Raw genomic sequence first — 144179 nt, 5'->3', positions numbered from 1 at the left:
CTAGGAGTTAAAATGTACACATCCCTTAAAATAAGGTGCATATAGGCAATCTTGAGAATATTTTTTAAGGAAGACTGGATAATCAGACTTCCCATCTTCATTTCTTAGGAGTTTTCCTCCAGTGCTATCTGCTATATTTAAGAGTAGGAAAGAAACATTTAATCCTTCACTTCTTTGAACATGTGGCTATTTCCTTATAATGTACAACAGAGAGCATGCACTCATGGACAGTAGGACACATGAGTTGGTAAGTATTAGTGAGCATGTAAAATCTTCTTTGTAAGATGATAAAGTATGTCTAGGAGAGAATGGGCCCTGTCTAAAGGAATGTTACTTCCAAGAAAACAAGTTAAATTCCTAGATATAGCCACCAAAAGCCTGTCTTCCAAGCACATTAAATTAAATAACCAAGATCATCACCTTGTACCTGTTGTTGAGGCTCACAGGTAATTGTTAATATCCCTGTCCTTCCCTTACCTGGTTGCCATCAACCATGGTAACTAACATAGTAAATAACTCCAATTATTCCCAGATAATTAATTGTATTCTCTCTGTTTATCACTTGTTTTATCTTTACATTCCCCGTACTTATATAATTAGCATTAGGCAGAAAAAAAAAACCACATCAGACAAACAGAAAGAACAGCTGCCAAACACTGAGGGCTTGTTGATTGACAGAAGCTGTAGCGAGGCTTCTCTTCTGCTGCTTCACCTGTTCTTTTCAAGTGGCCTATTACATCAGTACCAACACTATCCCAGTTTTATTGATAAGAGGACTGAGGCCAGAGCTGCATAATACTGGAGCAGGCGAGTCCACAACTTCAAGGTCCACATTTTTAATCAAATATCTATACTTACAGTAGATACGACTCTGTGGTTCGAAGTTTGTTTGATAGGGTGGAGGGAAAGATACTGGAAGTAGATAATGATTAACATGGAATAACCATGTGCAAAAATAGAGCTTAGCAATTTGTCAAGGCTGTGAGCCCAAGGAAGGTGGAAGGGCAGGCTTGGGGTTAGAGAAATAGAGGGATTAGGTGAAGTGTCATCTAGCCATCGGGATAGGCAGTGACTGCATTCAGGATGCTCCTCTGTCACAATTCCTTTCTCTTTCTTTCTTCTCCACTCCTCTGGTTCCTACACAAGTTCCAACTAAGAGCATGTAACATGAAACTAAGAGAAAACAGTACTATACAGATATTTTTATATTCGAAGCAGATATGATTTTTTTTCTCTGCCTCTCACCCCAACCTTAGTGTCTAGATTCTATTCAAGTTAGGAAAAAAATTACAAACTTTAGTGGAAAGAAGTACAGGGTTTTTGTTTTGTTTTGTTTTGTTTTAGATTTATTTATTTATTATAAATGAGATCACTGTAGCTGTCTCCAGACACTCCAGAAGAGGGCGTCAGATCTCATTATGGATGGTTGTGAGCCACCATGTGGTTGCTGGGATTTGAACTCAGGACCTTTGGAAGAGCAGTCAGTGCTCTTAACCACTGAGCCATCTCTCCAGCCCCCCTAGTGGAAAGAAGTAAACAATGGAGACCTTCCCCCTTAGTACAACATAGGTACATCCTAACAGGTATACCCATCCAACCTGTGTTCCATGGTTCCTGTGCATCCCAAACCAGCTTGAATGAATCCCCATACATCTGAAAACCGCATTGTAACATCAGAAGTTTGGACATCCCCGTGCCTTCAGTAAAAGTGTGCTATATGGTGAGGCTCTCTCTGAAGGAAGAGGCTGAGCAAACCAGAGGAAGAAAGACCCAGACAAAACCACTTCTGACCATCTTGACTCTAAATTTGTGGGACTTCAGTTTTTTTCCTTGTGCCTTCATAGGACCTTTCCTAATCTCACTTTATGAAAAGTAATTTATAGATCAGTTTGGCTAAGCCATGCTACTGAGACATTTTCACAAACCTGATTCTAGAAAGTCAATGTTTTGAATAACAGTGAGACTTTAATCAAGGAATATTTCAGCAAGGCAGATTTCCTTCCATTTGAGCTTAATCTATTCAGTTGAGGTCTCAACAAAGATGAAGAACTCTGAGGATGAAAAGGGTCTTTTTTCAAGGTGTCTTTCCAGGGTACAACTCTTCCCTGGGTCTCTGGTGTGCCAGACTTGTAGATTTTGGATCTGTCATTTTTCATAATCACATGGTCCAATCTTATAATAAGCCCCCTGTTTCTGTTTGCCTGTCTCTTTCTTACTGGGCCTAGGATGGGGATGGTGGCAGTTGTGAGCCATCTGTTTTGTGTTCAGATCACTTGAAAGTGGTTTAGTTCAAATAACATGGCTTTGATGCCAGAGCTCTGAATTCTGGTCCTGCCATATATGGGCAGTGTGACTTTAGAAACATGACCTGTCTTCTTTCCGATTGTATTTGTTTGTTTAACTTTGCAAGTTGAGGCTTGGAGATAGTTTTTGAAAGATTTGAGCATTTAATATTGTTAAAGACAGAAGCTCTTGTCCATTTGGCATTGTCTCCAGCTGTATAGCATGAGGCACAATGCCTTGTGTTTGGAAGGTACTCAGTCATGTTTGCTGAGTGAATCACAAAAAGGGTTATGACAAAAACACAAACTATTTTTGTATTTTGTATACAAAAATGTAATAAATTTTATCGTAGAACTTAAAAATCCAAAATCAAATAATTCAAGTATAATCACCCTTTAACCCTAAATGTTCAATATTTCCATTATTTCTTTTTCTTTTGCATTAGTTTTGTTCTAACCTGACTCATGTGTGTGTGTGCATGTATATATATATATATATATATATATATATATATATATATGTGTGTGTGTGTGTGTGTGTGTGTGTGTGTGTGTGTGTGTGTGTCTGTGTGTGTATTAAATAAATAACCCAATAAATGAATAGAAGTGCAAACACTGTAGTCAAATCATAAAACCTATATCAAGTTTGTATCATTACTTCTTTGAATTTCCCAAAGGAAACTAAGATTCTTGTCTCTACACTTTTAAGAAGTAAAATCCATAGTACACATACCTTGATATCAAAAAATCTTTTTTCTCTCCCTTTTTGTTTCCTTTCCCTGACTTCTCCATTGCCCACATCTAGTTTTTTGTTTTGTTTTTTTTTTTGTGGGGTTTTTTTGGTGTTGTTTGTTTGGGATTTTGGAGGGGTTTTGTTTTGTTTTGTTTTTTGTTTGTGTTTTTTAGATCAATGAATGACTCATCCAATAGGGAAGAAACTGAATGATAGGCTACTTAAGCAACATTTTAAATGAATTGGAAAATTAAAAGATTACACAATAACATTAGTCAGATGAGGGCTCTTCTGCTTCCAGAGGGCCCTCTATAGCATACATTATTCTTAGAATAAGAAGCATCAATTCAGCATTCATACATTCATACATATGGCTTCATCCAAACCCTTGGTGGCCATTTTGCACATAGTGAATGGGCTTCCATAATTGTGTTTAGATAAATGATTCAGCAGATTATGGTAGCATTTCACAAGAGAATCACAATTAATAGCTAGAAGAATGTACCAAAACCAAACTTATGTAACAGTGGGAAAAAAAAAAGTCTAGCCAAACCAGAAGCCCATAGAAGAGTGATGCTCAACCTTCCTAATGCTACAATCCTTTAATAAAGTGTTTCTTGTTGTGGTGACCCCCCCAACCATAAAATTATTTCATTGCTACCTTATAACTCTAATTCTGCTACTATTATGAATCATAATGTAAATATCTGATATGCAGTATATGTGATATTCGATTCCCCAGGTTAAGAACCAGTGTTTTGAATGTGAAAGAAAGGGAGAAAGATGTGCAGGAAGAAAGCAAGAAGAAAAGAAAGATGGAAATGTGGCTAGGTGGTTGGATTTAAGCCAGATGGGCTAAAAATCCTAAAGTCAAACCTCAAGTATTATCTGTAAGATTGAGAAGCTGAAATCAAATTGTGTGTTATTCAACGGAATCATGTAGCCAAATGATGCCCTAGGGTTATGCTACTGAACGTAATAGAAATCTGTGACCTCTTAGACACTATAACCCACTAAAGAAAGATACCACAAGCAATTAATGTATCCATCAATTAATTATAGATTAATTATAGTTACAGAATAACTCAGATTCAAGTGAAGAAGATTGTGAGTGTGAGAGCAGATGTTTCAGTTATGCTGAGGTATGACCATAAGCAAAGAGTACTTAAATATCAGCAATCCAGCAGAAACTAGATAAAACAAAACAGAAAAAAAAGCAATTTTGTAGCAAATCACAACAAGAATTATATTGAAACTATGTAAGAAGAATTGCTCCCATTTTTCATCATATTTGCTATGTATATAATGCCAGGAAAGTAGTGGTAACGTTTCAGAAAATTTCTTGCCCATGTGTTTCTTTACTGAAAACTACTACTAAGACCATGAAGATATATAAATTCCACTTTGTGGGAGGGACTCACAAAGTCCTTTCAAATCAACTTCCTTTTATCACCATCCATGTGACTGGCACTATTATCCCTATTCTACAGGTAGGAACATTAAAGTCCAAAGGATATTTATGACTGAACACAGTGAGTCAACTCTGGGAATTACAGAAAAACACACGTGCTGGGTAGCATGCAGAATGTCATCTTCTGTGGGTTTGCCCATGGAAGAAGTTAATTGGAAGAAGTCAGTGATTTTTGTTAACTTGGCTTTCCTTATGAATTTCTCTCTTCCTGTCTATCTCTTTCCCCAAAGACTTGGTTATTGAGTAAATTCCTATGAGAGCCCAGAGTGAGTGCAGAGGTTTTGGAAACACTCCACAGTATGTATTCCAGGATGCGACTTCCTCATAAAGGGATCCAGAAAAAGAGCACATGTTGCCAAAGGGTGATTGCTATTTTGCCTCCTAGGTCTTCACCATAAGTCCCTGGTGCCATTTCACTTTGTAGATCCAAGTATCTCTACTGATCTCTGGTTAGGTTCAGCCAATGAACTCCCTGATTACACAAGTGCCAGAGACATCAGTAACCCCACAAAGCAGGCGAAGATGGGTCTTTTAGTTTTGGTATTGAATATAAACTTGGGAAATTTTAACCAAAGAAGGACAAAGTCCTTTGGGTTGTCCTATGACATACTTTGAAAGTTGTAGCCAAGAGAATGCAGCAAAGTCTTTACTTTATATCATTTAACCAGTTTTGAAAATTTTCCAAGATTCTTCAGACTAAACTCAAGCAGGAGAGTGTGTTAATCAAGTCTTAAATACTAATGTGGCCAAACTTTTCCTAAACTTTCATTTATGTTACCAAGCTAGATTTTCATGTAAGAGATAATGAAAAGTATATAGAACTGTGAACTCATTTTGCCTCTGGGATTATTAATTCACACACACACACACACACACACACACACACACACACCAGCCTAATTTCCCATGGGCAAAATTCACTAAATATTCAAATTTCCTTTCCTGTAGGCTCATTAATTTTTTCAACAGTCACTCCACTAATGATAACTACACTTCTCTTGACTGATGTCAAAATTAAAAATAAAACAATCAAAAACCAAGAATTCAGGGAGGTGGGAGGAACCAGCTTCTCTCTGTCATCTTTGTCCTTTTGCCTCTGTCCTGAATCCTAAAAGCTAATCCATAGCTCCACAGCCTGACTAGAACAGACCAAGTTCCCTTGGGTTGGGACCAATTTTGTTGAGTGCTTCTCTATGCCTTAGGGTAGGAAGTTTTCCAGGAAGATGCCAAAACATAAGGCTAACCTGAGTGCTAGGTCATCTAGTTGAAGAGGAAAGAAATGCGCTCTGTGGTGGCCAGGGAGAGTATGGGTACTTCATTTTGCAGTTGGATGGCATCGAGGTGCCCTACATACCAGTGTTCACATGAGCTCTGTAAGGTCACTGGAGAGAAACCTTAGCTGGTGAGACTGCTGGAACTATGTCTGTCCAGGAAACTGGTAACAAGGTGACATCAGCTGAACTCCTCGAGTCTTGAGGGCTCACATTTGGCTTCCAGAACACTTTCAAGGTGTTAATTCTGATTTATGATGCCGTCTGTGTTTTGGATGCTGCTTACCTTAGAAACCAGCCTTAAAAGTTATAGCTGAAGAGTTCCCGAATTTACACTTCAGACACCCAGAAGCAACACCCTCCTTAAAGAGCCAAGGTGACTGGATTTATATGCTGCCTTCATCTGTCTGAATCCTACTTTGTAAATTAAAACTTTTTTTTTCCTTCCTGGCTCCCCATACTGAACAGAAGAAAATGCAAATGTGTAGGGGAACTGTGTTTAAAAAAAAGTCAGCACTAGAACTTAAAATCCTTAGGTGCTAAGACAGTTAAAAGTTCAATTTTGAAAAGTATGGCTGTAATATCTACCATGTGTTGAGTAAGGCTCCTGTTTACGGCCCAGACTGGTGTGTAGTTACCCATATTAGCTCATACATTCAAGCCATTTCCATCTTACTGACGTGTTCCCACGAGCTACAAGACACAAATAAAACACATTTGTAAGGGTATTGTGTCTCAAACCTGCCTGCTAGTCAACCCAGGTTTTAAAAACTAATTTGGCTGATTTTGTTCCTAACTCCATTGTTGCACTGACTTAACTCAAAAGCAGCCTGTGTCTTTCTGCTGCGTCCTAATAATGCATTCTTTACTTGATTTTTTCCCCTTCAAAACTTACTGCAATTGTCTTATGCTCCGTGCTCCTCCTTTAAGTATTCTAGAATGTTCTTCAAGATTCCTTTCACCTGAAAATCATTTGCCTAAATGTCTTTGGTTTTGGTTTTGGTTTTGGTTTTTTTCTGTTTCACGGAAAGCAAATGCTGAATGGTTAAGCAGTTTTATCAAAATCCACTGAACAAAGCAATTGCCGAGATCAAACCGGTCTAGACATCTTTGTGTGTGTACCACTCTACCAATCAGTTACCCTGCATCTACCTTGCAGTAGATGCTAACCTCAATAGATAAAATAACTTGTCATTCCTATTCAAACACATAGCTGGAACACATGAGGAAACCACTTAAAAATGCAAGAAACCATGAGCAAAGGCTGGTTTCAGATTAAGTCCAAGAAAAAGTACCAGCTGCTTGACACTGGGCAGTTCCTGACAGCCTCAGACCATTCTGCTTGGTTATCAAAGACTGTAAACTCTTAGCTCAAGCACCAGGGAACATAGCTGTTCACTTATCCTTTTCGTGAGCTCCTCAGTAGAGGCACCAGCACAAGCAGCAAAGATTGTCAGCAAGGCCTAACCACTCAATTACCCAAGTAACCGTCACTCCCATACAGGCCTCATTGTCTTGAGAATAAAGGAAGTGGCACACCAAAAGGATTGTAATCTCTAGGCTGTCATCACTGAGAGGGTCAATCTGTCGTAATACACTGGGCAGAGAGACAGACACAGGGAGACTCATCTAAGGAGGTCTGTGCTAGACAGTGCTTTTGTCTTTCTGTGAAATAACTCACACTTATAACATGGGGGTATGCATTCGGAGAGAGGAGATGGGGATCTAGAGAAAGAGAAAAGAAGAAAGAAAAACAAGTAAACAGGGTCAAGGATTGTCTACTGTATTAGATTGTTTTACATTATACTCAGAGTCTTGACCGACAGGATTATGAACCTGTTACACAAGCATGTACCACACACACACACACACACACACACACACACACACAAATAATTTATTTGTGTAGCAGGTGGCAAGAGAGCTGATACAGCCTCACTCACCGTGGGCCTCTCTGGGACTCATACAGTACAGCAAATGGAAGAGGCCCAACAGCCCACACTGAAAGTTGATCCTTAGAATGTGCGAAAACAAAGCTAGTATAAACTAACACACCATTCTACAGAAGCCAGTCTGACTGCCAAGTGTGGCGCATACGGCTTCTTGTTTGCTCATTCTAAGCTCTGGGGCATGTAGGTACTGGCATATATGAGTAACTGCTCAACTTTGCGAAAACCACTTAGCCGTTAAGCTACTTAAAATCTTACTGCCCCAATGTCATTCTAGACATTTCTTTGCCTCTTTTTCTAGCATCTACTATGAAAAAGTCAAGTATCCTGCGCTGCTGGGACCCCTAACAAAGCTAACCAGACAGATCAGAAAAATCCATGCCCAAGAATATTGAAATTAAATGACATTTTCCCCATGAATTAGAGACTAGCTTGTACACGACATGCTTAAAATTAAGTTTCAACTAATCCTAAAATCAGTCACCAAAACAATACAGGAGAAAAAAATAGTGAGAAAAAAAAACCACATCTTTTAAACAGTTGGTTCTATTTTTTTTTCTAACAAACTATTCCATAACAAAGGGTTTTGGAAACTTGAGTGGAGAAGGTAAGTGTGAAACTTAATGAATTATTTGAGCAAAGCAGTTTGATTCTGTTCATAATGTTAAGAGAGACTGCTTCCTTTATGCTTTGATGGTATTCATAGGTGCACTGGCTACTTTATAAAATGTGATTTGGCAAGATGCTTCAAGATTATGATGCCAGATGACTATCTTATACCTAGGCAGACTTCGCTGACTTAAAAAAAAAAAATCAGTTGTCTTTTCAGATCCAGAAAATTTTCACAAAAAATAAAATTGCTTTTTTTTTATACTGCTTAGGAGAAATGAGCAAAGTCCAGGCAATTTTGGTTTATCCAAAAGAATATTTTTTTCTTCCCCAGAAGTGATATTTAATGTTTCACAAAGTAGATGGACATTCCAAATTCTTAGAGCTTGTCATGTCAATGAAATATAAATACCCGGGCACCATGAAGAGGAGAGGGGGAAATGGGCTTCTTGACATGTTTTAACCTCATTTATTAACTTTATTCAATGAAATTCAAAGGATATTTTGAAGAAGCAGGAGTCTGATTAAGTGTGGTCAGGGTTTAAAAGTTACCACTAACTTTCTTTATTCATATGACATCACCTCAGTCTTTCAAACCATTTGACCTTTGTGCACATTGTTTCCCAGCTGGGCCAGATATGAACTCAGAAATCCAAGTGTCACAAGAGCAAAGGATAGACCATCTAGACTGTCTTTGTTCTGTTCAGTGCTGGTTTGCATGTGACATAATTGTCTTCCACGGAAAGAGCTCTTTGCAAGGCAGAACTATAATACACCTCCAAAGCGGAAAACACCACACCACAACAAAATCACACACTGAAAGAAAACCTGGTGGTCCATCGAGCACTCAGGGTAAGACGTAATAGATACGAACCAAAAACTGCATCTCCTTTCCAAAAAGTAATGCCAGCTTTTGTCATGGAGCCCACCATTGCCAACCACCTCAAACAGGAAGTCTAAGTGGGAAGCTGATCCGCAGTGCCCCTGATGGTTGTGGAGCTCACTCACGGGCAATAACCCAAATTGGATCATATTTCCTCCCATTTGGAGCTTCCAGGACTTGAGCCTTGGGGAGCCAGGCATGCTACCTCCCAGTCCCAGTGTGTCTTAGGTTCCCTTCTTTGAACTAAAGACAGACTACCTCTCCACAGAATCCTTCTCTGATAAAGTGGAGACAAACAGGTGTTGAGACACCTTAGTTTGATGAGAGTCTTCTTGGATGTTAACGAATACATTAAAAGTATTTGAGGGGCGAGAAAAGTACCTCTCTGAAATAGGGTTTGTGATAACAAATATTCCCAGCATTTGCCTTCTGTGGGGTCAGAAGGACCCACCCGCTCACATTCTAAATGAGGAGCATGTCCACTACAGGACATCTAAATAGAGACCCAAGATTATGGTGCTCACTGAGGCAAAGCCATGAGGAAAAACATCCCAACTAAAAAGGCAGTTTACTCTGTAAACAGTAATTTTCAATTGACATTTGACTTTGGATAAGTTGAAACATCTGAACCTGAATCCCACACCAAATTAAAACACACATATAAATCACCCCCTTGGGACTGTGGTCCTTTCAGAGATGGAGGGCTAGCACAAGTATTCTTTGAAATGACCCATGTAGCCTTGTTTAAAACACTTCGGTTGTTCACTGCCACGTTGGAGAAATCCAATACTTCTTTACTGGATGCATATCTTTAATGACCCCACTTCTGCTTCCTGTTTACCTTCAAGTCCCTGACCTGACTATCTCAGTTTGGGTCTTTTTCTATGACACCTTTGCTGATTCCTAAAGTCAGTTAGATGTCCTTCAGTCTCTCTAAGGTAGGAGGTACATTCCTCATGTAACATTTACTAACTTATGCCCAGTTATATGGGCAGGTGTGATGTCATACGACAGTTCGCAACTGAATTCCTTCTAAAGATGTATGAAAATGCAATATAATTTTGACTTGCATTTACCTACTGGCTAAAGATGTGGAGTGTTGTTCATATATTTATTCTTTGAAGAACTATCTATTTTAGTCATTTGTTTATTTTTCATTTGATTACTTGTCTTCTGGTATGCATAGTCTAGGGATTATTCGTCTATTAGATGGCTGACAAAGACGTTATTCCATTCTGTAGACGATCTTCTCATCTCTGTTGACATTAGTTTTTCCATGCAGAAGTCCTAATCGAATGTCTCTGGTTACTTGGGGTGGTATGGCCTTGAAGAAGATATTGGACACTTGTTACTTTCCTTCTCTGTTTTCATCCCAGCCATGAAATAAACAGCTTGTTCTTCCACATGCCCCTTGCCATGACATACTAGCCCCAAAGTTTTTGAGATATCTGACCACGAACTTCCAAAATTATAGGTCAAAATAAATCCTCTCTCTTCAGGGGGTATAATATATTAAGTAATTATTACCATAAAAGGAGGGTGAGTAACACAGGTCCCAACCACACAAAAGTGGTCCCTGAACAGCACTTCCAGACACAACCAGGTTTCTGGGTTTCTGTGTTAAGCTATGACATATCATCTGAGCACAGATCAAGATCATGTTTCTGATTTTCCAACTTGTATTCATGGGGGGGGGGGTCTCTAGATCACCAGAACCATTGGGATCAAAAGGCATATGTGTCCGGAACCCAGACTCAAATGTAGACATAAAAATTCAAAATGATGGGCAAGAATAAGATATGATCCCAAACCAAGGAGAAATGGGAACAGAAGAAAATTAAATAAAAGAGTCCTTGAAAACAAGAATCCATGCTTCCATGGTCTTTGCTTCCTTGTATACAGGTCTGCACCAAATGGGGTTCTACAGCTGAGAGAAGTGAATAGAAGTCTCCATTCCTAACCCAGAAACACTGATAGCCACTTACAAAAATAGCTGTCTTCAAGGGAATCTTACTGGAGAAACCAACTACTCTTAAGGGTACACTGCTTTCCTGTCAGTAAATAGCCAACAAAGAAAGCGAACTTAATTTTTGGAGGTTTCTTGTCTCAGAATGTTTTGTTAGGGAATTTATTTTTATACTTACAAGTCCTGTGTGCATACATTATAGCTTCCAGTTTGGGTTTTTATGGGGTTTTTACATGTGCAAATGTGTATGTCTCAGCATTTATGTGTGTTTTTCATGATTTTTCTTTGGTTCTTTTCCTTCTACTTGTTTTATCCTATTACATTTTGTTTGGCTTTTTATCCTATTTTATTTTATTCATCCTTATAAGCCTGTTTGTTTTTAATGAGAAGCAGGAAAAGGTGTGGAACCAGATGGGAGAGGAAGTAGAGAGGAACTGGAAAGAGCTGGGGAAGGTGACACCTTAGTCAAAAATATATGATATGAAAAATATCTATTTTCAGTAAGAGAAATGAATATACTTCGGAAGGAAAAGCAAATAGTACTCTACCTATTTTTATTGATAATACAAACCATTAGCTCAGAAAATAAAGGCACCTCTTTAGTTTATAATTCTTTAATTACTCATAAAATAGAGTTTAGAATATGCAGGGATAGTCTAGATACCACTTTCTCTCTTACAGTTTTGCATAAAATTATATGATTTATATTATGGGTGTGCATAGTCTCTTATGAATTTTAAAAGCATTCAAGAACATTTTCTTCTCAAAAACGAAATTGTCTACTCAAAAGAACTACCCTATTAGAATTGTTTACATGTATGGTCTATCCTTCGGTGCTGTACCCACAGATAGCCCTTGCTCTACTCACTAACCTCCCACCCACACAGAGTCAATAAATCCTATAAATCCCATGGGCCACACACAGAAAGATGACATCAAGGGAGAAGAGAATTTTTTTGAGAAAGGATCCAAACAAGAATGGAAAGAGGGAAGGGAGCAGAGGGGTGAACGTGACTACATTTATTGTATACATGCATGAGTCTGTAATGAAAACAAACAAATCTATGAAACTGATTTCTTAAAAAACAATTCAGATATAAGTAAGTTTTGTAGCTGAGCCTGGGTCAGTACTGGGTAACTGTTGACTGGATATTGAGCCACCGGGTATTTGTCTCATTGTTCCTGAAGATCCTGGAATAAGCTGTACTTAGTCTCTAGATAGGTTGCAAAATACTAGATTTGTCAAGGATTGGAAGTAAAGACTGGTGATTATCTGGACCTTTCCTAATCTGGTGATATCTACCATAATTGCCTGCCTTGCTTCAAGGCTCTACTTTCTGCAAAAAATTAACACTTTCTGTTTATATCAGTCTTAGCTATGCTTTGGTCCTTTACAATGGTGACTGACTTTCCTAAGTTTCAGTAGATTTGTTGTTGTTGTTGTTGTTATGTTGTTTTAGAGTCAAAGAGAAGCAAACACACGGTAAAATATAAGAAAATGTTTAAGCTTGTCATAACTTTTATCTCATAGTGGTAGAAGCTGGGTTGAACCTAGAAATTTTAGGAGGACACATATCACCATGGAAAGAATTCTTGACAGAGTGTATTTAGGATGACACTGAACCCTACTTGATCCTTTTCCTCCCAGCTGTTCTTAGCAGTAACAATGTCTTCTTATCACTTGCATATTCCCAGAGTCTCTTATTCAGTCACATGGCTGATCTTCCTAACTCCAAAGCTCAAGCATATTTCAAAGTCATTGTGATTTTCTTTACTCTTCTATGGCATGTACAATTTAATAGCTCACGTATTAAATCAAATTAAGCTCATTTGTTCTTATTTAAGGATATTTTCTGGCATTACCACCCACTGACAATAATTACCAGGAAGTCATGTAAAAAGCTTCTTTGGGCTACTTATCCATTCTAGAGATGACTTTTGACACTTGATGTAAATGGTCTGGAGTTTCAGGCTTTACTAAACCGAATGACTGATTCAGAGGGAAATCTTCATGGCAATGTTTGTTTTGTTTCCTTAGCAATAATTTTGTAAGTAACTCAGAACAACACAAAGTCAAGGTGGAGGTAAACATCTAAACTGCTTAACTTGGAAGCTCTGGGCTCTGACGTCAATCTGTGGAATACTAAAGGACAAAAGAATAGCATAAAACATGGCTATGAAAACAAATAAGCGCCCCCCACCCCTTGGTGTGGCTTTCCATTTGAAGTGAAATCAATATAGTCCTTTGCTCTCTAAGACCGTAGGTATCACATGTGCAGTAGCCCATCTCTGTTCTATATGAGGAAATACACCTGATGCCTTTACTATTTCATGATGAGGGCTGAATCAAGAAAAGGCCTTTTGTAAATTATAGAGCATCAAAACTCTAAGGATATGAAAACCAGTTCCTGCCGGCCTTCTGATGACGCAGGCCCATAGCTCTGCACATGGTCAAGCTGTCATCCTGACCTGACATACCTTGGTCCAGACAAGCTCTATGATTTGCTAGCTTCCCATACTTGTAAGGGCTTTGTGTTCTTTGTATTGTCCATCTGAGGCTTGTACTTCCATCAGAGACTTCCACTCCCCACCTAATCTGCCCAATGGGATTATTTACTTTCAGTCTTTACAGTCTTCATACATACATACATACATACATACATACATACATACATATATACATACATTCAATGTACATACATACACACATACATACATACATACCACATGAGCCTCAGTAGAGTATTCTTTATATCTCCTATATTCTGGTTATTAAAAATTATAAGCACGAGCTGGCACAGAATAAACATCTGTAAATGAAAACAGCATCAACAGTTTCCATGACAATAAAATATCTAGCTCAAAGCTAACAATGGTTTCTTAAAGCAAATCAACAAATAAATCTATGTATTTTTCTAATTTTCTTATCCCAAAGTTATTCATTAAATAATTCCACTTACTTTACCATTAAAATGAAGCCTCAACTCTACCCAGTTCTGAGCATCTCTCTCTCTCCTTCAGGATGTCAGAATCCTCTTTGTAAACTCATGCTCTATTCATACTTTTCAATTAACCATTTCTATACTACACATAGTCAGAAAAATAATCCCCCTTCCTTCCTCTAACCTTGTCACAGGCTCCCTAAACCCCGTGAGAGCCATGGGTGTTATCTCAAGGCTTTTGCTGTCTTGCCTAGAAGGTTCTTCCCAGAATGTCACAGAGCCAGTTCCTTCTTCCCTGTCACACATCAAAGCGCCACACCAGCTTTGCCCACTCTGTGCTTTCCTCTTCTTCATAAAATAGACTTAAGCATTATGTCTTAATACCTTCCATCTTAGTCACAAAATGAGGGATTCTTATTTTCTGTATTACCCACATGTTACTTCTTCTCTGTAAAAATATACTTAGGCAATTCTGTCACAGTATTTTGCATCTTAGTCACAAAATAGGGAATTCTTACATTCTATATGACTTCCACGCTGTTTGTTCTCTGTCTTGGTTATACATGCTGAGAGCCAGTATATACTCTTGTATCCTTTCTCATTGTGAAGCAGCACCTGACACAACTTGCTGGTACCTGGAAAACATTAAAATATTTCTGTCAAGTAAAGTTTTGATATTAATATGTGCTGGGTGGTGGAAATACCAAGTAAAGTTAAAGTCACATCCATCCTTTGTCAGTGTCTCATAACTTCAGTGCCATCAACATTTCATTTTTAAGTACATGTGTGTGTGTGTGTGTGTGTGTGTGTGTGTATGTGTGTGTAGAGGGGATTTACTTGAGTGTGAGTACCCACAGATAACTAAACAAGGTGTTGTAGTCCCCCAGAGCTGGAGATACAGCTGGATACAGCTGGTTGTGGGCTGTCTACTGTGAGAATTGGAAATCAGACCGCGTCCTCTATGACAGCACTATGTGGTCTTCACCACTGAGCCATCTGTCCATCTCTAGAAATTGCTGCCTAATGAGCCAAGAAGTTTACTTCAGGATGATGGAAACAGCACTAGAGATAGATGGTAGTGATTTTTGCATTCAGTGTGAGAAAACGTAATATCACTCTATTAAAAATAGATCCAAAACTTCAAATGATTAAAATAATAAATTTCATATTATCTACTTTAATATAATAAAAAAAATGTAGGAGATATTGACCTTAAGGTGCTGTAAGAGGCGTTGGGTTTGGAGAGGTTCTGGGGGGTGTACATTTTAAACATTTCACAGAAGTGGCATCCCTACAGAAAGAAAGAATCGAACCATAGAAAACCACAGGGAAAAGCATAAGCCTGCACAGTTGCCCAGGTCAAGTTTGACGAAGTCTATACAGAGATAGGTTGGACCTTGAACTTAACTGCCTACGTGTTGTGCATTTGTTATATAGTAGGTTGTAAAATTACCAAAAATAGCCCTTGTCCTATTACTACCAATTTTAGAGAGGGCATTTAACCTAACAGTGAACTGAAAGGTGAGAATTTTTACCAAAGAACTAAAGACCCATTTTGTAATGATGCTAATGAAAAGCAATGAAACTTCTTTATGAGAAATCTGGATCCAAAACAGAACAACCAAAAGCTGAAACAAGAGGAGCTGGGACTTCATCTCCCATGCAGTGCACCCTGCACCAAGCCACAGAGAAAGCCATTCTTCCTTGGTTTAAGATATTTCAAGACTTACATTTTTATTAGATATTTTCTTTTTATACATTTCAAATGCTATCCCCTTTCCTTGTCCACCCCCCCCCCCGAAAAAAACCTATCCCATCCCATCCCCCTGCTCAATAACCCACCCACATCTGACCTGACCTGACCTGGTATTCCCCTACACTGGGGCAATGAGCCTTCACAAGTCCAAGGGCCTCTCCTCTCATTGATGTTCAACCAGACCAGACTCTGCTACCCATGTAGCTAGAGCCATGGGTCCCTCCATATATACTCTTTGGAGGGTGGTTTAGTCCCTGTGAGCTCTGGGAGTACTTGTTGGTTCATATTGTTGTTCCTCCTATGGGGCTGTAAACCCCTTCAGCTCCTTGGGTCCTTTCTCTAGCTCTTCTGTTGGGGACCCTATGCTCTGTTCAATGGTTAGCTGAGACTATCTCCCTCTGTATTTGTCAGGTACCAGCAGGTCTTCTCTGGAAACAGTTATATCAGGCTCCTTCAGCTCTTTAGAAACAGCTATATCAGTCAGCAAGCACTTGTTGGCATCCACAAAAATGTCTGGGTTTGGTAACTGAATGTGGGATGGATCTCCAGGTGGGGCAGTTTCTGGATGGCCTTTCCTTCAGTCTCTGCCCCACACTTTCTCTTTCTATTTCCTTCCATGGGTATTTTGTACTCTATCTAAGAAGGACCAAAGTATCCACACTTTGGTTTTCCTTCATGTGGTCTGTGAATTATATCTTGGGTATTCCAAGCTTCTGGGCTTGGAATCTACTTATCAGTGAATATATACCATATGTGTTTTATTGCGATTGGGTTACTTAACTAAGGATGATATTTTCTAGTTCCATTCATTTGCCTAAGAATTTCATGAATTCATTGTTTTTAATAGCTGAGTAGTACTCCATTGTGTAAATGTATCACATTTTCTGTATCCATTCATCTGTTGAGGGATACCTGGGTTGTTTCCAGCTTCTAGCTACTATAAATAAGGCTGCTATGAACATAGTGGAGCATGTGCCCTTAATACAAGTTGGAGCATCTTCTTGGTATATGCCTAGGAATGGTATAGCTGGATCCTCCAGTAAAACTATGTCCAGTTTTCTGATGTACCACCAAACTGATTTCCAGAGTATATTTACCAGCTTGCAATCCCACCAACAAAGAGGAGTATTCCTCTTTCTCCACATCCTCTCCAGCATCTGCTGTCCCTGAGTTTTTGACCTTAGCCATTCTGACTGGTGTGAGGTGGAATCTCAAGGTTTATTTCTTGCATTTCCCTGATGACTAAGGATGTTGAACATTTCTTTAGGTACTTCTCAGCCATTCAGTAGTATTCAGTTGAGAATACTTTGTTTAGCTTTGTACCTCATTTTAAATAGTATTATTTGGTTCTCTGGAGTCTAACTTCTTGAGTTCTTTGTATATATTGGATATTAGCCCTCTATTGGATGTAGGATTGGTAAAGATCTTTTCCCAATCTGTTAGTTGCCCTTTTGTCCTATTGACAGTGTCCTTTGCCTTACAGAACCTTTGCAATTTTATGAGGTCCCTTTTGTCAATCCTTGATCTTAGAGCATAAGCTATTGGTGTTATGTTCAGGAAATTTTCCCCTATGGCCATGTGCTCAAGGCTCTTCCCCACTTTCTTTTCTATTAGTTTCAGTGTATCTGGTTTTATGTGGAGCTTTGTACAGGAGATAAAAATGGATAGAATTGCATTCTTCTGCTTGGTAACCACCAGTTGAACCAGCACCATTTGTTGAAAATACTGTCTTTTTTTCCACCGGATGGTTTTAGCTCTTTTGTCAAAGATCAAGTGATCATAGGCGTGTGGGTTCATTTTTGGGTCTTCAATTCTATTCCATTTATCTGCCTGCCTGTCCTGTACAAATACTATGAAGTTTTTATCATGATCACTCTGTAGTACAGCTTGAGGCCAGGGATGGTGTTCCTACCAGATGTTCTTTTATTGTTGAGAACAGTTTTTGCTATTCTGGGTTGTTTGTTGGTCCAGATGAATTTGCGAATTGCACTTTCTAGCTCTATGAAGAATTGAGTTGGAATTTTGATGGGGATTGCATTGAATCTGTAGATTGCTTTTGGCAAGCCATTTTTACTATAATAATTCTGCCAATCCATGAGCATGGAAGATCATTCCATCTTCTGAGATCTTCTTCAGTTTCTTTCTTCAGAGACTTGAAGTTCTTGTCATACGGATCTTTTACTTGTTTAGTTAGAGTCACACCAAGGTATTTTATATTATTTGTGACCATTGTGAAGGGAGTTGACTCTCTAATTTCTTTCTCAGCTGTGTATCCTTTGAGTAGAGGAATGCCACTGATTTGTTTGAGTTAATTTTATATCCGCCCACTTTGCTGAAGTTGTTTATCAGCTTTAGGAGTTCTCAGGTGGAATTTTGGGGGTGACTTAAGTGTACTTTATATCATCTGCAAATAATATTTTGACTTCTTCCTTTCCAATTTGTATCCCTTTGACCTCTTTATGCTGTCTAATTGCTCTGGCTAGGACTTTGAGTACTACATTAAATAGGTATGGAGAGCGTGGACAGCCTTGTCTAGTCCCTGATTTCAGTGGGATTGATTCGAGATTGTCTCCATTTAGTTTGATGTTGGCTACTGGTTTGCTGTTTATTGATTTTACTATGTTTAGATATGGGCCTTGAATTCCTGATCTTTCCAAGACTTTTATCATGGAGAGGTGTTGGATTTTGTCAAATGCTTTCTCAGCATCTAATGAAATGACTATGCGATTTTTTTCTTTTAATTTGTTTATGTAATGGATTACATTAATGGATTTCCTTATATTGAACCATCCCCTCCATCCCTGGGATGAAGCCTACTTGATCATGATGGATGATCATTTTGATGTGCTCTTGGATTCTGTTGCAAGAATATCATTGAGTATTTTTGCATCGATAGTCATAAGGGAAATTGGTCTGAAGTTCTCCTTCTTTCTTGGGTCTTTGTGTGGTTTAGGTATCAGAGTAATTGTGGCTTCATAGAACAAATTGCATAGTCTTCCTTCTGTTTCTATTTTGTGGAACAGTTTGGAGAGTATTGGTATTGGGGCTTCTTTGAAGATCTGATAGAACTCTGCACTAAGCCGTCTGGTCCTAGGCTTTTATTGGTTGGGAGTCTATTGATGACTGCTTCTATTTCATTAGGGGTTATGGGGCTGTTTAGATCATTTATCTGATCCTGATTAAACTTTGGTACCTGGTATATGTCTAGGAAGTTGTCTATTTCATCTGGATCTTCTAGTTCTGTTAAATAAAGGCTTTTGTAGAAGGATCTGACGATTTTTTTGGATTTCCTCAATTGATGTTATGTTTCTCCTTTCATTCCTGATTTTGATAAGTTGGATACTGTCTCTGTGCCCCCTGCTTAGTCTGGCTAAGGGTTTATCTCTCTTGTTGATTTTCTCAAAGAACCAGGTCCTGGTTTGATTGATTCTTTGTCTAGCTCTTTTTGTTTCTACTTGGTTGATTTCAGCCCTGAGTTTGATTATTTCCTGCAGTCTACTCCTCTTGGGTATATTTGTTTCTTTTTGTTCTAGAGCTTTAAATTGTGCTGTCAAGCTGCTAGTGTATATTCTCTGAAATTTCTTTTTGTGGGCACTCAGAGCTATGAGTTTTCCTCTTAGGACTGCTTTCATTGTCTCCCAGAGGTTTGGGTATGTCGTACCTTCATGTTCATTAAATTCTAAAATGTCTTTAATTTCTTTAGTTCTTCTTTGACCAAGTAATCATTGAGAAGAGGATTATTCAGCTTCCATGTAAATGTGGTCTTTCTATTGTTTTTGATGTTATTGAAGATCAGCCTTAATTGGTGATGATCTGATAGGATACATGGGATTATGTCAATATTCTTGTATCTGTTAAGGCTTGTTTTGTGACTGATTATATGGTCAATTTTGGAAAAGGTACCATGAGGTGCTGAGAAGAACATATATTCTTTTGATTTAGGATAAAATGTTCTATAGATATCTGTTAAATCCATTTGGTTCATAGCTTCTGTTAATTTTACTGTTTCTCAGTTTAGTTACTGATTCCAAGACCTGTCCATTGCTGGGAGTGGTGAGTTGAAGACTCCCACTATTATTGTATGAGGTGCAATGTGTGCTGTGACCTATAGTAAAGTATCTTTTATGAATGTGGGTTCCCTTGCATTTGAAGCATATTCAAGATTGAGAGTTCTTCTTGGTATATCTTTCCTTTGATGAGTATGAATTGACCTTCCTTGTCTTTTTTGATAACTTTAGGTTGAAAGTCGATTTTACCGATATTAAGCTGGTTTCTTGGGTCCATTTGCTTGGATTTTTTTCTAGCCTTTTACTTTGAGGTAGTGTCTGTCTTTTTCACTAATGTGAGTTTCTTGATGCAGCAAATGTTCAGTCCTGTTTATGTATCCAGTCTGTTAGCCCATGTCTTTTTACAGGCAAATTGAGTCCATTGATATTAAGCAATATTAAGGAAAAGTGATTGTTGCTTCCTGGTATTATTGTTGTTAAAGGTGGAGTTGTGTTTATGTGCTTGTCTTCTTATTGGTTTGTTAATGGAAGATTATTTTGTTGCTTATTCTAGGGTATAGTTTCCCTCCTTGTGTTTGGGGTTTTCCATTTACTATCCCTTGAAAGGCTGGATTTGTGGAAAGATATTGTGTAAATTTGATTTTGTCATGGAATATCTGGGTTTCTCCATCTATGGTAATTGAGAGTTTTGTTGGATATAGTAGCCTGGGCTGGCATTTGTGTTCCTTAGTGTCTGTATGACATATGCCCAGGATCTTCTAGCTTTCATCATCTCCAATGAGAAGTCTAGTGTAATTCTGATAGCCCTGCCTTTATAAGTTACATGCCCTTTTCCCCTTACTACTGAGAGTTCACTCTTTTCTGGCAGGATGTACACAGAGCACTGTGGAGCTACCTGGCTCCCCAGTGCAAATGGCGATCTGAAGGCTCCTGTACCAGCAGCTTTATTCTGCCTTTTATTATTATTATTATTGGATATTTCCTTTATTTACATTTCAAGTGTTAACCCCTTTCCTGGTTTCCCCTTCAACAATCCCCTAACCCCTCCCACCTCCCCCTGCTTCTATGAGGGTGTTCCACCACTCAGCCACCCACCCTTGCATTCCCCTACATTGGAGTATGGAGCCTTTAAAGAACCAAGGGCCTCTCCTCTCATTGATGTCCGACAAGGCTACATATGTGGCTGGATCCATGGGTCCCTCCATGTGTACTCTATAGTTGATGGTTTAGTGCCTGGGAGCTAAAACTCTCATTACATTTCTCTCTATAGTATATGTTTCAAAACTGCTTTTTAAACCTAAAATTAACACTTAAATTTGAATAATTAGGTACTAAAGAATGGCTCAGCTGTTAAGAAAACTTACTGATCTTGCAGAGGAACCAGTCTTGGTTCCCAACACACACATGGCAAATACAATAACCTGTATAACTCCAGTTCCATGGGACCCAACACTGTCTTCTGGCCTCGACAGGCTTCCTGCATATGCATAGTGGACATAAACTCACACAGGTATATACACATAAATATAATAACTATTTTTAAAGTTTCACAATTAATTATATACCTATTAAAAAGTGGACCTAACTATTATTGCCTACTATCTGACATAGAGAGCTAACCACAGTATAGACATGATATTCTAGAACTGTGATTCAGCATGACCATGCCAATACCAAAATGAGTGAAATGAAGTATCTGACTAGGTCTGCATTAGTCTACCTTTGAGTAGTAGGATGACTACATGTATCTTAGAAGCCTGTCCTCTAGTAATAGCACCCTCCCACAGGTACACTTACTCATACAAGGTCTCATACATCAAGTGTTCTGAATACCTTAAGAGAGAAGTAATCACAAATGGATTTTAAACAAAACAATAACAATGAAATCATTTTAAGGCTAGAGTGATGGCTTAGTAGATAAAGCACCTGAGAGCCAAGCATGAGGATTTGAGTTTAGATCCCCATTGCCTATATAAAAGCCAGATACAAGGGAGATGAAGAAATGGATAAATCCAAGGCTTATTGACCAACTGACAAATTGGCAATAGTCATGTTCTGTAAATGGCTCTAATAATAAAGTATAAATCAACAGTGGAAAATGCCAGCATCAACCCCTGGCCCCTACATGCATTATTTATTTATTTATTTATTTATTTATTTATTTATTTATTTATTCGATATATTTTTTATTTACATTTCAAATGATTTCCCCTTTTCTGGCCCCCCAACTCCCCGAAAGCCCCATAAGCCCCCTTCCCTCCCCCTGTTCTCCCACCCACCCCTTCCCACTTCTCTGTTCTGGTTTTGCCCTAAACTGCTACACTGAGTCTTTCCAGAACAAGGGGCCACTCCTCCGTTCTTCTTGTACCTCATTTGATGTGTGGATTATGTTTTGGGTATTCCAATTCTCTATGCTAATACCCACTTATTAGTGAGTGCATACCATGATTGATCTTTTGAGACTGAGTTACCTCACTTAGTATGATGTTCTCCAGCTCCATCCATTTGTCTAAGAATTTCATGAATTCATTGTTTCTAATGGCTGATAGTACTCCATTGTGTATATATACCACATTTTTTGCATCCATTCTTTTGTTGAGGGATACCTGGGTTCTTTCCAGCTTCTGGCAATTATAAATAGGGCTGCTATGAACATAGTGGAGCATATATCCTTATTACATGTTTGGGAATCATCTGGGTATATGCCCAGGAGCCTACATGTATTTATACACCCACAAGAACACTCATGAATGCATAAACACACACAAACACCACACACACACACAAGGAGAGAGAGAGAGAGAGAGAGAGAGAGAGAGAGAGAGAGAGAGAGAGAGAGAGAGAGAGAGAGAGAGAGAATTGAAAACAAAATGCTTCTTTTCTTTCTTTGCAAGGGTCAAACAGCATCTGCGGTCACCTGTAAGCCTTGGAGTGAAGTAAAGACATTTCTTCTAAACAAAGGCAATTTCCAGCTTTACCATTTATTTCCTCTCTCATGTCACTGTGCTCTTCCCATTCTGCTCTCTTTTTCTCTCCCCCACAGTAGCCTCATTTAGTTAAACAATCTCCACCCAGTGTCTTAGGAGGGCAGAGGTTGCCTCTGTCTTTGGGGTTTGCTTTTCCCATAAGTATGTTGTTTAAAAACTATATTCTTCCTTCATATCCCAGTCCACTTATTTTTCTAATTTTAGTTTCCCTCTGTGAAGAGCAACCTGCAATCAAAATCTTGGCATATAATATATTATAGGGCTTTTCATTTTATGAATGTGACTGTAAGCTTGGGCATATAATATGGGAAGTTTTGAACATTTTCACAGCAACACCATTCTCTTCTTTATCTTCCTTTTTCCCCCATCACACAGTAAGCCAAATTCTATTCCTGTATGTACCAATTCCCATGTGTTCTCTGTGATGTTTTATGCTTCATGGGAGATTAGCTTTTATATACTATTTCATTCAAAGCACATTTGCTGACTGGCTTCTGGGAAGCAAGCATTAGACAATTGCCCGGGGATACAACAAAAGATATAAATCACGGCGCCCATATCATTTCCATGTCTCGACGCATACACTCTATATAGTGAGTGTCACTAAGCATCACTAGATAATGCTTCGTCTTGAGCATGATGGGGATTTTGGCTAGTTATATCACTAAATATAACTTCTCACCATCCGCTTTTGAGTGTCCAACAGAGAAATTTGCAAGAGCCTGTAAAAGTCCAGGGCTTTTCTACACCTCCCTTGTTTCTAAATAAAGACATATTTCTTTACAATGCTTTTGACCTTTAGCTAGGCTTGCTTCCCAATTAGCTCTTAACTTATATTAACCCATTTATATTATTCTATGGCTAGTTACCTCTCCTCAGTTTCACATGTCAAACTTCCTCAGAGCCAGGCAGGGAAATCTCCTACCTCTGACTATCTCCTAGAGTTCCTATGTCTCTTCCAGAACTCCCACCTTCTACGTCCTGCCTTTTGCTAATAGGCCATGAGCTTTTGTTTGACAGATGATGCGTTTATATAGGGAACAAAAGGTTATCCCTACGAGAGATGTGGCTGCCTATAAGGCAGCCAATAAGTAGTGGAAACTCCACCCAAGATGTACTGAAGGCAAGGGAAGATGTGCAGAAGGGATGGACGAATGGATGGCAGTGTATGGCCTTGCCATTCAGGCCCTTTATCTGTGATAGAGCAGCACGTTGATTTTCGATGACCCTGCTTCATGAGTATTTTGCCTACATGGACTTGGACTAAACTCAGAATGCAAAAGTGACTAAAGATAAACTGATTCAAGAGACCATGTAGGTGGTTAACTCCCTGACCAATTAGTATCCTGAAAGACTTGGAATTTATTTGTACTCATGGTTTTGTTAACTAAGCCAAACTTATTCCTATCTAAGCTCTTCATGCATAGAGTGTTTTTATTATATGCCCAACTTATTGGCCTTCTAGGACAGACACTAAGTTGATATGGTCTGTTGTAAAGTCAAAACATCTGAGACGAATGTGATGATGAATGTTAGAGCTGTGCTTCCAAAGATGGATAGTGCAAGGAACACATTCAACAGACCTAAGAGATAAAGGCAAAATAGGTGGGAAAAGCAGAGCAGATCTGCATGTCTAAATATGATTGGATAAGGTTGGTAAGAATCATGGAGAGAATGAAGCTAAGCTGTCATCCTCAGGTGTGTCTCAAATACTAGAAAACAGAGCCTAGAGTGGAAACACCCTTTGTCATCCCACTGGGTGAGACGCTAAACTATGAGAATGATTGCTATTAGTTTGAGACCACTTTGAGGTACAGAGTAAGATCACATTTAAAATATGGATAGTAAAGTAAGAATTATATATTCATCCTGAAATTCCCAATTCTGCTGTACTATTTTCTATTCTGAAAGAAAAAGTGTGTTGTTTTCACAACCACATTTAAAAATACTCCTTTCTCAAAGTAAATTTTAATGTATCTTGCATGTGTCCTGTTTTCAATGGATATAAGCTATTAACCTCTTCTTTTATGAAGTAATTGAAGGAAATGTATCTTTGCTTCCTTGCTTTCCCTAAGCAGTACTGAGTAAAACATTCCAGACTAAAAACAGGTCTACATGAAATGACAAACCATATACAAGAAACTGTAAGTTATTTGTTGAAGCATTGACAAGAAATAAATGGATGGATGAAGGTGAATGGACAAATATCTAGAAGACTTTGATGGGGGAGTCACCACTTTGGGCTTTCGTTTTCTATTTCCCAGTCCTGATCTCACTTTTAAATAAGATGCTTTCATAGCCCTCACTATAGAAGTGCATTGCATTTAAATAACTTGCCTAGGATCACCCAACTAACAAGTGGCATGTTAGAGATTAATTAATTAAATTGCAGAGCTGATTTCTAAGCACAGGGCTAAGTTTCCTCCTTATAAATAGTACAGTGATATCTGTGTCCATTCTCCACATTTGTGCTCAATGGCATGTGTGTCAGGCATACATTAAGACAGAATACATATGCAACCATTTATTAATAAGTCAAACATATTCAAATTCAAACACCTTTTAGGGAATCCAACTTGGCTGATGAAATGTTTATATATACACATATAGTACATATTATATATATTGATTATATATGTGTATATATAATCAATCAGAAAAACTAAAAATGTAGTATATGTTAATATGAAAATTTTTGTGAATTATAGAGGTAAATCTAGAGATTTTCAGAATGAAATGTTATGGTCATCTTTTTGCTAAGCTTGTCTTTATTTCAACCTTATTTGTTTATTTGTACTTATTTAATGGACTCCAAGATATATATTTTTAAATAATCTCTCAGGCATGAGAGTCTGAAGTGTTTCAAATGATGTACATTGTGGACAAGATTACAGTAGGTTATTTTTTTTCATATATAAGAGAATACAAGGAGGAAATCTGGCTTCGTAGATAGTGTAGACACTGGGCCTTCTTAGAACAGAATGTTTCTGAGGACCCAAGTGGCCATTCCTCTGAGGACAGTGTATGTGGGGAACTTGCCAGTGTCTAGCATTGAGGTATGGAGTCAGTGGCAGAGGAGGCTAAAGTTTATTTGGTTTTTGCAGATCTTCTGTCTATAACTCTCTGCTATTCTAAAACCAAAAGCTTCCTGTAATTAACTACTGCTGCTCAGCAGGAGGGGATAAAGAAGAATTAGCTTATTGGGGGGTTCTTGGCTCTTCTTTTACTGAGGAGCCCCTCACTAATCAGCCAGAGGCTCAAAGTTTCATTGGCTCTTTGCAAGCCAGAGAAAAAAGGAAAAGAACATTACGCATACAGAAAGAAAATCTTTTACAGGGACAATTTGTGTGTATACACACACGCACACACAAACACTCTTTTCAGGCTGACCACCTGTCACATCAACTCCACAAGTGTTCATGCATACTTACACATACATATCTGTACTGACACGTGTGCTTTTGGAGGACAGAGCAAAAGCTCCCAAGAGCAAATTCCAATGAGCTAGAACCAATACAGAAAAAAAAAATCTCCCTCAATCTGGATGAAAAAGAAGCACCAACCTTTATTGCTTGGAGAAAGAAAAGTCTTCTACCTTTAAAATGCTAAAAGTAAGAAAAAGCCCCCTCTTATTGGTGTTCTTAGTTCTTACCCTTTCTCAGTATCATAGATCACATGGTTTTCTAAGCATCTTTAGATTCTATAAACTCACAGCAAGTTTAAGACACTAACTTAAGTCATAAAACAATAAGAAATTAAGCAGAAATGTTTGCATGTGTTTCCATTAAGACTAGTCCCTGACTTAAATAACTGTTACTAACTCCATAGGTTCATTAAAAGTTTAAAACAATAATTCTTATGCCATGAGTTAGCACAATGTTTCCAAGAGACAAATCGTCTGTCTTGTGTACCATTGGTTTAGAAGTTTTATATAGATAAATGAGTAAATATTTTCTTTTCTTTCCTTACACCTACAGTAAATTATCCATTACCAGTTTATACTTTTAGTTACCTTTTCCCTAATTATAAATTTGTTCCAAGCCTATTTTCCTAACCAAGTGAAATTAGTCCATGGCACATAAAGGTTTACAGGCTACTATTTAGAACTTTTTAGAGGGCTAGAAATTATCTGTATAAATTTAAGAATTCTATAAAATCATTGTCAGGAATTATGAATCATCAATATGTCTGCACAGCATTGTGACATGAGAGTACATATTCATTTTTCTGCAGAAAATCTGTCCAATAGGGTGGGCTTATGCCCAGGAATCATTAGCATATATAATAGTGACAGGAAAGGCATATCAGTAGAAAGAAACAATCCTGGGGCAAAAATCTCTGAAGACTCTACAATTCAGAGTTTACCCATCAGAGCCATGCAAAAAAGAATGCTATTTCCAGAAAATGTATTTGTGTGCCTTTGGCCTTTCCTAGATGGCTCCAGATGGGAACTTGTAAGGGAACTCTTCCACAAAAGCCTTCTATTAACTTCTTTTACTCCAAAGTTAAGAATAGTGTTTCTATATACCCAGAGGCCAACTAGGAAGAGGCAGCTTGCACTGGTGAATCCGGCCCTGCAGAGCAGAGAAGCCAGTCTGGAGGCCTCTGGCAAGAGCCTTCTGCTCTCCCCCTCTGGATCAGGAACAGCCTTGGCCACAGGGCCCCATCCTCAAGCAGTGCAGGAAGCTAGCTATATACCCAGAGGCCAGCTAGGAAGAAGCAGCTTGCACTGGTGAGTCCAGTGCTGCAGAGCAGAGGATCCAGTCCGGAGGTCTCTGGCAAGAGCCTTCCAGTCTCCGCCTCTGGATCGGGAACAGCCTCGGCCACAGAGCCCCATCTCCAAGCAACGCAGAAAGCTAGCTATACACCCAGAGGCCAGCTAGGAAGAGGCAACTTGCATTGACAACAAGACCAACTAACACCAGTGAGAACTAGATGGCAAAAGGCAAATGTAGGAATGTTACTAAGAGAAATCAAGGCAATATGGCAGCATCTGAACCCAATTCTTCATTAACAGCATGTCCTGGATACCCCAACACACCAGGAAAAAAAGATTTGGATTTAAAATCACAGGTCATGATATTGTTACAGGAACACATAAAGGACATAAATAAATCTCTTAAAGAAATTCAGGAGAAAATGGATCAAAAGTTAGAAGCCCTTACAAGGGAAACACAAAAATGATTGAAAAAATTCAGGAGAATGTGGGTCAAAAGATAGAAGACAATAAGGAGGAAATGCAAAAATCACTTAAAGAAATACAGGAGAACTTTGGTCAACAGGCTGAGGTCATGAAAGAGGAAACACAAAAATCTCTTAAAGAATTATAGGAAAACACAAACAAGCAAGTGAAGGAGCTGAGCAAAACAATCCAGGATCTAAAAACAGAAGTAGAAACAACTAAGAAATTGCAAAGGGAGACAACTTTGGAGATAGAAAACCTTGGAAAGAAATCAGGGACCATAGATGCAAACATCTACAACAGAATACAAGAGATGGAAGAAAGAATCTCAGATGCCGAAGATACCATAGAAACCAGGGACTCAACAGTCAAAGAAAATACAAAATGCACAAAGCTTGTAACTCAAAACATCCAGGAAATCAAGGACACAATGAAAAGGCCAAACCTGAGGAATATAGGCATAGATTATAGTGAAGATTTACAACTTAAAGGGCCATCAAATACCTTTAATAAGTCGGGCGGTGGTGGTACATGCCTGTAATCCCAGTACTCTGGGAGGCAGAGGCAGGCGGATTTCTGAGTTCGAGGCCAGCCTGGTCTACCAAGTGAGTTCCAGGACAGCCAGGGCTATACAGAGAAACCCTGTCTCAAAAAAAACTAAATCCAAAAACAAAACAAAACAAATATCTTTAATAAAGTTATGGAAGAAAACTTCCCTAACCTAAAGAGAGAGATGCCCATGAATATACAAGAAGCCTACAGAACTCCAAACAGACAGGATCAGAATAGAAATATCTCCTGTCACATAATAATCAAAACCCCAAATATACTAAACAAAGAAAGAATATTAAAGGCAGTAACAGAGAAAAGGCAAGTAACATATAAAGGAAGACCTATCAGAATCACACCACACTTCTCACCAGAGACTTTGAAAGCTAGAAGATACTGGGCAGATCTCATACAGACTCTAAGAGAACACAAATGCCAGCCAAAACTACTGTACCCAGCAAAACTCTCAATCACCATAGATGGAGACACCAAGATATTCCATGACAAAGCCAAGTTTACCCAATATCTTTCCACAAATCCAGCCATACAAAGGATAATAGGAGGAAAACACCAATACAAGGAGGGAATCTTTACCCTGGAAAAAGCAAGATAGTACCCTTCTTTCATCAATCCCAAAAGAAGATGATGAATCAAATATAAAAAAAAACATCAAAAATGACAGGAAGTAATAATCACTATTCCTTAATATCTCTTAGCATCAATGGACTCAATTCCCCAATAAAAAGACATAGACTAACAGACTGAATACATAAACAGGACCCTGCATTTTGCTGCATACAGGAAACACACCTCAGTGTCAAAGACAAACACTACCTTAGAGTAAAAGACTGGAAGACAATTTTACAAGCAAATGATCTCAGGAAACAAGCCAGAGTAGCCATTCTAATATCAGATGAAATTGACTTTCAACCCAAAGTCATCAAAAGAGACACTGAGGGACACTTCTTGCTGGTCAAAGGAAAAATACACCAAAAAAACCTCTTAATCCTGAGCATCATTCATAAAAGAAACTTTACTAAAGTTCAAAGCACACATTGCACATAACACAATAATTGTGGGTGACTTCAACACTGCACTTTCCTCAATGGACCGATCAGGAAAATAGAAACTAAAAAGGGACACAATGAAACTAATTGAAGCTTTGGACCAATTAGACTTAACAGATATATATATATATATATATATATATATATATATATATATATATATATATATAGCATTTCATCCTAAATCAAAAGAATATACCTTTTTCTCAGTACCTCATGGTACCTTCTCCAAAACTGATCATATAATTTGTCACAAGAGAGACCTCAACAAATATAAGAAGATCGAAATAATCCCATGCCTCCTATCAGATCACTATGGAGTAAAAGTGGTCTTCAATAGCAACAAAAACAACAGAAAGCCCACATACACATGGAAACTGAATAATACTCTACTCAATGATACCTTGGTCAAGGAAGAAATAAAGAAAGAAATCAAAGACTTTTTAGAATTTAATGAAAATGAAGACACAACCTACCCAAATCTATGGGACACAATGAAAGTAGTGCTAAGAGGAAAACTCATACCCTTGAGTGCCTCCAAAAAGAAAATGGAGAGAGCATACATTAGGAGCTTAACGACAAACCTGAAAGCCCTGGAATAAAAAGAAGCTAATTCACCCAGGAGTAAAAGGCAGGAAATCATCAAACTCAGGGCTAAAATCAATAAGTAGAAACAAAGAGAACCATATAAAGAATCAACAAAACCAGGAGTTGGTTCTTTGAGAAAATCAACAAGATAGATAAACCCTTAGCCAGACTAACCAAAGGGCACAGAGACAGTATCCAGATTATCAAAATTAGAAAAGAGAAAGGAGATATAGCAACAGAAACTGGGGAAATTCAAAAAATCATCAGATCCTACTACAAAAGCCTATACTCAACACAACTAGAGAATCTGGAGGAAATGGACAGTTTCCTAGACAGATATCAAACACCAAAATTAAATCAGGATCAAATAGATCATCTAAATAGTCCCATAGCCCCTAAAGAAATAAAAGGAGTCATAGAAAGTCTCCCAACCAAAAAAAAAAAAAAAAAAAAAAAAAAAAAAAAAAAAAAAAAACATGAAACCAGATGGCTTCAGTGCAAAATTCTATCAGACCTTCAAAGAAGCCCTAATACCAATACTCTTCAACCTATTCCACAAAATAGAAACAGAAGGAACACTACCCAACTTGTTCTACAAAGCCACAATGACACTGATACCAAAACCACACGAAGATCCAACAAAGAAAGAGAACTTCAGGCCAATTTCTCTTATGAATATTGATACAAAAATACTAAATCAAATTCTTGCCAAGAACACATCAAAACGATCATCCACCATGATCAAGTAGGCTTCATCCCAGGAATACAGGGATGGTTCAATATAAGGAAATCCATTAATGCAATTCACTACATAAACAAACTCAAAGGAAAAAACCCATATGATCATTCGTTAGATGCTGAAAAAGCATTTGACAAAATTCAGCATCTTTTCATGCTAAAAGTCTTGGAAAGAACAGGAATTCAAGGCCAATACCTAAACATAGTTAAAGCAATATAAAGCAAACTGGTGGCCAACATCAAACTAAATAGAGAGAAACTTGAAGCAATCCCAATAAATTCAGGGACTAGACAAGGCTGCCCTCTTTCTCCATATCTTTTCAATATAGTGCTTGAAGTTCTAGCTAGAGCAATTAGACAACATAAAAAGGTCAAAGGAATACAAATTGGAAAAGAAGAAGTCAAGTTATCACTATTTACAGATAATATGATAGTATACTTTAGCGACCCAAAAAACTCCACAAAAGAACTCCTACAGCTGATAAACAACTTCAGCAAAGTGGCATGTTATAAAATCAACTCAAGTAAATCAGTAGCCTTCCTATACTCAAAGGATAAGCAGACTGAGAAAGAAGTTAGGGAAATGAGAACCTTCACAATAGCCACAAACAATATAAAGTATCTTGATGTGACTCTAACCAAACAAGTGAAAGATCTATACAACAAGAACTTCAGGTCTCTGAAGAAGGAAATCGAGGAAGACCTCAGAAAATGGAAAAATCTTCCATGCTCGTGGATTGGCAGGATTAATATAGTTAAAATGGCCATCTTGCCAAAAGTAATCTACAGATTCAACGCAATCCCCATCAAAATCCCAACTCAGTTCTTCACAAAGTTAGAAAATGTAATTCTCAAATTCATCTAGAATAACAAAAAACCCAGAATAGCTAAAACTATTCTCAACAGTAAAAGAACTTCTGGGGGAATTAGTATCCCAGACCTCAAGCAATACTACAGAGCAATAGTGTAAAAACTGCATGGTATTAGCACAGTGACAGGCAAGTGTGGACCAATGGAATAAAATTGAAGACCCAGAAATTAATCTGCATATCTATGGTCACTTGATCTTAGACAAAGGAGCTGAAAACATCCAGTGGAAAACAAGATAGCCTTTTCAACAAATGGTGCTTGTTGAATGTGAATTGATCCATTCATATCTCCTTGTACTAAGCTCAACTCCAAGTGGATCAAGTACCTCCACATAATATCAGACACACTGAAACTAATAGAAAAGAAACTGGGGAAGACCCTTGAGTACATGGGCACAGGGGAAAAGTTCCTGAACAGAACACCAATAGCTTATGCTCTAAGATCAAGAATTGACAAATGGGACCTCATAAACTCACAAAGTTTCTGTAAGGCAAAGGGCACTGTCAAAAAGACAAAACAGCAACCAACAAATTGGGAAAAGATCTTCACCAACCCTACGTCTGATAGAAGGCTAATATCCAATATGTACAAAGAACTCAAGAAGTTAGACTCCAGGGAACCAAATAACCCTATTAAAAAATGGGGTACAGATCCAAACAAAGAATTTACACCTGAAGAAATGCAGATGGCTGAGAAGCACCTTAAGAAATGCTCAACATCATTAGTCATTAGGGAAATGCAAATCAAAACAACCCTGAGATTTCACCTTACACCAGTCAGAATTGCTAAGGTTAAAAACTCAGAAAACAGCAGGTGTTGGTGAGGATGTGAAGAAAGAGTAACACTCCTCCACTGCAGGTGGGATTGTAAGACAGTACAACCACTATGGAAATCAGTCTGGCGGTTCCTGAGAAAACTGGACATGACACTTCCGGAGAACCCTGCTATACCTCTCCTGGACATATACCCAGAGGATTCCCCAGCATGCAATAAGGACACATGCTCCATTATGTTCATAGCAGCCTTATTTATAATAACCAGAAGCTGGAAAGAACCCAGATGTCCCTCAATGGAGGAATGGATACAGAAAATGTGGTATATTTACACAATGGAATACTACTCAGCAATTAAAAACAATGAATTCATGAAATTTTTAGGCAAATGGTTGGAACTAGAAAATATCATCCTAAGTCAGGAAACCCAATCACAAAAGAATACACATGGAATGCAATCTCTGATAAGTGGATATTAATTAGCCCAGAAGCACTAAATACCCAAGACACAATTAGCATAACAAATGATTCCCATAAAGAAGTAAGGAGAGGGCCCTGATCCTGTAAAGGCTTGATTCAGCATTGCAGGGGTGTACCAGGACAGAGAAAAAAGAGGGAGGTGATTGGAGAATGGGTGGAGAGAAGAAGGCTTATGGGACATATGGGGATGGGGGAACCAGGAAAGGGGAAATCATTTGAAATGTAAACAAAGAATATAGAAAATAAAAAAAAAAGAATAGTGTTTCTATAGAATTGCATTTGATATAGCTTAGGAACTCCAAAGCTACTTAACAAGTAAAATGAAATGAAAGAACAATACAAACTGATGAAGAAAGAATATTCTGTATTATTGTATGTATATATGAAATTCATAAATACTTTATATTTTATAGAGGTCATAATGAATAGATAGGTAGATACATATATACATGCATACATACATACATACATACATACATACGTAAAAAAATTTTTCCAAAAAGTGATTCTTTTAAGACCAAGAAATTTCCATGTAGTCCTACAGCATTAAAGAAGAAAGCTTTGTGTTTAAAAATAGAATTGTATATATTTCTATGATGTACAATTGTTGAAGGTAAATGTTTATATATTTTAAGTAAGTATTCTTTACTTTCTATTCTCTAGAAGAAATTAGTTTGGTTGTCACAGCCACAATTTTAACAAAGTGATAATTGCATACATACACGTCACACACACACACACACACACACACACACACACACACACACACACACATATATATATATATATATATATATATATATATATATATATATATATATATATATATATATATAGAGAGAGAGAGAGAGAGAGAGAGAGAGAGAGAGAGAGAGAGAGAAAGAGAGAGAGAGAGAGAGAGAGAGGTGGAAGGGAGACCTCTGAATTCTCCAATGGTGTCTTTAGAGGTCACTAAGAGTTCGGGGGAATTTTGTTACTGTAAGATTCAGTTCTAACTTTATGACTCACTTTCTGGGAATCAATTTTCTCAAACCAGTGTCTGTTTAGTTTAACTGACCATGATAACTTTGAAATAAACTCGTATATGCCTATATAATCTACTTTAGAAACTATTATTGACTTCAGTCTTCCAATGAATTCCATTTTAATGTTCAAAGTATATTTTACAGTGTTTGCTTCCATCAAAGGTGTTTTTATTGTAGCAATAAGATTTTATTTTGCACTAAACTTATCATAAAAGAGGTCAATATGCTGTGACCATACACTGGTACTGTTAAATCTTACTAGCTTTAGTTTGTTTTCTCTAACAGTTGTCAAGAGAGATATACAATTATAACAGGAGCATGCCTGTCAGGATTTCCCCTCAGAGTCCCCAAATGAATTCTGGCAGTATTGGAGACCTTTATCTCCTGACTCACCCTCTAACTGTCCTCCTGTTTCGAGTGTTCTAATAGAAGTTCCTTGTTCCTCAATTCCCCTGTTCTTCCCTCCAAACACATTCCACCTGCTTTCCTTTGCCAGCTCCTCCTTACTGCCTCCTCAAGGTGCTCAAGCAGGAAGCAGGACTTGCTCACAATGCCTCTTGTATCTCAGAGTAAGAAAGTAGAGCCCAGGTGGTCTTCACTTAGTACTTCCAGTCAGCCTTATCACTCCAAGCTCCTAGCAAATCCCTGCAATCTTGGAGGCTCACGTTCACAGATCTTACACATTCTGTGGTCCCTGTACCCACAGTGTTTATGAATTTCATGGGCAATTCCCCTGCATCAACATGAGTTCCATACATGTCCTCATGCTCAATGAGTTCTCTGATGCCACATTGATTCTTCTTTTTTCTCATCCCTGCCTTGCTTCCTTCACTTTCTTCTCTCTCCACATGGGAGTGGCATAGCTTATTACATCAGTGTTTTATTCTCAATGTCTCTGCTTATCTCTTGTCCTTTCCAATTGTTCTAGACTAGCCAAACCCAAATCTCGGACAATCTGTACATATATTCCATGGTCGGTGATTATCTCATTTTCTTTCAACCAAGTCTTTTTCTCATCTTCTACAGTGGACTTCAAACTTTCTCTGTTCTCTTATTCTCCTATTTCTCCCTCTACATGCCTCCCATGACATTAAGAAGATTATCCCACCACCTGCTTCAGTTAAAACAACTGCCTTAGCCAGATTTTGGGTTTCTTACTCAAAACTCTTACACTAACTTGTATATTTCTGTCCTTTGCATCTCCTTCTGCCTTACTAGAAGATGTCCCATTCTCCTTATAAAGCTGACATCCCATCCCTCTTATGCCTAAACAAACATGCTCTACCAATTATGTTTTTCCTTTAAATTTTAATTTAAACTTTAGTTCTAATTTAAATTATAATCACATCATTTTCCCTTCCCTTTCTTCCCTCCAATCTTTTCCATATACTGCATACATGCATAACTACATAAATACAACCTGCTGAACTTCATATGATTCAGGGCCAATCACTTGGAACTGGTTAACCGATTAGAGAACTCATCCCTGAAGTAGTCTAGATCTCCTGCTCTCAATATTCCTTGGACACATACAGTTCTTGTCTAGGGGTGGGACCTCCAAGAAATTTCACACTTTTGTACTAGCATATCCATTGATGTTATTTTGGTTCAGGTCTTATTGAGGCATCCATATTGTTGAAGTATCATGGATAAAGATTGCCTGTCGTTTCTAGAACACACACTCTTAGAAGATCTCCTGGGCATCTGGTTCTTACAATATTTCCTCATCAACTAGTTTCTTCCTATTTGCATATATTCAAGCCTTTCATAATGAAGGAAAGCATCTTATTCCCTGGCCTTATGTTCCCTTCCAATTTAAACACAGAATTTTTCTTTGCCATATTCTACTCCATATTTGCATGATCAACTATAATTCTGTCCAATAATAAATCAGCAAAATGCTTAATCATTGGTGTTATCTCACACTATACACACTTGTTTTCAGTTACTATATAGTTTAATATGCCTTTGCTGTTCTTGAAGTCTTCATATATAACTGAATAGAATACTGCACAAAGTATATAATCACTTATGTAAATCAGTTTTGTATTATGTATTTATGTTATGGTTTATCTTTATCATTACCTGAATGGATTTAGAATCACTTAGGGGACACACCTCTGATATGTCTGTGAACATGCTTTCAGAGAGGTTACCTGAAGAAGAAAGGCATACCCTGAATGAGGGTGGCAGCATCTTATGGACAAGGGTTCCAGCCTGAACAGAGCTGACTGAGCATCAATATATCTCTCCCTCTCCCTCTCTCTTTCTCTCCCTGCTACCGAACATGGATGCAATGTGACCAGCTATGCAACCTTCCTGACCAAGATAGAACTGATCCCTTTAAAATGTAAAACAAAACAAACCCTTCTCCCCTAAGTTCCATTTGTCAGATATCTAATCAAGCAATGAGAAAATCAACCAATACAGGTTGTATTATTATTCTGACAAAAATCCATTTAGATACTTAAACTCCGGATTTTTGACTCTTTATTTAATGTTACTTCATTTTACATATGTATAAACATTGTTTTGTTTCTTGGACAGGGTTTGACTATGTCATAGCCAGCTTTATAGTCCAATTAGTCATGGGTTTGTCAATTTCCTACCTCAGTCATCTATGTGCTGGTATTACAGATCTGTTTCATCAACCAACATGCATTTGCAAAGCTCCAGAGAATTCAAAACTATACATACTCACACTTTCTGCTCTTTTGTTTAAAGGTATTTTTACTTCAAAGTTGGGTGCTTCATATCATGTTGTCAAAAATTATGACTTCAGTGTGAATTCTTTTTCATTTTTACTAGGTCAATTCTGTGTGCAGATTCAGGTTCTAAATTTCTGACACTTCTTAAAAATTATTATGAAATACAATTTTGTTTCACCACTTCCAATTCGAGAATCCCAGTTGCATTCTGAAGCTACTACTTTCTGATTTTTTTTCCTTTTATCTTATTGACTGCATTTGGCTATTTTAATTCTCTTCCTTGATGTCCTGAATTATAATTCCTATTGCTTATCTACTCTCTGTCATCTGGTAGCTTTGTCTTCATTCCTGGGATGATTCTTTCTCCTCTGTTCTTCCTGGAAGTCTGCTTAGTTCTCACATTATTTGTCTCTCTTTTTTCTCAAATTTTGAGTTCCTGATTGGAATATTTTACATGTATGTGCACATGTTTATTTAATGGCTTTTGATTTGCTTTTTTGCCCTCTATGTGTTTTTAGAAAAATCATATGATAATTTGAATGCTTTTAGAGATCTCCTGACTTCTTTATCTAAATCCCCAAAAACTTTGGGGATAACTGTGAGACAGTTAATGGCTTATCAGTTTGTTCAGCTGAAGAGCACCCTCTTCTGTTGGCATAAGATGTAATCAATTTAATAAATAGTGACATTTATAAAAATGCTATTTCTTATATTTAGTAATCGTTGTTTTTTCCCCCTTTGGTTTGGTTTTATTTTTCATTGTTTGCCTATATTTCCTTGACCAGTACATCCCTTCAGTACTACACAGTGAGGTACTATGGAGATGTCTATAGGCCCTGAGCTCTAATAACCATTTTGTATGGCTAGTAGGAAGCAGTCTTCTGCTGGACAAGACAGTCTGTTTTCAAAGCCTACTTCTCATCTTTACTGGGCATCACACATTATATACAGAATAGGTCCCATTTACTTTCTATTTTAGAGTTAGCTTCAGAGGACATTGGGGGTTGTTTTGTTATGTTTTGTTTTGTTTTGTTTTGGGGTTTTTTTGTCAGTTAAGCCTTTATGGTATGCTATAACTTCTCAAGTGCTATAGCCATAGAGCTCTACATTTTTTCTTGCTTTCCTTGGTACAGCTTTTAGACATTGTGTGAAGAACTTTGGTTTCATGTGGCTGTTATTATCCTTGGTTAATAATATCACTCAAGGTCTTATTGCAGAATTTTTTTCATTTTCATAAAATATATTTTATAGATATCAATGGGTTTAGTTTATTAATAAAAAATCAGAGACTAGTGACTATCAATCTAACTTCGTATCTTATTACTGAGCTCATCTCTTTTGGTAATTTTGGTGTACTTTCTATTACTTAAAACATGAAACAGACAACGTATAAAAATGTATTTTGTCTCACAATTTTGAATCTTATCATCCATGATGAGTAGACTCAATTGTTTTTGCGTGTTGCAAAACCACTTGTGCCATGAATCAAGAAAAAAATGAAAAGGTATCAGCTAGGGTCCCACATTCCCCATTAAAATTACAACCACATTGAACTAATTTCTGCCTATAAGACCCCCCCTTCCAGCCGGGCAGTGGTGGCGCCCGCCTGTAATCCCAGCACTCTGGGAGGCAGAGGCAGGCGGATTTCTGAGTTCGAGGCCAGCCTGGTCTACAGAGTGAGTTCCAGGACAGCCAGGGCTATACAGAGAAACCTTGTCTCGAAAAAATCCAAATCCACCAAAAAAAAGACCCCCCCTTCCAAAGAATCTAGCACCTCCCAATAGAACAACAGGTCTTACCACACGGAACTCTTGGGAAACATATACTCAGGATCCTCATGTGGACTGCTACTCATTTGACTTTTCTTTTTTCCTTTTTTCTATTTCTCTTATTCTGTATGCTATAACTTTTTAAATTATTGTTTAATATTTTGAGGATGTTTTTAGATTAGTTCTGCATCTACAACATTTGCCTCTTACCTGTCCCTCTCTAATTCTTTCCATGTCCCTCCTCCCAATTTCATGAGCTCTTCTTTAAGTATTATCGTCATATAGATAGGTAGATAGAAGAAAGAAACAAGCAAAGAAAGAAACAAAGACACAAAGAAGATAGATATATGATAGAAAAATAAATACATAAATAGATGATAGATGATATACATCGATATAGCCTAAAACTAAATCTGTTTAGTTTTGTTTGTAAATACATGTATGGAAACTCTGAATGACCTCAACTCATTCTGTTTCCTTACACATTGAAACTGAGGTCATAATATTGCTTGGTTCTATCTTCCTTTAGTGACAACCATGTATCTCACACCTTGACTTGCACAAAGCTAGACTATCTATTGCTCTCTATCCCATCCCATACCTGCCCCTTTCCCTTTGATCCTCATCATAGTAAATGGTGTGATATCATCTTTCCCAACACATCTTGTCATCGTCACTGAAAACAGAAGTCTTCTTACGACCGCTCTCTCGGTCCATAAATAGAAATTATCATCTCTAAAATATCCCCAACCTGCTTTCAGCCCTTCCCAGATTCCAGTTCACAACAGCATCCTTTCTTGCTTAGATTACAATAGCAGCCTCATATATATAGCTCCTGCTTCCACTTTTCTCCTCCTTACATTCTAATGTGCAATACTTTGATGAATTTAAATTCTATTAATATTGCTACATTTCTAATACTTCCCCTTGATGTGCTATAATTCTGTTAGGATGGACTAGCTGATACATAATCCAATGTATGTTCATCTCTCTAGACACCTATCACCAGACTCTAATTCTTTCTTTGCCCTGTAAAACACAAAAACAGGTACAGCAGCCTCAAGTGATCTCAAACAATGGTCAGGGCACCATTGCCAGTTCTGCATTCTGTTCTAGAAAACAATGGTCAGGGCACTGTTTCTAGTTTCATTCTTTGTTCTAGAAGCATGATACTCCACATTCAGAGAAGTCTAATTGCCCTCTCATTGAACATGATCATTTCTAATGAACAAAATACCTTTATAGTGTTCTATAGCTTCCATGGCTAAGTGACAATGTGAATACACCTTTTGTCTGATATATTCTCTCACTCTTCTTATAGACAGACAGACAGACAGATAGATAGATCTAATGCTGTCGCTTTGCGTGGGTCTGTGTCTTCTCTGTTTCCATCTCTGTCTCTAGATGTATCTCTTTCTCTGCCCTGCAACCATACTGTGGATATGTTAGACGCAAGTAGTGCCATGGGAAGGCAGTCAATGATCCAAATCTCAGCCACGTGGAGTAACAGCCCTCAGGTTATTGGAGCTCTGAACCCTCCTTAGACTGCAGAATAATGAGCACACATTGTCACTACTTAAGTTTTAAATTCCGAACTAGAACAAAAGATATTTTAAATTTGTAAATAACTTTGGTCTTGTTTATTGTATCTTGTGCCTGGAAATTTCCTACTTGTTCCTTTACCTGTGAACTCTTAAGCAACATTCTGTTTGCTTTTATTTTACAATTCAGTATAGAAATTGCTACTTAGGCCTCTTCTAAGTTTCCCCCATATTTTTAAAGATACTTCTATATGGAGTCACCTATATTTGTCTCAAACATTAACTGTGAAACTTTAGTTATATTTATTCAATACATATGGCTTCTTAAATTAGAAATGTATCTGTGTTTCTGAATAAGCAAATGAAACTAAATGAAAGTTGAGCTTAAAATTTCAAATCATATTTGTCTCAATGCCAAGAAGAAAACTACTGCATAAAATTAATGCTAACCAGTATTGCTGAGGAACACAGGCTCCATATCAATTGCTATGGAGAACATTCGCATATATCTCCTCATGTAAATATCAATCTAATCCTCAAAGACAGTTACAAATGCACTCTTTTTTATTTTCAATCCCAGTTTTGCTCAACCACTTTAGCTGTGCACCATGGCTTAAGGAAGCTGGACTTTCTTAATGTCTATTTTTTTCTCTTCAAAATAAAGATAAAATAATATCTGAAATGAGGATTAAATGAAATTACATATATTACGACTTGTCCTATGATAGGTATTTAGGAAACTTTATGTCTCATTTTTTATATGAAGAGCTTGAAATATATTAGAAACTTAAATAACTTTGCCAAGGCCACATGGCTAGGGTACACTTGAGATTCTGTCTCAGGTCTGCTGGCTTCCTAAGCTCTAACTCTAAGCAAGTAGGCAATATTCCCTTGGCCAATTTCTGCCTTTAATATCTACCTATTACATCTGGTGATAGCTTCATCAAAATTTAAATAGAACTGAGCTAATACATGTACTGAATGGTGGATTACAAAAGAAAGTGTTACAATATTAGTTTCTGTTGCGTGAATAATATTTGTATACTCTCAACATTTAAGCACTGATTTAATCTTGTCAAGGTCCTGATATCACAATACTGAGAAGAAGTATGCTAAGAAAAGTAAAAAGAGTTTTTTCTGCCACAACTGAAAACCAATAGATGGTATCTAAAATGGAAGACAAGAAGTCACCCACAAACTAAAAGTAATCACAGTTTGGCTTCTCAAAGGTGGATGCCTGTAGCTAAGAGAACTCAGAGAAGAGAAAGAGAGTGGTGACATAAAGAACTAATTTTTCCATTACAGACTTCTAAGAAATGTTTGACTTTATAAAAATGAATATGTGTTTGATTAAAATTATTTTTAACCCATCTGGAATTCATATTGGATCATACTGTATGATAGAGATCTAATGTCACAATTTCCCAACTGCCTCTACAGTTGTTATCTAGGCTGATTTTAATTACAGTTCTGTCTCTTCTCATATGTTTGTTGTTTGGTGTACCAAAAAGCAGAAATGTGAAATCATATACACATACTCAGGCCTTATTTCTCTCAATTTAAGACTACACCCTAGGATAATTTATACCTGCCTTTGTTCATGCTACACATGGAATCATCAGGGAAATCAAAAGCATCCAATACAACATGAAATGTGAGGAATCAGATGAAGGGCCCTCTGAGAACACTGATGTCACAAGAGTGCTTCCTAGAGTCTAGCACAGAGGCATCTTCCACTATTAGTCACTGCAAAAAAATGCAAATTGAAACCACAATGAGATATCCACAGTGTGGAGTGGCATGATAAAAGCATGCCAAACTGAATGGTACTGAGAATTTGGAGCAACTACAATTCTCATAAACTGACACTGAAAATTACAAATATTGAGAAATTTGGGGGAAGCTGCTTATGAAGTTAAGCAAATATCTCCAATGAGCTGTTTCATGCTTAGACATTGATTGCACATCTTGGCCAAAAGATTGGCACAGTAATATCAAATCACTTTGTGTATAGCAAACCCAGAAACAACCAAGGTTAGTAAAAGAGGTGTCTGTTAGTAAAACAGAAAAGTTATGATTTTGTGTGTGTGTGTGTGTGTGTATGTGTGTGTGTGTGTGTGTATGTAAGTGTGTGTGTGTGATAAAATAGTGGTAGGCAGTAAAAAAAAAAACCAGTAGATGTATTCCAAAAATATTTTGACCATTAAAATAGCTATTATATATTAAATTGTGTCTATTTCTCAAAATTGCATGAATTTCTAAACCAAATTACTTCAGAATATGATCATAACTGAAGATATGTCCTTAAAAAAGTTGTAGAGTAAGTTGATGATAATAAGGTCATAAGGATTGGCCTTGACCCAATATCTTGTATCTTTAGAAGATGAGTTTCAAAACAAGAACATGTATATCCAGGAATCTTCATCTGTGTTCATAGTGAAAAGCTGGCCATCTATGAACAAAGTAGGGTCTCTCTGCAAACAAAGTAGGATCCATCAGGAGAATCCAAACCTGACAGCACCTTGATCTTGGCCTTCCAAAGTCAAGATCTATGAGAAAATAAATTGCTATTGTTTGAGCTACCTGCACTCAGTATGTTATTATATTAGCCTTAGAAAATTCATGTAGATGATTCCAGATACATGAAGTTCTGTAGTGCAAAAATATCTAGCTGCAGAATAAAAGGAAAGCAGGGATTCCTACATCACAAAGGTTCCTTCCACCTAAAGTGGGTGGGTGTGACGCCGAGGCTAAAGACAGACTACAATTCCAGTTTTAGAGGAGGGAAAAGAGTGGTACTGATCTGTGAGAATTGGGAAGAAATGAAAACTAGTTTTGCTTATCTGACTAGATTCCTTCTGCTGCTAAGAATACCCTAGGTTGTCACAATGTTAATTTTTTAAAATTCTGCTATTCTAATAAGGACATTAATAATGAGTATATCCTGAATCTATTTCATATCTTTATCCTTAAAAACACTAATGAATAAAGTTCGTATTGCTTTCTAAAGCTTCTAATCACTCTGCCATTGTGACTTTACTTTGGGTAAATACTGTTTGGGAAACTGCTCTATTTATGAACTGAGATGTAATAAAGCAATGGTCGTCTATTCCTGCTTATCTTTCCCTTTGCTTTCTGATGTCTCATTCTCTACTTCATGTAGACTTTCAACAAATATTATTGTCCCAAGTGTAGATGACAACTCATCTGATTCCTTAGCCAGCTTCTTATAAGCACTCATATTTCTCAAATGCAATAAATTATGAATCCCTTTAACTCTTCTAATAACAGTGTCAGAGTGCTTTTCTTAGTCCACACCAACTGGGGCTGGTAATTACCTTGAATCAGTAATGACCCAATAGGTGTCAGCTGCTACAAGGAAGACACCTATATGTATTCTCTAGCCCTGTTTTTGTTCTTGATCTTGTTTTTCAATCACAGTATTCTTCTGGATGTCAAAAAAGGAAAGAAAATAGTTTAATCTTTGGTGTATTCATGAAACCTGATTTTTTTCCATATACAAGATCCTATACCCCTGAGAATCCAGACTAATGAAAGTATTAGTAAACAAATATTTTACAAAATTTCTATTGATATAAGGAGGTCCTGTATCAGTTCTTTAAGAATATACTGCTATGCTGGATCTGGAGAGATGGCTCAGTGGTTAGGAGTACTGATTTCTCTTTCAAAGGTCTTGAGTTCAATTCCCAGCAACCACATGGTGGCTCACAACCATCTATAATGGGATCTGATGCACTTTTCTAGTGTGTCTGCAGATAATGACAGTGTACTCACACATATAAAATAAATCTAATAAGAAAAAGAAAGAAAGAAAAAGAATATACTCCTGGGCCAGTTTTCCAAGACATAAATTGATAAATCTTGATTTGTGTAATTTTATTGTCAAACTCAATTCCTTTTTGTATAAAACAAATCTTCTAGAAAACTGGTCCTTATAGTCTTCAAACACTAATTTGATGATGGTGTGGCACTGTGTCAGGGTGTCAATGGTTCCCCACCCCCCAAAACATGGAATGCGATGGATGGCTTTCCATGTTCCCTTCTCAGACTTTCCTCCAGAAGGCGGATGAAGAAGAGGCACAGTTTTATCAAGTCCATTGGCTTTCATAATAGTACATGTAAACTAAGCCCTCCCATGTTTTTATGCATTGCTATTATTAAGTATTCAGTTTCTGTTTCCATATTCTCATCTGGAAATGCTAAAATGTAATTTATTTTCCTCCTAAAACAATGTGATTTGCATCATCATGGCTGACTCTACTACCACATCCATATCATGGAAAACAGCATAGAAATTCTCCAATAGTTTTGGAGAAATGACAGTGGCTATGATTTCTATGAAAAATTATTATAAAAGAAGGTCGATAATTTTTTATTTAAGATTGCCTTTTGGAGGACAGACAATATATTTTTTAAATGTCATAATTTTAAATATGTCATATGAAATACAGAATGAAATCAGTCTTGTTTATAACTCTTGGCTTTGTACCCTATGTTTTGATTTGACAGGGGGAAAGTTTCCTTTACCCCCCACCACCACCCAGAGAAATCTCCCTAAAGACTACAAAATTCATTTTGACTTAAATCACTCAGTGACTCAAAATTTATGTCTGTCTCTTAGAGATAGCCTTAAATGGAAACCTTAATAACAAGTGACAACAGCTAGAAAAAATTTGGCGAACTATAGTTATGAATTGTAGCATACTAACATTAAGGGGATGATAAAAATATAAATGCCTATTGAAAACTACATAACCCTAGGATATCATAGCCAGTGCATTGAAATGACAAATAATAAGAAATTTAAACTGAAAAATTCCCCACACACCTGGTCACTATCTTCTAAATGATTAACCTGACACAGCACATGTAAACAAAAATGAATATATGACAATAAATTTTTCTCCTTATTTTAGGTAGTCCAAAAACTCCTAACAGAAATATCTCAATCAAGCAATTTTAAATCCTCAGTGTTTCATTATGTGGGGGAATTCAAGGATATCAAGGCATGAAAGAAATTTTTTACAATTTTTGTTGCATCGAAGTACTAGACAAGTTCTTTATTTAGTGTAGATTGCAGAAAGCCTCTGTTAGATGGAAGATCTATAACTTTAATAGCAATTTCATAAAATGAAAATAAAAGGAAAGGACCCTTTGTTATATTCTGATCAACACTGCTCAAGATGGTTGATTGAAGCATTCCCAAGCCAGATCAAACAACTGATCCTAAAAGAGACTGTCAAGACAATCTTCTGCCTGGCAATAAAAAGTGAACCCCATGTATCATTTCACACTTAAAAACAGTCAATGTGTGAGCTTTACTTTAAGGTAGAGTTTCTGGATTTTTTTGTCATCATGTAATAAGCATAAACTTGGCATATATATATGGTAAAAACTCAGACCATTTCCTTCATATGTGAGGGAATTTCAACTACAAGAACAATAGAGCTTCTTTTAGAATCAAGCATCTACTTCATTTGTACTTTACTTCATTAAAAAAAAATGAGCATGTTATCCAGGATGTGAGAATACAAATGACTTTGAAATACACATCATTTTTGTGTTACAGTTTACAAAGACACAGTTTCTTTCTTTCTACTGGAGAATGAGCCAAGCTTCTCGATTTATGTCCTAACAAATTTCTGAATCAGCTAAAATATGAATTTCAATACTGATAAATTATAATAAACATCAAAGAAATAGACGAAAAGCACAAGTGTTCATCTTATGCCAGCAGCAACCCATTACATAACTAATTAGGTGAGATATTTTGCATATCATGTGGTCCTATGGCTAGAGATCTGAAAACCTACACATGCCAAGTGTGGAGAAAGCAGGTCGCAGCCTGCGGGCAAGAGAGCAACCTTCTGAGACCTGAAAGAATAAATAAATAAACATTGAAAACTAATTATGATGAAAAATGAAAGAGACTTTTGTAAACTGTGTAGAATCCTTAGGAAAGAGACATGGTTTATATGAAAAAAACAAAGTAGGATTGGAGAAATTGAGATTTACAGAATCAGATTAAGATCTAACAGATTTGTGCAAAAGAGTACACAGCAGCAACAACAACAACAATGGCAAGAAACCAAGAATGCAGAAAACATAGAGAAGAGGCATCAAAAAATGAGCACAGTAGAACCAATCAGCTTACGGCCAGTCACTGTTGATAGCCGTAGACTTAATTATCTCAGATTGTAGAGGGGAATAAAAGGCATATCAAAATGGGAAAAATATATATCCTGAGAAATCTTTCTGTTTAGGGTAAAAATGACAATTTCTTCTAGGTATGGATATTTCATGGAAATTTGTATACTGTGTACATGCCTAGTGCTTGCAGAGACCAGAGGGCTTTGGCTCCTCTCTGCAAGAAAGAAATGTGTTAAAGAAACAAGAAACCTAGCACTATGCAAAAGGGGAGAGTTGACAATAAACAGACATTTATCAAAAAAAGACAGATACATGTCCTACAGGTATATAAAAACCATCTGAACAACACCAGTCATCACGGATGTGCAAGTTAAAGCCACAGTGAATATTACCTTCCACCATTTGATTTGCTATTTTTGAAAGGATTAGATGTCGAGGTTCTGGCAATGGAATGGGGAGAAGACAGAGGGTTCTTCCTTTGCCAGTGGAAATGTAAACTCATGCAGACATTATGGAAAGAGTTTCTCACAGAATATTAAAGCAGAAATAAAGTAGTATCTAAATATCCCACTACTTTAATGAAAGTAAAATCACGATGTCCAGGAGAGATCTTCATTCTGCACTCATTGAACTACTCACACGGCCAAGAAATAATCTTTACAATCTCATTAAAAATGGAATTTTTTAAAACATGAAGAAACAGAACAAAATATGACATTTTAGAGTTTTGTCCTCCAGGTAACAGCAGGTAACTGTTTATAAAAAATCTCTTGGCTTAGATGTGTTTATATCACCTGAGAATATTTCATGTATGTAACAATCACTTAAATAGAGTTTATGACTCATCAGCAGCTCCCTACCAGCAATTTGAAAAGGTCAGATGTAAGTCCACCTTAGAGGCTTAGCTCTATCTAAAGGTCACCAGGGTAGCTTAGCAGAAATGCAGTATGAATGAATATGAATAGGGGGAGGAAATGATCTTCCTATCTGCTGCAGCTGTGTTTGTTCAGGTTTGACGGTACAGGTAAAGGGTAAGGGCGATGTAAGTCTGAGTGCAGCAGAGGACTGGGAGAAGGTAGATCCAAAAGTTCACATGCAAAACAAGCAGAAGACCAGGGTAAAATAAACAGGCACAGCCATAAATTGATTCTAGAGTTGAAAGGGGTCCTCCGAAAATGATTGAAAAGAAACCAAAGAGTTAAGATATTGGGCTTACAGGAATAAACAAAACTATTTAAACAGCAATCCTGGCACAGAGCTTAGGCTTCAGTCCTGAGGCCTCTAGCGGTAGCCCTCAGACCTCTCCGCTTCCAGATCCAGATCAGCCTGGGCTGCAACACCACATCTCCAGGTCCTAAAAGAGGCAAGAGGGGCTTCCCGGTGGCCAGCGGGGAGAAGTTGGTGTGCTCCGGTGAATCCAGCGAGCCCCAGCAGGAGCCTTCAGGTGTCTGCTTCGGGGTCTGAACAGCCTGGGCAACAGCACCCTGTCTCCAGGCAGTGCAGGAGGTAAGCTGTGCACCAGAGGCCACCTGGGAAGGGGCAACTTGCACTGGTGAGTCCAGCATTGACAAGACCAACTAACACCAATGAGAACTAGATGGCAAAAGGCAAACGCAGGAACATCACTAACAGAAATCAAGGCAATATGGCAACATCTGAACCCAATTCTTTACTAGCATGTCCTGGATACCCCATCACACCAGTAAAACAAGATTTGGATTTAAAATCACTGGTCATGATGCTGGTACAGGAACACATGAAGGACATACTTAAAGAAATTCAGGAGAAAATGGATCAAAAGTTAGAAGCCCTTGCAAGGGAAACACAAAAATCATTGAAAGAAATCCAGGAGAATACAAAAGCCAATAATGAGGAAACACAAAAATCACTTAAAGAAATACAGGAGAACTTTGGTCAACAGGCTGAGGTCATGAAAGAGGAAACACAAAAATCTCTTAAAGAATTACAGGAAAGCACAAACAAGCAAGTGAAGGAGCTAAGCAAAACCATCCAGGATCTAAAATCAGAAGTAGAGACAACTAAGAAAACTCAAAGGGAGACAACTTTGGAGATAGAAAGCCTTGGGAAGAAATCAGTGGACATAGATGCAAATATCAACAACAGAATACAAGAGATAGAAGAAAGAATCTCAGATGCTGAAGATACCATAGAAACCATGGACTCAACAGTTAAAGAAAATGCAAAAAGCAAAAAGCTTGTAACCCAAAATATCCAGGAAATCCAGGACACAATGAGAAGACCAAACCTAAGGATTATAGGCATAGATGAGAGTGAAGATTTACAACTTAAAGGGCCAGCAAATATCTTCAATAAAATTATGGAAGAAAACTTCCCTAACCTAAAGAAAGAGATGCCCATGAATATACAAGAAGCCTACAGAACTCCAAACAGACTGGACCAGAACAGAAATACTTCCTGTCACATAATAATCAAAACACCAAATGTACTAAACAAAGAAAGAATATTTAAGGCAGTAAGAGAAAAAGGCCAAGTAACATATAAAGGAAGACCTATCAGAATCACAGCAGACTTTTCACCTGAGACTATGAAGGCTAGAAGATCCTGGGGTGATCTCATGCAGACTCTAAGAGAACACAAATGCCAGCCAAAACTACTATATCCAGCAAAACTCTCAATCACCATAGATGGAGAAACTAAGATATTCCATGACAAAACCAAGTTTACCCAATATCTATCCACAAAGCCAGCCCTACAAAGGATAATAGGAGGAAAACATCAATACAAGGAGGGAAACTTCACCCTGGAAAAAGCAAGATAGTAACCTTTCATCAAACCCAAAAGAAGTTAACCAATCAAATTTAAAAAATAACGTCAAAAATGACAGGAAGTAACAATCACTATTCCTTAATATCTCTTAATATCAATGGACTCAATGCCCAAATAAAAAGACATAGACTAACTGACTGGATACGTAAACAGGACCCTACATTTTGCTGCTTACAGGAAACACACCTAAGGGTCAAAGACAAACACTACCTTAGAGTAAAAGGCTGGAAGACAATTTTACAAGCAAATGGTCTCAGGAAACAAGCTGGAGTAGCCATTTTAATATCAGATAAAATCTACTTTCAACCCAAAGTCATCAAAAGAGACTCTGAGGGACACTTCTTGCTGGTCAAAGGAAAAATACAAGAACTCTCAATCCTGAACATCTATGCTCCAAATGCAAGGGCACCCTCTTTCATAAAAGAAACTTTATTAAAGCTCAAAGCACACATTGCACCTAACACAATAATTGTGGGTGACTTCAACACTGCACTTTCCTCAATGGACCGATCAGGAAAACAGAAACTAAACAGGGACACAATGGAACTAATTGAAGCTTTGGACCAATTAGATTTAAAAGATATATATAGAACATTCTATCCTGAAGCAAAAGAATATACCTTTTTCTCAGCACCTCATGGTACCTTCTCCAAGATCGATCATATAATTGGTCACAAGACAGACCTCAACAAATATAAGAAGATCGAACTAATCCCATGCCTCCTATCAGATCACTATGGAGTAAAAGTGGTCTTCAATAGCAACAAAAACAACAGAAAACCCACATACACGTGGAAATTGAACAATATTCTACTCAACGATACCTTGGTCAAGGAAGAAATAAAGAAAGAAATTAAAGACTTTTTAGAACACAATGAAAATGAAGACACAACATACCCAAATCTATGGGACACAATGAAAGCAGTGCTAAGAGGAAAACTCATAGACCTGAGTGCCTCCAAAAAGAAAATGGAGAGAGCATACATTACCAGCTTAATGACACACCTGAAAGCCCTGGAACAAAAAGAAGCTATTTCACCCAGGAGGAGTAGAAGGCAGGAAATCATCAAACTCAGGGCTGAAATCAATCAAGAAGAAACAAAGAGAACCATACAAAGAATCAACAAAACCAGGAGCTGGTTCTTTGAGAAAATCAACAAGATAGATAAACCCTTAGCCAGACTGACCAAAGGGCACAGAGAAAGTATCCAAATTAACAAACTTAGAAATGAAAAGGGAGATATAACAACAGAAACTGAGGAAATCCAAAAAATCATCAGATCCTACTACAAGAGCCTGTACTCAACACAACTGGAGAATCTGGAGGAAATGGACAATTTCCTTGACAGATACCAAATACCAAAATTAAATCAGGACCAAATAGATCATCTAAACAGTCCCACACTGCCTAAAGAAATAGAAGGAGTCATAGAAAGTCTGCCAACCAAAAAAAGCACAGGACCAGATGGTTTCAGTGCAGAATTCTATCAGACCTTCAAAGAAGACCTAACACCAATACTCTTCAAATTATTCCACAAAATAGAAACAGAAGGAACACTACCCAATTCCTTCTATGAAGCCACAATTACACTGATACCAAAACTACACAAAGATCCAACAAAGAAAGAGAACTTCAGACCAATTTCCCTTATGAACATCGATGCAAAAATACTGAATAAAATTCTTGCCAACCGAATCCAAGAACACATCAAAACGATCATCCACCATGATCAAGTAGGCTTTATCCCAGGAATGCAGGGTTGGTTCAATATACGGAAATCCATCAATGCAATCCACTACATAAACAAACTCAAAGAAAAAAACCACATGGTCATTTCATTGGATGCTGAAAAAGCATTTGACAAAATTCAGCAACCTTTCATGCTTAAAGTCTTGGAAAGAACAGGAATTCAAGGCCCATACCTAAACATAGTAAAAGCAATATACAGCAAACCGGAAGCCAGCATCAAACTAAATGGAGAGAAACTTGAAGCAATCCCAGTAAAATCAGGGACTAGACAGGGTTGCCCACTTTCTCCTTATCTTTTCAATATTGTACTTGAGGTACTAGCTCAGGAAATTCGACAACATAAGGAGGTCAAAGGGATACAAATTGGAAAGAAAGAAGTCAAACTATCATTATTTGCAGATGACATGATAGTCTACCTAAGTGACCCAAAAAACTCCACTAGAGAACTCCTACAGCTGATAAACAACTTCAGCAAAGTGGCAGGTTATAAAACCAACTCAAGCAAATCAGTGGCCTTCCTATACTCAAAGGATAAGCAGGCTGAGAAAGAAATTAGGGAAATGACCCCCTTCACAATAGCCACAAACAGTATAAAGTATCTTGGGGTGACTCTTACCAAACATGTGAAAGATCTGTATGACAAGAACTTCAAGACTCTGAAGAAGGAAATGGAAGAAGACCTCAAAAAATGGGAAAACCTCCCATGCTCATGGATCGGTAGAATCAATATAGTTAAAATGGCCATTTTGCCAAAAGCAATATACAGATTCAATGCAATACCCATCAAAATCCCAACTCAATTCTTCACAGAGTTAGAAAGAGAAATTCTCAAATTCATCTGGAATAACAAAAAACCCAGGATAGCTAAAACTATTCTCAGCAACAAAAGAAATTCTGGGGGAATCAGTATCCCTGACCTCAAGCAATACTACAGAGCAATAGTGTTAAAAACTGCATGGTATTGGTACAGTGACAGGCAGGAGGATCAATGGAACAGGATTGAAGATCCAGAAATGAACACACATACCTATGGCCACTTGATCCTCGACAAAGAGGCTGAAAACATCCAATGGAAAGAAGATAGCCTTTTCAACAAATGGTGCTGATTCAACTGGAGGTCAGCATGCAGAAGAATGCGAATTGATCCATCCTTGTCTCCTTGTACTAAGCTCAAATCCAAATGGATCAAGGACCGCTACATAAAGCCAGACACTCTGAAGCTAATAGAAAAGAAACTGGGGAAGACCCTTGAGGACATCGGTACAGGGAGAAAGTTTCTGAACAGAACACCAATAGCGTATGCTCTAAGAGCAAGAATTGACAAATGGGACCTCATAAAATTACAAAGTTTCTGTAAGGCAAAGGACACCATCAAGAGGACAAATCGGCAACCGACAAATTGGGAAAAGATCTTCACCAATCCTACATCAGATAGAGGGCTAATATCCAATATACATAAAGAACTCAAGAAGTTAGACTCCAGAAAACCAAACAACCCTATTAAAAATGGGGTACAGAGTTAAACAAAGAATTCTCACCTGAAGAACTTCGGATGGCGGAGAAACATCTTAAAAAATGCTCAACTTCATTAGTCATTAGGGAAATGCAAATCAAAACAACCCTGAGATTTCACCTTACACCAATCAGAATGGCTAAGATTAAATTCCGGAGATAGCAGGTGTTGGAGAGGGTGTGGAGAAAGAGGAACACTCCTCCACTGCTGGTGGGGTTACAAATTGGTACAACCACTCTGGAAATCAGTCTGGCGGTTCCTCTGAAAACTGGGCACCTCACTTCCAGAAGATCCTGCTATACCACTCCTGGGCATATACCCAGAGGACTCCCCACCATGTGATAGGGATACATGTTCTACTATGTTCATAGCAGCCCTATTTATAATTGCCAGATGCTGGAAAGAACCCAGGTATCCCTCAACAGAAGAGTGGATGCAAAAAATATGGTATATCTACACAATGGAGTACTATTAAGCCATTAGAAACAATGAATTCATGAAATTCTTAGGCAAATGGTTGGAGCTAGAGAACATCATACTAAGTGAGGTAACCCAGACTCAAAAGATGAATCATGGTATGCACTCACTAATAAATGGATATTAACCTAGAAACCTGGATTACCCAAAACATAATCTACACATCAAATGAGGTACAAGAAGAAAGGAAGAGTGGCCCCTTGTTCTGGAAAGAATCAATGAAGCAGTATTCAGCAAAACCAGAACAGGGAAGTGGGAAGGGGTGGGTGGGAGGACAGGGGGAGAGAAGGGGGCTTATGGGAGTTTTTGGGAGTGGGGGGCTAGGAAAGGGGAAATCATTTGAAATGTAAATAAAAAATATACCGAATAAAAAAAATTTAAAAAAAAAGAGGGATATCCCATTTGTAGTGATCAGCTCCCATCACTGTGAATCAACTGTATAAAAGAAACTAGAAATCTGAAATCAACACAACTCTTGTAAGACAGTTGTCATGTCAACATTTTTCAGAGTGTCAATACATATCTCAAGAAGTGGTGCTTTAGAAAACAAAGACAGAGAGCAGGTATATGGCCAAATTTGTCTAGAAAAGCAATCACCAAGACTTTATTTAAACTGAGACAGACTAACATAGGAGCTAAGGAAAATGGGAAAGAAAGAAAGGCAGAGATATTTAAGATAATTCACTAAAATGGAGACAATTACAAGATGATTAAAACATTTTTAAAAATCGGTTCATTATACAAAACAATCTATTAGCTATTTGGAACCACTGACAAATGTATAATGCTATTTCATAAACACTGGATAAAGCCAGTGCACATCCATTACCAATATTTTGACAAAAATGTTATAGAAGAAAACATAAAAAGACAAGGAAAGTACAGTTTTGCTCATAAACTCTGGCTGGGGTGAGAGGGATACTCTAACAGGAGGGCAGACCATGGAGAGAGAAGGGAAGTCATTCAAGAGGTTAAATGCCATGTCTGGTCTGTTGATATGTGACAGAGAGGATGGAGAGTCAGGCTCATTTGGAAAGAAAATAAATTAGACCTCAGAACATACCAGTTAAATAACTGAAATGGCCAATATTCAAGTGTTCGTGATAAAACTCTAAAGGCACAAGAAGACAATTTAAAAATGTGCCCATAGAATTACAGAGGCTCAGCAAATTCAAGAAGAGGAACCAAGAAAATGCAGGGTCAGTACTTTTGTTCATATTGCTCTGTACTACTTACAGTCTGAAGGGGCCTACCATGTTTTCCTTATTAAAAATAATGATTTTTTTAAGGTACAATCACCATACTAACTAAACTTTTCCATTGCAAATCTGTATTCTGAATTTGAAAGAAGGATGTCACAGGCAGAAAGCAAAAAGCAAAATCACAATAGAGAAGACCGAGCAAGAAAAATACTAAGGCTTCCAAAATATGAAATTAAAAATCAATGTTTATTAATTATTAATGTTAAGATATATGTAACAAAGTAAAATGAAATAATCTTTAAAATAATAGATCTATAGATTTTACCACAACCAAGATACAATTGGAAAATGGCCAAAATTTGTAAAATTCCTGGTCTTCATTTGTTTTTGCATTATGTGCAGTGTCTGTATTTATTGTCCATCTTCCAAATGATGATATCACACCCATGCCTTCACCATCCAATGCCACCAGGAAGGACCCACTTAAGGCTCAGAAAGAAGCATAGACAATCAAATGGTTACCTACACACTAACACATCCACACCATATTCAATACATATTTGTTAAGCACCTATCATAAGGGGAGACTCTCAGAGTAGTGGGAAGACGAGCCCAGGCACTGATCAGAACTATGAAGTAGTTCTCTCATCCATGGGAACCTTTGGTTAACTCTATTCCATCATGGCTTCCTCTCTGTCCTTCAAAGATGGCTACATTCTAAATCTAAACAAGATCAGATTTCATATGATTCCCTCCAATGCAACCCACCAACCTTGCAGCAAGAGCAACTAAAAGAGTAATGGAACTAGAATGTTCCTTTTACTTCATTAGCAGAGCAGTATGACATTCTTTGGGCAAAATGGAAAGTCAACACAGGATGATTTTGTTTCCACTTAATTTTTTTTTTTTTTGCACTAAAATGTTTTAAACCGCTGCTAGTTGAGTAGCACAGACCAATGACCTTGGCTCTTCACTGTTCCTTTATTTTTAAACACAGACAGCTTCTGCTGCCCCACCATGGATTCACATCCTCCACAGCCAGAGCTCACTACTGTATGTTTGCTAGGGCTACATCGAAGCTCCGTTCTTGCAAATCATACAGCTTTTACTGTGCTCACCATGAAATAGTATGTAAACCCCATAAACTGTTTATCATTCTTTGTCCTTCCTCTTGTGACTATCCTGCTCCTGTCACTGCCTTTGCATAATATGGACTTCTCACAAGACAAGCACCTTTGTCTACACTCTCTCGTGTTTTCAACACAATATCTGACTATCCAGCCAAGATTGGCTTCAAGACTACATTGGAAACCCTAAGCCTACTCCTGTCAGGATTACAGGAATGCACTTCCATACCCAGCAATCCCCACTCTTAAATATCCATTCTTCCTCTTTTGGAGAATGCATCTATTGCTGTGGATTCTTTCTTTTATGCAAAGATGATCCTCAAATCTTTAATGATCAAAGGCACAGGCCCACTTCACCATAGTCTAGTAGATGGTTTCTGTGGATATGACACCATTGCTTCTGACTTAACCCAACTTGTTTAGATAGTCACTAAGCTACATGCTGGCCCTGAAAAAAAAAACGCATATGCTTAAGGATTTTGTTGTTGTTCTAAAATCATGGCTCATATCTTGCTGGTTCAGAAGCAAACACCAACCCGTGACTTCAATGCCTTGTTGAATGAGGAGTTTATCAGGCCTCCTCTCTCTTCAGATTTCCTTCACTTGAGACATAAAATCCACTGCCAGATGCATCTCAAAGGCCAGGGGCATTTTCAGCCTGATAAATATACAATCTAATCAAGCTGCTATTAGCTGTGTTAAACCAAGCTGTGCTGTAAAACTACAGCCACACATCACACTAGAAATCCTAGAAGCTTCTTTCCACTCCTCTATTCACAAGAGTGTTTCCATCCAAATAGCAACATTGCAATCTTTGCTCTTTCTTAAGAAAAGTTTCACCCAGAGGAAAAAACACAGACACAAAATTAGGGCCCACGCACTGTCCAGCATGCAATTACAACGGGAGGGGAAAATATGTCCAATGTCAAACGGCACAGCCTTTGGGTTGTCTAGTCACTATGAAGACAATTTTCAGTTGGATATGAATAGATGAAATTGCTGTAATACTCAAAAAAAGTATTTTAATTACCTATTTCCAGACAGATTTTCCTCATAGTAGTTCTTTTTTCCTTTGAATGCTGGCACATTTATTATACTAAGATTTAAGGGAATATAAACGAATGAGTGTCAGGTATCTGCCAGGCAAATCTGAGCTCAACAGAGCTGTATAACTCTTCAGTTACATGTAAATGCCGCAGGCCAGAGGCATCAAATATAGATGTGTATCTGAGGCTAAAGGCTTCCACATTTATCAGCTTAAGTATCTCCTTAATTTCTCTGTCCGGAATAATCGCCTCCAGGGATGTGGCCTAGACAGTGTGTGTTCTCTTAGGACTTTTTTTTAACATCTTCTAATAGTGAACTTCCAAAGCCAGATGTTCAAGGGAAATACCTTAGCCTCCCTTCCCTGTCTGTAATAGAAGAACTGGTACTAGAGAATTTTAAAAGGAAAGAAAACTATTTACTCTGTGGTTTGGAGACTGGAGATTCAAGACTGGAGTCTCATACTTGTGAGTACTTCATGACATTGTGTGTAGAAAAACTGCATGGCAGCTTAGTGAGTGAGGAAGAGAAGAATCCTGAGGGCCAGCTGTCTCCAATAGCCTTCCCTTCTGAGAATAAGTGTGCTCACATTAGAAAAGGCATTCAGAAGGATGAGCCCCTATGATCTTGTCCTCTCTTAAAATCCCAATTCTATTGCCTCGGAAATTCATTATCCAGTATATGGGCTGTGAAAACATGGGTTCAGATCACAGTAAGGTACAAGCTATGAAAAGTGTATATTCCTAAATAATATCCCTGCATTAGTTTTCCTCTACTGTAGTCACCAACTACTATTACTCAGTGGCTGTAAACAATCAAAATTTATTGTCTCAGAATATAGAGGCTGAAACATCTAGAGCAAGGTGTCAACAGGGTCATTCTCCATGGAAAATGTGAGAGGAAGATGGGTTCCAGAGCTTACTGGGGATTTCAGGGATAATAGTAACATGACTCCAGTCTGTACTTGATATTCTTATGCATAAATACATATCTGTGTTTAAATTTTCCCTTTTCATAAAGACACAGTCTTCATCCTGTCTTATCTACAAGAACTCTGCTTACAAATAATTTCATGTGTATAGGTCTTGCCTTTATGACTTCAATATATTTTGAAGGGTAATAAACCAACAATGAGTAGCCATATACAGTTGCTGTAGTAAATATCAACACATAAAACAAATCAACAAAAATTGGTCTTAGTCATTGTGATGGGGGGGGTTGTGTCAATTGGACACAAGCTAGAGCTTTCAGAAAGGGAGAAACCTCAGTTGAGGAAATACCTCCATGAGATCCAGAAGTAATACATTTTCTCATTTGGTGACCAATAGGAGATGTCCCAGCCGATTGTTGGTGGTTACATCCTTGGGCTGGTGTTCATGAGTTTTATAACAAAGAAGGCTGATCAAGCCATGATGAGTAAACCAATAAGCATAACCACCACCATCACCACCACCACCACCACCACCACCACCCATGGCTTCTGCAACAGCTCCTGTCTTTAGATACCAGCCCTGCTTGAGTTTCCACATTATTGTTGACCACTTACTGCAGTGGTCAACAGTAATGTGGAAGTATAAGCCAAATAAACCCTTCCTTCTCTGACTTGCTTTTTAGTCATGATGTTTTGTTGAAGCAATAAAAGCCCTAAGATATCCATAAAGACAACCAGCAAACCTTGAGATTTGAAGTAACCTCCCTTATATCTAGTCCTGTTAATGATTAGTAAATTTTATGTACCTATACATGGCCCACATTTCTCACAGACAGAACATGGATATCGACAGAAAGTACAGATGTTAGTAGACAGCTTAACTCCGCTGGTTTGGGAGAAGTTTTTAGGACACTAACCTTAGGGAAAATAATACATAAAACCAATTCTGAATTTGGGGGATTAAAGGATAATACACAGTCCTAAGTAGAGCATGTGTACCCACAGACAAAGCGTGGCAGAACCTCAGAATTCTAGGAGAGCTCATTTGTGAAGCTGTTTCTCTCACAAAACCAGATAGTAAATTCTTCATATGCAAACAGTGTGACACAAGTCTTCAAGTAACATAAAGAATCAAAGAAATATCAAACCATCAAAATAGCAAAATAAAATTTTCTCGCTGAGCACAAAGAAAAGATGCTCTATAGGTTGCTTGGCATTCAAAATATTCATCTTCAAGGAGCCCAATGAACTATAGAAAACAATAAAACTGGGAAAAATATGTGAACTATATTAGTGATTTGTCAAAGAAATAGAAAACTTTGCCGTGAATCAAACAACTCACATATTTTCTGGGTTTGTTTTCTTGTTTGTTTGTACTTTTGCTTGTTTTGTTTGTTTTGTGACCCATTGACTTTAGTAAGGGTATCAGGGGATACCCTTGAGTTAGGAATTATTTACCAAAACATGGGCAATTTATCAGTGGTTATGCCGCCAAAAACAAAATTTCCCTGTCTTAGAAATTATTAACAAAATTAATATGCCTCCTCAGGCCAGGGTTGGGTCATATAAGCTTTTCTCTGATCCATTAGAGAATGTTGACAGACTTCATTTATGCAGGAGCTGTGTGGATAACCATAGGTGATGTGAATTCCTAAGCACAACAGACACGCCATGTTCATAAGACAACTTTCCACAGAGCTCCTCCTTACCCTCTGGCTCTTATATTCTTTCTGTCTCCTCTTTAACAATGTCCTTGTTAAAGGAATTGTTAATTCTTTATGGTAATACAATTGGTAATACAATTCTCTTCAAGTTACTTCTCTGTTGCTATGCTAAATGGCCATAGATTGCTTACAAGGGAAAGACGTTTATTTTCAGAAGGGATGCAATCACTCATGCCAAGAAAAGCGTGACAGCAATAGCACATTGTATCTGCACACAGTAAGCAGAGAGAGAGGGAGAACAAATAGACTATACATCTTCAAAGCGACAATGGCATCCTTCCTCCAGCATACTTCCATCGCCTTCCCACAGAGCCCCAAAGAATAAGTATTAAAATATATAAGCCTATGGGGAACATTTCTCACTCAAACCACCACCAGTGTCCCTGTTCCTTAGGAGTGAGTTCAAATCCCCCAGAAGTAACATACACATCTGTTACCCTAGTGCTCCTATGATGGGATGGAAGGTAGAGACAGAAGAAACCTTCAAAGCTCACAGACTAGCTAGATTGCCATATGCAATGGCAAACAACAAAGAGGCATTATCTCAAATGCATAGACAGACAAAAATCAGTATCTCAGCTGTCCTCTGACCTCCACATGGACTCCATAATACAGAAACACTCACACACACACACACACACACACACACACACAAACAAACAACCATGAATACACATAAGCATACATGTAGATGCTTGATACACAGACAATATCATATACACAAAAACAATGGGTATAGGATAGTTCTCTATGAATTGTTTGTCAGGGGGTCCTTAGAGATCCCTAAAACTATACAGGGCATGGTAATTACCCTTGGTTATTATCAGAACTGAATGGTAAGACTCTAATTGAATGTACCACATATGATTTCAGAACACATAGAAGCCATGCTAGAACTAAGTTGGAAGCTTCTTGCCTGATGGCTAACATTCATTGTGCCAGAAGTTTGATACATTATTACCTTGTCAGACAAGATATCCTAATGGTATAATAGTGGCTTGAGTGCTATTGGAACAATGAACTAATCTGTTATTGTATCCAATGCCAAGTCATAGGAGGGAATTCATACCCAGTATTGTGAACTTGGTCAAATGCCCATGGATAGGGAGGTCATAGGCACTAGGCATAAACTCCTCACTCTTGTTTTGCTAAATGGACATGTTATTTATACCCATAGGGTAGTACTGCCTTCTTCACTGATCAAAGAAGCTTCTCTTTGCTGCAAATGTTGCTTAATGAAAGAAACCCATGACTGGTAAAGGTGCTAACAGAAAGTGACTGACCATGCTGGACTTTAACCAAAATACATATGTTATCCACTCTAAGTGTAGGGAACACTGCAGAAGAAGGAGTAGGAAATGGTAAGAGCCAGGATGATGGCAAGAACTAGGATGGCACAACTATCTTATAGACATGGCCATGAGATTAATAAACTCATAGCAGCTATGGGGGTTTTATTTTTATAGGATCTGTACAAAGCTGAGTCCGTGAACAGCCTGTCATAGGTGGGGGAGAGGCCGTGGGCCCAACCTTGCCTGAGGAAAATCATTGTCTTCAATGATGTTGTCATGAGTGAGTCACTCAAGTCCCAGTGGACAGCTCCACACCCATGCCCACACGGTTGTCCCTGGTTAATCCCAGCAGGTCTCAAAGCAAAACCAAAACAAAAATGCAAAAACCTTCTGAGGCAATGGTTGGTAGGGTGGGAGACGGACCGGAGAACTCAGAGGGAGGGTGTGGCCAGAATACATCATATACATGTCTAAAATTTTCAAAGAGTAAGCTAATACAATAACAATCATTCAAAATTATGAACAAATTAAATATATAAGGAGTGCACCTCAACATAATAAAGACCTAAAGACAGTATGTGGCAAACCCAGCACTAACAGCATACTTGGTGATATAAAATTGAAATCATTTTCCTGTATGATCAGGACCAACAAAAGAATGTCTTCTCTGACCAGTTTATTCAATATAATCCTGGAAAAACTAGTCAAGACAATTAGCCAAGAAAGAAATTATAAAGTCCACGTGAGATTCAAATAAAGAAATAAAACTTCCTCTGTTTATAACATGATCTTATGTGGGAGACCAGAAAGATACCTCCAAAAATGCACGCTGTTGAACTTCATAATGACCGCAATAAAGCTAGACAATATAAATTGGGTACTTATGCACCAAGAAAATCAGAAAAAGAAGTTAGTTTATTCTATTATCATTACCAATTAGTTTTGTTGTTGTTGTTGCTGCTGCTGCTCCTGCTGCTGCTGCTGCTGTTGCTTCCTGTCAACTTGAAACTGCCTAGGTCATCTAGGAATATGAAACCTCAATGTAGAAAATGCCCCAGATCAGATTGCCCTGTAGGGAAGAGGGTGGGGCACTTTCTTGATTAATGTTTGATATAGGAAAGCCCAGCCCCCTATGTAGGATGCCACCCCCAGGCAGATGGTCATGGGTTGTATTAAAAACAGGCTGAGCAAGCACTAGAAAGTAAGACAATAAGTGTTCTCCCATGTTGTCTCCTTCAGTTCTTCCCCTTCAGTTCCTACTATGAAGTCTGTCAGTAATGGACTGTGATCCATGAGCAGTAGATATACGCCAAATAAGTCCTTCCTCTCAAAGTTTTCTTTGGTCATAGACTATTACAGCAATAGAAAACAGACTAAGACAGCAATACAAACAATAAAATATAAACAAGAAGGTAGAAGATTTATATATCACAAACAAGAACTCCCATCAATTATAGCCATGCTACTGCTAAGTGTGCACCCATAGAACCATCAATATATAACAAGGAATTATTAGTCAGCATACAACTTGTTCATCACAGAAGTATCACAATTGCCAAGTTCTGAATCTGACCATGATAAAATGGATAGGATGAGGTGTACACACACACACACACACACACACACACACACACACACAAAAGAGTGTTGTTTACTCATAAAGAATAATTAAATGCAGTCGTCAAAGAAATGGTTGCAACTGAAGATCGCCATGTGAACTGAATGAAGCTAAACACAGAAAAGCAAATACCCCATTCTTCATCGTATGTAGAATCTAGGGGAAGACACATGGAATATAAGACTATTAATAAAAAGAAGAAAATAGAAGGGAGGGACAAGGGACAAAAAGGAAAATGAAATAAATGTGGTCAAACATGTCATATGCATGCATGAAACATATTCTTTCTTACAGCGGTTGCATGCTAATGAATCTTTTTAAGGAGAAAGATAATAATGATCTCTTTACTTTCATACATTCAAACAAGGTTATTGATCCAGTGGGATGATGACCAGCTAGGAGAAGATATCTTAAATGAAATCTACCTTACCATACATAGCCCCTTGCTCTTGCATGTCCTAGTGTCCAAAACTAATGAATATCCTTTTTTCTTGAATCCACTTTAGGTGTATCATTTTGACTCAGTTAACCCTGCCAACTAAGGCAGGACTACTCATGTCTCCCACCTTAGTGTACTCCCCAGATTACTAGAAAGGGAACACTTTCAGCATGCTAGTTTCAATACTGTTTATATTGTTGGGTTGTATCCATTGTATGGATGGATATGTTGGGATTTGACACATTATCTACAAGGAAAAAATAAAAACAAAGATGTTATAAAAGGAAGAAAAAACATCAAAGAGTCTTCTCAGCAAGTAACTAACCTGTCAGTCAGTCCAACATTGCTACAACCTATGAAAAGGTAAGTAGATTTCTGAAGACTAAGACTTCCTTCCTGTAGAAGCAAAAATAATGTAATTTATAAGAACAGGGAGAATGGCAATTGGTAAATTGGTTCAAGGCCTTTACTTAGCATTGTATAAAATCTTTGTGTGAATTTAAAAATGAAGCTGTTCTTCAATTCCCAAGGAAAGTAAATTTATTATTGCACAATGAGACTCATGAACATCACCAGTCTAATTTGGGAAAATAGGAATGTAGGCAGCTGACCCCTTTGGCATCAGTAAGTGACTGGCCCAGGGGGATGATAAACAGTTATCTCATGTCATTATTTTTCTTGGTAAAAATTAATCCTTCTTTTGATTCATCATATTTAATGATAATTCTAGGACATTGTCTCAAGAGAGACTCTCCATTACTGGGCATCAGAAGAAAGTCTGTCCATTCTGTTTACTCAATGCCAAATCAATTCTGATTCAAGACCAAAGCTAATATTAGAAGAAGAAAAAAGGTCTTCAAGTGTTTGTTTATTTTAAAAGAACAAAATCTACTCTAGGGAATAGTAGAAAGTGTAATCCCTCTCCCCACAGGGGTGTGATGAAAGGTGCTATGTAAAGCCAGGCCTGGGAGAAAAGATGAGAAAGGTTGTTTTGTTTTGTCTTGCTTTGCTTAGTTTTCCTTCTTCCCATGTTCAGACCAGCCATCTGTGACTTACAAAGAAAAAGAATAAAAAATGTCTTGGAGAATCTTCCCCTGTGGCCGTGTCTTTGAGAGTTCACTTTCTGTTCAAACTGTGAAAGGGACATAATTATTTCCATGTCTGACTAATATGTGCTTGTTTGTGAAGGGCTCTAATCCCATAACCCATCTGGATCATGGTCTTAGTGTGTATTGAAACTCAAAAAATAAGGGCTGTTTTCATCCCAATGACTGAGTCACCATGTCCTTGGGCAAGTTATTTCCTCTGTGTGTAGCCGATTTAAAAACACTCAGTTAACAGTGTCCCTGACCCCCTTACCTCACTGGGAAGCTGTCAGTGCTAACAAATAATAAACCCATATTTTTAGAGTAGAAAGGGAGAAATGGCTTGGATTTTTAATATTTTTTTTTAGTCTCTTAAATCCATTTTGTACATCGTAAAATTCCAAAATGGATCTCAGTGAATCAAAAGGGAGTCAGAGTTCTCATAAAGATACAAAAGTTGTAGTTGACTTTGTGAGACAAATCCTATGAAAGCCACAAAAGCCAATGACATTGATTTATTCAAAATAGAAAAGAGTAGCTTTTTACAGAAAGAAAATTATTAAACAAATAAAAAGTTATAAAGTAGGACTTATTAGAAAAAGCATCACAGTATAGTAAATATACAGTGATCAGGAATGCAGGAAATATAGAATCTAGATCTTGACTTCTAATTTGTTACTTGGCTTTTTTAAGTGTCAGTTTATTAATAAGAGAAGAAATGAAAGTCTATAGCAGTAATTGTAACTGAGTCTGCTGTACCAAACAGAACAACTTCCCAATGAAATAATACAGAAACTATTCCCTAAATTTATAGAGCCCTGTGCTGTGTAGGCAGTAGGTTGAGGGACTTATGCAGAGCCAACTCTGCTGGCTCTCTAGTCACCATAGCATTGCTTTATTTGCTTCAAGGACAGTGGTTACACCAATTTTCTTGGACAGGAAGACCATGCCCGGCATGTTCCACATGTTCCACATAATTAGAATTCCCACCCAGCCATTTTTCACTTTGACAGACAAAAAAAAAAAAAAAAAAAAAAAAAAAAAAAAAAAAAAAAAAAAAGGAAAAAAAAGGCTTGTGTTCCACGTTTAGGCTATCCTTTGATTGAAATGAAATCTTTGAAGCTGAGGGCCTGGGAAACGGACTGCCTTCTTTTCAGAAGAAGCCTAAGGCTCCTCTGGCACAGAGATGTGTTAGTGACACAGGAGTCAGCCTTCCACTCAAAAAACCAAGGAAAGGGTTTGTGGCAGAAAATTAGCAACATTTTAAGATATAGAATGAAAAGAAAGCAGTTTCTCTAGAAAACCCTAGTGTTTTCTTTCACACTAAGGCTTAGCCTGTGCGTCAGAAAAACTACAGGACAATTAATTAGGAATAACATGGAATACCCTTAACAACTCTGTCTCATAGCTATCTGACCATTTTGACTTAGCTCAGAAAATAATCTCCCTACATTTTTAACCTTTTCAAGTTGTTCGGTTTTCATGGGGCCACTCAAGCTCATCTTTATGACTTATTCTCTCGAGCAAAACCATCCATGTTATAAGGGTCTCTTCTCCTGTGTGATCATATACATTTTATTTGATCAAGATCTCCCTTTATAACCTGATTTTCAGGCCTTCAGGTGAAAAGAATCACAATTCTAAATTTCCCTATCGTGTTGTCATTTAATTCCATGATGCTTACACTTGGGCATGGGACCACCCCTGGCAGAGCTCCTGGTGTGCTCTTGCCTGTGTTTTCCTGGTCCAAGAGCTTCCCATGCTGCTTGGGAGTCTTCAGCTGCTTTGCTCTCTATTTCCCTTCCTTCTTCCTCTGTGTTGTATTTTCAGGTCATCTTGGGGAATGTCCCATGGGAAGTGAGCTCTCAGATTCTAGTCATCATAGAGCTGTGTGTGAGGGGGAAGAGGAGGAGGACTAAAAGTAATGAACACAGGAAAATATTTACAAGAACAACTTCATGATTACAAAGAAATATTAGGAATGTGTATGGAGGACAGGAAGAGAGAGAGAATCATTCCCCAAAACTGAACATCAGATGAGAAAGGTGGCATATTTTAGGCATGAGATTGTTACAAGCACAATAGAGAAGACTTGGAAAACCAATGTTACTCCCATATTTCTCTTACCAATTTCTATACATGTTTTCCCCTTCCCTTTACTTTCATTAACTCTTGGGGAATCTCATAGACTGTCTGTTGATCATCATTACACCTTCCCCATACTTCCCAGGATCCATGCTCTCCCCTACCCACTTAACACAATTTATCTTCTTTTAAGCCCATCAAGTACAATTTGAGCTACCCATATACCCTCGGCTATGTGACCTTCTCCTGAGTGTGGTCCACAGATCAGGAGTCATACCTTTAAAAAGACTGACTCTCCCTTTCTCAGCCATTATCAATACCCAATAGCTCTCAGCTAGGGGTACTGACTGCATGACTTCCTCCCCTCTCCATGCTTGGATTTTTGTCTGATTTTGTGAGATTGTATAGGTCACATTATGCTGCTGAAATTGCTATGCTCTGCTGTATCTATATCCCAGAGGAAGACGGAAGAGAAAAAGAGAGCAAAGCAGCTCTAGGCTCCTAAGCAGGATGTTCAAGAGTGATGCTCTTGGACCAGTGAAACAGGCAAGAGCACACCAGGAGCTCTGCAAGGGGTAGTCCTATGGTCAAGTGTAAACATGGAATTAAATGACATGAGATGGGTTCTCTATAAAATACTGTGTCCTTCTACTCATGTACCATCTCTCGCTCTTACAATCTTCCAGCACTCTCTCTTCCCAATGATCCCTGAGTATTGGGAGGAAATGTGATATAGATGTCCCACGTTATGGTTGAGCATTCTGTAGTCACTTATTCTCTTCCCATTTGTCAGTTGTATCTCAGTTAATCACCATCAACTGAAAAAAGCAGTGTCTCTGGTGGGGGTTGAGTGATGCAATCACCTAAGGTATAAAGGAGTCTATTTAGCACAGTAATGGTATAGGGTTCTCCTCTAGTGCCTATGACCTGTCTAGACACAGATTCTTAGCCCAGATAATGGCCAGGCATAGGTTTCAGATTGTGAAATGGTCCTTAAACACAATCAGAAAGTGGTGAGTTCTTCCAATGATGTTCCTTCTACTTTTGGCCCAGCAGACATGCCCTGCCTGTCCAGCTGTAGTTCACAGGGTGAGCAGCTGGGGAGGGTGGATGATGACTCTCCTTCCTGGTAGTGTATACATCACATTGAAGCACAACAGATAGACAGTGAAAACACAGTACCTTTATAATGCAGTACATTTAGCTAAAAAATTATGAAGCAGGTGGGTCTAAAAACAATCATTCTGAGTTTGTTAACTCAGGCCCTGAAAGACAAACATCACATTTTCTCTTATTTGTGGTTGTTAGCTCCAAATTTTCAGATATGCATGATTCTTTTGGAATACTCATAGAGGTCAGAAATGACATCATGGGAATGTACTTTGAGGAGAGGAGTAAACATGCACTGGTATAGCAGACTAAAGGGGAATAGGGAACAGGGAGGGCTAAATGGGGTAGGAGATGAGGCACTGCAGAGGAGAGACTATGGAGAGGGATCACTAACACTAAAGGCTTCTGAGGGGGTTATAGGGATATATGAGCAGTTCAGAACACTGGTAACTCTTCCAGAATGACACTGGTTCAATTACCAGGACCAATAAATGTCTCACAACCATCTGTAATTCCACTTTCAGAGTATCTAGTGCTTGCTTCTGGCCTCTATTGCCACCAGGGACATAAGTGGTTTACAGACCTATATGCAGGCAATATCCATACACATAAAATAACATTTAAAAAAGTTAAAAGACCTCCCAGAGAGTCTTATGTAAAACTACTGTAGAGGCTTTGTAGAATACACACACACACACACACACACACACACAATGTAAATGGAGATATCGTATAATGGAGAAACGATGTTCCTAGTAAACACCACGAGCTAATAAAAAGTCTAATGCCAAGAGTAAGGTACATTTTATGGGGGCCAGTAAGGTCCCATAGACTTTTAAATATTACTAGCTCATACCAGTACATGTACCAGTACATGTGGTTCATTTCCAGAATTTGATGCTAAGACCATATTGCTGAAGATACTAGAGTCATAGAACACGGAGAAGGCAAACTGCTACTGACCTTATTTTATTTTCTTTATAGTAGAAAGAATCAACCTGGTGAAAATTATCAGTAGAGAGTTGGAGGGTGGGAGTTAAAGAGAAAAATAAAGGGAATTGTCAGAAACTTTAACCCATACAGAGCACTGTGTGTGACTGTTAGTTTTGTCGATTTGATATGATCTAGAATGTCCTGGGAAATGAATCATAGTGAAGAATTCTCTAGATCAGGCTGGCATGTAAGCACTTCTACACAGAACCATTCTGATGTGGCAAGTACCACTTGCTATAGGTGATGCCGTTGTCTAGGCTTAGAGGTCATAGACTAGATTTAAAAGAAAAAAAACTATGTGGGTCCTAAGCATGTTTATATTAATCTCTCTCTGCTTTTGACTGTGGCTGTGGTGTGAGCCACTAATGTAAGTGTCCCTGCCATCTTGACTTTCCTGCTATGATCATCTGCAAAATTGTGAGCCAAACCCTTTCTCCCCTCAGCTCATTTTTGTTGGATTAGTTTCATCACAGCAACAGAAATGAAACTAGGACAGATTATCTTCCTTCCAACTGGTGTCCACAAAGTACTTGCTATGATACGTAAAGAAACAATCATTTCAGCACCTTTGATGGAATGCAGTGGATGAAGAGTCCCACTAATCACTGTGTCAAGGATGTTGGTGCCCAGAGGAAGGACTGATTTGGATGAGCATGTGGTCAAGTGTTCAGAACTCCTATACCCAGCCCCTTTGCACTATCCCTTTATAGGAATTCTCTTTACTTGGTGAGATCTGTTTTCCTTCTGCTCTTAAAGTCTGAACCTACTTTGTCACTTTCTATGGACAGTTGAATACATAAAAGTGATGGCCTGTCAATTAGGAGGACGGCTTGCAAACCATATACATCAATCTTGGAAACCAGCTACAAACATGTAAACAAAAAAGCCTGGAAGAGTCTGCTGGAAAAGAAACATGGCTCAATATTCCACATCTCTCAGCTCCAGACAGTCATGTGCATGAGACCAGCCTGTTCCTGACTAACTCAACAACAGAAATAAGCTGTATCAGTTGACGTAGCAGAACTGAACAGAGATAAGTTAAGCATTCCCAGACATAGATAACGGACATGTGAGCAATAATATGTGCAGAAGAAACTGATACACACAGTCATTTTGTCAATTGTCTGCCAGGTACTTAACACAAACCTAGAAGCAGCAGTAGAAGCCAGAAGCTTTCAGAGCTCATGCTGCTACCCGGATTGTCTGGAATTCAGAGTGAGTTGTTCTATGAAACAGATTCAAAAAGATCATTTCTAATAATGATCTTAGGTTATAAAATGACATTTGTAAAATGCTCAGTACAAAGTCATTGCTTTCCCTCTTTTCCAATCAGGAGATATTTGATCTACTTTGTAGCTTAGTACCCATGGGTAAAATAGGCTAGGTAGGTACCACCAGTTGAGTTGGGTACTTTGCCCTAGTCTGAAGCTCAGGTTTGAAAGCTACACAAAGGTGTCTCCCTAGTAATAGGATGGTATTTTCACAGCAGACCACTAAACCCCAGGCTTCCGCGGTGGAAATGGTAATAACTAAGCATATCACAAGGATAAGGAGGCAAAGGGCATCTGGAAAGAGGACAGTTACATAACACCTGCTGTGTCAGAACAGCAGACAAGCCCAGGAGGAATCTTGCTTCCTCCTGAGAATGTTCGTATCCATGGCAAAATACTGCAAAACCAGGCAAGTCAGTCAGAACCTGGAAGGAGAGGGCTGGGGTCACGGAGGCTCCGCAGACTGCTCTCTGGTTTCTGTCCTCTGAGTCACCAGTCACCAGTCCCAGGCCCCTGTTACAATATTCCCAGGAATCCCAATAGGTGTTAAGAAAGGCACACAAGGCAGAGTCTCCTACCATGGTCAGATTCTTGGATATGAAGTAATATTTTTCAATCTATTCTCTGTTTGGCAAAATATTGTTTTCTTACACTGTGTATAAGATAATCTACCCAATCTTTATGAAAATTACTCCATGGAGTGCTCTGAAAATAACCTGTCTTTTTGTTTTTTTAGAATCAAATTACAATTAATCCCTTTGTATAGAATTAACAGTAAAAGCACACTTTTCTCACCATGATGCTGATTTACATATTATGAAGAAAGAACCACAGCCAGGGTGAGCAAGCCACAGCCATGATTACACACGTCACATCCAGCCATGCCCTGCTCAGGGCTGAGATGTCTGTGGCACACGTTATCTGAGGCCATAATGATGTCCCAGGCTTGTGTTGCCACCAAGGACCATATCTGGGCCCATAGCCCTACTCCATTGGAGGTCTGTATTGAAGTCTGCAACCTGTGATGCCACTGAAGGACATGTGGAGGTCCATGGTCTATGCTGCAACCTGAAGTGACATCAATGTCCTATGTCCATGAGCCTGTCTGTGTCTGTAGTCTAGACCTACTGCAACAGGGGGAGGTGCTAGTGGTCTGTGATTTCGCCAGACCGCAGGCCCATGATTCATGCTACTGCTGATGTAAGGAGCAAGGAGGCTACTTTTACCATAATGTCTTAGGTCTTCTATGAAGGTCTGATAGAATTCTGCACTGAAGCCATCTGGTCCCGTGCTTTTTTTTTTAATTTATTATATATTTTTTTTTATATTTTTATTTTCTATATTCTTTGTTTACATTCCAAATGATTTCCCCTTTCCCAGATCCCCCCTACCCATATGTCCCATAAACCTTCTTCTCTCCATCCATTTTCCAATCACCTCCCTCCTTTTTCTCGATCCTTATATTCCCCTCCAGTGCTAGATCAATCCTTTCCAGGATCAGGACCCTCTCCATACTTCTTCATGGGAGTCATTTGTTATGCAATTTGTGCCTTGGGTATTCAGAGCTTTTGGGCTAACTAATATCCACTTATTAGAGATTGCATTCTATGTGTATTCTTTTGTGATGGGGTTACCTCACTTAGGATGATATTTTCCAGATCAAATCATTTGCCTAAAAATTTTGTGAATTCATTGTTTCTAATTGCTGAGTAGTATTCCATTGTGTAAATATACCACATTTTCTGTATCCATTCCTCCTTTGAGGGGCATCTGGGTTCTTTCCAGCTTCTGGCTATTATAAATAAGGCTGCTATGAACATAATGGAGCACGTGTCTTTATTGCATGCTGGGGAATCCTTTGGGTATATGCCCAGAAGAGGTATAGCAGGGTCCTCTGGAAGTCTCATGTCCAGTTTTCTGAGGAACCTCCAGAATGATTTCCACAGTGGTTGTACCATCTTACAGCCCCACCAGCAGTGGGGGAGTGTTCCACTTTCTCCACATCCTCGCCAACACCTGCTGTCTCCTGAATTTTTGACCTTAGCCATTCTGTTTGGTGTAAGGTGAAATCTCAGGGTTGTTTTGATCTGCATTTCCCTAATGACTAATGATGTTTAGCACTTCTTAAGGTGTCTCTCAGCCACCCAAATTTCTTCAGGTGAAAATTCTTTGTTAAGATCTGTACCCCATTTTTAATAGGGTTATTTGGTTCCCTGGGGTCTAACTTCTTGAGTTCTTTGTATATATTGGATATTAGCCCTCTATCAGATGTGGGGTTGGTGAATATCCTTTCCCAATTTGATGGTTGCTGTTTTGTCCTTTTAATAGTGTCCTTTGCCTTACAGAAACTTTGTAATTTTATGAGGTCCCATTTGTCAATTCTTGATCTTAAAGCATAAGCTATTGGTGATCTGTTCAGGAACTTTTCCCCTGTGCCCATATCTCAAGGGTCTTCCCCAGTTTCTTTTCTATTAGTTTCAGTGTGTCTGGTTTTACATGGAGGTCCTTGATCCACTTGGAGTGAAGTTTAGTACATGGAGATAAGAATGGATCAATTCGCATTCTTCTGCATGCTGACCTCCAATTGAACCAGTTTCCTATCTGTCTAGGAAACTGCCCGTTTCCTCCAGATTCTCCAGTTGTGTTGAGTATAGGCTTTTGTAGTAGGATGTAATAATTTTTTTAATTCCCTCAGTTTCTGTTTTTATATCTCCCTTTTCATTTCTAAGTTTGTTAATCTGGATACTGTCTCTGTGCCCTTTGGTTAGTCTGGCTAAGGGTTTATCTATCTTGTTGATTTTCTCAAAGAACCAGCTCCTGGTTTTGTTGATTCTTTGTATGGTTCTCTTTGTTTCTACTTGATTGATTTCAACCCTGAGTTTGATGACTTCCTGCCTCTATCCCAAAGTTTCTCTCTCTTTATAGGAACTACCATCTCCTATTTCCTGCCTCAATAGACCATCAGCTTTTATTGACAGGTGATGCTTCCGTATATAGTACATAAGAAAGTCTCTCTACAGTGTTCTGTATGTCATAGTTTCTATTTGAACCCTTGCTTATCTTTAGTAACTTAGTCAGATTAAATAGAAGCATCTTGAGAAGTGTATTGCCTTGCAAAATTATTACAAATCAAAATTCCTTAAAACAAAATATAACTCTGCTGAAATTCAGTGGCTTTCATTTAGGTGCAGGTGTCTTTTGGATCTTGAAGGTTCCCCATAGGTCCTTGTGTTAAAAGTTTCGACCCGAAGTTGCTCTATTGGAAGATAGTGAAACCTTTCTGAGATGGGAACAAGGGGAAGCACACCCTTGAAGGGGACTCTTCTATGACAGTTCCTTTGCCTTTCCTCCAGTTCTTGGCAATAAATTAATTGGTTTTGTTTCACCATAAGCCTGAATCCCAATATTCTATCTTGTCATAGCCCACAGCAATCAGACTAACTAATCTAAACATCTGAAACCAAGCGTCAAATTGAAACCTTCCCTTTTGTAAGTCATATTAGTTATTGCTAAAAGTGACCCAGAACTGAGTAAAAGACATATTTGTAGATATTTTTAAATGAAACAGATAAGGGGATGTATAGATAGCTCAGCAAGTAAATTATTTGCTGCAAACATGTTAAGAACCAGAAATCCAATCTCCAGTATCCTCATAAATGCTGGTTGAGCAGGGCAACCTGCATGCAATGCCATGGAATATGAGACAAGGTATCCCTGGAGTGAGGTAACTGGCCAGTCGATCTAAATTGGCCATCTCTGAACTCATACCTTAGTATATAAAGTAGAGAGCAATCAAGAAAAGCACCTTTTTTATCAGTATTGTTGTGTCTAGAAGATATTGTTTCCTTGGAGTCATCCACCACCTCTGGCTCTTGCAATCTTCCTGCCTCCTCTTCCACATAGATTGTTAAGCCTCGATAGGAGTTTGATAAAGGCACCCCATTTAGGATTGAATGCTCCGTAGTCTCGTCAGCTCTACAAATTGTCCAGTTATATGTCTTTGTGTTAATTACCATCCATGGAAAGAAGAAGCTTTTCTGATTGTTGAGATTTTGTTAATGCAGTTTCCCCATCATATACAGGAGACTATATCTCACAGTTTCTTTTCACAAATGGTCAAAATTCAGGAAACTAGTGACCATCAGGTACCCTCCTCCATCTGTTACATCTACAGTATAACCCCCACACTTAAGACTCAATATCAAGTAAGGCAGGGAAGAAAAATTATAGTCACTAGAGAAAGATCTATCTTAGTCACGCCTAGCATGCATTCATTTCATTGCTTTCTGATCCTGATAACAACTGTGGTATGACCAGCTACCTCAAGCTCCTGCTGTGATGATTCTCCTACTATGCTAGACTTTAACCTTAAACTCTGAACTTAAAGTGCTTTCTAACTTGCATTGCTTTTGTCAGGATATTTTATGGGAACCACGGAAACAAAACTGAGAAACATATAACACTAGTACTTAAACAGTAGAGGCAGGGATATTGCAAGTTCAGGACCAACCTGGACTACGTAGTGAAATTCTGTCTCCAAAAAAAAAGGGGGGGGGAATTTTTTACAGAATATCCCTATTGTTAACTATAATAAAAGGAGGAGGGCTTCCATCTGCACCCCAGAGCTGACCCTGTGCCACATATCACATCTTCTCAAGTTCCTGGCCCAAGAGGGACCCGCCCAGAGCCATCAGGACACAGGAACCAAGGAGCAGCATGGGACGGGATCCTTCCAGTTACTTCTGTACCCTGGAGCTGACCCTGTACCACAGCTCTCCATACCCAAATTCTGCCCAGAAAGATCTGGTCTCCTAGGAGTCCTGACACACAGGTTTACAGGAGGGAAAAGCCACAGTCAGAGAAAGCAAGACCAGCTAACATCAGAATTAACCAGATGAAGAAAGGCAAGGGCAACAACATAAGCAACAGAAACCAAGGCTACTTGGCATCATCAGAGCCCAGTTCTCTTACCACAGTGAGCCCTGGATACCCCAACATACCAGAAAAACAAGATTCTGATTTAAAATCACATCTCATGATGATGATAGAGGAATTTAAGAAGGACATAAATAACTCCCTTAAAGAAATACTGGAGAACACAGGTAAACATCTAGAAGCCCTAAAAGAGGAAACACAAAAATCCCTTAAATCATTACAGGAAAACTCAATCAAACAGGCAAAGGAAATGAACAAAACCATCCAGGATCTAGAAGTGGAACTATAAACAATAAAAATATCATAAAGTGAGACAACCCTGGAGTTAGAAAACCTAGGAAAGAGTTCAGGAGTTGCAGATGCAAGCATCACCAACAGAATACAAGATATAGAAGAGAGAATCTCAGGTGCAGAAGATATCATAGAAAACATTGACACAACAGTCAAAGAAAACACGAAAAGCAAAAAGCTCCTAACCCAAAACGTCCAGGAAATTCAGGACACAATGAGAAGACCAAACCTAAGGATTATAGGTATATAAGAGAGTGAAGATTCCCAAGTTAAAGGGGCAGTAAATGGCTTCAACAAAATTGTAGAAAAAAACATCCCTAGCCTAAAGAGATAACCATGAACATACAAGAAGCCTACAGAACTCCAAATAGACTGGACCAAAAAGAAATTCCTCCTGTCACATAATAATCAAAACACCAAATGCACCAAACAAAGAAAGAATATTAAAAGCAGTAAGGGAAAAAGGTCAAGTAACATATAAAGGCAGACCTATCAGAATTACACCAGATTTCTCACCAGACACTGTGAGAGCTAGAAGATCCTGGGAAGATGGTTTACAGACACTAAGAGAATGCAAACGCCAGCCCAGGCTACTATACCCAGCAAAGCTCTCAATCACCATAGATGGAGAAACCAAGATATTCCATGACAAAAAACAAATTTACACATTATCTGTGCACAAATCCAGTCCTACAAAGAATAATAGATGTAAAATGCCAACACAAGGAGAGAAACTACACCCTAAAAAAAAGCAAGAAAGTGATCTTCATTCAACAAATCCAAAAGAAGATAGCCATACAAACGTAAAAATAACATCAAACATAACAGGAAGCAACAATCACTATTCCTCAATATCTCAATTCCCCATCATCAACGGACTCAATTCCCCAATAAAAGGACATAGATTAACAGACTGGATATGTATACGGGACCCAGAACTTTGCTGCATACAGGAAACTCACCTCAGTGTCAAAGACACTACCTCAGAGTAAAGGGCTGGAAAACAATTTTCCAAGTAAATGGTCCCAACAGACAAGCTGAAGTAGCCATTTTAATATCAAATTAAATCAACTTTCAACCAAAAGTTCTCAAAAAAGTTAAGCAAGGACACTTCATACCCATCAAAGAAAAAAATCTACTAAAAAAAAAAAAAACTATTCTCAATTCTAAACATCTATGCTCCAAATGCAAGGGCACCCACATTCATAAAAGAAACTTTGCTAAAGCTTAAAGCACACATTTCACCTCACACAATGATAGTGAGAGACATTAACACCCCACTCTCATCAAAGAACAGATCATGGAAACATAAATTGAACAGAGACACAGTGAAACTAACAGAAGTTATGAACCTAATGGATTTAATAGATATCTTTAGAACATTTCATCCTAAAACAAAAGAATATACCTTCTTCTCAGCACCTCATGGTGCCCTCTCCAAAAGTGACCATATATTTGGTCACAAAACAGGCCTGAACAGATACAAGAAGATTGAAATAATACCATGCATCCTATTAGATCACCACAGACTAAGGCTGGTCTTCAATAGCAACAAAACAACAGAAAGCCCACATGCACATGGAAGCTGAACAATGCCCTACTCAATGAAAACTTGGTCAAGGAAGAAATAAAGAAAGAAATTCAAGACTTAAGAATTTAATGACAATGAAGGCACAACACACCCCAACTTATGGGACATAATGAAAGCAGTGCTAAGAGGAAAACTTAAAGCTCTGAGTGCCTCCAAAAAGAAACTGGAGGGAGAATACAATAGCAGCTTAACATCACACTTGAAAGCTCTAGAATAGAAAGAAGCTAACACACCCAAGAGGAGTAGACAGCAGGAAATGATCAAACTCAGAGCTGAAATCAACCAAGTAGAAACAAAAAGAACTAAACAAAGAATCAACAAAACCAGGAGGTGGTTCTCTGAAAACATCAACAAGACAGATAAATCCTTAGCCAGACTAACCAGAGGACACAGAGACAGTGTCCAAATTAACAAAATCAGAAATGTAAAGAGAGATATAACAACAAAACTGGAGAAATTTAAAAAATTATCAAATCCTACTACAAAAGCCTATATTCAACATGACTAGAAAATCTGGATGAAATGGATAATTTTCCAGACAGCTAACAAATAGTAAATGTTAAATCAGGATCAGACAAACCATCTAAACTGTCCCATAACCCCTAAAGAAATAGAAGCAGTCATTAAAAGCCTCCCAACCAAAATAAAGCCCAGGACCAGATGGGTTTAGTGCAGAATTCTATCAGAGCTTCAAAGAAGACCTAATACCAATACTCTTCAAACTCTTCCACAAACTAGAAACAGAAGGAACTCTACCCAGTTCATTCCATGAAGCCACAGTTATGCTGCATATTCTCCCTTGGAGACACAACCGTTTCTGTCTAATCAGGAACTTGTCACAATTTCCTTTCATAGAGGACTTCATAAGAGATTTTTTTTCTACCTCTATCATGTTTAATGTTCCAAATAGGTTTTAAAAACTGGTTGAGTGCATATGACCTTTAGTTTCAGAAGATTATCTTGTATATCTAAGAGGCATTTAACTATTATAAATTATTTTGATGACTTAAAAATTGTCAATACTGAATTGCATATTTCAAAATAAATTTTATTAGCTTAATTTTAAAAAAAAAGAAAGAAAGAAAAAAGGAGGAATGATTAAATTTAACCGTCAGTTCAGGAAAAGGTAACCCATGAAGTCCTTCAGAACGCAATGTTTATTAGGAAAAGAGTGGTCTTGAGGGCATCACTGGGCCTTGAAGTGAGACAAATAGAATTAAACAGAAGCAGTACAGTATATGGAAATAAAAACACGCAAGGGGGCTTAAAAGGAAGGGGAAACTTCTCCTTAAATCCTAAAGAGATCGATGCTTCATTAAAAGTAAAAATGGGGGGGGGGGTCTGTGTCCTATGAAAGGAATGGAGGGATGACACACAGAGAAACCTCTGTCACAAGCAGCCTTTAGAGTATTTCCCTGAACAACCCCCCTCACCAACACCCAAGGCCTCTCTAGACCAATGCCAATAGAAGGTAAAACTCTGACTCTTTATAACATTTTAAGGATGGGAATAAGTTTCAAATCAATGGTCATAAAGAAGCCAGGTGTCCAAACTTGTGAGCTGTCAAGTCACACCACAGACTGCGTCTTCATTCTCTGTCCCAGAGAGAGCTTCATGGAAACCGCCTGGTTCAAGGTCTGAGATCTGGCCTAAAAGTAGAGCCCTGTGTTCTAAAACCTAGACACTAGCAACCAACATTTAGCCTTCTGTAAAGTCTAGTAACAGTTCTGCCTCCTGCAACCTTTCCTTTCTTGGAGTCTATGACTGCTCTGTATCAGTGAGCAAGCTTCCTTGGCTTTTATCTCCCATTAAACACATAACACTTAGTACTGCCTGATGTCTTGTCTTCCTTTTATGGCCACTTTTGACAACACTACAGGTTTTCTCAGGAGACTCCAGTGGCTTCTCCCAGAACTGTAACTCTGCTCATTAATCTGACTCTCCAGTCTGGACTTTCTTCCTAGCTTCTACAACACTACCACAAATTCCCCCACTGCATTTCAGTCCTTTCAGGCAAATCCATTTGACTAGTCTCTTTAAAAATGTGATTCAGCTTTTTTTAATGTTATTTATTTATTATATTTACACTGTATCTGTCTTTGGACACACACCAGAAGAGTGCATCAAATCCCTTACAGATGGTTGTGAGCCACCATGTGTGGCATGGATTTGAACTCAGGTCCTTTCAGAAGAGTCGGTCAGTGCTCTTAATCGCTGAGCCATCTCTCCAGCCTGTGATTCAGATTCTTTAAGCATGTTCACCACCACCTTGTCCTTGATCAACCAAGCCCTGCCTTTTCTACCCAGAACCAGTCCCTGAAACATCATTCCTCTACAATAGCAGCCAACACACATAAATATAGGTTATCCCTTTGCACCTCTTTCCTATCCATCTTCTGTGTGAATCTCACAATTATGCTCTCCTCCAACCAACAGAAGAATAAATAAGTACATCTATCTGATCTTCAACTGTACCTTTACTTTCTAAATCCACGCCCAACTGGCCCCCTCACAGTGGCCCACTCATACAACACACATACTTACTTTCTCTGTTGCAGCTACTGTGACCATCTTACTGTGACCTGCTCAGACACAAACTGTAATAACTGTATTTGAATAGGTTGCTCTATCTCATCGATGCCTGGCCTGGCTCAATCTGCTGACCTCATATTCATCCTTCCGAATCCAATTCAAAGGTTATCTCTTCTGGGAGACATATTCTGACTTATTGAAACAACTATAAGCATCTTCCCATGCACTAGGGAGTGGTTAAAAATAGTATTGCTCATCAGATACCACATACCCAATAGTGCTGGGAGATGGAGATACCAAGGTTGGAAAGATAAAACTCTCTTTTTTCTGTGGGATGCATATCTTGACAAAAGCAGCTCAGTAGAGAAGATGGGGCTATGCTGCTGTGAAAGATGCTGTGTTGGATGCCCAGCACAGCCAATGAGATTCAATAGTTCTTTTTATATCTATGAAATGTTCTATGATTCTGTAGTTCAGCAAGACAGCCAATAGCTGCAATTTGTTACTAAACATTACAATAGCCAATGGAACTGAGAAGTTAAATTTGTTAGACTGTTTTATTTAAGCCAATTTACATTGAAACTAATAGTGGCATGTATGTTAGGACTCTGCCATTCTAAGTCTTAAGAAAGTTTACTTTAACAGAATGAGGTGCATTATTGGACCTGAAAAATGGTAAAGAAATACAAGACAAAATGTTATGAAGGTCTAGCTCCACAATTTCACATTCTTTTGATAGTCACGCATTTCCTCAACTCTTGCAGGCTTAAACAGGTGTAAGGAGCTACCTAGATGTCTTAGTGGTTAGCAACACTTCCAAAGGGCCAGGTTCATTTCCTATCACACATGTGATGGTTCAGAACTATCTGTAACTCCAATCCCAGGAGATTCAGTACTGTCCTCTTGCTGTATTCCTACTCAGTACACATGTTGTACACAGATATACATGCATACACACAAAAAACTAAAATGAACAATTATTTTAAAGCTAAGTGATATCAAGACAATAAGTACTCAATACATGGTCATAATTATTATTGTTGTTATATATTTTAGACTTATAGCCTCTTCATGAGATTTATTAAAGAATCTTTGCACTGTGCCCTTCAATGTTCATTAATTTTATGTGAAAAAAATAGGAACTGTTGAAAGTTTCTTTTCTATTCTGACAATGTGCAGGCAACATTACTCACCCAGAATCACCTACACCTGGAAAGCCCTACATTTTAAAGAAATTACAAATTACAATGAGCATTTAAGGCCCCAGTGTTATCTCAACACCCTGACTATGAATATTACAACTTCCAAAGTTAAACCACAGAGTTTAATAATCTCATTTATTCTGCCTACATCCTACGTATCGCATCTTCCTTAGTTTTCAGTCACTTTTGGAAAGATTCTTAACTCTTATATCAAATGTCACTTCACCTCAAACCCAACTACACATCACCAGCTCTGGGAAGTCCTTCTCATCCCTTCCTAGATAGATGGCTTCATCTTATCACAACAAGCTTTTATATAACATGGGGGAAGAGATATGAGCAAAGAAAATACTACTTTGCCATACATGCTTATCAATAGACAACAAGCAGGAACACTGAGTGCCAACTGCCTATTCTGATATCAGAGATCAAATCCCTGAATGAATCTGGAAGGGCCAGCAATGAGAGTGGGTGCCAATCTGAGCAAATGACCACGCAAATTCTCCCAACCACAAGATAGATTTTAGGTTAAAGATACTGGGTGTCCGGGCTGGAGAGATGGCTCAGCGGGTAAGAGCACTGACTGCTCTTCTGAAGGTCCTGAGTTCAAATCCCAGCAACCACATGGTGACTGACAACCATCTGTAATGGGATCTGATGCCCTCTTCTGGAGTGTCTGAAGACAGCTACAGTATACTTACATATAATAAATAAAATAAATCTTAAAAAAAAGAATTAAATTTTCCTTGTTCTGGAAAGATTCAGTGAAGCAGTATAGGGCAAAAGCAGAACAAGGAAGTGGAAAGGGTTGGGTGGGAAAACAGGGGGAGGGAAGGGGGCTGATGGGACTTTCGGGGAGTGGAGGTCTAGAAAAGGGGAAATCATTTGAAATGTAAATAAAAAATATATCGAATAAAAAAAAAGAAAGAAGGAAAAAAAGATAGTGGGTGTCCAAATAGTGCCACAAAACATAAGAAACCACAAATATATGAAGATTAACTACCCAATGGACTGAATGAAGAAGGCTCACGAAAGATAAGCAGAAAATAGCCATCAAGAACAAGGCAATTCCATCCTCCTAGTCACACTGGATTCTGCCAGTTGATGATCAAGAGAATCTTGTCATGGAATTTTATCCCACTAACCAATGCCTTCTTCAAATTCCATTTCACTCATGTGTTGTTAATAACCTGTGACTGCCGGGATCTCATCAATATGCATTTAATTTGAATATTGGAACTTGGCTATCTATGCCTTAGATAATTCATGATTATGTGTGGTTTGAACTTCATCTCCTCAACCAGGATGCCAGTTTTGAAGGACAAAAGAGTTGTCACTGTTTTACACAGTTTTGCACAGTCTCACTGTTCTGAATTCTGGATATCCCAGCAAAGCCATGACAACTACCTTTTCTTTATTTATTAATACAGTAAAGGAGACTGTACACTGTCAAGCACTGAGATGAAGACAAACCAAGAGAAAAGAAGAGGAGGAGGTGCCTGAACGAAGGCTGCTAGGGTTTTCTCGGGAGACCCATTGTACAGGAATGTCTTGCTGATGAGGAAGAGATACTTTGGGCTGGAGAGATGGCTCAGTGGTTAAGAGCACTGACTGCTCTTCCGAAGGTCCTGAGTTCAAATCCCAGCAATCACATGGTGGTTCACAACCATCCATAACAAGATCTGACCTCCTTTTCTGGAGTGTCTGAAGACAGTACTTACATAGAATAAATAAATAAATCTTTAAAAAAAAAAGGAAGAAAGACTTTCTTGAATATGTGAATGCTGAAGTTACTATTCATTGATGGATGGGTTGGATTTTCCCCTGACACTGTGAACAAGGACAAGTTCTTTGAAAATGAAACTTGCATTCTAGATATTAAGAAATTATCATAAAAAGTTTTCCCACTCCACAAGCCTGGGAAAATTACTCATCAGATAAATCACCTGACATATAGTCCCAGAATGTTAAAAATGAAAGGACTCTTGGCTGAAGAAATTACTCACCAATCAAAAACTCATACTGCTCTTGTGGAGGATCTGAGTCTGGTTCTAAACACCCACAGAGTTGGCTATCGAAACACTTGTAACTCCAGCTCCAGAGGACCCAACACCATCTTCTGGTTTCTGTAAGCAATGTACAAATGTTCAGAAACACACACAGAGACACATAATTCAAAATTAAATCATAGATAGATAGATAGATAGATAGATAGATAGATAGATAAAATAATATGAGATAGATAGATAGATAGATAGATAGATAGATAGATAGATCATGGTCTGAAAGGTAGTTTGGTAATTAAAATCAATGACCACTCTTCCAAAAGGCCCCCAGGTTTGATATATAGCACCTACTTGGTAGCTATTTATATTCCAGTTCCAGAGGATCTGATGTCATTTGTAACCTCTCCCGGCAGTATACAGTATACATGAGCTATACAGATATGCATGCAGGCAAGACACCCGTACACAAACTTTTAAAATGAAGGATAAATACCTCAACAAAATGGATGCCTAAAGAAGAATTGAACAGTGACAACACCAATAGTCATGCTAACCTGAAAGGGGGATGTCATATAGGGCCCACCATAGACAAATAACTACAGGAAAGTAATGACTTCTGAGGAAGGAGAAATTAGCCTTTCCCAGGAATGAGCCCCCTAACTGGTGATCCAATTTCAACTGGCCAGTTTGAAATTATATGCATGTGAGCAACTCTAAATGGACTTAGCAGCTTTATATATTTATGCACTTGTGTGTGTGTGTGTGTGTGTGTGTGTGACAGTAAAACAATAATAAAGAAAAAAGAGGCCATGAATTATCATGGTAGGAGTAGAAAGGAGGAAAGAAAATGGAGGAAATGATATAATTACATTTTACTTAATTTAATTAAATTTAAATTTAAAAATAAATATATGTATACACAGTCATACATGTATGTATGAATGTGTGTATGTATGTATATATGTATATATGTATGTATATATATCAGCAAACCCTCATGCATTCTCTATTATTAGGAGCCTGAGACCCAATGCAAGACATGGCAGATTTTGTACAACAGAGCAGGCTAGTGGTAGAGTCAACCTTCACAGGAGCCTTGCTGGTTTCTGAGCCTTCTGATCTTCCTCGTCAGTTCCTGGATAAGGACAGAATTGTACAGGCTTGTCAGTGGGAGCTAGCGAAATTCTATCTCCTTTCCCCCCCCCCCCCACACTGATTTCCTTCTCTAACCAGACAGGACCTGATTTTATCAAGGGAGTTTTCTAACACAGACTAGTTTCCTCCGGTTTGTGCCTTACTGCCCCGCCCTGAAGACCTAAACAATGAGAAACCAATACTCTGCCTTCTCCACTTCTACTCTAGGCTTCTGTACACAAGTTGGGGGAAGTTACAATCACTTCGAGAAGTTCTGCTTCTCACTTCCCCTGCCCTCCTCAACAAAGCTTCCCTGTCACTTCCATCCTGTTCAGCCCATTCCCGGGTCCTTCAGCGGACCATCCAACCTCCAGCAATCTCTGGGCTGCACGTGGTCTCTCCTTCTGTTTTGATATCCAGTTTTTATGGATCGACTGAGCTACTTACATTTCTGCAGGCCCTCCAGTCTTTCATTTTCCCATCTCATTTTCCAGGTCCTTGGTCTATCACCTCTGTCTTTCTGCTCTAGAACCTATTTCCTCATATTTTTTTCCTGGATTCTCTGTCGCAAAAAGACATCCTCAAATCATTCTGTGCAGCTGGGAGAAAGCATTGATTCTGCAGCATTCGCTCTGCCTCTCTCCTCCAGAACTAAACCTCGTAGGTTATTCCACTTGTAGTTTCAGAATTGGCACATTATGTTTACCCAACAACACCCTGGAAGCTCATGATTCCAATCCTTTGTGTTCTAAGGCTGAGGAGAAAATTTGACCTATCTTAATACACAATGGTTTTTTAATATTTTCAACTATTTCACTTTATGGAAAATTTTAAAATAAGCTCACAATTTGTCATGATTGTTTTTTAGTATACAGTCCCAGGCATTGAGTACTTACAGAGTGTTGTACAACCATGATCATGGTCCATTTCCAGAATGTTCTCATTATCACAAGTAGAAACTGCATGTCTATCTTATAACAACTCCACAGTCTCTTCTCCAAACTAAGTAACTCACATAAGTGAAATCCTACCATATTTGCCATTTTATTCCAGGCTCACTTCACTTAGCAGTACAGTGTGTGTGTGTGTGTGTGTGTGTGTGTGTGTGTGTGTGTGGTGTGTGTAAGACTGTTCTCATGGGGAAGTGGGGTAGAACCAAAACGTCCCTCCCTACCCTGCTCTTTTCATAATTCCAATGACAAACCAAAGTTTGATTCTACAGAAGCTCAACATTGTGAACCAATGAGTTTATTAGGCTTACTTATAATGGGTGACAGGTTTCTGGTATGAATATCTGTAACCTTAGCGCAGTCACACTGGAAGGTCTGTACCCAGGCCCCAGTGTGTGCACATGACATATCCCTCCTTCAGCTCTTTTTGGTTTTTGTAATTTAGCCCCTACCTACAGCCCACAGGCCATAGGCAGCTAGGGCAGAATTGCATACAACTGACTAAGAGTAGTGACTAGATACTCAGGTTAAGGGTCCAAGAATCCTGCCCAACTCCTTTTTCTGTAAAAGAACTTCAACTAAAAAGCCGTGCCCACTACAAGGAACTCAAGCGAGTAGACACAATTTAGCTTGTTAGTTCAGTAGTTAGAACTGCATTGAAATGCTAGAAACTAATTCTAGTGCTTATGCTTTGAAGGTTATCTTTCTGGTTTAATAGTATTAACCACAAAGTTAAGCTTCACAGATCAATAAGTTTTAATTAAATTACCAGGTCAAAGGTAATGAAAACTGAAGCCAAAGGTTCACAGTAAAAAACAAATAAACAAACAAACAAAAAACAAACAAACAAACAAAAAACAAACCTGTGAACACTGTTCTTACAACAGTGGAAGATCATTGATAATAATATATAGCATGGCATTTGAAATATAGGAACAGAAAATCTGGATTTTTAACATATGTGAATCACTGAATAAATATTAACTTTGGCTTCAAAAATTAGTATAAGCATATAAAGTAATTGCTCCATCATTAGAGGGAGACATAAAACCTGAGTTTAGAAATTAGTTCTATATGAATTGTAGTGGCAGTCTTGCAGGAACCAACAGTGGTCGCACCAGGACTTGCCATTTGAATGAATGGGATGAATGCTATTTTGGATAGTTGGTCAGGTGAATTTCAGAAGGAAAACATTATATTTGTCTGGATGTGTCTTAGAATCCGTAGTTTGCTGCACATCCCTCATTCAGAAAAGCTTTGTTTTTGACTTTGCTATTGATCTCCTCCCCTTCCTCGTCAGATATAAATGTATTCCCCAAGGTTGCCATTAGTGCTTTAGCATTCCTTGAGTTTCTGCACACCACACATTCACATGACCCTCGACTCCACTCTGTATGAACAGCCTTGATCTAACTAAGCCCTCACCACCAAAAGTAGCTTTTAGAGATCGCAAGGCTAGAGAAAGAAAGCAGAAAGTAAATGAAATGTTCCCGTTGACCACAAACAAGAAATTCGTGGGCTCCACAGCAGGGGAACATCCTTGAATTGATCCAAATTTATTAAAATGGAAGCCTTTTAAAAGTGGCTTTGTACTGAACCTTCTAAAAGTATGATTTTTTTCTTTTTAATGGGAAATTCATTTTTGATTGAAAAAAGGAACATAGAATTTTCATTTTAAATGTTTACCAGAGAAGCTTCTCAGTCACTGTATTTCATGCTTAATACAAGATCAAAAAACAGATTTTTTAGAACACTTATGTCCAGTTAGCAGGATACATTTTATGAATCAAAACACAACTATGCAAGATTTCAAAAGCTCCAAGTGATGGAGGTGTTATAGTTAGTGGCATCATTACAGCTATTCTTCATCAAGGTAAATCTAGAGCTAGTTTATAGAATAGAACATAAAGACAAGAGAAAACAGAAGTCTAAAAAGATAGTAAAGCCAGCAAACCTCTGGTTTCAAGACCTTCAGACCCAGAGTGTGTAGCATCTCTGTGTTCTCTATACTGATCAGGCATCTGCTTTCTCTCCGTAGACTGGGTCATGCTCTCTTACCTGCACTCTCTTCTTGATTTATCGCCACCTCTATCTCTCTGAATCTGTTCATGAAGAATACAAGGTTCCAGCTTGCTCCGGTTTTCATCTTTCTGTTCCAGTTAATAGCCAAAGCTGGCAGTGTATGTGAAGGACTGAAAAGGGCTGGAGAAGTGGCTCAGAATATAAAGTGCTTCCCATGCAAGTGTGAGGATTTGTAAATACTAGCTTTAAATTTCTAGAATGTGTCTCAACTGGACATAATAGCTCAATGTATAGTCCAAACATTCCTATTGTTAGGTGGGGGTTGGAGACAGGTGAACCTCCAAAAGCCTGCATGCCAAGTAGCTTACCATAACAGTGCTAGAAAACAATATACCTTTTTTTATATCAAACAAGGTATCAGAAAAGGACCTACATCCAAGAGTGTCCTCTGTTTTCATATATGCTTATGTACACATGAAACACACACACACACATACACACACACACAAGCCTGCATGTACACTCGCAAGCACACAAAACTTTAAAAATAAAATAAAAAATGAACCACAGCAGGAGTACAGACACTGTTTAAGTATAAGGAACAAACACTTGTTTCATCCATTAAGAGATACTGAAAACGAGTACCCCCTAAACTACACTGTAATACCATGGAAAGTTAGATAAAAAAAAATGCACAGACCAGTTGACCATAGAGATGAATAAAGGAATATAGGCACTTGGAGATTATCACATCTTCATCTTATGTACAATATATCTTCTCTAATAGTTGTGCTGCAGTGTGAATCCCCCAAATGCATGATGGGGATCTTACTCTAACCCTACCCAGTCACATGGAACTGACTAATTAATTGTTTCTTATATTAGTAAAGTAATGACTATGAATGTCTAGTCTTCTATATCTCCTTCCAGATATAATATTTTTAATTATGACATGGTAAGGATGTAAGCAGAGTTCATGGAACAACATCCGGAGAGGATCATAGGACATCGCACAGATCAGAAGACATGGCAAAGACTAAGTCCTCACAAAGGAAAAGTCATAGATAGTTCTCATTACCGGCTGCAAAAATAAAAAGAGCTTTGTTGCTATATTAGAATCAATAGGTCATCCTTAAAGGATAAATCTTGGACTACATTTGCAGAAATTCTGAGCTGTAGAATAGTGTTGACCTTGACTTCTGAAGAAAGAAAAAGCAAGAGAAACTGCAAGGTTAGGGTTCTGTCATTAAGAAGAGTACCACAGGTTATGAAGGCTACCTGGGAAGTGCACTTAAAAGACCCAAGCCAGAGTTATTATCCCTGAAGGTCCCAGGTGAGGGCACACCATTCTATTTTATTGTTGACATCTTCTGACCATCAGACCAGGGTTGGCTACATACATTCAAGCAAAAGTTTAAAGAAAGAAGCCAGTGAGAAAAAAGCTATTTCTTATAAATTAATTTTCATAATAACTTTTATAAAGTTAACAATGTCTCTTAAATAGAAGTCTTATGACATGAGGATACACCATTCAACCTAACTGCATAGTTTACCCTATGCAGTTAGTTTTTGCTGCATAGTTGCTGATAAATTGACAGGAGAGCAAGAAGGAGAGAAATGGGAGAACTCTCTCAGGAAGTCTCTTTGAACAAGTGATAATGTCCTTATTAAGTTTCTTTAAAAGTGTTGAACTTTGTGAAAGAACAAACAGTCACCACACACTCACAGCAGGAAGTACTGTGCTCTGAACTGGCTTCAAGTCTCTCGCTTACTTTATAAGAGGCTGTTAAAGGCATGTTGATTGTATATTAACTTGAGTAAAGTCATAAAGGGCAGTTAGTAAAGTGGTTTCATCCTTATGAAAATGCCGAGTCCATTTGTGACAAGAACACCAGTCTGTTAGTGAGGACTCATAAGAGGACAACACAATTCACTCTCACTATGCATGATATGTGCAAAAAAATACTTAACTCTCCAGATCCTTGTGAAACAGCAAACTAGAAAACTCAATAGTAGATGAAGTGTCATTTTGTTTATTGTTAGTCTCGTGATTCTTCAGAGGAAAGTGGTGCTTGTCATTCAAACAATGTACCACTCTACACAAAGAAAGAGTTCAGAAATAATATTTTAGCCAAGTTTGTGAAAATAAGAGAAATTTTTTAAAAGAAGCTATATTAATGTCTAAAATATGGTCTAAACCAGGAGATCTTCCTAATTAGGACAGGGGCCTAGAAGTGACAATGACCATGGAGTCAAGGACAATATGGACACAATTTGACACCACTTTTCTCAAGAGTGCCATATTCCAGAATTATCTAAAGGCCAAATGTTGTTTATCTTGAACAATTGTCTAGTCCTAGGGTCTAGAAGTATTTGTGCAGTGTACAACTCTGGTGGATAACTTTTGGAAATCTAGTCCACAATTCAGTGCTGATAGACATAAGAAAAATGGTGCAAAACTAATCAATGGTAACTTAAAAAACACGTCATCAGGCTTAATCTTCACAGGTCTCAGATAGTACAGAAACTTGATCCTGCCTATCTTCTTGGCACTCCCCATGCACCACAGTTGGACCAGTTTTGAATTGTAAGTGCTTATCTAATGTTTGAACAATACAGTTCAGTATAAGATTAACAAAACACTGATGCCATAATGCCTACCTGCCTACCGTCTATTCATTCCTGTATATCTAACAGTGATGGAACAGAGATAGGTCATCTTTAAATCATAAATCTTAGGCTACATCTAGTAAAGTTCTAAGCTGTAGCAGAGTGTTGACCATGACCTTGGAAGAAAGGAAAGGAAAAGAGACTGAAGGGTTAGGGTTCTGTGGTTAAGAAGAGTACCACAGGTTATAAAAGCTACCTGAGAAATCCACTTAAGAGACTCAATCCAGAGGTATTAGCCCTGCAGGTCTCAGAGGATGGCAGACCATTCTCTGGACTCCACATTTTCAACTGCTCTGTCCATTCCTTATCGTGGAATATAATCCATGCCATGTTCTCATAATTTGGCTCTGCCCCTGAGATCTCTCATGGCAACAACTTCCAAAGCACATATTTTGACATTTCCTGGGATCACTAGCTTCACTGTTTGAAAGGATCCCTGACCCTGCACCTAGCACAGTACCTGGTTATGCATTATGTCCTTGCCAACACTTGGCATAACATTTGTTGTGAAGCAGCTGCCTGATAAACATATATCAAACTGAAATGAAACATGATGAGCTCTCAGTTGGCTGACACCAACACCAAGTGTGGGAGTTCCTAACCTACTCACTCACTGCTCCATTGCCAAGCAGAATTCCATCCCACCCAGGACTCTAGTGTGGCTTCTAACCCACCTATACCTGTATATTTACAGGTAACACACTAGCACTAGCCTGGCCAAGAGTTTCCAAACTAAGGCAAGCATAACTTTTACATGTTCCTTAATACTACCAAGGAACCTATTTTTAACTTGATTTTCTCAGACAAAACAATATGGCTCTCTTAAAACCACTAAATCCTTGGCATGTTAACATAATATACATGGAGTTTATTTTCCCTTTTGTATATATATTATATCGTGTACAATTTATATGTTGGTATTGACCTACATTCTGCCATCTTCTAGAGCTATCTAATCAAAGTGTAATGGATCCGTCTAGAACCTTCTGAAATTTTATCAATCACCAACTTTTTTTTCTCTTAGCAAGGGATATTTAAGTAAATATTCAATTGCTGAACTTCATATCACATGTCATGAGTGATGAGAGCAGTCACCCATTCCATGAGTACAGTCTGTTTGGAAAGATTGTATCAGTCCATGTATTAGTCAGGGTTCTCTAGAATCATAGAACTTACCAAATGTCTTCATATTGAGGGAATTTATTGTGATGACTTACAGTCTGTAGTCCAACTAACCCAGCAATGAGCAGCTGTGGATGGGAAGTCCAAGAATCTTAGTAGTTTCTCAGTCCTACAAGGCTAGCTGTTTCAGGTAGTCTTCTGTAGAAGTGGGTTCCAACAGATGTGCTGGCAAGTAAATGCAAGAAGAGTAAATCTTCCTTCTTCCAATGTCCTTATGTAGGCTTCCAGCAGAAGGTGTGGCCTAGATTAAAAACCTAGATCTGGGACCTGCTTTGTTCCAGGCTGATCTTGAACTCAGAGATCTCCTTGTCTCAGTCTCCTGAGATTAAAAGTGTGTACTACCTTATCTGGGCCTAAACTTTTCACGGCTTAAAATCTCCATGCCAAGATCCAAGTCAGAAACTTGTGTCTTCCAGATCTGGATCACAGGTGTGCCCTCCAGTTCTGGATTGTAGTTCATTCCATATATAGTCAAGTTGACAACCAGGAATAATCATTATACTTTACAATGTCAAAATGTTAAGAGAACATTACCATTGAATGTTTACATGAACATGGAACTATAGTATAATTTGTGCTTTCATCTTCTCTGTCAAGAACAATCTTCAGTTTGGAAAGGTCAGAAGAAATAATTGTAAGATAAAACCAAAGTGCAAGATAAGCACAGAGATTGGAAGAAGGACTCAGGAAAAGAAAAACCCTTAGGTCTCACAGTCTAGCAAGAAGAAATATAAATATTTTGTGGGTATAAAGAGAAGTCTTTGAAACAGATCTTTAAGAAGCCAGAAAACACAAAAGATAAGCCACTATAGTTCACATTTCCAAAAAGACCAGAGACAGATTCTTTGAATTATAAATCAGAAGATTTGATGTGCTTTGGGTAAGATTATAAACTGAATTATAAAAAAAAATAGATTGGTAGTCTATGAAAATAAAATTGTTTGTAATAAGAAACAAATCACTGTTAATACAAATAAGTTTGAAGTTTCTATTAATAAGTGAGCAAGAAAGAATATTTTGAATGTGATGAGTGCAGAAAAAATGTTAAAGATTTATACTGCTTTGTTCTGTATGTGTGGAAGAATACTAAATTGGATTCTGGAGTTAGATATATATAAGATAGCTGAACATTTGTGATGAAGAAGTAGTGGTGACCTAAAGGTAGTTCCTGGGTTGTCCACCTCATCTCACCAAGCACTGTGACCTTGTCAGGATTCTCAACAGACAGCACTGTCAATGACTGACAGCAAGAACCTTCACGGTAGAAACAGGGCTTGAGAGACTTCAACTGGTTTCAGAAATGAGCCAAGAGAAACAAAAACAATACTTAGGAGAACTAAAAAATTCTTTTCTCTTGGACTAAGAGAACCAGAGCATTATTATGGAAAAAGGGAAAAATAAAAGATTACAGAATAAGTCACACAAAAATGGATTTTGGTGAAAACAATTATGGATTGGTTTCTTAGGGCTCACATCACAAAGCACCAAAAAACTAGGTAGGTGAAATAAAAAACAGAAATTTATTATCTCATAGTCCTGGTAAATGTCTAAAATCAAGGTATGGACAGAAGGCTCTTTTATGTGGTATGACTTGTCCATGTTGTGTTTATTTTCTGCTATTTGCTAACATTTGCTAGCATTCCTTGGCTAGCAGATGACTCAATCCAGTCACGTGCTCACCTTCTCCTTGTGCATGTTTATCTGTGAGTCTTAATTTCCTCTTTGCATAAGGATAGCAGACATATTAGATTAGAGCCTGGTTACCTTTATAGAAAAATGATGTCTGAATAAGTTCGTGTTTTGAGGTTCTTGGGGTTAGAACTTCAACATTATTTAGGCAGGCCACAAGATAATTCATAATAAACAACTTATTGTGAATTAACTGTAAGATGCCTAGCAGGATGGCTCAGAATGCACAGAGCTAGAATAAAGAGACAGTTCTGCCCCTCTGGACAGACTATGCTTGGGGAACTACAGCTATGTCTGGGTATTTAATGGCCACACTCGGGGGTGGGGAGAATCAGAATGAGAAGGGAATGTAAAACCAGGTTCTTAGAGCTTGGTTTGAAGGAAATGGGGCTGTGTAGCCTGAGGAAGAATAGGCATGAGGGAAATGAAAGCTGTCTCGAGTACATGACCAGCTGGCTAAAAGCAGAACTTGACTTGTTTTTCATGATCCTGAGATTGGAACTATGTGATTGAGAGAGATTGATTCAACCAGCTTAAAGACAATTCTAAAAGTTAATGAGTCCAGAAGCAACTAAAATTTCATGGGCAATACTGAAATCTCTGCCTTTGCACATCTTCAAGAGCAGACTTAACAGAGACAGGCAATCAAACCAAAGCTGGCTTAAATCAAGAGCTGTCTGATCATAATGTTCAAGACTTTTATGAAGGAAGTACTCTGTAAAGTGAAGAATATTAATGTTCAGCCACAGTAATCTATAATATCTTACAAGGCAGTGAAATGTGCTAGCCAAAATATAGGATTGTTTTATATTACATATAATACGGCAGATAGAGCACTAAGGGGAATTAAATACTTTAATCCTACAAGTAAATATTAAGTGTTCTAAATAAACATAGAATGAATACAGAAAAGCCACAAGATCAAATAAAGGAAAGGGAAACCATATCCAGTCAGTGAATTGTAAAATAAAGATGCCTAGCAGGATGAACATCTTTCAACTTTTATAAAGGACATATGAAGTCTAGGCTAGGCTAGAAATGGACTATTTAATACAGACCAAATGTCTTACCCTAATACCTAGGAGCATAAAAGAAAAGGGAAGGGCAGATGCTAATCTGAAGAGAACTGACTTCTCTGAAGGAGGTTTGGAGGAACAGAGGTCCAGCAAGGATGAACTACTGGACAGGGCACTGGCTTAAGAGCAGTGCAGAGAGCAGCCGGGTTTGGCTCTGCCACCAACCAGCTGCACACACTTTACAAGACACACTCCCGTTCCTCTGCTCTGTTATTTAGGAGAAGGGAAACGGAACCAGATGATGTTTAACAATTTCACACAACTGTGTCACCATGATGCTGACGACTATCCCAGATAGAGAGTGGAGACACACTTCAGCAACTCAAAACAGAAAGGCTCAACTTCCAAGACCCAAAGCAAGAATCAAAGAAACTGCCTGAAAACTGAAATTTTAAAAGGGGCATTTTAACTGTAAAAGGAGCCACATTCAAAGATTGTTTCACGGAAAAATTTAAAGAAAAGGGCTGGAGAGATTTGCTCAGTGGGTAAGGTATATGTTGTGCAAACCTGAGAACCTGAGTTCAAGTCTCCAAAACTAAAGTACATTTGGGTATAGAAGGTGTGTTTATACTTCCAGTGCTCCTATGTCAAGATGAGAGAGGGAGACAGAAGACAGCCTGGAAGCTCACAGCACATCTAGTCCAGCCAAATACAGCAGGGACCCACAACAGCAAAGCAGTCCTGTGGAAGGAAGGTAAAAGAAGGAAATGACTAAGGTTGTCCTCTGACCCACACCACACACGTATACATGCACACACACACACACACACACACACACACACCTTTACAGACACATCATACACACAAAAATAAAAGTTGTTAATCAATTAACATATTTCTTATTACAACATCAAGTGCTAAAATAACAGGTATCTTGTAAATATCATTCATAAAGATTATTGTAAAACTATTCATACTCAATATGAGATGTGAAATGATCCGAGGTTTAATATCCTAAGCCTGCACTTACATTTCATTTCCAATCAATTCTAAATATGTCACCACCTAGGATATGTGACCAAGAGTTAAGTTCCCAAGTACTTACTCTACCTTAAGACTTTAAAAATAATCTGCCATATTGAATTTGACACAGATTTAGAAATTTGTATAAATTCTACCAAACGACCTTTTCAATCTAAATAGGTTAGGAATCTAAAAACTGACTAATGTTTCTTTCTAATACAGAATAATGTGTGCAGTAAAACAAGAAGGTTCAACATATCGGAAAAATGTGAAGAGCCAGTTGTACTCAGACAGACTGAAAAGATGTGGAAATTTTTTCAACACAAAAAATGGAGAAATCTTTCCAGCACAATGTCTAAAAGGTGTGTAACTAAGAAACCAAGGGAGAGATTTTAGGAATTGCAGATACTTGAATATTTCTGAAACAGAAGTGCTAAGATCTGACCACAGCAAGAAGTCAGATAAATGGAGATGTGTCCCAAAGGACTTCAGGTCACTGAAACACCAAAGGCCTTTCTTTCCTTTCCTTTTAGAAAATAACTTGAGAATTCATATGTGAATACTGTATTTACATCATTTCTCCCCTCCCTTTCCCCCTTCCCCTTCCTCCAACCTCTTTCTACCACCCCACCCTCCTCCCTCTCATATTCCAGACCTCTTTTTCTTCAATTATTACATATTATAGTCATGTAAATCTGTAAATATAACCCACTAAGCCAATTTAGAGTTGTTTATATGAATGTGTGTTTAAACTAACCTCTAGGTGTTGGATGGTCAACTAAGGGGACCATCCCTGGGGAAGACTGATGCTCTCTGCCCTGGCAGTGATTAGTTGACTTGTGAGACATCCCCCATACACTCTAGCATGTCTACTGGTATCAGTCTTGCTCAGGTCTTTTCTAAGCAGTCATATTGTTGAGATGTTATGGTGTATTGTCCCTGTCTTATGTAGAAGACATAATCTTGCAGCAGACATCTTGACCTTTAGATCTAACATCTCCCTACCTTCTCTTCTGAGATATTCCTTGAGCCTTATGTATAGGGGTTCTTGTTAATTCAATAATTTTTAGGGTCATGAAAGGAGCTATATTTTTGGCTCACAGTAAAATCAAGCACAACATAATCTTCTAAGTAATTACAGATTCATGGATTCCAGACTTAAAACACTGGAAAAATAGCATCCGATCTGAGATGATTAATAAAATACTTTATCAATGGAAAGTAACTGTAAATATCACACCTAAATGGGTATAGTTCACAGAATGAGACTGCAAAAGACCCACACAAGATCAAAGTCCAGCACTGCCAGCCAGACTTATGAGATATCTAGGGTGTGCTTTTATCACCCCCCCACCTTCATCCTGTGTGTGCATAGGTGGTGATAGCTTTGCCTTCTCTCATACAAGTTGGCCATCTACCTCTTAGTCTGCATCTGATTTGGAATAAGAATAGAGGGGATGAGCAACAATTACATTTCAAAGAGTCTGAGGATGGAAGATCAAATTTTCATTCTCCTTCAGCAATATAAAGCCAGACTTTGGAAAGCCGTGAAATCTAACACTGCTTTTTAACTGATATTTAAACATCTTGTAGTTGAGAAGGCAACAGGGTTCCTGTGTGTGTATGTGTGTCAACATCCCCAATGAGAAAAGCAGACAGTGTGGAGAGTACTTCCAAAAGTCACACATTGGCAGACTTCCTGAGGCTAACACATTTGAGTGGCACTAGCCAATCCAAGGCTGTCTTGCATAATTAATAGATTTGGTAGCCTTGAAAAGGGAACTTTTTCCATGAAGAGCTTGCTTTGAAAGCAAATTTCTCTTGCCAGGTCTCCTGGGAGACTGATTTTTTTCCAACTCACACTATCGCTATCTCTGATTCATTCTGGAATGGAAGGAAAAGCATTCCTATAAATTTGAGTAGACATGTGGGGATCATGATGGAAATATCTAGGTGTCTCCAAATGTTGCCACTTATATAGCCTTGCTAAAGCTCATGTTTAATGACCCCAAGTCTGGTCTACATTCTGAAGTGGAGAAACAGGTAACCCAAGGAAGTAGGGTGCTCCTCAAAAAAGAGCACTTCATAGGACCCAGGAAGGCCACACACAGCCATCCTAGGAAGTAATAATTTACTCTTAGAAGAGGAAATGTAGGAAATGCTCTGAGCAGTGTAGAGAGGGGTCAGGCATGAGAAGAGGAAGAACTGTACAGAAACTTGAAGACATGTCTAGAAAATGCCAAACAAGCGTGGGTGGCCCTTGGAAGCTCCAAAGTCACTCAATTAGATGATGATAAAAACCAAATATGATCCAGAAGAATGGGCTTTCTTTTGGCTTACACTCTTGGATGAAAGCATTTGGGGAAAACAAACTGATACTCTGACCATGTTGTGATAAAATATGGCACTCCTTTTGGCCTTCTTAATCTTTCAAGTTCACTTTAACTCATTGTTATCACCTTGGTATTAAGTAGCTGAAAGTGTGGATGGGTGGGAAGGTGGAAACCATTTTTATTTAGATTATAAAACACAGCTCACATTTCTAGTCAGGAATTTCAGTGCCCTACCACTGAGATATAAATTCTTGGGATACTGGCTCAAGATGCTCTGAGACTGTTCCATTCAGCATCTAACAGGTGAGGTGGACAGAAGACTGGCCAGGGAGGCAGCCCACATCTGTGCCTCAGAAAACTCTGTTAGCAGGAGTGAAGAAGCTTTGGCACAAAGTAAGTTATACTGAAGAAAAACATAATGGTCTTTTGTGTGGGGGCTGAGATTTTCAGACCTGTTTCTGGTTTTGGGGTTTTTTGGGTTGGTTTTTTTTTTTTTTTTTTTTGGCTGCAAAAACATTTTACTGTTCTATAAAGAGTCTCCTATGGCCCTAGTTTTATTTTAATTGCATGTATCCATCTTTATTTTTCTCCTACTAAACCTGGGGGAAGTAAAGTATTACACATCTAAAAGAAACCGCATATGGAAAGAACCACATTCTTGGAAGGAAACACCCTAGAATAGCAAGTTCGTTTTTTTGAATGATGCTCACAGCTTCCACATACATGGCTCTATGTTACTAGACACCTTTGAGAGGACTAGGAACTGAGCCTGTCTTTCTTTTTTTTTTTATTCGATATAATTTATTTACATTTCAAATGATTTCCCCTTTTCTAGCCCCCCCCCCCACTCCCCGATGGTCCCTTCTCTTCCCCTGTCCTCCCTCCCACCCCTTCCCACTTCCCCGTTCTGGTTTTGCCGAATACTGTTTCACTGAGTCTTTCCAGAACCAGGGGCCACTCCTCCTTTCTTCTTGTACCTCATTTGATGTGTGGATTATGTTTTGGGTATTCCAGTTTTCTAGGTTAATAACCACTTATTAGTGAGTGCATACCATGATTCACCTTTTGAGTCTGGGTTACCTCACTTAGTATGATGTTCTCTAGCTCCATCCATTTGCCTAAGAATTTCATGAATTCATTGTTTCTAATGGCTGAATAGTACTCCATTGTGTAGATATACCACATTTTTTGCATCCACTCTTCTGTTGAGGGATACCTGGGTTCTTTCCAGCATCTGGCAATTATATATAGGGCTGCTATGAACATAGTAGAGCATGTATCCTTATTACATGGTGGGGAATCCTCTGGATATATGCCCAGGAGTGGTATAGCAGGATCTTCTGGAAGTGAGGTGCCCAGTTTTCGGAGGAACTGCCAGACTGATTTCCAGAGTGGTTGTACCAATTTGCAACCCCACCAGCAGTGGAGGAGTGTTCCTCTTTCTCCACACCCTCTCCAACACCGAGCCTGTCTTTCTTCTGGAAGATACTACAGGCCTTTGATCTATTTACTGCCTTAGAGCCAGGCAAGGGCCAGGAAAATGTTCTTAGTGTTCTGATATACCTCTGTTTTGAATGTATAGAACCAGGTGTCAAACTTTCAAGTCATAAGAAGATTCATACTGGACGCTAAGATTTCAATTATGGAATGAAAGGGACTTTAGAGATGAGTTTGATTTCATACAGGAAAATGCATATATTATAATGGAATGTGTTCCAACTTTTTTGCTCCTCAAAGGCAACTATCATTTAAAAAGCACATTATTCTATGAGCAGGTGCTCGAGGCATGATACTGAGTGGAGTAGTAACTCTATAAACACTTCCTGGGGAAAAAGTTTCTATAGAATGCATCATAGAACACTATAAAAACTCCTAGGTAACAAGAGTTCCCACATGAAACACAGCACCAGTGGCCAGGGATTCAGAGAAGTGTCACACTCCCAAGTGGCCTGAAGAGAATGTACAACTTCAGGCTGTGACAAGGGTGCCCTCCTGGAGAACAGCCACTTCTAAGTGATAGCCATGGCCCTCCCACAGGAGACAGGCTGTGTCTCCCAGACCACCACAATTACGACTGACCTAACCTGCCCTCTGCCCACAGTGTGTCAAGAAGCCACTGCCCGCTTAGAGCATTCTCTTGTTTAGAGTCCAGTGAAGCTGTTCAATACCACATATGTGAAGTTTGAGAAAATGTACTAGAAAAAAGAAGCAACATGATGCAGAAATGGTAAAACAATGAAGGCCAATATTTTCAGGTTCAACATATATGGCCATTCCACAGAATCAAACTGTTCTATTTAAAAATCAAAAAGTTTTTAACCCTCATTTGTTTGTGAAGTGAAGTCCAAAGAAGTGTGATACTTGCTTTCCCTTCTCAATTTCCTTTTGTTTGTTTTTGCTTTTATTTGTTTGGTTTTTCTCAATTTCTAAGTATAACTATTATTACTAATATATTAGCATCATTTTCTACTGCTAACATGATCTGTAGAGGAATTTTAATCCAGCAAAATGGCTGCTATGGGAAGGCGTTACATCCAAAAATATGACCTGAGTGCATATACACCCTGGATAACAGTATGATCTGGCTGGAATATAGTCACGCCCTTAGTACATACCTTTAATTACAAACCATGTAGGTAAGGTAAATTTGTAGAAATAAGCACCATGTTTGAAAGTGATATGTAATTGAGGAGCAGACAAAGTGACAAATCAGAGAAAGATTTGACAGAATGAGTCAGAGATAAGATAAACTCTCACAAGAAAAGCAATAGAAAAGGGGTTGTTTGAGGGAGCAGGCAAAGAGAGAGAGGAGGCAGTTTTATTAGGACAGATTTACAGAGACAGGTTGCAGGTGGAAATAGATCAAGCCACAGAATGAGAAGGATCCAAATTAGAACAGATTGACAAAGTTAGTATGAGGACAAGCAAAACAATTCTGGCAAAAGCCACGAGAAGCCAGATTGAATCAGTCAGCTTGAAGTGGTGTTTGGGCCTGCAAGGCTGAGTTGAACAAGCCATCCAGAGGTCAGAATGAGCTAGAAAGGTTAAGCTTATTCACCAGTAAGCCTCCAAGATGACAATTACATCTGGTGAATAAAAGCATCATTTTGTAATGATCTGCTGCCATGTGAGTAGATTTCTTATCTCTGACTTAACCTCATTTCTATTGTAAAGGATGATGGCCCAAGGTGCTTCATGATCCCTTTATTTTGGCACTTGCTGTGGAGCACAGGCACATCCTGTGGTCAGGCAGCTCTGCTGACAAAGCTACTCTGACCCCTTGTCTGGCTTTATCTTCATATGCCTGGACTCTTTCTTTCCTGAACCATCTGTCTCCTCTAAAGCCCTCATCACCCAGAAACAGATTTTTTTTTTAGATAGACACTAATTTTTTTCAAAGATTTATTTATTATTATATCTAAGTACACTGTAGCTGTCTTTAGACACACCAGAGGAGGGCATCAGATCTCATTATGGATGGTTGTAAGCCACCATGTGGTTGCTGGGGATTGAACTCAGGATCTTCGGAAGAGCAGTCAGTGGTCTTAACCACTGAGCCATCTTTCCAGTCCTAATTTTTTTTAATTTTCATTTTGACATGCATCACCCTTTGGCTGTGTTTCCTCTTATACTTGTTGTGTGTATATGTTGTAAAGACCAGTAGTCATAGTTTACACACTATAGTTCTGTCCTACATTACCTTACATGATGCCTGGGATATGCAGGCAGATTCATAACAATACTTTAAAAACATCCATTGGATTAACTTATAAAAAAAAATCTGGGTTAGTCCAAACTAAATTTGATGCAGTTGGCAAACAAAATGAAGTAAATTCCCTCTCACAGCTACTCAAAGCTCTGGCAATGATCAACCTTGAGATCAAACTAAATAGAAACAGTCAAATTATGCCCAGCTTTGAATTCAGTGTCTGTCTCTGTCATATAGACTGGAAACTACTTGTGGAAGGTGTTCAGAAAATAAACAATTACATTCTGTGACAGATTGAGCTAAATTTTAGTTTACTTGACTCACTTAAACAGTGCATTTCCACTCTTCTTAGATCATCCTGTAGTCACATCAGGAGTGAGGACCATCACAATGGGAAAAGAACAGTGGAGAGCTGAGTTTTTGTAGTCTACTGAATCACTGCTCCACAGTAACTATGGCTGAATTCGCAGGCTTTTCCACATAATGGAGGTTAAGTGATTTGTGAGAAAAGGCAGGAATGATGAAGAATCTCAAGATCATTGTATGCCTGGAACCACTCAGGGACCAAGAATGATCAAATAGTTCATAGTTCATGGAAGACACCTCTCAGTACATCCCACATGAAAAATATTATGTCACTACCTATCATTTTGCCCAAGAGTCAGTGTAGAGCTCTTGGACTGTATCTGATGCTATAACAAAATACTTGAGAGAAGGGAATTTATAAAGAGCAGACATATATTTCTCTATGTTCTGGAGTGAGTGATATCAAAAGCAAGATACTAATTACCAAGCCCACTGTCTGATGAGGATTTCTTTGTACAGTCGATCTTCCTACATCAGCATCTTCATGTGTCATGTAGACCAAGAGTAGAAAGGGATTTTAGCTAGTTTCCTCCAGCACTTTGAGAAGGTTTCTCAGTCCTCACAGAATATTAACCTCATAAAAGACCCACTGGAAATAGGTTTCAACACAAGTTGTTCAAAGGAATGTTAATATTTGAACATAAAGGAATCGCTTAGGAAAAAAAAGACTGAATTGTCAGATAATGTTTCCCCCAATAGATGTGAATATTTTAGTAATCCAAATGTGGTTTGAATTTAAAGAATGGGAAGCTTAGAATCTGACCAGACTGAAGCCTTTATTTTTCTGATAAGAGAATGTCTCAGTTCTTTCCAGTGTGTGTGTGTGTGTATGTGTGTGTGTGTGTGTGTGTGTGTGTGTATGAATGTTTCAATACACGTGCACTAATAGCTAACATCTGGAATAATAAGATATTAGAAGAAAAGTCACAGGGTCATTGTTAAAGCTAGCCTAGGCATCAAGAAGTGGCAACATTGTAAAAGCTGGTGTTGCCCAGCAGTGGTGGTACATGTCTTTAATCCCAGCACTTGGGTGGCAGAGGCAGGCAGAATTTTCAGTTCGAGATCAGCCTAGTCTACAGAAGGAGTTCCTAGACAGCCAGAGCTATACAGAAAAACCCTGTCTTGAAAATTTTTAAAAAGAAAAAGAAAGAGGAGGAGGAAGAGGAGAAGGAGGAGGAGGAGGAGGAGGAGGAGGAGGAGGAGGAGGAGGAGGAGGAAGAGGAAGGGGAAGGGGAAGGGGAAGAAGAAGAAGAAGAAGAAGAAGAAGAAGAAGAAGAAGAAGAAGAAGAAGAAGAAGAAGAAGAAGAAGAAGAAAAAGAAGAAGAAGAAAGAAGAAAGAAGAAAAGAAGAAGTGGCAGCATGAAGAACTTCATAAACAGACTAAATCTTGAAGAAGAGGGACTTCATTAGAACTAAACTAGGAGTCTGAGAGAGAACAGCTGCTAACCATATGAGGTTTAAGGTGAAAGGACAGAGGGAAGCAGAGTGAGCCTAGAATGCTGAGTGTGTAGGAAAAGACAAGGTGACAAAGGAGATGGACATAGAGGACAGGACTCTCAATAGTGAGAGCTGTCCTCAGGGCAGGGATGAGTCCTTAGAAATGCCAGCCTAGTGTCATGTGACCTGATCAATATTTTTATTTTTAACTCTTATTTATTCATTCACTTATCTATTCATCCACTTACTTAATGTGTACAGATGTTTTGTCTATGTACCACATGTGTACCCAATGCTCACGGAGATGAGAAGATGTTGGATTCCCTAGAACTGGAGTTACAGGCTATTATGAGCTAACATGTGGGTGCTAGGAATCAAACCTGGGTCCTCTTCAAGGGCATCCAATGTTCTTGACCTCTGAGCCATCTCTCCATGACCCTAATTAATATTTACAAAATAGTCTTAAAAGGTTCTTAAAGAGCACAAGGCCTGGGCTGGGGAAAAGGCTCAGCAGTTAATAGAACCAGATTCTCTTCCAGAAGGTCCAATTTCCAGCACCTACATGGCAGCCCACCAGCATGCTATTGGTACATGGGTATACACATAGGCAAAACAATATATAATAAGTAATAAAATAATAATAATAAATGGTTTTTTTAAATAAAACAAGCATAAGCCCATAAGAAAAAGTGTTCATCCTATAAAGGGGATAATGAATTACTCTATTCCACCTGTCAAACTAGCCAAAGGGATTGAGTGAGGGAGCAACATTTGCACACATTCCTTCTTGCAGGAATAATGCCAGTTTGGCAATATGTACTGAAAGGATTTTGCCATTCTAGTGTTGCTCTTTGATTATGATCACACCCATATTGAGTGGCATATGTACAACTTTATTCATCACAGCAAATGTCAGAGACAATCAATTGTCCATTAGACGCACACTGGCTACATATTTTGTTGGCTCAATATACAGAACAACTTGTACATTTAAAGAAGGAACTTCCTTGTATAAAAGGTCACCAGGATACAGCGAGCATAGAAAACAAGTGTGTGCACATGCTGCCCTTATGCCAGGAGGGAGAGCACAGTGACATTCTTAAATGTATAAAATGCTTCTATAGTAATTCACATGGGTCATCATTGTGTATAAGGGAATTACCTAGAAGGAAAGATATGATTAAAGGGCCCTTTGAGACTTTTGTCCTAAGCATCTCACAGAGTGATATAAGCAGGCCCTGAATTGTGGAAGATTAAATCCGGACTTGGCAAGAATATGAAGTGCGTAAGCAGCATTCAAAAAGTCTGCTTAGAGATGGGAAGTGTGTAAGACAGGACTTATAGTGGGGGTGGGAGAGCACGGTCAGACCAAAAGTCTCTTTAGTCTGGGAAATAGATTTGAACTTGTCTTCAAATATGCCCAGAGTTGAAAGACATTGAAAGACAAAAGACAAGGAGATATTGCTAAGGTAAGGCAAAAAAAAAAAAAAAAAAAAAAAAAAAAAAAAAAAAAAAAAAAAAAAAAAAGGAATATTATTAAGTTCTAAACAAGAGTTAAAATTGTAAGTTCAGACATTTCAGCTTTACCTTTTCTTTTCTCTCTTCTTTTTTCTTTTTTCTTTTCTATCTATTTTCCATTGTATTTGGAATACTGGTTCTCTTAATTACTTTCTGATACCAGAATATATAAATTCATGTTTGGGTTATCTTTTCTGTCATTAATTATAAACTGCCACCTGTCACATCTGCAAAGAAATCCAGTGACATACAAGATATTCAATGCTTCACTTCACATACACATAGAATCAAAGCCCAAGTAGGGTGTCATGAACCAACTCTACATAGAGTGTGTATGTGTGAATTTCAAAGAGTCTGCATTCCCTGTCATTCCCAGATGGACAGAAAGTATTGTTCTGCCTCCTTGGCCTCAAATGTGTGCCCTTTCCAGATTCTGGCTGCAGGTGAATACTCTGCCAAGCAAAACACACTCAGTATGAGAGGCAGGACAACCTATCAACTTCCTTCTAAATTGCTAGTGTTTTCTATACCCTAGCCCTTCAGCCCCCCATTCTGGCCTTTTGTAGGTGGAACAATAGGCCTCATGCTCCCCCTAGTGCCAGCCCCCAAGAATGCTTTACAATGACTTAGAGCACATCTTTTTTTTTTTTAATATTTTTATTTTCTATATTCTTTGTTTACATTCCAAATGATTTCCCCTTTCCCAGATCCCCCCTCCCCATATGTCCCATAAATCTTCTCTCCATCCATTCTCCAATCACCTCCCTCCTTTTTCTCTGTCCTTATATTCCCTTCCAATGCTAGATCGGTCCTTTAGCAAAAAGTGTACTTCCATAAGTGTGGAATTACAGAAACAAGTACGTGTGTGTCCCTCGTGCCTCGTCTGATACATAGGTTTCTGTGGTCACCTTTGATCATAAAGAAGTGTGCTCAATCCAAATAGCTAAAAGTTTATAGTGTAAGCAATAGGTTTCAGTTGCGATGTAACAAAAAGGTCACGGTTTCCTTTTGCAATGGAAGGAGGAAACTATTAAAAGCATAAAGACTCCAGGAGAAGACAGGAACATAGAATATGATAGGTCAGTCTTAGCCTACACTTGTGGCTCCAAGCTGAGGCATGGAATCAGTGCTACACGGAGCAACAGTCATGAGTTGGGAAATGCCTCTGAGAAGGAGAAATGGCCATGGTCAAATAGCCCTATGAGGGGCTAGCCATGGAAGATGCTTCCCTAGTCAGAACTACTTCAGGTCAGTGATACAGAGATGAGGTAGTCAGGTTGAACACTGATGAAACTATCCACCAAAAGTCATGAAACAATTCAGTGAGTAACAAAGAAAAGGAGGTTTGGTATCACTTCCGTAAAATGCAGGCCGCTGTTTTGATCATTCTAATTTAGTGCTGTCCATACATGCATGGGTGCAGGGTCCTTCTACTAGAGTGTAGGAAAACAACCTGTGGAAACACACTCCAGAAAGTATGACTGTCCCTCCTCTAACAGCTATCAGATGTAAATAGCTCCTTGTTGTATTCCGTAGCTGCCTGCAGCTACTACGAACTAGGTTGCTGGAACAGAAGCCAAGAGATAGATGGGGAAGGGGTGAAAAGAAGAGGCCAGGACAATATTTTGCCAATCGAGGCCCCAACTTTAAAGGTGGTCAGACCTTTTAACAGTATGGGCAAATCCCTTCCCCCAGACTCCAGGCTGAGTTCTGGCGAGGTCTTCTGGTGGTCCTTGACTCTACTGCTCAGGCAGCTGGGTGGGTCACCTGCTTAATTCAGGAATTTGTAGACGTGGAAGAACAATGAGCTTAACCTTCACTCTGAGCTTCTCCACACTAGGTGGAGCAGGATCCTGACTAGTATGGGAATCCATGCTCAATGCTGGGAGAAGTTCACCTTGATCAATGTCAAGTACACTCTTAGCACCCCACCCTAGGATAAATTCCTGCTGTAACCTACTTCCCTATTATGCCCTAACGCCAGATTCCCGCTCAAAGCCAGGGATTGTCCTTGGCCAATGTCAAGTTCCTACCATGTGGCATGACTCCCCAATATGGCTCTGTATAGCTCCTGAAATTGGGAGAAGACTCATGGTTGAGGAATATGGGAGGAGTTGGAGGAGAGAAAGGGGGTAGATAAGACCTTACTTTCTTATATACATAGATAAAATTATCAAGAAATGTGTGTGTGTGTGTGTGTGTGTGTGTGTGTGTGTGTGTGTAATTCAAGCCAAAGCTATAGAGACACTTTATCTGTCAGTTTGGAAAAGATCGAGATATTTAGCAATGTGATGTAGTATCACAAGCATGGAGAAACAGATGTTTCTACAGTGCCAGGATGTGGAGAACCTTCCCTTAGTCACAGCTTTGTTTCCCACCCGTAATCAAGGGTTCTCTCATTTACACCATCTGTCTGGTTCACACCTCTGTCTGAGTCTTAAACACAAATGAATAGCCACAATAATCTTCATTTGACTATCTCACAGACTACATTTTCGAAGTGTTCAACCCAGAACTGAACCCCGACCCAAAGGTCCCCTGGGAACACTCCCTGGGTAGCATACAGGGTATTTATCCATCTGTGCCAAAAAGGAACTCTCAAGGTATCTTGGCATTTCCCTTTAAATATTTTTCCCCAAGCTCTATGTTGCTATGGCAACAATCTCCTAATATCCTAATGTCCTGGGTCCTAATGTCCTGTCTATTGCTTGGATGATGATCCTTAGTACAATCAAGGTCTTCTTTTCAAATCAAAGTCCAAGTGTGCTAAGCTCCCTGCTTGGAGTCCTGAACTGCTTCTAAGAGGAGAAGAACATCTGAGATGCAGCCTGCAATCTCTCACAGCCTCCTAACTGCCATCTCCTGCTCCAGGATCCACCATTAACATCAGTCTCACAGGGCAGCACTGTGGTTTCTTTCCCTTGATTTAAAGCCATCATTTGCCCTCTGCCCCTGGAGCTTTATCTGTGTGTCTTCACACTGAAGTGATCTTTCCTCTTCCTCTGTTTGTGAAGTTCTGCTCTGGACATACACTCGGTGCTCTGGAGACTGTGTTATCATCATGAGTTCCGTTGACATTTGTAACTTTGGGTGAAAGCAAAGCACTGTGTCTTTTCCTTACAGCACTTGCAGTAATTTTCGAGTGTGTCCTCTTCTTTCTATTATACTTCAGTCTTTTCCTGATAATCTAGTAAGATTATACTGACCTTATGTTTCCCAATACATACTATTATATCTTAAAATAATGATATGGACACACTGTGTGTGTGTGTGTGTGTGTGTGTGCATGTTTTGGAAAATGTGAAGAAGGAAATACACAAAAAATATTAACAATGATTATCTTTAAGTAATATATTTGCACATTTGTATTGTTTCTATATTGCACATATTTTATACAATAGCAAACATTTCATAAAATATAATCAAGGTGCTATACTACTAAAACTCTAGTTGATTCAATGTTAGAGGAAGTTAAAATTCTCAGCGGCCCCCTACCAAATTTGAACACACTACACAGATGAACAAACACTATCAGAAAGGATCTATGGTAAGACTGTAAAACCTTAAAGTCAATTACAAAAGAGTAATCACTTTGTTACAATATCAGAATTTGTATCTGTAAGGACATTTGTGTTTATCATAAAGGAAATTCCTATGTAAGAGAGAGACAGACAGACAGAGTGACTAAAGGGGCTAGAGAGGTGATTCAACAGTCAAAATCTCTTGATGCTCTTGTGGTGACCCAGTTTCAGTTCCCAGTACTCACATCAAGTAGCCTACAACCATCAGAAACTCCACTTTCAGGGGATCAAACACTCTCTAGCCTCCAGGGAAAGTTTACATCGGTACACATAAACTCAGACAGTCAGACACAAATAAAAGATAAATTGTTTTTTTAAGAGGTAAAGATAAGTACAGGAGATTTATCTCATCAAAATGTGTTGATGCTAAATGATAATGAGTGAGCTACTAGTCAAAGTTCCACTGACCAAAGGTGGTGAGCAGGAAGGTAAATCAAGGCAGTCTTTCAAAAGAGGAACAGCAAAGCAAGTGAAAATATAAGAGGCTTTAAATGGCATGAAAGGTAACAGTATTTGACAAAAAGATTAAAGAGATCATGCAGGATGAGAAAGAAAAGAAAACAGAAATGAAGACAATATATAGTCAAAGAAATTGTCTCAGATTTAGAGACAAAAACCAGGGTTCAGACACAAAGAACCTGCCAACAGCCAAGCTTGGAAATCAGGTGGAGGAAAACTTACAATGTAACCTAGATTCACATTCTATAAAATCAGCTAAGGATGTAACAAAAATCCCTCTGCTCCCAATAGGGGTGCAGTGTGACAGCTGCCATGGTAGAGGTAGGAAGATCTGAAGTTTAAGGTCACTCTTGGGCTACACATCAACTTCCACAGTTCACCTTGAGTGGTAACATGCACCCTGTCTCAAAAAAAACTAAACTAACACAAACATCAAAGTGGAAGAATGGCCCAAAATAGAAAAGTCATTTCACCATGATTGAAACTTATCTGAACCTAAAATTCTGTGATCAGTGTATAGCTTAGAACAAAATAAAGACCCTTTAAACATGAATACCTAAGCTTTTATATAAAACCGTCAAGGATATATATCAATATGAATACTTCAAAATGAAACAAGAAATTAGGGAAGAAGACAACCCCAAAAGGTATCTCACTTTTTTTCCCAGTGGATGTCTTGTTTTCTTTTCTTTTTTGCTTTTTTTGTTTTGTTTTGTTTTTTTAATCAAGAATCACTTTAGGGGCTGATGAGATGGCTCAGCAAGCAAAGTAGCTTTCTACGAGGACCCACAACCTGAGTTCAATTCCCATAGTCCACATGGAGGAAGAAAACAAATGACTCTCCTCACTGACCTCTGACCTTTACATACTCATATCCACCAAGACACATGAGCATCCCTCCACACATTTGCACACAAAATGCATGCATGCATACATACATACATACATACATACATACATACACAACCAAAAAAAATAAAGAACTACTCTGTGGACTAAATATACAACAAGCAAAAAGCAAAACAAAACAAACAAAAACAAAGCCAACAGTTAGAGGCAGTGATACTAAAGATTAATCATTGTAGTTTCTAACTGTAAAAGGAAATTTAAAATGTAATATGTCTGGAGGCATCAAGAAAAATCAAAAAAATATTTTTGATAAGTTACATAGATAATGGCACTTTAACAGTTAATGGGGAGACCCAGCGGAGGCTGGGAAGTTAGGCTGATGAGGAAGAATGAGAAGGGTATCTTTCTGTAGCAATGTCTTCACTTAGCAAAGATGACAAAATTAGTACAGAATAACTGTCTGCACTGGTCGCTATGCTAGGAAGGGAATGTGGTGGGTACAGCTGTGGGTGAGCAGCTATCATACTAAGGACTTTCCAGGTCATTGTTCTCTCATTGCCATCTACTTAAAAATGCGGCTAGAACGAGTGCAGAGGAAAGAGTGGAAGCTGTATATAGGTTCAAAAAAAAACCAAAGGCAGAAATAAGCTCAATCCAACCTGTAGGCCTAAAGTCCTTTGATGCTCTATTAAGAAGATATCATTGGTTTGAAATGTTTGGTTTCCATTTCTGTGTGATTAATAATACTGTTTCCCTAGGATTGCTATTCAATATGGTAAGATCAAATATATAAAAGGGAATATATGTAATTTAATGTTTATTAAATGCTATTTATTACTTTCAGCCTTTAGAAGACACATAATTTTTAAAAGTTAAGTTAACCTGGACCCTTGGGGGCTCCGAGAGACTGAACCACCAACCAAAGAGCACACATAGGCTGGACCTAGCCCCATGCCCCACAAATATGTAGCAGGTGAGCACCTTGATCTTCATAAGGTTCTCCCAGAAACTGGAGCAGGGAATGCTGTCCCTGAATGTGTGGCCTGTCTGTGGATCCTGTTCAGCTAACTGGTCTACCTGGTCTGGCCTCAATGGGACAGGATGGACCTAGTCCTGTAGGAACTTGTTGTGTCAGGGTTGGGGTACACCAAGGGAGGTCCTCTTTCTCAGAGGAGAAAGGGACCTGTATGAGGGAGGACTGGGAGGAGGGGGTAGTGATTTTGGGATGTAAAGTGAATAAATAAATGAAAAAATAAATATTTTTTAAAAGTTTAGTTAAATATGATCAAGGGCTATGATGGAAATGTTGTAAGCATAGACAACAGAAATGCCAATACAAAGGAGAATTTACTGAGAGTGAAAGGAAAGAGATGTCCCTTTCCCCAGAAGCTGTCCTCTCAAGAGGACACTAGAGTTTTTCTGACTGAGGTAAAGAAACAGAACACATTTTAGGTTTGGGTCAGTAGCAGGAACTGCCACAATATTCCTGCCTCTGACTGGACTACTGTTTAAAAATACAAAAGATGCTTAATTGTAACTATCCAGTGAAAGCTGGCCATCTTAATGTCTCTCCTCATTCATTCCTGTCTTTAGAGGTAAACATACCTCATGCACACGGTCTGTCTCTGCAAGAGTGACGTGTGTACTTCATCTGTAGACTCTGTTTCCTTAGTGACAGCTTATCTTTCAAACTTCATCAGTTATATAGACCAGTAAGAAGATGTCTGGCTTACACCAGTCAGAATGGCTAAGATTAAAAATTCAGGAGACAGCAGGTGTTGGCGAGGATGTGGAGAAAGAGGAACACTCCTCCACTGTTGGTGGGGGTTGCAAACTGGTACTACCACTCTGGAAATCAGTCTGGCAGTTCCTCAGAAAACTGGGCACGTCACTTCCAGAGGATCCTGCTATACCACTCCTGGGCATACACCCAGAGGATTCCCCAGCATGTAATACGTGCTCCACTACGTTCATAGCAGCTCTATTTATAATAGCCAGAAGCTGGAAAGAACCCAGGTATCCCTCAACGAAAGAATGGATGCAAAAAAAATGTGGTATATATACACAAGGGAGTACTATTCAGCCATTAGAAACAATGAATTCATAAAATTCTTAGACAAATGGATGGAGCTGGAGAACATCATACTAAGTGAGGTAACCCAGTCTCAAAAGATCAATCATGGTACACACTCACTAATAAGTGGATATTAGCCTAGAAAACTGGAATACCCAAAACATAATCCACACATCAAATGAGGTACAAGAAGAACAGAGGAGTGGCCCCATGTTCTGGAAAGACTCAATGTAGCAGTATAGGGCAAAACCAGGACAGGGAAATGGGAAGGGGTGGATTGGAGAAAAGGGGGGAGGGAAGAGGGCTTATGGGACTTTCGGGGAGTGGGGGGCCAGAAAAGGGGAGATCATTTGAAATGTAAATAAAAAAAATATATCAAATTTAAAAAAAGAAAAAAGAAAAAAAAAGAAGACATCTGGCAGGACAAAAAGTGATCAACAAGCCCATATGTGAAGACACCGAGGAAAGCTGCAAAGATGTTTTATACAACATGAAAATTGCCACGATTCTCTGGGAGCTCTCCTCTGAGTCGGATTCAATTACAAGTCAGAGACACTTTGCTAACACCAGGTGCACTGGAGCAAGTGGCAGTAATGACCCTGGCACAATGTAGACTCCTCTACTTGAATACATAACTATATAGAGTGACCTCTTTTCAGGAAGGAGGTGGAGGGCAGAGGCTTGTAGAGATCAGAGGGCAGAGGTCTTCCTCACTTGCTCTCCACCTTTGTTTTTGAGACAGGGTGCGGTCTCTAATGCTGACAAGCTTTGGCTGGCCTTCTTGGCCAGCAGCTTCTGGGATCTGCCTGTCTTTGCTACCCACAACTTGGCTGGCAGACAGTTGCTGCCATATACTCTTTACATAAAGTCTAGGGATCTGAACGCAATCCAGTCCTCATGCTTAACTTCAAGCCAATTACCCACTGAGCTATCTTTCCAACACCAGTCTTTACTTTTTTTTCTGTTGTGTTAGGAGCCACACTTAGCAAGGCAGACATGGTTACTCAGCATTATAGGCCAGCATTTCTTCTGAGGTTTTTAATAAGTTGGGGAAGACTTATGCAAGAAACTTCACAGAAGGATTCAAATCATCCTTTTAAAAGAGTCACACAGAGCAATGCTATATAAGGTCATAGAACATCATGACTAGACAGACCACCAGGGACTGAGTGACTCATCAGACCATAAGAGCTATGGGTGCCTGATGCCATATATCCATTCAACTTAATAGCAGCCTTGACCTTTGGTAGGGACATGGGACACCAACCAAGACAGAGCTCTGGGCTCAGGTTCAGCGAAGGAAGGAGACCAAGGAGTGCCCAGCCAAACTCACCTCCACCTGTGTTCAAAAGACAATAATACCATTTCCATCTGCCCTTATGTTTTTTTTCTGTTTCCTTTCCATTTTCCTTTTATCTATTGAAAATTTTCATGGTTTAAAATATTCAAAACTTACATGTGTTATATAAATGATAATTAGAAAAGGGCACAAAATCCACTTAGTAAAAGGATTCTTGCTATCTCAAAAGCAAAGGTCATAGCATTTTTTAAAGTGGCTATATGACTTTATAAGCCTACCTGGAATGTAACTGTCATTTTGTCTTGGGGACCCCAACAAGAATGCTATAATTAGTTATGAAACTTTCTAGCCCAATGGTAGGCAGTTAACTAAAGTCTTTACTAGAGTATCCTTAGTTGTACAATGGATGCTAGGAGAGACCCAGAAGCACTTGCCATTCCTTTCCTTCAGTAGTTCAAAGTGTAGTGAAGGTTAAAGTCCTTGGGAAAACAAGGCATGAACAGAAAGTGGCTACAAGCAGCAGCAACACAGCCTGTCTTGAATCTCGGCATGTACTCCACAAGAGCTTTAGGACACTGCACAATCAGGGAAGTCTCCAGTTGTCTGGAGAGATTTCCTGGGGGGAAAAAAAGAACTCAGCCAACAGGACCACACAGTTCTCTGAAACAGACAGAAGCAATGGAAGGTATGCAAATTGGGAACAGGTATAGAAAATAACAAGCAGACTGAAAAAGTCGCTTCCAGAATACAGTGAGTGTGCTTCTTTTTAAACAGTGAGTCATATTTTATACTCTAAATAGACTCAAGCATTTTTTTGGCATTCCCTTTTGTCTCTGCTTCCTCTGGCAGTTCTGAAGATGTACAAATGAAACCAAGCTCCAGGAGCAAGCAGTTGACCCTTAACAATTGCTACTGCTACTGGCCATGCAGGTGCAGGAAGTTAGCACACTTTTTTACTGGTCACATTACTGTGTTCTTTCCCTTCCAGCATCTGAAGCCACCCACAGCAAGTTTCCTGGTGACAGTCACAATGATTAGCTTGAAAGTATGGGGTTTGGGGGTGGGGGGGTGGGGAGTTGTTTGTTTGTTTTCTGGGCTTTTTTTTTTTTTTTTTTTTTTTTTTTTTTTTTTTTTGCTTGTTTGGTTGGTTTTTTGATAGCATAGATTTTAAAAACTCCGGATTTAAAAATCCAGAAAGCTGTTTTCTCATCACCTATGACAATGACCATAAGGTTTCTGGTGGGCCGTAGCCCTCGGTATTCTGGATTACAAGAGGTATGGGGGACATGGTGACCCCAAACTCAGGAGTATAAAGGCCAGTTCAATAGTCAACAAGGACAGGGAGTCACAAAGGAACTTCACTTTCTCTCTCTGCCCCTCCTCTTCCCATCCTTCCTCCTGTCCTCACTCATACACCTATTAATTAAGTGGCCATGTTACTGCTAAGAAGACAAAGATTACTTTGATGTCTCTCTGTGGAGTTCTCAGTCCTGACCTCTGAGAGGGGATGGAAAGAACACCACAAAATCCCCACAAAAGTGTGTCATCCTAACAGTGTTTAGTTGTCCCCAGAAACAGTCTGAATGACTCATTGACTTCAAACCTCCATTTCTGCACTCAATTTTGGAACTATGCACCCATATAAAATGGAGATAGGATCTGGACAATTAAAGACTCTTCACACTATTGTTTCTGTTCTGGAATATCTGCCCCCTTGATTTTTATAGATCTCATTTGGGACATTCAAAAGAAACAAGTGGGGAGCTTTAAAAAGAAAATGCCCAAGACTGCATGTTACCCCATGCCAGAACGCTTAAACCCAAATCTGAGTGGGACCAGACACTGTGAAACACTGCCCCCCTGATGGCGATGCCCCCTCCAGGTCTAACCAGTGTTGGCAATCAGCAGTCAGTATTGCCCATGTGGCTCTGGGTTGCTTAAAGTGAATTTAGAGTGCCCTTGTTTTGTGATTGAACTGGAGGTTGGCACAGATGGGAGAATGGCACTGAGTGGTCCCGAAAGAATGTAGAGACTCATTACGATCCAATCATCACCCTGGACCGTGTACTGGGGGCTGACGGCACTGCTGGTATTTCTACAGCAGACATTACAGAATTGCCCTTTCCTGCCAATTTATCCATGCAGCTGTTCTCAATATGAACTGCTAGAACCTTACTTCATTTCATGAGATATAATCTGCTGGCATCTCCATTGTCCAAGGTTTACCTCCAGTTGGCTCCTGTGTCTTTTTAAATCAACTCCCTCTTTAAATCTTAGCACTGTCCTACTTGGGTCCCACCAGAGTCTAGAACATCTAGACTCTGATTGACCAACTTCCCTAGAGTTATATTTAATCATATAAAAGCTGACATAGTTCTCTCATCTTTGCCTCCAGTCTCTAGACACATTAAACTGAATGATAAAACAGGCTGTCAACTTTACAGTGCACTAAGGAGGAGACACAGAACTATGCTGCTACTGTCCAAAGCCCTGAGAAGGCACAGTTATGAGCAATTAATGGCATTTCTGTAGTTGAACTCTGCACTGCTAACTCATTTGAGCATAGAAGGAATTTTCCTGGTGACCTCTGGGGGGGGAGGGGTCATCTCCCTACTGTCTTGGGATTAAAAATAAGTGAATAAGAATAGCCTGGTGCATACTAAATAGTAGATTATTGTATGGCTAAAGTTACATATATATATGTATATACATATAACATTTTTGTAACTTGTCTACTTAAAAGAATATATAAATTGAAAAAAGTATATAAAATGTTCCTTGGATATAGAGATCAAAGCTCTCACTATTCCTCTGATCCTGCAAGGTCAGAAAGAGAAGGTTTGGAGGTAGTTGTGTGTTTATGATTGATGATTATGATGATGATGATGATGATGATGATGATATATTTACCTTCCTTATGTCTTTATTCTTTGTGAAACATGACTTAGGCTTACTTCAAGTTTAAGTTTAATGAAAGTAAACATGTACTTTTACATAACTTAAAAACATATTACATCACTTTTCATAGATGTTCTGTTTGTATGATTGAAAAAGAGAACAGGGCTGGTGGAATGGTTCATCGGGATAAAAAGCTCATTGGGAAAAGGTCAAAAATAAGTTTAAAGCTGAAATATTATTATAATCACTGTCAATAACTTATTGTATGCCTTTTCAATATATATTGAAAAAGAATAATATATATAAATAGATAGATAGATAGATAGATAGATAGATAGATAGATAGATAGATCGACAGATATGTACACGTGTGTGTGTGTGTGTGTGTGTGTGTGTATGTGTGTTCAGGTGTCCTTGCTAGTGTTTTTGGTACCTGTGCTGGCTATTCTTGTGTCAACTTGATACAAGCTAGAGTTATATGATAGGAGGAAACCTCAATTGAGAAAATGGCTATGTAAAATTCAGCTGTAAAGCACTTTCAGCTTAATTGGTGGCTGATGGGGAGAGTCCAGATCATTGTTGGTTGATGTTGGTTGATGACAATCCTGAGCTTGTCATCCTGGATTCTATTTAAAAAAAAAAAACAGGTTGATCAAACCATGTGAAGAGAGGACCCCTCCATAACCTCTCCAGCAGCTCCGGCCTCCAAGGCCCTGCCCTTTTTGAGTTCCTGTCCTGACTTCCTTTATGATAAACAACAATGTGGAAGTGCGCGCCTTCCCTTTCCTCCCCAACTTGCTTTTAGTTTGTGATGTTTTATTGCAGCAATAGGAATCCCAAATAAGACAGTTCCTAAAAGCCCCAGTCACTTCTTGGCTCTCTATGACAAAATAATAAAACAACATACACAACTGCCAAGAGCTGCTAAGGGCTCAAACTCCTGTGTATCTGTGGTTACCTGGAGATGAAGAGGAGCCCTGAGTTCCTGTGAACTTGAACTGTGGTCTTCTGAACATGTTATATTCCTATAACTCATAAGTCTAGGAACTCGCCTCTCTTTTCTGACTACTTTTTCCCATACAAGATTTGAAACCTAGTAAGTCCTTCAGCTGGTACCAAAAACCAAGCTTAGTTCTTCTAGCCAATGGGGCCTGCTTTGTGAGCCACTAACCTCTGTGGCCTGATTCTCTAGACACTGTACCCATCTGCTTCTGAACATTTCTTAGAGACCACAAGTGCAACCCCCTCCCCACCACATCAAAAGCCCCTTCCCATTTCTGAAATCTCCAAGCTCCTTTAATACTGGCTTTAGATCACATGCACTTAGAATCAGAGTTCTCCTAACATTGCCATGCACACTGATCCTGGCTGCCAGTCCTTAGTAGGATTCCCACAGCAGTCTGACGTTTTATGTGTTCATTTTTTTTTTTTTTTTTGGTTTTTGTCCAAAATGTTCTCTGCCATGTTTCCTTTTTATTTAGAACTTACTAGCCTCTATGGAGTACGGAGCTATTTAAATTGCAGGGGAGAAAGATAACAGTGGTCACATTTTAATGAACTGTCCAGCAGTGTTTCAAATAATGTCTTTGTGATAACAGAATAGGGAAGTCAAGTCTGTGGTGCAGTTTTACCAACAAAGACATATGGGGTGGATTATTTTAAAGGGGAAAGGACACATTTGCCTAATAGAGAAGTTTGGACAAGTTCAAGTGGCAGACTTGTCTTTCACAATAGGAAAATCCATGGGAAAGTGTTTTGTGGCATGCTGAGCCATTGTTGCACTAATGTTCTGTTATTCCTCAAAGAGAAATAATTCCATGCTTGTGATATTTTTTAGCTAAGGAGCATATTGTATTGAGTCAGCAAAGAGAATTTGCAAACCTTGCTTCAATAACAGCTATGAACTCTTCACTGGGAGGAAAGCATTTATTTATGCACAAGCTGGATCCTAGATGCAAAGAGTAATATTGCTCTTCGATGTGAATGAAACATTATTATCTAGTATCTCTTTCCAGCAGCTTCCACACAATGGAATATTCAATGAATACCTGAGGGTGGGGAAAGGGCACCTTCAAAGCAGGAACTACAAACTCAGCTGTCCCGGGGCCCTGAGCAGAGGGAAATGACCAGGGAAAGGACCTGAGTAGGACTCTGGAGGTCAAAACAGGCAAATGTGTCACCAGGCAAATGTGTCATGTGTATCTCATAGGCCAATTCTCAATCAACCCTGGTATACCCAGGCTGTATGGAAGTGTGATAGTCACAGATACTCTGAGGTTTTGCAAGAGAAGGTAGAAGGAAATTTAGATATTTATGAGAATTCTCAAGATTGTTTAGTCTTGAAATTTGGCTTAAAGTATTTTCTAAACCTGAGGCAAGGCCAACAATACACATATGTGAGCCAGATGCAAAGCCAGGACTTCCAGTTTGTTAGATGATATCCAAGAGTATGAAGAGAAGGGAGAAGCATGTGAAGGCTGCGGAAGACTTAGAGAGGCAAACTGCGTTCAGAGAGTATCAGTCATGAAAGGCAGAGGGCTCAAAGGGTAAAGACACTCTGTGGTCAACTTGTTCACACCCCTTTATGAATGATAGATAGATAGATAGATAGATAGATAGATAGATAGATGATAGATAGATAGATAGATAGATAGATAGATAGATAGATAGACAGATAATAAATGGATGGATGGATGGACAGATAAATAGGTATGAATTTTCTCAACATACACAAACTTATAAGCCCATCATAAATAAGAAATTTGGTAAGTGATTAATGTCTCATGAAAATGACTAGGAGTTTCACTGTACACAGGAGCACAAAAACTTGGTGCTGCTTTATCACAAAATAACAAAATTTAATATTAACTAATTATTTTTACCCAAATGTATTTCAATTGTCATAAAATCAAACCACCATTAAGTTGGAGAACTATATGTACATATTTACATTTTAATATTTACTATTTGTAGAACTTTATATTAACTCTATAAGCCCTTTGCACCAATAAATACACAAATGTTCCTATACAGTCACAAAAATACCATTCATAATTCCAATATAAAACATAGAGGGGAGTGTTTTGATCTCTTGCTCATAGAGTAAGCCACTATTATTTAACAGAATAGTAACTGAACAAAATACTTTACAAAAGATGTCATAGGATCCTAGGACAAATTAGTAAACACAACAAAGACCTTAGTCTTCACAGAAATAGATCTCAACTAGTGAGCAGGCAGATAATCAAAGTAAACACGATGAATAAAATAAACATAGTGGTGCTCGCTTCGGCAGCACATATACTAAAATTGGAACGATACAGAGAAGATTAGCATGGCCCCTGCACAAGGGTGACTCGCAAATTCGTGAAGTGTTCCATATTAAAAAAAATAAACATAACGAATAAATTAAACATAGTGGTAAGAAGCACTACATTTTACAACGATATTGTATATATACTGTATTGAATAAGACAGAGAGAGAGCTTGAAACACCCAGCTCCAAATAATATATCCCCATCAAACCCCTCCCCTGAGAGCTCAGGGAACCCCACAGAAGAGAAGGTGAAAGAGTCTAAGAGTCAGAGGGAAATGAATGACACTAGAAGTCTCTCTAATCAACTGAATAAAGCTCACATGAACTTCAAAAACTGAGACAGCAAGCGCAGAGCTTGCAGGGGTCTACACCAAGGCCTCTGGGTATATGTTATAGCTTTCAGTTTAGTATTTTATAACTCCTAAGCATGTGAGTGAGTGGGTCTCTGATTTTTTGGGGGGAGGGGTTAGGGTTTTTTTGTTTGTTTTTTGGATTTTGTTTTTTTGAGACAGAGTTTCTCTGTATAGTCCTGGCTGTCCTGGAACTCACTCTGTAGACCAGGCTGGCCTCAAACTCAGAAATCTGCCTGCCTCTGCCTCCCAGAGTGCTGGGATTACAGGCATGCGCCACCACCGCCCGGCTGGGTCTCTGATTCTTGTGCCTTCTCTTGGGCTATTTTCCTTCTGTTCATTTGCCATGTCCACCATCAATGTGATGGTTTTTGTTTCATTCTATTATATCTTTTTAAAGGTATATATTCTATTATATATATATATATATATATATATATATATATATATTATATCTATTTAAAAGTTTTACTTCATCTTTATTCCTGAACATCTTTATAGGCAGGACAAATTTTGGGTTGAAGATTTTGTGGGTAGGTTGATGTTGCCATCAGTCCATTGGCAGACTTGCCTTGTTACAGTAGATGGGCATCTTGGGTTCCATAACCACTGTTGCCAGGAGTCTTAGCTAGAGACACCCTCATAGATTTCTGGGAGTTTCCCTTGCCCTAGGTGTCTGCTTTTCCCATAGATGCCCCACACCCACATCCAATTCAGTTCTCTTTTCCAGTTCTCTCTCTCTCCCCATTCTTCCCATACTTTGAAGGAATGGCCAACAATGACTAGCCCAACTTGAGACCCATCCCATGAGAGAAGCCAACCCCTGACACTATTAATGATATTCTGCTACACTTGCAGACAGGAGGCTAGCATAACTGTCCTTTGAGAGGCTTCACCAAACAGCTGATGGAAACAGATGCAGAAACCTACAGCCAAACCTTATGCGGATGTGTGAGAACCTTGTGGAAGAGGGAAAGGAAGAATTGAAGAAGCCAGAGAGATCAAGGTCAAGGGTAGAGACTAAACCACCAACCAAAAAAACTTAGGCATCCTGCACATATGCAACCAATGTGCAGCTTGGTCTTCATGTAGGAACCCTGACAACTGGAGCAGGGGCTGGCTCTGGCTGGCTTGCCTACCTTTAGATCCCTTTTCCCTAACTTGGCTGCCTTGTCTAGCCTCAGTAGGAGATGTGCTGGCTCCTACTACAACTTGATATTCCAAGGCAGTTTGATATCCATGGGAGGCCTCACCCTTCTCCAAGGAAAAAGGAAGAGAGGAATGGGGAAAGAGCAGGTGAAAGGGAGGTGCTGGGAGAAAAGGAGGGAAGGGAACCTTCGTGTCTTAGTCAGGGGTTCTATTGCTACATAAACATCATGACCAAGAAGCAAGTTGGGGAGGAAAGGGTTTATTCAGCTTACACTTCCACACAGCTATTCATCACTAAAGGAACTCAAGACTGGAACTCAAGCAGGTCAGGAAGCTGGAGCTGATGCAGAGGCCATGGAGGGATGTTTCTTACTGGCTTGTTTCCCCTGGTTTGCTCAGCTTGCTCTCTTATAGAACCCAAGACGACCAGCCCAGGGATGGCACCACTTACAAGGGGCCCTCCCCACATGATCACTAATTGAGAAAATGCCTTATAGTTGAATCTCATGGAGACATTTTGTCACCTGAAGCTCCTTTTTCTGTGATAACTCCAGCTTGTGTAAGGTTGACACAAAAACGGCCAGTACACTTCAATAGAGATGTTTGCCTTGTTCTGGAAAGACTCAGTGAAGCAGTATAGGGCAAAACCAGAATAGGGAAGTAGGAAGGGTTGGGTGGGAAAACAGGGGGAGGCAAGGGGGCTGATGGGACTTTCAGGGAGTGGGGGGTCTAGAAAAGGGGAAATCATTTAAAATGTAAATAAAAAATATATTGAATTAAAAAAATCATTTGGAATGCAAAAAATTAATTAATTAATATAATGTTTTACAGCAGTAAAAGTAAAGAGGATTAGGATTCCTTCAAGAAGTAAAATTTCCAATGTTAAATTGGAAGAACTTTTATTTAAAAAAAAAACAACTATTCACTTATCAGTGAGTGCAAACCATGTGTGTTCTTTTGTGATTGGGTTACCTCACTCAGGATGACATTCTCCAATTCCACCCACTTACCTAAGAATTTCATGAATTCATTGTTTTTAATAGCTGTGTAGTATTCCATAGTGTAAATATAACACATTTTCTGTATCCATTCCTCCATTGAGGGACATCTGGGCTCTTTCCAGCTTCTGGATATTATAAATAGGACTGCTGTGAACATAGTGAAGCATGTGTCCTTATTACTTGCTGGGTAATCGTCTGGGTATATGTGCTCAGGAGTGGTATAGCAGGGTCCTCCAGTAGTATCATGCCCAGTTTTCTGAGGAACCGCCAGACTGATTTCCGAGTGGTTGTACCAGCTAGTAACACCAGATATTAACCCACAAGCTCAAATACCCAAAAAAAGATTCACATATCAAATTATGCTCAAGAAGAAGGAAGGAGTGGCCCCTGGTCCTAGAAAGGCTCAATGCAGCAGTGTAGGGGAATACCAGGACAGGGAAGCAGGAAGGGGTTGATTGAGGAACAGGGGAAGGTAAGAAGGCTAATGGGACTTTCAGGGAGGGGGATCCAGGAACGGAGAAATAATTTGAAAGGTAAATAAAGAATATATCAAGTTAAAAAAAAAAACAACTATATTAGCAGCTAATGCTAGTCAAATTTTAATCAATAGCTAAATTGACACTTAATTTCACAAAGTATTTTAAATTTGGGTACTTACATGCTAGCAGGCAATCAAATAAGATTTCTTTGTTCATTCATCCAGCTGTTTTTTTAATGGACACCTGATAAATGTAAAACCCCAGAGACAGGCATTAGGTAAGGGACATGATAAAGACAGAAAGAGAAGCTATGGTAATAAAACTTCAAAAGTGTAAGTTGATGTATAGAGACACTGGCCTTTTCTCTGCCCTGTGCCTCAGGAATAGGATTTGAATGGCTAGTGTGGCTTCATCATTCTTGGCTTTCTGTTGTGTGTTCTGTTCCAACCCAAGGTTTATGCATTCAGAATGAATGCTTTTCCAGAGAGGTACATGCTCAGCCTACCATCATTCTTGAGAGCAACTAGACTTAAATAACAAGGTATCCACAAATCAAAACCAGTTCTGGTTGATTTTTATTATCAACTTAAAACAATTTCACCTGGAATCGGGACGCTCAATTGAGGAATTAATCTATCTCATCCTGGCTTGTGCCTGTGTCAGTAGAGCGCTGTACTGGTTGCTAATTGATGAAGGACTGTCCAGCTCACTGTTGAAAGCACCGTATGCAGGGAGGTGGTTCAGGGCTGTAAAGGAAAGCTAGCGAACCATGAATCTGTGAGCAAGCTACAGAGCAGAATTCCTCCATGCTTCCTACCTCAGGTTCCTGGTTTATTTCCTGTCCCGACTTACTTCAGTGATCAACAGTGACTTGGAAGTGTAATGTCCATGAACCCTTTCCTCCCCTAAGTTAATTTTGTTCAGAATGCTTTTTCAAAGCAACAGAATATAACTAGAACATAGCCTGTCTTCCTACAAGTCTCTGAACAGAAACAGTGTCCACATCTATGTATCCATGGCAACCTGGACTCCCTCCTCTGTAATACACACCATTACTTCCATTTCCCCATCAACTCAGATACAGAGCCATGATACAGGCTATGTGAGTCCACAGTGCTTCAAGAACTTTGTGATTCTCCCTTATAGCATAATAACTTCAAATTTATGTATCTTTTAAATTCTTTCTTCGATGACTATTAATAGAGTAAGAGTAATGATAAGACTTATATTTTAAAAACTGGATCTGGGCAATTACCACTCTTAATTATTTTCCCAATCCCTCCAATTATAAGCTAAAATAAAGACATACTCCATGAACAGTGTACAGGATTCATATGAGAATCAAGCAAATGGATGCCTCAAAGATGTCTCAAATAACTACAAAATATGAATGTAATTCTGGGGAAAGTTAATGCCATGTTCTCACAATATGTCAAGTAAGGTTCTATTTTACATGTATTAGCCCAGCCATTGCTCACAGTGGTCTATGAGGGAGATGGATGTTTATCAGCATTTTTTTATATAAGGATTCCCAGCACAAGAAAACCCAATGACTTCTAGCTGCCAGTAACAAGGCATAGAACACCCAATCAATCAGGCTCTCTGTACAAGGATTGGATCCCACCTATAAGCACTGCGACGTGACTTGCACGAGCACAATCCATTCCCCTCTGTTCATCATGTTCTATGTGCAAATCATCATGATTAAAGGCATAAGAAATGTGCAGATTAAAAGACTCCCAAAACTAGCCAAGTACTAGAAGAACACAGACGTCATTAAAAGCATGTGTTTGCCACATCCCCACTCTGTGTTCTTTCTTCAGTCACACTTCTTACTGTCAGTAAGACTTACATGAGAACTCCGAGGTCAGAAGAAGGAAAGCCACAAGTTAAGAGGGAATCACCAGTTTCTGTAGAGTCTTCAGGAACACAAGGGTGCTGTGGATGTTGGGTAGTTAGCCACCAGTCTTGAGATGAACTTTAAATTGAAGACAGATGTGAATGGAGCCTTGATCAACGTCACATGTCTCAAATGATGCCAAAAATAAGACATATCCAAAAGACTATATGTCTTGTGAAGAAGTCATTAGAAAACCCTTATAAATACCTGTTTCCATCAACAATGCAATAGTTCTTCACCCAATGCATCAACACCCTTCTAAGCTGACTTAGACTCTTCACTGTTCTTTTTTTTTTCTATTTTTTTTTATTTTCTATATTCTTTGTTTACATTCCAAATGATTTCCCCTTTCCCGGTTCCCCCCTCCCCATAAGTCCCATAAGCCCTCTTCCCTCTGTCCATTCCCCAACCAACCCCCTCCCACTTCTCTGTCCTGGTAATCTCCTACATTGCTGCATAAAGCTTTTCTAGGACCAGGGCCCTCTCCTTCCCTATTCTTGGGAATGATTTTATATGTGAACTGTCTTGGGTATTCAGAGCTTCTGGGCTAATATCCACGTATCAGTGACTGCATTCCATGTGTGTTCTTTTGTGAATGGGTTACCTCACTTAGGATATTTTCCAGTTCCAACCATTTGCCTAAGAATTTCATGAATTCACTGTTTTTAATTGCTGAACAGTATTCCATTGTGTAAATATAACACATTTTCTGTATCCATTCCTCCATTGAGGGACATCTGGGATATTTCCAGCTTCTGGCTATTATAAATAAGGCTGCTATAAACATAGTGGAACATGTGACCTTAAGCACCTTAAGAAATGTTTGACTGCCTTGTGTGAGCCAAAAACAAAAAACAAAAAACAAAACAAAACAAAAACAACAACAAAATCCTGTTGCCCTAACCCTCAGCCCCCCAAGATGGTCCTTGGGGGTAGGCATGGTGTAAGAAAGCATGGAATCAATGACCCAGATTCCAGGAACCAGATGAAAAGCAGAAGAATACTCATTTCATGTAAGAGTGGGGAGTGCCTTTACACCCTCCACCCTGTGTTTCCTCCATCAGCAAATGCTCTTCCCGCACAAGGCACAAGCCAACTGGCTGCCTTGTCACATGCTCTGTCTTTGTTCATCTTTGGGTGTCAGGCAGGTTCCCGGGCTAGTAAATGCAGAAGTGCCTGCTGTGCATGCATGGGCCATCTAGTCAGAACATTATGACCCACTCCTCCTACAAAGAACCAACTAGAATTTATCACATCTTCTAAGTCTATCCTCAAAGCAAAATAGCTTTACTAGCCATGAGAAATGTATGAAGATGTTCCTATCTGGTGTTAAAGAATATCTGACATTTACACATGTGATATTAAAAGTGTAGGGAAGGCATAGTGGAGGTCAAAAGTTTTGATCCACAATGAGGAAAAGGCTGGTGAAGAAGAGGCAGTGTGGGATAAAGGCAATAGAGGAAAAGAGGCACTTAGGATAGAATTAACCAAAATTAAGAATGGAAATCTACTACTTTGAAAACTTACTGAAAAAAAAATTTTAAGGGAATTTGAATAGAAGTTTCCTGTGCAAGTGGATAATGTGGTTTGCAAAATCCACAATTCTTAAATTAAAATCTCAGTACTAAGTGTGGGAAACTTCCATATGGGTTATTGCTCAAGGAGGCTCCCAGAAACCTGACAATATAAAGTGATATCAAGGTCCTTGGTTATCAATCAGAACTAAATGGTAAGGCCCTACTGCTGAGGACACCACACGTTTTGGTATCAGGACATATAGATAGTAAACTGAAACTAAGCATGGAGCTTTCATTCTGCTAGCTAACTTTTGTAGTACTAGAAGGTGCTGTTCAGATGACTGCTGTTGAGAAGTCATTGTCTGTCAGATGTCTCATTCAGTGGTAGACATGCATGCTACAATACCGAGCTATCAGGCAATAGAGGTGTGGCTGATGTAGGGGTAACCAACTGCTTTATGATTGATTGGCTTTGATTATCATTCCATTGGAGGGAAATAATATCTGGCTGTTCAAACTGTAAACCTGTCCAAAATCCCACAGCTGAGGAGGTCATAGTTAGTAAACTACTAACATTTTGCTAAATGAAAGTGTCATCAAACAGAAACTCTATATACATATGTTTACATATCCATAAGTGGTGGTCTCAGCCTCAGTCTCTGCCTGCCAGAGAAGCTTCCTTTTTGCAGTAGTTAATGCAGAGACTCACGGCTCTTCAAAGTCATGTGAATGACTATTGAGTGCCCAGGCCTGCATGGGACATCTCTCTCTCCCTCTCCAAGGCTCCTGGAACATGGTAGAACAGGAGGAGGGAAGAATATAAGAGCCTTGGAATATGGAGGAATACTGTGAGACAGTCTTCTGGACATGGCGTGGCTGTAACAACCATGTGACCACCTGAACAAGTTCTACACCAGACTGGACTATCAGCATTCCACCATGGCTGACAGAGGAGTCCATGAGACCCCACCCTTCCCTGAAGAGCTATAGGTTCTTTGTTTCTGGAGGTGGAGTGGCACATTTCCCAGTGGTGGAGTTGCTGGGAGACTGCCCTTGCTCAGGTAAACAACCCCCATGCATACCAATGCCATCCACTGATTAGACACAATAGGCACAATAGGTAGCACAGAGAAATGGGAGGAGGACTTGTTGAGAGGAAGGAGATCAGTAGGAGTGGGAGGAGAGTAAGGAAGGCAATGGGGAACATTGACCCAACCAAAGTGCTTTATGCATGAGTGTATTTATGAAATTGTGAACAAATACATTGAAAATATTCTTAAATGAGTATTGGTCATTTAGAAAGAAAGGAAGAAGCCATATCTGGTGAGGGGAGGGTGTTCTACTCTAATGTTGGCCAAAAGTGTCAAAGAATGAAAATGGAGTCAGAGATGCTGGCTTTCACGGTACACAGGTAAAATGATAAAATCACGAATGACAATCTGCATCTCTCTGCCTTTTCTGGAGGAAGGTCGTAGAAGAAGACTCATTGCTCCAGATATTCTTAAGGTCAAGTGAACAAGAAAAGAGAAATAAACAAACTGAGCATTTTACATTATAACAAACAAGCAAACCAAAAACCTGGCGTGACTGGTTGGAACTGCTGGTCATGGAGCTGATGGCCATGAGCGTCACAGCACGGCTTAGTGAGTTCCCTTGTGCTACATTTACATAACCACTGGGGACATGTTTTCCTTTCCGTGCTTTTCACTCTTGATATAGATTTCCAGCTATCAATATCTTCAAAACTATAAACTAGGCAATGAACTATTTATTTTAAAAGCACAGAGTATTAAAAACATGATCAATAGGAACAGGGAGCATCCAAGTGCTAGAAGATGCTTTCAAGGCTTTGGGAAGAATGTCTTCAATGTTTTTTTAAATGATACATTTTACTTATTTTTTAAATGTATATATGTATGCACAATGCGGTTTTAATAATATCCACTCTCCACTACCTCATTCCAACTCCACCCAGAAGCCCCCAAAACATCTGCCATAAGACTCATGTTCCTCTTTGTTTTTAATTATTTCCATTATGGATAACTTCCTGATCCCAATTAGTGATGAACATATGTATATAGATATGGGACCATTCCATGGGGCATGACAATCTTTTACCATTGGCCACATCCCCAAAGAAAAAATGGCAGTCCCTTCCTTTACAGCCATCAGCTGCCAATAGTTCTTCTGCTAGGGGTGTGGCTCCTGAAACTCCTCCTCCATCCATATAAGTGCTTGCTGGAACAAGACCTATATAAGTTTTACAAATTTTGAAGAAGATAACCAAATGGAAAACTGAGCAAAACCTTGATAACATACCGCATGCAATGAAATACGCAAATGAGTAATAGTGAGTAAATGATTGTTTCTCCTCATTAGTCATCAGTAGGTAGAACACAGGAAACTCGTGCAATGCTATGTAACTAAAAAAAAAAAAGTAAGAGTGGGTGACTGAAACAATGGGAAAGGAAGGTGGCAGGTGCTGAGGAAAAGCAGAACACTGGGCAGGCGCAGACCCTGTTGGAGAGCATGTTAATTGGCTAAAAGGCTTTTGGGGAGCACTGTCTGCCAAATTGAACATATGCATGCCTTATGATCAAAAGATGTGAACATATGTTAAGCACTAACAGTACTGGAATGCTCATAGGAGCCCCACTGGCAATAGTTCTCTCAGGGAAACTAGCCAAATGCCTATTCATAGTAGACAGAATAAACAAAACATGGCATATTCACACAACAAGGAGACAAGGAGAATCACCCTGTAGCTGTACAAACATGTGAATAAACCAACACAAAGTTAAGTAAACATCACACACACATATCTATTTTTTATTCCAATTCCTTAAAGTATAAAAATTGACAAAAATGTTGTGTTTCTTCCAAGAGTCCATTAATGGCAGCAGTGAGGCAGCAGACTAGTGAGGACTTCTTTTGATTTTTCAATTCATTTAATAGGAAAACTATCAAGTAGTATAATTAGCATATTCTTTGGGTATTATACTATTCTTCAATATAATTACCAAACAACAAAGAAATGAAATTGAACTGACTTACACACATTTTCATGAAAACATTTTATTCCACGGGGAACATTGCATATTTTAATAAATAGAATTTGCATTTTGTCTAACTTTTTTGTAACCAAGGGAATACATTCTTTGAACCACTCTTCTACAAGGAAAGAAAAGCCAAACATTTACAATATGTTGTTTCTGCACTAAGTTAAACAAACATAAAAATTAAGAAATCTTTCATGATAAACATGTTTTGCTGTGCGTATACCTTGTGTTTGACAGAGTACTTCAGTACATATGTCTCCCCTGAGTCCCATATATGAAGGAGAATAAACATCAGCATTCCATTTTATGTATGACAGATAAAGCTCAGGCTGCAATGTGGGGCCAGAGAGATGGCTCAGTGGGTAAAGGGAATGGCCACAAAAACATGGCAGCCTGAGTTTGATCCTTTCACGTTGTAAATGTAAAAGAAGAGAACTGACCCACATCTTTCTGTGACCACATGTGCACTGTGGCATGCCAGCACACACACACACACACACACACACACACACACACACGTGCACATACATCAATCATAAATTTTTAAAAAGATGCAACCTATCCAAAATCACAAGGGTATTTTACATCCACCAGATTTCAGACTTTCCTGCTGGGACACTAATTATGAAAGTGCAGCAAATGTCTTTTAATTGGTCATGTATTACTAGCAGTGTGCCTTAGGTAAAAAAAAATAATACAATCTCTCATAGTAAATTAGCTTCACTCCTCTTTCCTTGTTCAAAAGCAAAGGATTTCTTGATGAGGCGCAGCCTACATTATTAATTAGGAGATCTTTGCTAGAATATGCTTCATGCCAGGTGCCGTTCTCCCTTTGCTTTGAATTTGAAGGAATATATGAGAGCTGCGGATTGGCTTGAAATGAGCAAACCCCACACAGCTTGTCTTTGCTCTCAGGTGATTGAAATGATGGTACAATATTTTGGCTGCTTTGGTATTGTACCTGGTGCATTCATCATGAAAGGAAGAGGGGAAAGGGGAAAAGAAAAATGAACACATGTAAAAAATAATTCATGGTTGTGTTCTAAGACTATACCACTGCTATTTTTTTTGATAAGCAGTGTTGTTGCTGAAGACCTATAGGATTGTATTCCCATCCATTTGACTATTCAAGAATATTCCCTGTTGTTGAATACGGCCCATGTGGTTTCCCAACCCATCATTTCATCAAAATGTCTCCTGACTGTAGGTGAGAAGCCATACCCTATCAGAGTGATGTAACTGTTCTCCAAGACCATTGCACCACAATGGTTCTACAATACCTTTGGTTATTCTAGAATGGATGTTAAAATAGAGGTCATCTCTTATCTTTGACTTAAAGTGAAGAATTTTGCCATGTTTGGATGATACTAAGAAATTAAAAGACTATAATCTTTAGTTCACAACAACATGGACCAGTTACCCATTGCATCACAAAACATTAATGCAGACACAGTAGCTGAGAATAATGTAAATTAACTTGTCCTAGAGGTCAATGGTTGAAAGCCCAGTGTGGGTCTCACTGAACTAATAATGCTGTTGTTTTGAGCAGGCTGTTTGGTGTCCTGGTGGTATGGTATTACCTATGGTTTTCAGACTTGCAGGCTGAGTTGTTCTTTCTCTGCTGGCTGACATCGAGGCAGCCCCCAGCATCTAGAGTTCCTCCTCCCAGCAGTGTGATGCACCTCTGTAAGGGTGCAACTCTGACACGCTCGTCTTTAGTAGCTTGTGGGATTGGGTTAAGTCCACTTGGATGCATTAGGATGTCACTGCTCAAGCTCTCTACATTTAATCATATCTTCAAATTCTTCATGATTTTTAGGGAAATGTGTAGCAGAATAGTCCCTGTCCAATCACTTTAAATATTAATACAAGAAGAAGCCTGTGATTAGGCAAGGAAAAGGGTGGCAGAGTGAAGAGTTTCAGAGGCAGGGACAGAGGAAAAGGAAGGAAAAGAAAGTAGGAAGGTGGAGGAGGAACAGGACGATCCAGATTCTGCATGGCTCTAAATAGCCACAGATAGTTATGATTATCTTATAAGGGATGGATAATTATAGGGCAATTTGTCTTAGCTAGGTGGGCAATTTATGTCATTATCAATTGGCTCTGAAATTATTGTTTGGTCATATAGTGAATTGAGACTTTATTGATATATAAATCTGACTGATTAATTATAAGTTTTTCTTTTTATAAGGTTTTCTGTTTTTCAGGAGCGTCTATACTGACTTCCCATGGCTGCTCCTGTTTACATTCTCACCAGCAGTGGAAAGGGCTCTTCCTCCCCACCCTCCCTACAGTATTTCTTGCCATTTGTTTTCTTTGGTTCCTTTTCCTGTTTAAGAGTGCTGCAACATTCAGGTAATTTTTTTTTTCAGTAACACAACCAGCCCACAGCACATCATGTAAAATCACAAAGTACAAATTCAAGTAAGGCAATGCCTTTGCTAAGTTCCAAAACTTTTGCAAATCAATACAGTACTCACTAACACAATAAAATAGTATTTTTGCTGGATCCATATATTAACTTAGTGCTATTTTTCACTCCAAAAGTATCATTTAAGTTCCAAATCAAAATATTGTTGTTCAGAAGTGATATATATTAATATCATTTGAAATTATATGATTTCTCATTTGAAAGTGAGTTTATCACACTGGGCTTTCAATATATATATAATATATATAATATATATATATTAATGTCATTTGAAATTATATGATTTCTCATTTGAAAGTGAGTTTCTCATGCAGGCCATTCTAGTTGACAATAATGAGCAGCTGTGTGAACGTGGAGACATCTGGGCTCTATTCTGGTTGGTCCACAGAACAGTAGTGCTACAGTATCTGAAAGACTTTAAGATTCTACCTTAGGAGATGAGATCAATAACAATTTCTTCAAACACTTCAAGTACTTCAAACAAACAAACACCCCCTGTTAATTGTTCACATCAACACAAGACTCTCCTAGTCAGTCATCGCAAGCCCTTCTAAGGTCAAATGAACCCTTTGATTTAGAACCTTTGGTCGTTTGTTGATCAAAGGTCACAGTGTTATCCCACTTCATTAAAAATAATAATAAAATCTACCTATGGTAGTCATTCTAACTGGCAAGAATTAAAACCTCCATGTGGTTAAATTACATGTCCTTAATGTCTACTCTGCCAATCCTATGTATTTCTGGATGAATGATAATTTCTTCTATAGAAGGAAATACCAGAATATTTGAAATAAAGTTTGTTGGTTCACATGAATTTTATAGGATTTAAAATGTTTAAATGATTAATGTTTGTTTGATTCTTGTATTTTGTTCCTACTTATAACCAATGAAGTCTGCATGGAGAGGTGGAGGAATAAGAGAATGTAGTAGAATATCATATATATATATATATATATATATATATATATATATATATATATATATATATTGAAATTCTTACCTCTAAGACCTGAGAACAAGACATTGGGAGATAATAAAAGTTAGATGAAGATACAGGAGTGGAGCCATGGGAAAGAATCTGTCCTCTTATATAGAACCACCAGAAGACATTCTCTCTGTGTGTGTCTCTCTCTGTCTCTCACTGTCTCTGTCTGTGTGTCTGTCTGTCTGTCTGTCTGTGTCTCTGTCTCTCTCACTTTCTCTCTCTCTTGCCCTCTTTCTCATACAGAAATACAAATTCAATAATTTACATCTTCAAGGAACTGAACATTCAGAAAAGATGTGGCTGTGGCATTTTGCCACGGATGATTTGCATATTGCTGATAACATTTGGAAACCTACAGTGTTTATTCACTACTTTGGTTGTATTTTAGTGTGCATAAAGCACACTTTCTATTTCACATGGAAAGAGAAAATATTTTGCTTCTGCAGAATATGGTACTTTAGTACCAGATGAGAACAGCTGCTGGATCTGCCTGTTTCCACAGGAGCAGTGGGTACTTCCACAACTGCTGAGAAAACCCACGGTCTTAACCTCAATGATATGAAGTCTCTATGACCATAATAAGAGAGTAAGGAATTCAAAAATAGATCTTATTTAGACTCCAAAGTAGCTTAAGTATTGTCTTTGTTCCTAAGGGTGACCTTTTGTGCTACTTTGATGTGACAAGCTTTGAGTGCTTCATGTGGAAAAGGAGGACATATGTGTCACTAAGTTCTTAGGCTTCTTTGAGTGAGAATTGCAAGGGCTCTTTTCAATGAAGACAGCATCCCTTGGAAATGCTAAATGGCTTCCCTTACATCAGTCCTGGGCAGCATTCCTTGCTGTAACCTACTAAAGGTTTACATAATCTTTTGTTCTTCAAGCATTATATGTCTGTTCTTTCCTTGAAATGACACAGAGCAAAGGCAGAAATAATTTGCTGCAACATATTAAAGTTTTAAACAGTTTAATAGTTCTTTATTATGAGATCAGAGCAAGCAACTCCTCAATAACATAAGAGAAAGATAAGCCACTAAAAGAGTTGATTATAGTGATGTGGCCATAAGCCAAAGAATACTTGGAGTCACCAAGATCTAGGAGAAACAGCAAGTCTATCCCTAGCGAGTTTTCAAAAGAATCAAGTACAAATCTTAAACATCTCTCTTTCAGAATTGTAAATGAATAAGTAGTGAAGGTTTCAAGCCACCAAGCACAGGGCTGTGTGTGTGTGTGTGTGTGTGTGTGTGTGTGTGTGTGTTTGTGTGTGTGTGAGAGAGAGAGAGAAGAGCGTGTGTGTGTGTGTGTGTGTGTGTGTGTGTGTGTGTGTGTGTGTGTGAAAATATATATATATATTTCTAGCACATTGCAAGGACTTCAGTTTAGTCATAGGAAAGTAGGAGTATTTGACAGGTCACAGTAGAGAAGTGATATCATCTATCATTTTTGAACTAAGATATAAATTTGAAAATAAGTTATAAAACTCAGGCTAATTCTGAGTTCCCTGACATCTGAGTTGGTCACTTCTAATTGACAATATAATTTAATTTCAAGGAACAAGCAATTTTGTCCTTTTAATCTTCCTTCCTAAATCCCCTTTGAAAATCTTTATTTTTCAGCAGTAGATATGGTGATGCTTCTTCAAAATCTTAGCATTCAAGAAGCTAAAGGATTACCATGACTTTGAGGCAGGCTTGGACTACATAGCAAGACATTGTTTCTAAAACATCTATCAAAAAATAAAATATTTCTTAATCTCTACTCTGTTTTGTAATCACAATGTAATGATTAAATGAACATATGACATCCAAGTCTCGGCCATGCCCAGAATAGCAGGTGGAGATGGCACGAATCCTACACAGCACTTACTTTCCTAGTTTCACACCAGCATCAGGCTCAGCATTTCCTGGACGTAAATGATGCCAGAGGTGAAACTGTCTCACTAAAGCCATCTTACATCTGGAGATCTCTCCTTGGGAAGACAGGCAAAAATAAACAGTGAGCCCTGGGATCTCAACCTCATTATACTTTTATTAACATGGTAACTCTTTTAACTAAGCAATATACTAAATTGGATAATTACCTCCCACATTGCTTTCCTCTTGACTTCAGAATTAAGCACCAGGCTCTTTCTCAACCAATATGCTGTGTTTGAACCAAGTTTCTTCTGTGCTGTTAGCCAGCTGTTTCCCAGCTACCCAGATGTTGCCTGAGCATGTCCTAAATATAGTTTTTAAGCACATTCAGAATTCTTTCAGGAAAAATTGAACAATGCAAGTAAGTGTATTTCCCTGATGAAAATCAGTAGTGATCAGCAAAGAGTCCTTTTGGGAGAAAACAGGATTATAAATAAGGCAAATTTCTGAATGCTTGATTTCAAACTAGTGACCTGACCATGGTAAAAAGATTATCAGGTACATGACCCAAAATTATTAAGCACAAAGTTCTTTTCCAGGAATGTGATACCACTAAGTAGAGGTAATTTAACCATAAAATGGCTGAGTATGAAATGAGGTATGTTGTGGGGAAGAAAACTGCTTGTGTTTTGCATTTAAATAGTATTTAAGTAAAAACTGAAAGACAAAAAGACAGAAATATTCTGAAGTTAAAAACAGACTGGGATTCCCATTTCCCATCCACATCATAAATGAGTTCATTCCACAGCAATGATGCCTTGCATTATGGGTATGCCCAGATGGGATCTGTGGTTTGGACTCAAGGCACTAAGAACAGAGACAGAGAGACAGAAAGAAAGAGAGAGAGAGACAGAGACAGAGAGACAGAGAGAGACAGAGACATGTGATACAGAGACAGAAAGACAGAGAGACCGACAGAGACAGAGACAGAGACAGAGTGGGGAGAGAGAGAAAGAGAAAGACAGAGAGACAGAGCGGAGAGAGATGTTCACAGCTCTAAGTCTTTATAAAGTTTATGAATGAATACCTAAAGTAGCTTCAAATAGACGTGGCAGAAGACAATGCTCTTCTCATGGTGCTTTGAAAATAAATCCCACTCATTAGTGAAGTTAACAAAATATGATGCTTTGACACCAAAAATAATCCTTAGCGATCTAGAAATGCTGTGGCATACGGTGTCAAACCCCCAAAGGACGGATTATTGACCAGGTCCAGCGCCTCTGCTCGACATCCAGAGGGCTCTACCCATGTGGCTTCTCCCCAAGCATGGAGCTGCTAGTCAAGCAGCTGGCACCAACATGCAGTAGCCTCCTCCTTCGCCTCTCACTCGGAGAGATTTGCTGCCACGGCCCTCTCCTTGATCCGTAAACAGAGCATTAATTTGGAGGAATTCACAAATGACATGGTGAGAGAGCATAGAGAGGCGATGACACCACAGCCCAAATGAAAACATCAGAGGGAACTCGGCTGAAGAAGGAAAAGTTGAACTAATGACTTCGGGAGAGTGAGTAAGAGGCATGATTTACAGAGGTGACTGTACCCTGTGGGAGAGGGGCACGCACACAGCAGAGGCAGCCAGCTCTGGTCCTGCCCACACCGTGCTCTGTGGCAACTGGGTTTTCCATTTCCCATCCACATTGCAAGTGAGTTCATTCTGCAGCAATGATGCCTTACACAGCTCTTTATCATGACCCACACTTAGCTGCCAAACGCTCTTTTCTGGCTCAGTTGCTGACTCAAAGTTTCATGTGACATTTGCAAGAAATGTGGCAATCGCATTTGTACTGTACCCAATAAGTATATTTGCCTTTTCTTGTTTTGTTCTTTTTCTGTTCTTTGTTTGGGTTTGTTTTTTTTTTTTTTTGGTGTTTCCTAAGAAAAATGCAGAAAGAAGTTGTTCATGACAGATTGTAAGTTTGACTTTGATGATTATTCTAAGGGATATTTTAAAAAAAATAAAAACAGAAGAAAATTTCCCATTAAGACTTAGAGGGGGGGGATATGAAGAGAAAGGAGAAAGAAAGAAAAGAATAGTGAAGAAAAAAGGAGGGAGGAGGGAATTTATGTTGTGGTTAAATAAGTCTAATTAGGGATATCATGGTTCTGGATAGGAAGGCAGGGCTAATGCTCTTGGGTCAGACAGAATTGCAGGAGAGAGGGAATAGTAGAGTGAACTCAATAGAAGACTGCTAGGTAAGTCTGGCAAGTGTCTCTTCACATTCTTAGGCTTCCTTCTAGCATTTCCTGTCAGCTGTCTGGCTAGATACCAGGGAAAAGGAAAATCTCCGCATACCATTCCTGTGGGGACTTTGAACTGTAAGTATGAAAAACAGCCCTGCTCCACAAAGCCAAAGAAGGAAATGGTGAAATTCCTAAAAGACTAGAGCGACTAGATCGGGAACAGAGTGACAAGTCTGAGTTCTTCCACCTCCCTGTGGTCATGCACAAGATGCCTCTCTCTGCCCTGAACCCCTTCTGACAAATTGGCAAGAGCTGCCTTAGACTCTGGTGAGTCACATTCTACTTGAACCCCCATGAAGATCACTCCCATGCAGGGTGACATGGGAGCTGAGGACTCCATGCTGGACAAGCTTGTATTACTCAATATATGCATTTGTGTATGAGAAAGTATATATACATGTGTGCACATGTAGAGGCCAGAAGAGGGCTTGAAGTGTTTTCCTCCCCCACTTGGAGGCAGGGTCTTTTCCTTGAACCCAAGCCTCTGTTTTCGTGGCTAAGCTAAAAGTCAAGATTATTCTCTGTCTCCACTTCCCTCTGAACTGAAGTTCCGGTCATTTACTGGAATGTCTAGCTTGTTGTGTGGGTTTCTTAGATCTGTACTTGTGTCCTCATGAGTGTGGAACAAGTACTTATACTGCTGAGCCATCCCTCCAGACTCCACATATATCAATTTAATTTTATGGTATTTGTTATAAATATGTAACAAATGTATATTATATGTTACATATTTTGTATCCTTCATCATGTGAATAGTTATTTGGTTTTTTTTTTCATTTGGCTGGTTCATTGCTTTTGGTTTTTGATTTCTGTTGTTGTTGTTGGTGGTGGTGGTGGTGGTGGTGGTGGGTTTGGTTTTTGTTTGTTTACTGGCTAGGTTTGGTTTGGTTTTCAAGACAGGGTTTCTCCATGTAGCTCAGGCTGTCCTGGGTCTCTCTTTGTAGACTAGACTGACCTTGAACTCACAGAGATCCATCTACCCACCTTTACTTCCTGAGTCCTGGGATTACTGGTGTATGCCACCAGTGCACAAGTAAATCGTCTTGATTTTATATTGACAGCCTTTGAAAGGTAGAAATGTTGTCTGAGAAAAAAAGAAAGGGAATTCATTGAGAAATGGTAATATAGATAGCAGTGAGCCTCCAGTTTCTTTTGTTATTATTTACTTATTTATTTCTTTTATATGTATTAGTATTTTGCCCATGTGTCTGTGTAAGAATGTCAGAAATCCTAGAACTGAAGTGAGCTGTCATGGAAGTGCTGGGAATTGAACCTTTGTCCTCTGGAAGAGCAGTCAGTACCCTTAACCACTGAGCCATCTCTCCAGCCCTAAAGTTCTAGTTTTTTAAAAAGTACTAAACAAAAGTCAAAATGAGGCTGGAAAGATTTACTCAGTGGTTAAGAGAAATGACTACTCTTCCAGAGAACACAGGTTCAATTCCCAGCATGCATAGAATGGCTCACAACTGTCTGTAACTCTGCAGGCACACAGACAATATCCATACACATAAAAACAAATAAAACATTCTAAAAGGAGTTAATGGATAGGATCAGAGGTGAGGAGGACAAAACATCTGTCCCAACACAGGAGTAGCTGGGAAGAGCAGGACCCAAGCACAGGTTTCTTCCAGTCTGTCTGGGCCTGTGCCCTGAGCAGACCTTGGGCACAAACTCCAAAGCCAGTTCCACAACACCCAGAGGAAGCTCCACTCCCAGGCATCTTAACATGTCCAGGATCATAGGATCAGATGTGAGGAGAACTCAACATCTGTCCCAACACCTGCAGTTACTGGGACCAGTGGGACCCAGGCACACAGGAACTTCGCCAGATCATTGGCATGGGTTCCTTCTGGTCTGTCTGGGCTGGTGCACTGAGTAGACCTTGGGCTCAGTCTCCACAGCCAGTCCCACAACACCCAAAGGAAGCTATACTCCCAGGTGCTTTTACAAGCCCAGGATCACAGGATCACAGGAGCTTGGTCACTCCAGGATCTCGGGGTCCCAAAGGCAGCTTGACTCCCAGGAGCCCAGACACACCCAGGATAGGATCTCAGGATCACAGGATCCCAGAATCACAGGATCCCAGAGACAGCCTGACTCTGAGGAGTTCTGACACAACCAGGATAACAGGAAGGACAGGCTCCAGTCAGATATAGTGAGGGAAGGTAGTACTAGAGATAACCAGATGGTGGGACACAAACTTAAGAACATAAGCAACAGAAACTAAGGTCACTTGGCATCATCAGAACCCAATTCTTCCACCATAGCAAGTCCTAGATACACCATCACACCAGAGAATCAAGATTCAGTTCTAAAATCACTTCTCATGATGATGATGGAGGACTTTAAGAAGGACATAAATAACTCCCTTAAAGAAATACAGGAAAACAGGTAGAAGCCCTTTAAAAGGAAACACAAAATTCCCTTAAAGATTTACAAGAGCCAAGCAGAGGTGGCACATGCCTTTAATCCCAGCACTTGAGAGGCAGAGGCAGAGGCAGGCAGATTTCTGAGTTCGAGACCAGCCTGGTCTACAGTGAGTTCCAGGACAGCAAGGGCTACATAGAGAAACCCTGTCTCATAAAACCAAAACAACAACAACAAAAATTACCAGACAACTCAATCAAACAGGCAAAGGAAATGAACAAAACCATCCTGGATCTAAAAAGGGAACTAGAAACAATATGTAAATCACAAAGTGAGACAACCCTGGAGTTAGAAAACCTAGAAGAGAGTTCAGGAGTCATAGATACAAACATCACCAACAGAACACAAGAGATAGAAGAGAGAATATCAGGTGCAGAAGATACCATAGAAAACATTGATACAACAGTCAAAGAAAACACAAAAAGCAAAAAGCTCCTAACCCAAAACATCCAGGGAGTCCAGGACAAAATGAGAAGACCAAACCTAAGGATTATAGTTATAGAAGAGAGTGAAGTTTCCCAACTTAAGGGAGCAGTAAATATCTTCAACAAAATTATAGAAGAAAACATCCCTAGCCTAAAGAGATGCCCATGAGTATACAAGAAGCCTACAGAACTCCAAAAAGACTGAACCAAGAATAAAATTCTTCCTATCACATAATATTCAAAATACCAAATGCACTAAACAAAGAAAGAATATTAAAAGCAGTAACGGAAAAAGGTCAAGTAACATTTAAAGGCAGGCCTATCAGAATTACACTAGACTTCTCACCAGAGACTATGAAAGCTAGATGCTGAGAAGACCTCATACAGACACTAACAGAACACAAATGCCAGCTCAGGCTACTATACCCAGAAAAACTCTCAATTACCATAGATGGAGAAAACAAGATAGTCCATGACAAAATCAAGTTTACACAATGTTTCTCCACAAATCCAGCCCTACAAAGGATAATAGATGGAAAACACCAACACAAAGAGGGAAACTACACTATAGAAAAAGCAAGAAAGTAATCTTTCAACAAACCCACACAAACATAATTCCACTTCTAACAACAAAAATAACAGGAAGTAACAATCACTTTTCCTTAATATCTCTTAATATGAAAATTAATATTACCAACATATTCTAATCTACTGAAATTCAAAAATATGAGGAATTGGAGATTTGTTGGCTGTCACCCAGTGGTCTCTCTAATTTAGTTATAGGAGAAATATGTCCAATATTGTACAATCCATATACACTTTCTGCTTGTTTGTACATGACAGTATCTTTCTGTGTGCCACATATGGTCTTTAAATCACACCTCTCCTATCTCAGTCTCTCTATTAGTAGGATTGTTTATTTGATGTTATTACACTATACTATGGTTTTCAGAACAGCTTACATATTTCAAAATTTTTTATACAGCCAAAAGAAATGTAGACAATTACATGTAAGACAATTCTTTTACATGTAGGCTTGTAAAAGAACAAGAAGAGACTGAATGTTTTGCTTGATATTTATAATTATTGTATCACTTTTGAAGAAGATGACCTTATAAGTTACTCTTTTTCTGAGATGAATGCTTTTCAAAATCATCACAGCCAATGAACCAGAATCTTACCCTCACCTAATGTCTGTGCCACCCTCCAAGCAAAACCATTGTTCATTGAAACAGTTGATGAATGACTTCATGGATAGACCATCTTAATATACACACCATTTCTTATATGATTGCAAGCTGTCCCCTGTGTGCTGAGAATGATGACAATCACTCAAGTCAAACATCTTTGACCATAGCAGAAAATCTGTATCCAAATAATTGTGCCTACAATTCATTCCTTGGCTCGGAAGAACTGTCAACTCGTAGCTTAGCTACTATGGAGGTAAAATCCTTTGGTGATGTGAAGGACATTTAAGTACAGCCTTATTACAATGAACTCCAATATCTAAAAATTTTTCTTATTTTGGGTTTCTACCACAGTAAGAGTCAAGACTGTAAGCTCTACTAAAAACAAAATGAACAAACAAAAAGACTTTATCTTTTTATGTTCACTTAATAATATATCCATCATTTTTATGACTGGTATAAAACTAGATATTGTGTTGAATATGATAAAAATAAAAATTTAAATTTAAAAAAAGAAAAAGAAAAAAAAGCCCAACTCTTTTCTAGGGTGCCGTCTACATCTCACCAATACTGTAGTAAAGGCACCAGCCCTCTAACTCTGCACCAACACTTGGTAACACCAGCTCTTAAAATCTAGCCACTCTGACAAAGAAACCAACAGACAATGGAGCATGAGTGACAACACTCCATGTAGGTTCATAATTGTCACAAGTGTTCCATTGTGGTGAAGGTATTGATAATGGAGATGGCTGGGTATATATGGGGGACAGGGTGTGTGGAAAATCTGACTTCTGCTCATTTTGCTCTGAATCCAGAACTGTGCTAAGAAATAGGTAAAAGTTCAAAGCCATTTTGGCAAACATTAACTATGGGCTGATGTAGCCCAGACTGGCTTTGGACTTGCAGTGATCCTCCCATCTTAGTGTCGTCCATGAGGGGATGAGGCGTAAGCCTATGTTCCCAACACTTTGTCGGGGGCAGGGAGACCGCTGTGTATTTGGTTTACTCCCAGACTATCCTCAAGTTTAGTACACAGCCAGGGTTGGCAGGAAACTCCCAGTCTTCCTACCATTAGCTTCAGCCATCTTACTTTCTGAAAGTTCCAGAGGTTTGTAAATATTAAAGTTATATCTCTGTTTTCTCTTTTAAAAACTATCTGAATGTGTTTTTTGTCAATTTTTATATTATGTACCTTATACTATTTGTATATATGTATTTGGAATTTTATGTATTAGTAGATTACATAGACTTAGAGGTTGAAACTTTTTGGAGTTAAACTCATGATTATAAAGTGTCCATTTTCATATATTCAAAAAAAAGATCTAATGGTCTGTTTGTTTGCTCTCAAAGAAGTCAAAAGGACAAGTGTTTTTATCCGCTAATCTGCTAAACATTTATCTGATGAGCAAATGAATGAATGAGTTGATTATTAGTATAAGTTTACCCAGGCTGGAGAATACTATGTCTCTACATTTTATTTTCACATATTGAAAAGTCTTTGAGTTGGTCATAAGAGAGGTGCTACAATAAGAAAACAAACATTCATGTCTAGAAAATGACACCCCACTCTCTGGATCTGTGTAAACTGTTCCTCTCCATCCTGTGCTTGATCTAACTCTCCCATGCTCCTCCCCCTTTCTCTCGTGGAGTTGACTTTAATATAAAAGCAACAGTATTTACCACCCAACTAGAATCAGAATCAACACCTTGCATAACCTAGCAAAGAAACAGGCACTACACAAAAGCACTAGGTAAGAATCAGTCTACCATTCTGTTTTCTTGGCAGGAAGGCTGTTGTCCTAAAGACCAGAGACCTGTCTCAAAGTGGATGTCCAGTGAGCAGGATTTGGAACATTGGTAAGCGAAGGCTCTCTGTGACTATCCTTATTCCTTATCCACTGCCTTCTGGCTGAGACTCCTGGAGATATTTCCACCAGCTTCTGTTTCACTGTTTTCTTTCAGATGCTTGCCAGGGCCAGGGAGGTTCCTCAGCTAAGGGTGTCTCCTCCTTCTTCACGTTGCCTGCTACTCAACAGTGTTTTTTATATTATTGAGAGTATGTTGGCCTTTTCAGATGAATGGCTATTTCTTAAAAAAAAAAAAAAAAGGTTAAAAACTGATCTTGACCCTTTGAGTTGGAAGTAATGTCTGACTGAGCAGCGAGGAGGCACAGAAACCCAGAGAAACTGCATTTTAGACTCAGCTCAGACCTGTTAGCTTCCCAGAACTCGGTGGAAATTATTGCGAGGGAGCAGAAAAGAATTTGGCCAGAACATATGGAAATAGCAATAAAAATCTACTCTGTGTTTGAAGCATTAGAGAAAGCAGTTATTAACAGCACAGCTACAAGTAGCATTTAGTTGCTGGATCATTCACTCATCCAGGTTAAAATGATCTCTTTGGGAAAAGTTTTTTTCTTTCCAAAACATTACTCCTAATAATATTCTTGTCATCTTATTTATATGAATGGACTTACTAATCCTAGAGCAGAATGACAAAAATTGGAAAATAAGTATACTGAGCTAAATCAGAATGGAGGGGTATGATGAAATTGTATAACTAATTTGTAGGTCAAAGCTCTTAAGGATTAATTCAAAAGAGGTTAAGAAGAAATAAAAAAAAAAGCCAAGCTTTAGCCTCATCTCATGATTTGGTTTGGTTTGGTTTGTTGTTGCTCTTTGGGGGTTATTTTGTATTTCAATTCTCTTTTAAAGGGTGAAGAACAAAATGCAATGTTTGTCATTTTGAATATTATTGGGTCTTCTCCAACTTGTATTTTCAGAAGTTAACTCCTTTGCTTATTTACATGGCCTAAATAAGCCTAAAACAAATTCCTAACTTCATTGGACTCATGTCTTAGAAGACAAGCAAGAACTCCATCAACAAGATATATAAAATATATAAAGTATAATCAGGAGATATCATCAACTCAAGATGACGTAGGGAAGGAGTGGTCTTCTCTCAGGAGAGGCCGTGGACACAAATAATCAAGTGTGTCAGTCAGCGTCGGCACTAAGGGACATTCTGGGATGTAAATGTTAGTCATGGAGATATGAACATAGGAATCAACATAAAGTGTTCAACTGTTATAGTTGTGGGCGGGGAGGCAAACACAAGGCAGCTCAGTTGGCCAGGACTGGAGTCACAGCAGGTTCAGATTCAGAGCTGAGACATGGAGCCAGCTCTGTGCACAGAGTCTTGCAGCTGCACAGGCCTCAGCAAGCAGAGTTCTGGACTTGAATAGATGTTCCACATTAACCTCCTTGAAAAGTGCAAGCCACTAACTAGCCCCTGTCATGTCAAAGACTTCCAATAGCAAGTCTTTCCAAAAAAAAAAAGAAGAAGAAAAAGAAGAAGAAAGAACGAACGAAAGTTAAAAACAGAACCAAATCCCCCCACAGATTATCCATGTCTGTCTGGCTTTAACAAGTGTCACTCAGTCACTACTCAAGAATGCCAAGTCTCCAAAGAAGGAAGACAGATTTCTGAGAGAACACACCCAGCCACGCACTCCTGGGGAAATGGCTGTTTGAGGTTCTTGGCCTTTTCTCTAGTTCTTACTCACACCTGGGTTTGAAAATATCCTCCAACCCAGTTATACCACAGCCTTCTAAATAGTCTCTGGGATTACATTTATGAAAGCAAATCCTTCAAGCAAGCACACAGAAAATCATTTGCCAATCCCTTTTCCAAAATACACAGGGTTTCAATCAGCCTTCCAATCCCAGTACTCAGAACCCTAGGCAACGAGTCCTAGGATCTGGGTGGGTTTCCATTTGAGTTCCAGATACACATTGGTTTAAGGTATTGCCTATCTGTGGAATAGCATATCAAGCTACATCTTGCTGCAATTATTCATGATTCCATCCTTATTTTCCTTACTTAAAACCCAAAGTCCTTGGCCCAGTAACAATGCTTCATTCACCTCCCTAAGTCATTTTTTATTTCCAGTGTCTTCTTTTTCCTTTTCGCGTCTCATCACCTCACGTTCCTTCTCCGTAATAAAAGAGATTATTTCCCTCAGTGAACTCCTTGAAACATTTTCCTGTAAATCGAGATCAATATAGACAATTTGCTTTAGTTTCTTGTTATTTGTTGAGATTAAAAACCCAAGAGGCACAGAAGCCTATATCAACATATATTGGCACACACAACTGTAATATATGTATATACATGTTCACAAATATGACATGCATATATATGTAGACTTTGATTTTTTTAAAACCTACTTTTAATGAGGGGTTTCACGTGCTTTGACCACCCCACTTCTGACCTACCATCTAAAAGTAAAGGAGAAAATGGTAGATAGGATAAGGGGATGTGGGCCTGTTTAGAAATAGTTTTGGAGGGGGCAATCTCTGTTTGTCATGATACCAGCAGTCCAGTTCAGTAATGTCAGGATACCCCAAATTAGCAGCAGAGGCATGATCCAGTAGACACAGCCAGGCCTGCACCAAATCTGTACAAGGCAGCAAGAACAACCAGGATCAGCTGGGGATGCCAGGAAAAGTTCTCTGCCATGCCTTTCCCAACAAAATGAAGATCAGCAAGACAAAGACATGAGACCCTCGAAGCGTTGCCAGGCTAGCTGTGCAAGCATATCATCACTGTCTGTCCGTTGAGTCCTATTTATACTCTCTCCAAATATCACCTGTCCTCCCATGGGTCTTCCTTAGCAAAACACGTGATTCTATATCAGCAAAATACCATGTGAGTCTGCATCACCTGATATATCCAAAAAACTTCCACTTCAAATATATATGTACAGATGCACACAAATACACAGAGACAAATACATACATAACATAAACATTTATATACACACACATACACAAGTAACATATTTTCCTGCCTCTTAATGCCTTTAGTAACTTCTATTACATCGTATAGCCCTGAGTATAAAAGTCCTGCGAAACCTACAAGGGAAGTCACTTCTTCTGAAGAGAATGCTTAATCTTTATTCTATTAGATAATAGGTAGGTGGATGAAAGATAATTTTAAATAGACCATATTATTATTTTAGTTCATTAAAGGAAAATGAATAGAGAGAGATGTCTATCTTTAGAAACAAGTTTTTTACTCATAAATCTCAAGAAAAAGGAATATACTATGTGGTAGACTCATGGAGAAAATGGAAACGCCAATTAGATGTAGAACAGAAACCATAGGCAACAGCCTTTGTTGTAGCTTCTGTGAGAAAGACTAGCAAAGGGTAGGGAAGAAGGTGACATGCTCGCTATAATGTCAACATGCTCTAGGGTTTGGAAGTTGCTCTTACTCTGGGAGCTGACCCTGAGATGAAAACAGTAGGCTGAAAATATCCCAGAAAACGACAGTCCTACAAAAACCGGGTGGATTTGTTACTGGATTGACTGCCTTGCCCTCTATGGGAACTGGCTGAAGCTAGCCAGGACAGTTTCTAAATGATCAACAAGGCTACAAGAGAACAAGTATCATACTAAAAAGAAAGAATCCAAGTTAGCTGTATCATAAAGTCACCATGTCCAAAAGACTTTAACATTTAGAGCATAAAACTAGGAGCCGAAAATCAAAACATCCCAGTTAAAATTTCAAGATATGAGGCAGGCATGGTGTCCTCCAGCTTGTCATTCCAGTGCTGGGGAAACTAAGGCAGGAAGGTCCAAGGCCATCTTGGACTAGAAGTAAGAGGCTGTATCAAAAGTCTAAAAAGGAAAACATGATCATATTTCTTAAACTCCATTTACACACACACACACACACACACATACACACACTAAATTAAAGCAATAGAAATTATAATTCAATTGTTTCCTCTAATAAAACAATGGTAAACTGCTTTTCCTAGTTACAAAAAATAATATCATAAAAGCTCAGGCAAGCTGGTATATTCCAAAATAAAGGGGACTGAAGTAAAAATTTCATAAATTTGAGTCCATCCTGGGCTGTATAGTGGTTCAAAGCAAGTCTAAGTTAATAGTGAAAACTTCCAAGTACTAGAAATGTAACTCCATGTTAAAACACTTGGCTTGGCAGGCAGAGGGCCCTGGGTTCAATCACCAGTACTACAAAAATACAAATAAAATGTAGCACAGTCATGTGACCGTCAGAAGTCATAAATGTGGCTTCTATGAAGTAGGAACTCTAATAGGCATGACTATGCAGAAATAATACAACTTAATGTTTAATACTGGCACACATAAGTTTATCTCATGCAAACATACAAATATGCTGACTTGTGTGGGCATGCAGACACACACACACACACAC

At 38.7% G+C, this 144179-nt stretch overlaps 1 non-coding gene across 1 annotated transcript; it reads left to right on the top strand.

Moving 5' to 3' along the window:
• Positions 1-116832: 116832 nt before the first annotated feature.
• On the top strand, positions 116833-116939 carry LOC127690460 (U6 spliceosomal RNA). The gene has a single exon (XR_007979149.1). It is a non-coding gene; the product is annotated as a U6 spliceosomal RNA (small nuclear RNA).
• Positions 116940-144179: the final 27240 nt, after the last annotated feature.

The sequence above is a fragment of the Apodemus sylvaticus genome, chromosome 7 (genome assembly GCF_947179515.1).
Source record: "Apodemus sylvaticus chromosome 7, mApoSyl1.1, whole genome shotgun sequence".
In the NCBI taxonomy this organism is placed as follows: domain Eukaryota; kingdom Metazoa; phylum Chordata; class Mammalia; order Rodentia; family Muridae; genus Apodemus; species Apodemus sylvaticus.
This window is presented reverse-complemented; position numbering and strand designations above follow the sequence as displayed.